Below are 144,179 nucleotides of genomic sequence, written 5' to 3' on the forward strand. Positions count from 1 at the left end.
ATCACTAGCAGTCGAGATGACAGGCATCTTACCCGTATGGCTGTAACGGATCGTGTAGTCACGTCTCGATCCCTGAGTCAACAGATGGTTACGTTTGCAAAGCAACAACCATCTGCACGAACAGTTTGACTACGTTTGCAGCAGCATGGACTATCAGCTCGGAGACCATGGCTGCGGTTACCCTTGACGCTGCATCACAGACAGGAGCGACTGCGATGGTGTACTCAACGACGAACCTGGGTCCACGAATGGCAAAAAGTCATTTTTTCGGGTGAATCCAGGTTCTGTTTACAGCATCTTGATGGTCGCATCCGTGTTTGGCGACATCGCGGTGAACGAACATTGGAAGGGTGTATTCGGCATCGCCATACTGGCGTTTCACCTGGCGTGATGGTGTGGGGTGCCATTGGTTACACGTCTCGGTCACCTCTTGTTCGCATTGACGGAACTTTGAACAGTGTCCGTTACATTTCAGATGTTTTACGACCCCTGGCTCTACCCTTCATTCGATCTCTGCGAAACCCTACATTTCAGCAGGATAATGCACGACCGCATGTTGCAGGTCCTGTACGGGCCTTTCTGGATACAGAAAATGTTCGACTGCTGCCCTGGCCAGCACATTCCCCAGATCTCTCACCAATTGAAATAGTCTGGTCAATGGTGGCCGAGCAACTGGCTCGTCACAATACGCCAGTCACTACTCTTGATGAACTGTGGTATCGTGTTGAAGCTGCGTGGGCAGCTGTACCTGTACACGCCATCCAAGCTCTGTTTGACTCAATGCCCAGGCGTATCAAGGCCGTTATTACGGCCAGAGGTGGTTGTTCTGGGTACTGATTTCTCAGGATCTATGCACCCAAATTGCGTGAAAATGTAATCACATGGCCGGCCGCGGTGGCCGAGCGGTTCTAGGCGCTCAGCCCGGATCCGCACGACTGCTACGGTCGCAGGTTCGAATCCTGCCTCGGGCATGGATGTGTGTGATGTCCTTAGGTTAGTTAGGTTTAAGTAGTTCTAAGTTCTAGGTGACTGATGACCACAGATGTTAAGTTCCATAGTAATCACATGTAAGTTCTAGTATAATATATTTGTCCAATGAATACCCATTTATCATCTGCATTTATTCTTGATGTTGCAATTTTAATGGGCAGTAGTGTAGTTTAGGTGCACTCACCGTCAAACAGTAGACCATGCCTCTGCTTTCACAATGGTGAGTAGTTGCAAGTTGAGGGGGATCTTACCTGAAGAAAAGAAAAAGTATATATGCCATTTGATTCAGAAACCGATAGCAAAACAGAACACACGTACACTGGTCAGTAAGCTTTAAACGACGAACGAAAAATAATTTGCAAATGTAAGGTACATTTAAATCTTAAGAATGTTCTGAGTTGGTGACGATTACCGCTTGCACAGCTAACCAGTATTACAGTTTTGTCACTCTTTCCGTAGCCTGTCTTCCACTCAAGCAATGTTTTGTAGTGTTAGGACTTGTTCTGGATAGTTTTCTAATGATCTACGGGCTATTGTGATTGCGTTGTCATAAAATGATGAAAACACACATTGTGTCTTTACAGGGAAAGAGATCATCTCGGCATACAGTAGCGTTCCGGACATTCCAGTGTAACATTAGCGATTAACTTGTTGACAAGAAGATTTACAGATCAACAGATTCGGGAGTATTCAGATTCTGCGAGGGATACCGTCAAAGGATCCATTATTTATGTAACCTTTAGAAGAAATTTTTTTTTTGGCAAGTGTGTGTTCCATTTTGGACAGAAAACGATGGTAATTGTCAAGAGCAATATCGATAACAAATAATTAGCTTCTCAAAATGAAGAATCTAATCTGACTGATCAAATGCAGGGACATACCCAATCGGAATTTAACAGAGCGCGAGGAGACTGAGGAAGCAAAGCTATATTCGTACTACATCTGCTGTGAGCCACTTGGATTTGTGCTGGAAGGCCGCTCAAAGCTGTGTGTGTATATTTTGACATTTTGACGTCATGTAAACCAGGCTTTGTGTGATGTTGCTAGATAACGCCCAAGTGGGGTGAAATATGTTAATAGTTGATGAATTAAAGTGTTTGTATGGAAAAAGGAAAAAAATGGCCTTACGCTTTTAAATGACTAGTTTTTAAGAAATTTAAAGTGGCTGTGGGCCCAAGCTTAAAAAGTCTATTAACTCTTTATTTACATTCAGTTTTAGAGATCGCAGCAATTTTTCAGATGATTTTATCGTTTAGACATACCTTTGCACTGTGGACACTGCAACTGTACTATAACTTATTATGGTCAAGTTACGTTAGGTTACATAAGTCCCATATTGAAGAAAGTGTCATTTGCAAGTTGTATAGGTTAACTGCCGTCTTTAGCAACAGTAATAAAATTCTTATTAAAACTAGACGCGTTTCTATTTATTTTAAAGCATCTTCAAGTGGTCACTGTAACAATTATTTTTTCTGTCACAATTTTGTTTCTTATGATCATTAACACTACGCATTCTTTGCTTATTACTCTAAATCATTTTTATTCTTTTCATTACTGACGGCTTTTTGTTGTTGATTGAATTATTTATTGTAATAAGCAAGCATAAGCGCTGTTAATGATCATAACAAACAAAACTGTAAGAGAAAAAAAAAACATATTGTTAAAGTTATCACTTGAAGATACTTTAAAATAAAAAGAAATGCATCTAGTCTTAATAAGACTTTCATTACAGTTGCTAAAAACGGCAACTAACCTATACATCTTGTATATGTGTAACTGCGGAAAAAAGAGGCCGAAAATCAAAGAAGGCAGCATGCGTAAATGTCATTTAGCTGAATGGTGGAACCAACTCGCCTGTATTTTTACTATTTCGAAGTTTTCCAGTAGTAAAATCTGGGAGTGGAGCTGTTAACTGAGATTATTGCTTCAGTGCCCTATGCTGTTCATTGTACTTTCCTTGATCATTGGGCTCCCTTCTCCTGGATCAGAAAATACCTGAAAAATTAATGTGGCTATTGTTTTGTGTCTGATCACTGCCATCTTTAACAGTTTAATATCAATAATACTGTATGTATTGCTAAATTATTTATTTATTTTCGATTAAGTTGGGAAGAAACTTCTGTTCCATTACGAGCACTGCCACTTATTCCTCAATTTCACGAGACATTTAGGTATTCGTTACCTTGTTTGGTCAAAGTAGAAAAACTGGTTCCAGGAATGGGTGAGGAGCGTTGAGTGTGAAACTTGGAACTCGCTCTCTTAGCAGTCAGGAATGGCTATGTGAAAATAAAAAGTAGGAACCAGTTTTCATTTGAAAAAATATTCTATTTTGTGGTATAAACAAATTGTTTGTTCACTATATGATCAAAAGTATACGGACATACCTTTTTCATATTAGGTGCATTGTGTTGCCACCTACTGCCAATTACTTCATATTAGCGACCTCAGTAGTCATTAGACATGGTGAGAGAGCAGAATGGGGCGCTCCACGCAACTCACGGACTTAGAACGTGGTCAGGTGATGGGGTGTCTCTTGTGTCACACGTCTGGACGCGAGATTACCACACTCCTAAAGATCCCTAGGTCCACTGTTTCCGATGTGATAGTGAAGTGGAAATGTTAACGGACACGTACAGCGCCAAAGCGTACAGGCCGACCTCGTCTGTTGACTGACAGAGACCGCCGACAGTTGAAGAGCGTCTTAATGTGTAATAGGCAGGCATCTATCCAGACAATAACACAGGAATTCCAAACTGCATCAGGATCCACTGCAAGTACTATGACAGCTAGGCGGGAAGTGAGAAAACTTGGATTTCAACGTCGAGCGGCTGCTCGTAAGCCACACGTCACGTCGGTAAATGCCTAACGACACCTCGATTGGTGTAAGGAGCGTAAACATTGGACGATTGAACAGTGTAAAAACGTTCTGTGAAGTGACGAATTAGGCACACAATGTGGTGATCCGATGGCAGGGTGTGGGTACGACGAATGCCAGGTGAATGTCATCTACCAGCGTGTGTAGTGCCAACAGTAAAATTCGGAGGCGGTGAACGACGAATGCCAGGTGAACGTCATCTACCAGCGTGTGTAGTACCAACAGTAAAATTCGGAGGCGGTGATGTTATGGTGTGGTTGTGTTTTTCATGGAGGGAGCTTGCACCCCTTGTTGTTTTGCGAGGCACTATCACAGCACAGGCCTACATTGATGTTTTAAGCACCTGCTTGCTTCTCACTGCTGAAGAGCAATTCGGGGGTGGCGATTGCATCTTTCATCACGATCGATCACCTGTTCATAATGCACGGCCTGTGGCTGAGTGGTTATACGACAATAACATCCCTGTAATGGATTGGTCTGCACAGGGTCCTGACCTGAATCCTACAGAATACCTTTGGGATGGTTTGGAACGCCGACTTCGTGCCGGGCCTCACCGACCGACGTCGATACCTCTCCTCAGTGCAGCATTCCGTGAAGAATGGGCCGCTATTCCCCAAGAAACCTTCCAGCACCTGATTGAACGTATGCCTGCGAGAGTGGAAGCTGTCATCAAGGCTAAGGGTGGGCGAACACCATACTGAATTCCAGCATTACCGATGGAAGGCATTTTCAGCCAGGTGTTTGGATATTTTTGATCACATAGTGTATATTTGACTATGAAGTCGACAGTTCAAAGACTACAATCAAGACACTTAAATTGACGATGAGTCCTATTAAAATAGCTGCCCAAACTATGTTATTTCAAAACCTTTTTCTAATGTTTGATGCAATTCAACCACACCGTTACAGCGTGCGTTTGCGTAAAAATACGATTTGATAACATGAACTAACGTACACATATATACAAGAAAGAATCTACGAGGTGCTTCAGTCTCCTATGCGAGCCACAAATTTACCTACTGTGAAACGTGACATAGGAACGATGTACATTAGATCCAGGAAACGCACCTGGAAGTGCGTGTATCAAATACTATGATAAAGAGGCCCAATAATGGTTTGCTTCATTAAGCTCTGCAGACTACAGTAACGCTGCGGGTCGTGCTGTTCGCTATAGGCACTGCTATTACATCAGGGTTGTCAGTTCCTCTCGTTGCCTGAATAATAGTGTGATTTCCGATACTGCTGTCGTGACTGCAGTTGCAGATATTCCTTAAACTCCTGTTGTCACTGACGTCGTTGCTACATGTTTAAAAAATTCATTCGTCGATTTCATTTTCTTGCCTATAACAGACACACAAGTGTCTCAATTTTTATGTATGGAACCTTTACATCCTATAAGCACTAAAACATATTTAATAATGTACGTAGACTGTAGCTCAGGATGAGCAGTAGAAGTACTGAATTGTGAAGTCACTGTTGTCTACACACAGGATGGTGAAAGAAAATACCGAGAAAATCCAAGTCTCTTGCAGAGACCCGGCACCACCAAATACTCAGCCGAAGAATAATTGTGACATACACTGAGTTCCGTAAGTGTGGTCTGAGCTGGAGAAATGAGGAGGAACGTCAGCGTGGAGGGTCAATGTACCACTCGAGAGAGAGAGAGAGAGAGAGAGAGAGAGAGAGAGAAGTGCTGACTCCGTAGCTCACGGCATTCACTACAGCATATGATGCTAAGTTGTGGCGCTTGTGCCGAAACTTTAAGCTATGCATCTGTGGCGCACAAGGTGCAAAGTGGATTCGCACTAAGTCTTCCATATTTTCATCTGGAGAGGTTATTACATTGTACGAAATTATTTTTGAAAACTTAAGCAACATCTTAAGATCCTAGGTGTAGGTTGAATTAATTTCCTCGTGTTACACAGGAACTATTGATTAACATACCTTTCCTTTAATAAGAATAGCGCCGTAATTATCCTAGCGATTTACATGTGTTTCCAGAGGTGTACGAGTATACATGATTAATTTGTCTCTCTCGTACCATGTGCTGGTTTACAGTACACGTGAAAAATGTCGGCTTATCTCACCGGTACTGCTACATAAAGGATATCTTAGTAGCTCTTCTGTTCTGATTTTAACAATTCAGAAGACCTTACGTATGTGTTATATGCATGGTAAGGACGGCCGATTCGGGTCAAAATAGAAGACATTTTCACTTCAACAGATTTTCGTTATAAATATTTAAAAAATGTGTCTTTTTGGCTACAAATTATAATATATAACGCTGCGTAAATGTTGCTCATAGTTTCGCAAAATTAATCCGTAGAATTCGCTGTATGGCACTATTCGGGTTCTTCAAGTAAGACGACACGTGTAACAACTAATCGAATAGGTTCAGTACACATTACAGTAATATCACATTTCCAAGAGTAGCTGTGAACTCTAAAATAAAAAGTAACAGTGGTATTAACAGACTTTCCAAGTTGGGATCTACAGCCACTTTAATTTCCTAAAATGAGTCCTAATCTTCATCTGTTTCTTCGGAGGATTCTGGTCAACCTGACTCTGATGACGTTTCCTGTAGGTGTGGTCTGTTCTTAACATAGACTTTCTTTGAACTATCTGGCTGTGAAGACTTTAGATTCTGTTTTATAATTTTTTCGTTTTGTTTATATCTTCTGGGCTAAGAAGCAGTGACTCACGTTTCCTGGGTGAAGATTTTTGTGTAGACATCTTTGCAGACGGTTACAAGCTGAGGAATCGAACAGAAGAGTCGGGCTTGTCATTGTTATTAAGAACTGGACTAGCAGAAGGTGTCACAGGTTGAAGCTCATTTTCCTTTGGTGTGTTTTCTAGGCTCAGCGATGTGCTAGTAGGCAATACTCTGTTCTGCCTAAGCGTTCTCGTGCAGTGGGAAAACGCCTGATGAACGAAATTAATTTTCTGCGAACTGTGATGCTGTTGCTTTTATTCGTGTAGTCTCGAAACTGTTTCCTTGTATGAGTTTATTGTTCTTGCTTGTCTCTGGAACTTTTGTTTGACCACATTGCCCATCTGATAGAAGATATTTTCCACTTTGCAGTCGTCTTTGTAGACAGGAATGCGACATCCCCAAATAATTACGCTGCGAGGTGTTGATTTCTATCCTCACGTTAAGTTTAACTGCAGTTTGCATGTCATTCTCGATCAATAAAGAGCATGTTTCTCTTTCATATTTTAGGATCTGTAAACAAAAAGAAAACAAAATAATAATTCCAATAAATGAATACAAAAAAATATTGACGCTGCTCACCCGCAAGGTATTGACCCAATTCGCCGGAAACGGAAAATATTTTTTCCCTTACAGTGGTAGTCCGGTGCAAGCATATGAATGCACCAGTAATATGATAACCTCAAGTATATGACCTTATTGTGCAACGAATACTTATTAAATTACTTAATGAAATAATATTCTCTCAACTTAAGACAAGCAGCGCAGTTTTCCACGAACCTCAACGCAGCATTGAACACACATCGTAGTGTCGCCTACTTTCCAACATAGAGTTACAACAGGCACCACAATTTGGCAGCATTCCCTTTACCACTTCGTTGGTGAAAGTCAAGAGGAAATTTCTAGTATTGTCCCGATTCGTCTCCCGACCAGACTCGACTGACCTTACCTTACACACCGTAATCAGTTTTGAACCTATAACGAAATGAAATTACTTATAAATAAGTAGTCACCGCGTAAATCTCATACAGTAGGGAGAGGAAGAGAAGCCCGACGAATTCGATACAAATATGGTTCAAATGGCTCTAAGCACTGTGGGACTTAACTTCTGAGGTCATCAGTCCCCTAGCACTTAGAACTACTGAAACCTAACTAACCTAAGGACAACACACACATCCATGCCCGAGGCAGGATTCGAACCTGCGACCGTAGCGGTCGTGCGGTTACAGACTGTAGCGCCTAGAACCGCTCGGCCACCCTGGCCACCTCGATACAAAAGCGTTTCTCTACGTAAAAAAGGAAAAATACAAAGAATTTTATGAAATATCATGTATTTACACCCACATCTATATGATAACTCTGCAGTTCACAATTAATTGCCTCGCAGCGGGTTCATCGAACCACCTTTAAGCTACTTCTCTACCGTTCCTCTCTCGAGCAGCGCACGAGAAAAACGAACACTTAAATATTTACGTGCGAGCTCTGAGTTCTCTAATTTTATTATGATGATCAGTTCTCCCTATGTAGGTGGGCGCGAACAAAATATTTTCACACACTGAGGGGAAAGTTGGTGGTTGAAATTTCGTGAGAGGGTCTTGCCGCAGCGAAAAACACCTTTGTCATAGTGACTCCCACCACAATCCGTGTATCTTATCTGTGGTACTCTCTTCCTAATTTTGGGATAATACAAAACGTGCTGCCATTCTTTAAACTTTTTTGATGTCCTCCGTCAATCCTATCTGTTGCGGATCCCACGCCGCAAAACAGTACTCCAGAAGAGAGTGGACAAGCGCAGAGTAAGCAGTCTTTTCAGTGGACTTGTTACATTTTTCTAGTCTTCTGACAATAAATTGCTGTCTTTGATTTGCTTTCCCCACAACGTTATCTATGTGACCGTTCGAATTCAGATTATTCGTATTTGTACTCCCTATGTATTTAGTCGAGATTGAAGCCTTTAGATTTGTGTGATATATCGTGAAACTGAAAATTAGCGGATTCCTTTTACTAATCATATGGATGACTTCACACTTTTCATTATTTAGAGTGAATTGCCACTTTTTACACCATACAAGTATATTGTCTAAATCATTCTCAAATTCGTTTTGATCATCTGATGCATTTAAAAGACGGTAAATGATAGCATCATCTGCAGACAATCTAATAGGGCATCTCAAATTGTCTACTACATCGTTTACGTAGATCAGGAACAAGAGAGGGCCTATTTCATGGCAGATACTTTCTACTAGATGTAAATATACTACTGGAAATGGAAACGTCACGACATGAAGGAACAGTCCGATAGTTACCAACTGTGTGGAGATGCTCTTCTAATATGCTGTACTAAGTTATTAAACTTTCACTTCATACGAAACTGATGTCCATCAACAACATCAGTATAAGATATGAACCCCACAAGCAATAATAAACTTTACTATTCGTTGTGACATGGAAGCAGATAGTTTCCAGATCTCTTCTGGAGGAATTTCATGCCATACCTGAAACAAGTGCTGTGTAAGTTAATGAAGATTGCTGGCTGTAGGAAGGAATGGAACTCTTCTTATCCCCTATACATCTTAGATATACTCCATGGGTGACAAATGAGTGGATCGGGCAGGTTAATCGAGGAAGGTACATTCCTCAAGACGTTCGAGGCGTCATCTGCAAGGTGATATCTGGCATTATCCATCTCTAACATGACATTTAATATCCTGGTCGTAGAGGTTACGCCAACAAAGGTTCAACATTCCCATCCAATACTGGTGAGCATTCCACTTCCATTCAAGAATTATCAAATTAGTCTTGTTGTCATATCTAATAGCTCCCCTCATCATTATTACAGGAACTGGAGGGATAAGGATGTCAGGAATTGCTCTTTTCTGTGAACTTTCACCAGATTGTTTTATGGACATATCGTTATCGATCCTACCACCACAAACGGAAATGAATCTCATCAATGAACAGCACAGAACGTGAGTCAATGAGCCAGCTGACTCTGTCCGTACACCATGTAAGTGTCTGTTATCTATGGTATGGTGTCAGCGGTAAAAAACGCATGGCGAAATGAGATCTGAACACAATTTTCAGTAATCTGTTGCCGAGGATTCGTGATAACATCCTTCCTGCAACCTTTGCCCGATTTGAGTTGTTGTTATACGTTTGTCAGAGGCAGTCGAACAATCCTATGATCTGCTCCTGGTGTGGTCCTACTCGGATGAGCCATGCCTGCTTTTCTTGGCGCACTCTTGCCCTGAGACCATCTCACCTCCATTCGTTCTGCAGGCATTGCACAACCGTCACTTGACCTGTACAGTTGACCGATGTGATTCTCCTGTGTGAATCATGCTAAAGTCCGAAAAATGGCTATGAGGTGCACGTGAACTACCTGTGGGCGTGTGCTATCGCGATCTCCATTTCGAAAGTTCCACTCGCAGTAGGTGTACTTTATCTGCATGAAGTCTGATTTTTGTACTTAAGATGTAGGGCAACCGGCAGGTTTCACATTCCCAGATTTCTTTAAAGAATTTGACTCGGAGCCCAACCACAGACTTTTAACGAAGATATGGGCATACTAAATAGGTCCCCAGGTATGTGAGGATCTCGAAGACTTCGTAAGCAGCAGAACCCAGTATGTTCTGGACGACGAATGATTATCAGACACGATGGTATCGTCAGGAGCGCCACAGGTAAGTGTGATAGGACTGCTGTTATTTTCCATATACATAAATGATCTGGCGGATAGGGTGATCAGCAATTTGCGGCTTTTTGCTGATTACACTGTGGTGTGCGGGAAGATGTCGTCGGTGAGTGACTGTAGGAGGATACAAGATGTCTAAGAGAAAACTTCTAGTTGATAGGATAAATGGCAGGTAGCTCTAAATGTAGAAAAATGTAAGCTGATCTTAACACAGTCACGTCGATTAAATATCTAGGCGTAAGGTTACAAAGCGATATGAAGTTGAACGAGCATTGTAGTAGGAAATGGCCTACTTCGATGTATTGACAGAATTTTTAGGAAGTGTGGTTCATCTGTAAAGGGGACCGCATATACGACGCTAGTGCGACCCATTCTTGAATACTGCTCGAGTGTTTGGGAACCGCACCAGGTCAGATCAAAAGGAAGACATCGAAGTAATTTAGAGACTTGATGTATATCTATATCTACATGATTACTATGAAATTCGCAATTAAGTGCCTAGCAGATGCTTCATCAAACCACCTTCAAGCTATTTTACTACTGTGCCACTCTCGAAGAGCACTTAAATCTTTCCGTGCGAGCTCTAAATTTTATTGCGATGATTATTTTTCTGTGTATAGGTGGGCGCCAACAAAATATTTTCACATTCGGAGGAGAAAATTGGTGACTGAAGATTCATAAGAAGATCCAGCAGCAATTACAAAAGCTTTTGTTTTAATAATTGCTACCCCAATTCTCTTATCACATCCGTGGCACCCATTCTACTATTCCGCGAAAATACAAAACGAGCTGCCCTTCATTGAACTTACTCGATTCCTTCTGTCGGTTCTATCTGATGTGGATTTCACACCGTTCAGCAGTACTCTAGAAGAGGACGGGCAACAGTAGTGTAGGCAGTGTCTTTAGTAATTGTAAAATATAAACTTTCACGTCCAGAAATGTCATACTTAATCAAATATTCATGACTATTATTCCGCGGTCGGGTAGATTTTCAATTAAAACCCAACGTTTCGTCCGCATCTGCGAGGACAACAACGGTGAAAAGCACGTAGTCGAAAAGACTGTCGAATAATTCTTCATAATAAAGGACATTTATTAATGGAAAATCCATTCGATCAAGACATAATAGCTCAGAACATATTAGTAATTGACTATCTTTAGTAGAATTCTTACTTTTTCAGAGTGTTCTGAAAATAAATAGCACTCTTTGTTCGCTTGCCCCACAATGTTATCTATGTGATCGTTCCAAGTTAGGTTGTTCGTAGTTGGATTCCTTAAGTATTTAGTTGAATTCGCAACCTTTAGATTTGTGTGGTTTATGTTGTAATCGAAAGTTAGCGGTTTCTTTTTAGTACTCATGTGGATGACTTCACACTCTCCATGATTTACAGTTAATTTCCGGTTTTCGCACCATACATATATCTTGTCTAAATCATTTTTAATTTGATTCTGATCATCTGATAATCACGCTAAATATTTTACCACTTGGTGGAGCAATTCTGCTTCCTCTTACGAGCAGGCAGTGTCTCTTTATTGGTATATTCCATTGAGTGGACGTCGTTTGAAGTTGTAAGAGAATTCAATGAGGTTTGACCCTGTGACTGATTTAAACCACGCAACGGGTTCTGACTAAACAACTTCAGTACGAATGACCACGGAATAAATTTGATTCATAATTTATAAAGGCATTTGTAAAGCAGGAAAGTTATTTTCATTAATCACAAGAGATCGGAAGGAGTTCTTCATCGAAAAGGACATTTATTAACACGAAGTATTTTCTCCTCAACTCCAGCAAACATTTAACAAACAGAAATCACCTTAATATAGCGGTTCATTATGGGCATTCACGTTTAAACCAGTTATATAAACACTGTTCTGCCAGCAAACGATTGTTCCGTCAGAAAGATGGGACACGGTCGCTCTAGTAAAAGCATTAAAAACCCAGACACTCGCTACAACACTGAAACGACCGCCCTAGAAAATAAATTGACCAATAATTCCTACGAACGGCGAACACTTGCGGCAGACCTGGTTTGTGACTATTCATTCTGCTCAAGAAAATGTGTAGAGCGCAGTGGAGAAATCCTAACAGGTGTAGCTAATGATAAACAAGCCGCCCGACTGTAGACTAAATTGAAAACGGATAAAATTTACACACGCGAAATTTATCTACACAGCTTCAATGAAAATGAAATTTAATTACTTTTCAGATTATCTGCATTACGAAGTGAACCAATTAACCGGATCCCCAAACAAAATGTTTTACCCTAAGTGCACTCGAGTGCAGCACCTGTTACCACACCGTCAGAGCACAACTTACTGTTCCCAAAAACCTTCTAATTCATCCCACACGCTGCGCTGCGGTGCAACCTCCTTGAGTAGGGGTGTCCACCAGGCAGTCGCCATAAGAAGCGACCATCTGACGATAAACGCTCCGCTGGTTGCGTGTATGCTAAAGATGCCAGTTCCGATTACTCAGCCTCCCACCAGCTTCCCGAACAAAAGTTCGAAGCAAGAACTTACTGAAAAAATTTGTTGTGTTCGGTCCGATCACAGTATAACAGGATCCATGCAATCAAATGTCGTGCAAAGATCACAAAAATAACCGATGACGATATTTTATTATTATGGCTTGTAATACTGGGTGACTTAATGTATAAATAGCAACCTCAGTCGAGGAGCCCTTCTGGAATCCTGCGATATGCTAAGTAAGTTGTTTCTGCTTTGATTGGAGATTATTCTTCAGTACATTAATTTTTTTTTAATGTTTTGGAAAAGGATGTCAGTAAAGAAACTTGTCAATAAATTTTGAAGACTTTCTTTCACCTTCTCATATAAAGAGGTTTAACAACGGCAAGTTTGGTATGTATGGGAAAATTCCGTGAGCTAGTGGCACATTACATATGTAACTGAGAATGTTACTTATTAACTTACAACATTGAGTATTCTAAAATTGAGTAAAACAGTCTTTATTGCAACGGATGTTTATTTTGGTTGGCAGCCGATTTCGGTCTGTAATTTAGACCATCTTCAGTCCATAGGCACTGCAATACAACAGTAATACATGTTCAAAAGTATTTCAGTAAAAATAAACTGTTACATGGCTAAACATCTAGGATAAAAACTACAAAAATAACAGAATAAAATGTTATACCCATAATGGCGTCCGGTGGCGGTGCACGGAGCATGATCTGCAAGAACAAGGACGTCAACTGCTGAATTACGCAGCATGACCCCGGAATTTATATTGTACGCTCCGCATATCGTTTGCACCTAGTTACTTACTTATTACGTGAAGTAAGTTACTTTAAATGGTATAATTATAATTTACAAGAAAAACAGACACTAAAAAATGCAGACAGAAAGTACATACATGATGATAGCAGAGATAGATGTATTGGAAACCATGGCAATGACCTGACGATATCGACAATTACGGTGCAGCTAGGCTCTCTATAGACAGCGTACTAGAGGACAGACAAAGACTACAGAATTATGACGAATACGAGTTATTTTGAGATTATTTGATGAAGATACTGTATGTAACTATTCTGTGACTAGGAGCTACAGAAAATAGTTGAAGACGGATCTGTAAACAGTTGAGTAATACGTTGTATAAGGATCAAACTGCAATCAAATTTACATCAACTTTATTTAACAGAGTGGAAGATCCATTGCAGATAATTTCCACGTAAGTTACTTTAAGGTGAGTGTGAGTCATGCATGATGTGTACATCCCCACTAAACTACATTATCTTTTTTATCCAATTATTTTGGGACTCGTCAATATATAAATTTAGAAAATAATCTTTCCTACAATACAAATGTCAAGATAATTTGGTTTTGTAATTCATGTTCACAAAAATGCTTGTAATTAACTAAATCTTAGTTTAATCCGCTTTGTATTTAGGTTTACCATTATTTATGAACCAGTATAGAAAACAAATCGACCAACTTATAATTCAATTACTGAAGTAAACATTTTTTCCACATTTTCTGTTGAATCTTTACACAATTGCAGCATTCATATCTGTTAAAGTAGAATAATTCGAGATCACCAAAGATTTATTTCAAAAGACTTGGGTACAGTGGGATAATACTCTCATAAATGAGCACTTCAACGGAACTCTAACAAAAATGAATCCATTTGCTTTCATCTGAGTAATATCCTAGCCAACCAACAACTGGACGTATTTTTCAAAGGTAATAACTTGTTTATAAGAAATATCCACGATATCTTGGAGTTAAACTATCATTTAAACAGCTAAACTGAGGTCAAAAAGTAACATTCTGCAAATGTTACATGGTGCAATATGAGGGTCTGCAGCTTTCACCTTAACATCATCCTCCATCGGCCCTATTCATTCCGGGGCAGAATATTGCAGCTCTGTCTGGACAAACAGCAGCCACTTGAAGAGAGTAGATATGCAGCTAAATCAAACAAAGCGGTTTGTTACTGACATATTCGAGTCCACTCCAATATTCTAGCTGCATACCCTCAGCTGCATGGAACCTTCTAATCTGAGAAGCAAAAGTAATCTTCTGATGGAACATAACAACATCTTCAGCAAAGAGGAGCTGCCAATTCATGACAATACAATTGCTATCTAAATAAACGGACTCCGCACCAGACATAACACATTAAGAACAAGTAGCAACTTCATGGGCATAACTTCAATCACCACAAAGCTTGGACACAAGAGTGATATAATATGAACCCTCCAGGACTCCAGAGCGTTCTCCAAGCCAACAACAAAACATGAGAACTTTACCAGCGCTAGAGGACTCGGACTCCACTTAACAGGATCCAGAACAGCACTAGGATATGCAGTGACCTAATACACATATGGGTAAAGACTACCACTGGGGAGTTCACCTGTGGCTTTCTAAGACAGTCAGACCCATTGCTGAAGAGTGCCCTCAAAATTCATATCCTGCATGGACAGTACAGCACATGTCATAAATTATATAAATATTGTGTCTGTAAATTGATAAACTATGTATGTATTGTGTTTTTAAATATAAAATCATGTTTAATTGCCTTATAATTAATAATAATACTTACTAATGTAGTTTTCCATGTACTCTTTAAATACTATATTATAAAATTTCATTCCATTACACACTTGGAGATCTCTGGGAGATCTATTTTCAAGGACACATTGAAATGCATCATCAACATTTTTTAATATTTTCAAGTTAGACCAGAATACACCTTGCAAATTTCTAAGCAAAACGATGAGTAACTGCTAATGCAGTATGTACTTGCATCTTTAATAATCGCTGAATTACCTTTCAGTCTTCCTCAAGTTATTTCCAAGAAATAACTAGGTGTACTGCTTCAAACTAGAGGACCACGATCGACTCTGGGTACGATGCTACAAACAGGGAGCATAGCCCGAGCCCCGCGTGTAATGCTTGCTGCTTTCACCAGTCAGCGACACGCAGAAACGAACCGTGAATGTCGAGGAACCCACCGGGCACAAAAAAACTTTGAGTATCCATCCAGGTGGCGTTCTATCAGAAATACCAAAAGAGACGTTTAGTTGAGCAGCGAGGTGTTTGACTGTGATCCGTCGATCACTCCAAATGAAAGATTCTGTACGTTCCCACATTGCAGGAGTCAGAGCTGTGTGCGGCAGGCCGACTCGCGGGAGATCGGACAGGTTTGCACGAGCTTGTTGCGATGATGCCAGACGCCTCACCCAACGATTCACAGTGCTTTTCTTCACTGACAGGTCTCCGTAGGAATTCCGCAAGCACCTATGAGGTAAGTGTATGTAAAGTCTGCCCGGCACGCCCGAACAAAATCAACGGCGCGTGGGCGCCTGCCGCTATTTGATTGATATGAAAATCGTGGACAATTCTTTACTGGACAAAATCGTCAGAGATTGCGGGATCTGACGCCACCTGTGACCTACCAATAAAAAACTAAGTACAGAATGGGCCTCTGATGGTTCGAAAGTGAAGACAATACTCATACATATAGGAAATTTGTACCCACGGGCGCTGTAAATCCACAGCGTTATTTTAGTGTCATAATCGCTTGTACAAGAGGGTTTTCCAGCAATAATGGAAGGGAAAGGATTCTTCTTGCTGTACGATAATGCGCCCGCTCACCCGGCTGCTGCTGTTTCTAGCGAAAATCAAGAGTACCAGTTCTCAATTACCTTTCATATTCATCCTATTTAGCCTCGTGTGACTTTTTTGTATTCCCAGGAACAAAAATTTACATGGAGAGTCTACGCATTTACCACGTAACCGCTAACCGAAATTTAAGCCATTGGGACGCGCGAGTTGAACAAAATCTCAAAGAAGGACTTTTCCGACAGTTTCACATGGGTGTTTGAGCGGGCTGTCCGTTGTACACATTAGGGGGAGAGTATGTAGAGGATTTTAAGCATTAAAACACCATATTAACATTTCTCTATTTTTTACTAGCTCAGTATCGAAACTTCTTGGAATGACACGGTGTTACTTATGCGGCGTTTTACGTGGGTTAAAGAGTATTGTTTTTCTCGCGAATGCTGTCGAAACCACTCAATTTGTCTGAACACGGCAGTTGAGCTGCCACACAAAACGTAAGAGAAGAGTAGTTAGTAGTGTTTTCACACGTTACTGAGGACACATAACAGTGATCCCTAGAGACTAGGAGTCTCATACTTCAGAAAGAAAGTGGAGATAAGTATTACTTAGGTGTAACGATGTGTAGATGTCGATAAAACCGTTCCTCTCTTGATCAGAATTTCTACAATGAATGGCTGAATTCGTTGAGGGAGATATTATCTGATATGGTATTTCCTGTCCACAATGAATCCATACTAATATCATAAATTTGGAAATAAATCTGTCTCTTACGCTTTCACTACTATGCCGTTGAACCGACTTTGATCAAATTTGGATTGGACGTAGCTTGAACCCTGATGAAGAAGGTAGGCTACTTTAGAAACTGTGTGTACAGCATATTTATTGATTTGAAGAATACAATGAGAAATATGGAACAATAATTACTTTTAGAAAGTACTATTTACTGTTTTGCTTTTGAACTTTATCATACTTGTGAAAATGCTTTTATTGGTTGATATGTTCTAGGTAGTGTGATTCAACGTAATCAATACAGTGCTTATTTAATTCTCAGAGTGTTTAATCCATACTTCGAAAATAATACTAGTGTTATTAATTGCGAAAGTAATTCACTCTGTTACATTCTCACAACTCTATATCTGAGCCTGTTCCGATGGTATCCGGTATGAAGATAGCTTGAAACTTGAGGACGACCATAGGCTACCCTAGCAAATTGTATCTTTTTGAGTATTACTGAGATTTTTGAATATGCTATACTGAGTGCCATGCAGACGACACTGGCAAGATAATCTGCAACTCTTAGTATCCATAGCTTATTCCGTGACAGTTAAAATCCGGTGTCATTGTGCGCGTGGTTCATGATATTGAGCGCCGACCGAGGTGGCCGAGTGGTTCTAGGCGCTGCAGTCTGGAACCACGCGACCGCTACGGTCAAATGTTCAAATGTGTTTGAAATCTTACGGTACTTAACTGCTAAGGTCATCAGTCCCTAAGCTTACACACTACTTAACCTAAATTATCCTAACGACAAACACACACACCGATGCCCGAGGGAGGACTTGAACCTCCGCCGGGACCAGCCGCACAGTCCATGACTGCAGCGCCCTTAGACCGCTCGGCTAATCCTGCGCGGCTCCGCTACGGTCGCAAGTTCGAATCCTGCCTCGGGCATGGATGTGTGTGATGTCCTTAGGTTAGTTTGGTTTAAGTAGTTGTATGTTAAGTCCCATAGTGCTCAGAGCCATTTGAACAGAAACAAGTCCATCGCATTTTTGGCGTAGTGCGTCACTCGTCTGTTACAGCTTCCAAGACGCATGAAGGCACAAAAACAGCGTTATTTAAAGGCCCTACGACAAACAGAGAGTTGTACCTTTGCATGTGGCACGTGTGATGCTTTTGCTGACGCTGTACTTCATTATTAACTTTTAACAGACTGTGTTAATTATAAATTAGTCATCAAGGGGGATGGATAAAAAATGTAGGCACCATAATGCACTAAAATAAAAGGGAGAAACGTTTGGTATGTGTGGCTCTGCCAGCAAAATCTCACATCCAGTACTAGCTGCGCCTGACAAACCCCTAAAAATTCTGTTCTGCAAGATTGTAATGAACCGAAGCATTTTTAAATGTAATTATAAAATATAATATATTATTTTAGTTTCGACATACAACAAACAACAGAAACACGTTATTGCGTATATGGAGATAGTAACTGTTTTCGAAAGAACAGATACCATTGATGACCGTGCAGCTTCCCTAGAATATATGATAAATAATTAAAACCCTCAGTTTCCGTCAGGTGTTGTTGATACACCTCGATGAGGACAGCTGAAAATTTGTGCCCCGACCGGTACTCGAACCCTGAAATTCCCGCTTACATGGCAGACGCTCTATCCATCTGAGCCACCGAGGACACTGATTAGTAGCGCGACTGCAGACACTTATCCCTTGCACGCCTCCCGAGAGACCCATATTTCCAACTGTCCACAATCTACACACGTAATGTACGTACTAGATACGTTATTATGTACCTACATACCGGTACTACGTACATTTTTTATACGTACGTCTTTACACCACTATATACACAGACGCCTCGTAAAATTACTAACTTACTAACTCACCATCTCTCGTCAGAACAAAACTACTGATATGCGTGCGAAGCAGCGGGTAACAGTTAGTATGATTATAAGTTGTATGTGTTAGTTACCCGACAGTCGCAGTGACTGACAGATGTGGAAGCAGTGTATGTAGAGCGGAGTGCCTAGTGAGTGTACTGCGAGTCGACGTAATTGCTACGCCCTGCCTAACTATAGCGCAATCAGCGTTGCCGGCGCGTCGCATTGATCTGAATGTGGCTGGTCGAGCCACCTGAGGCAGCCCAGTGGAACGCATTCTGGACGTCGCTCCACCCACCGCACGCAGGTCGCACACGTCAACTCACCGCGGTGTCGCGCCCGCGCTGGTATTCTGCGGACATGTTGCATGTTAAAAAAGTATCGAAGATTTTGAAAAATAGTAATGATCACTGAAGCAATAAAAACAAGCCCAATAAACATGGGTCTGGAAACGTATACTACCTAAAATCCGAAAATGTTCAAATGTGTGTGAAATCTTATGGGACTTAACTGCTAAGGTCATCAGTCCCTAAGCTTACACACTACTTAACCTAAATTATCCTAACGACAAACACACACATCCATGCCCGAGGGAGGACTCGAACCTCCGCCGGGACCAGCCGCACAGTCTATGACTAAGATCCGAAGAATCGTTTATGGCAGTGGCTGAAATATAATTTGTTGCGAATATAAGGCAGTCGTTGCGCTGATGCTCAGACAAGATCAATAGTGGGTTTTGATGTCGTTTGTATTAAAGTACACGAGGTACATACACTGAGGTGACAAAACTCACGGAGAACCACCTAATATAGTGTCGGACCTCCTTTAGTCCGTAGTGCAGCAACTCCACGTGGAATCAACTCAACAGGTTGTTGGAAGTCCCCTGCACGAATACTGAGCCATGCTGCTTCTATAGTCGTCCATAAGTGCGAAATTGTTGCCGGTGCAGGATTTGTGCGCCAACTGACATCTTGATTGTTACCATAAACGTTCGATGGGATTCACGTCAGGCTATCTGCATGGGCAAATCACTAACTCGAATTGCTCAGAATGTTATTCATGTTCTTCAAACCAATCGCGAACAACTGTGGCAGGGTGACATGGCGCATTGCCATCCATTAAAATACCAGCGTTGTGTGTCAATATGAAGTCCAAGAATGGCTGCAAATGGTCTGCGAGTAGCCGAACGTAACTATTTCCAGTCACTGATCGGTTCAGTTGGACCAAAGGATCCAGTCCGTTCCATGTAAACACAACCCACACCGTTATGGAGCCACTACCAGCTCGCATAGTGTCTTGCTGACAACTTGGATCCATGGCTTCGTGGGGTTTGCGCCACACGTGAAACCTACCATCAGTTCTTATTAACTGAAATCGGGAATCGCCTAACACGGTCGAGGTTTTCCAGTTGTCAAGGGTCCCACCGATATGGTCGCGAGCCCAGGAGGTGCGGGGCAGGCTATGTCCTCCTGTTACCAAAGGCACCCCGTCGGTCGTCTGCTGTCGTAACCCAATAACGCCAAATTTCACCGCACTGTTCTCACGAATACTTTCATTGTACGTCCCACAGTGATTTTTGCGGTTATTTCATACAGTGTTGCTTGTCTGATACACTGAAAAATCTACGCAAACTCCTCTGCTCTCGATCGTTAAGTGAAGCTCGTCGGGCACTGCGTTGTCCGTGATCAGAGGTAACGCCGGAAATTTGGTTTTCACGGCACACTCTTGGAATCAGGGTGCATAGGAGAGACAAGAAAGTGCTCCTCCAGCGTGTCTACCACACTGACAAGTTGGTCGGAGGCCATCAGCTTGGTCTCCTTCTAACGAACACACAGCCATCACTGACACCAAGACCGAACTACCTTTCATCAATAAATACAACAGCCCTCCACTCCGCCCTCCAGTGAGCTCTCGCTGGACGCCACTGATGCCACAAACAGCGGTGGTTTGGGGTCAGTGGAATGGACGCTACAGGGCGTCAGGCTCGGAGCTGTCCTTAAAGTAACCTATTTTTAATGGATCGATGGCGTCACTATGGGGCCAGCTGCTGTTCGAATGGCTGCTACCGACGCTGTACGATGCGCCACAGAACACGACAATCTTCCCTCTCGGTAGTGCCACGTGGCCGTTCGGAGTCCTATCTTCTTGCGACCGTACATTCTCATGACAACCGCTCCTACCAATCATGTTCAGTTACTACCTGCTTGTCAAGCCTTTCTGCAGTATTGATGGAACATCCAGCTTCTCGAAGCCCCAATTACACGACCCCACTGTAACTCAGTGAGGTATTGATAATGGTGTCTTCGTCGCTGTAAAGGCTGAATTTGAATAGACTTCAATTTTAAGATCTAGAAACACGCCTACCAACTACATCGCAAAACAGCATGTTGGTGTTGTTATTATTTTCCTTCCATCAGTGCACATGTATCACTACTTAGTTTTGGTATTCAAAGGGCAGCAATATAACAAACTGTGTCATCATGATTGCACTGGACTGCTGATATCAAAAATTATTTCTATTTCTGTATGCTGCTGGAAACCATAATGTTTGTACAATACGGAAGGAGGTTCGTTAGACAACAATTTTGTCCCAAAGAAAAGAAAAAACTTAAATAATTCTTAAATATTTTTTTTATTGTTTTGTAAAAATTTCAAGTATTATTTGTCAGTATTCTTGAGGGTAATAAATAAAGTGGACGTGTTAGAAAGAGGGAAGGATTAATTTACCTCCATATTGTGTTTCTTACTGTTTCTGTAGGAACTCAGTGATACGTTTGTCAGTAATGAGGGTGTTAGAAAATGGTGAAGGTATTCATACATATCTTGGTAATGAGTGAAAAAGAAAGGCTGTGTTCACGCCATTATTTTTCTTACGTTTTTTAAGAAAACTTCTTGAGTCATTTGTTAATACCGAAGAAGTTAAGAAAATAATTGTTACATAGCCCAAATTCCTGGTGAATTCGCTATCTGGTGAACAGTACCTTCCAAAGCTGGATGACACATAGCACTCGAATCCTTAATAGCTCTGTCTATAGTTTGTAAGGCAAGAATATAATTTTCTTTAAATAATTTTTTAGATCACTATTTAATTTTTAATGAAAATATTTTAGATTTGGAATTATTTGAAAATTAGTATGTCTTAAATCAAAGATTAAGTATGTTTAGAAAACATTTTTCTTTTAGTGTGCCATGAATATTTCAGGTATAAGAAAAAATGATTGTACAAAAATCGAGTAATGAGTTACAGTCGTTTGGGGGGTGAGGGATATAGTAAATTGAATTTGTGGTTTATAAATCGAAATTACCGTTGCACTAATAGAAAATATTGGTGACAATAATTTATCCATCGGAAATATGTTTTCTTGACAATATTGTTTGGAAGAGACAAATAATTATAATTAAGTCTTTTCTCTTATAATCAGTGAAAATAACTGAAAATATTTATATTTCCATGCTTTGTGTAACAATTTTGTATATAGGATGTACAAGAATTTATATTTTTGCAATAATGTTACATTTAGAGATAAGTTTTTCAGAAATCCACGCTCTCTCACACATGGACACACATGTTTTATACAACACGTCTAAGTATTGTTAAAATGGCAGTCCTTCAATCTAATGTACTGTTAAAATATTTTCAGAAATTGTATTGGGGATTATCAGAAAAAAGAAATTAATGGGAAATGGCATTATGCAGACAATTTGAAAAATTATGTTAGGGACAGATGTATAAAGGATCAAAGGCGAAGGTAATAGAGGTGATAAGTCAGATTAGTGATTGGGTGAGGACCAAGATGGAAGTGTAAAAAAAAAAAGGTTAATTATTTTTAGGACTGTTTGTGAACTGTTCAAAGAATGGAATGTTCTTTGCATTTATATAGACCGCTGAATTAAGACGAATTAAGGCTCCCTTCAGCTGAAGTGAAAGATTACAAAATTTTGGAAACATTTCAAACATTTTTGAATTACTAATTTTTCATTTTCCTATCAAAATTCATAAGATTTATACACATTTACATTTGTATATGAAAATACAAAAAAAGACAGGAAAAGTTTATTTCAGATTTTGTAATTACATTATATGTTTTGTATTTTCATATACAAATGTAAATGTGTGTAAATCTTACGAATTTTGATAGAAAAATTAAACATAGTAATTCAAAAAAGTTTGTAAATGTTTGCAAAATTTTGTAATCTTTCACTTCAGCTAATGGGGGCCTTAATTCGGCTTCACATAGATATTTTCTTTCTGTCATATAATGCATATATAATGCACCAAAGTTTATATATATATATATATGTTATGGATATTCATCATATATTACATGTCTTTATGACAAAATTTTACTTTGATATCTGCTTCTTCATTACCAAATATTATGTAAATATTACAAAATATTTCAGTTTTCAACGTTAAATTTTGTATTCTTTCATAGCAAAGCTTAGTTTTATTATATTCAGAATTTTACAAGCATTTTTCAATATAAAGTAAAAATATACCTAACATTCAAAAACTTTACAGCATCATAACTCTTCCAAAATATGGAATAATTAATTTTATATGAAGCTGTATGTTCCAATTATACATACATCGCCATGATCTGAAATCCATGATTGTGTGTGTGTGTGTGTGTGTGTGTGTGTGTGTGTGTGTGTGTGTGTGTGTGTGTGTGTGTGTATGTATGTGTGTGTGTGTTGGGGGGCGGGGGTAGACTTTATAACAAACCAGAACTATGCAGACCTTTGAGAGACAGTAGTTACAATACTAAATCTGTACAACGAAATTTGATATTCTCTTTTCTCCAGCTATGTTTTACCTCAAATTACAAGTCTGAAGTACAAAAGGTGAACCCATAGGATCCGTGTATTGCTCGTAGTAAAGGCTTCAGCAATCAGTCATAAATATGTTTACTGCAGATCTAGATTTCGGTCACTACATGGCCATCTTCATTCCAGTAAATGTCAGTTAAAACATTAAAAGCCCTTATTCGTACACATAGTCCCAAATGGACTCTTCATTTGGGATTGTTTGCTGTACCCTTTACAACCGAAAATAAATGCAGTCGCTGTGGACATCTGCTTTCACATGGAATCAAAGCTGGTCTGTGAAGTGTATGGAAATATTAATTTTAATTTCCCACATTTCAAAGTTTTTCTGTAATATTTTAGAATACAACATCTATTTTTGATTTTTAAAGAAGTTTATTACCTTATAAATTCTGTTTGTTTTATTTGATCATAAATGGCACGTATTTTGTATTTTACAATGCTTTGGCAATTAAAATTACATTTATTATCTTTTAAATCAAGAAACTTTATAATTTTTCTGACGCTAATTCGACTTTTCATAAGAAAGAGAATCATATGAAATAATATGTAAAAATTTTCTTTTGGCATTTTACCAAACACTGTAATTTTTACAAAATTTTATTTCAGAATTACGTAGAATAATGTGTAATTAGTTTAATTTTTATAAATTTGACTAATGTCTAAAGGCGTGTTTTCTTTGTAACTATTCACTTACGTATGCAGAAAACTATGGACAAAACGTAATTTGACAAATTGCCGGTTCTAGAAAAATCTATAAATTCGTTCTGTGATGTATAATTTTTCATACGCGTCAAAAGTAGTTACTTTTTGTCATGGGCTCAAGAGGTACAGTCTTCATCTAGACGCGAAGTTATAAGTTAGTCTTTGTGCTATGAACAGAATGTGCACCAAGTGCTACTTATTTATGTTGAAAACTGTAATTTGTATTGAAAAGGCATTCGTAATGTTTTACGAACTTGTTGTTTGAGGAAAGTGATCAGAATGAATTCTATATACTCTCGAAAGAAGACTCTCTTTAGGGATGTGCCGGAAACTGATGCATATATTTCACTGTTTTACTATTCCTGGACTGTAAATAAAGGGAAATTTGATTAAAATGAGAATAAGTATCTTCACTAATGTTTGACAAACCTGTAGCTTTACATCACCTCCTAGACAAGAATACGTTTCGAGCCACAAATCGCGAAATACGACGAGTATTAAAATTTCTGCTCACTATTTCGTCCATTTTAAACTGTTTTTTAACATTGCTGTTTCTTGTACTATATAACTACGCCTTTACATATCTATACGACTGTCTGGTTGGTTCAAATGGCTCTGAGCACTATGGGACTTAACTCCTGAAGTCATCAGTCACCTAGAACTTAGAACTACTTAAACCTAACTAACCTAAGGACATCACACATATCCATGCCCGAGGCATGGTCGCGCGGTTCCAGACTGTAGCGTCTAGAACCGCTCGGCCACTCCGGCCGGCCTACGACTGTCTGAAGAAATGCAAGTAATTACCATCAAATTTAACAACAGTTATTTTCAAACTGGCGTAGGCGTGTTGATGGATCAGTTATAGGAGGAATAGCGAAATACGGTCATTAGGAAACTGGGCACTGCTCCGTACTAGATAACAGTGGGCAAATGGTTACGTGTTCATTCCTCCGTTGCTCAGAGAAAACCGTTTTTTCTGAAGTATAAAAATACATTGAGCACACAAATGTTCATCCATGGACGCCCTAGGACTATGATACATCTTGACTGCCTTCTTTTCCTGTCTCGCTCTCGAGTGAATAGGACAGCGATCGCATCCTAATTAACGTCTACCCTTTTTGCAGCCACTGAAAGGCTGTAATCTCGGACTACTATACACAGATGGCTTCATGAATGCAAGATGAATAATTACATGTGTACTGATCACAGCTCATACACTGACGGGAAAAAATTCCAACCCCACGTAACAGCTGTGAGAGATAAATGAAAGTTGCTAGGCGTGATTTTACATATGAAAGATATCTATTCAGATTTCGCGGCAATTTCGTAAGACTGGCGCTAGTAGAGTCGCAACAAGTATGGAACTAAGGTTTGCTTTAAATATGTGCTGTAACAGTCGTGAGCGTTAATTACCTTTAAGACTGGACGTAGTGAGATTATGTTAGCGAAGAATGCCTTTAACACGACGATGACACCATTATCAAATGCTCACTCAGTTTGAATGAGGTCGTATAATAGGACTACGAGAACCTGAATATTCCTTCTGCGATATTTTAAACAGGCTTGGCAGGACTATACCCACTATACATGATTCCTGACATGATGGGACCCTACGGTCGCAAGAAGGCCGCTCTCCGGACGGCTACGTGGCACTATCAAGAAGGAAGCTCTTCGTCTTCGCCATATGGCTGTGGCGTATTGTACTGCATCTGCAGCAACAATTCGGGCAGCAGTTGGCACCACGGTGACACAATCAACCGTCAAAAATAGATCACTTCAAGGATACCTCCGAGCAAGACGTCCTGTAGTGTGCATTCCACTGACCACAGAACCACCGCTGATGGTGACTTAAGTGGTGTCAAACGGGAATTCATTGGAAGGCGGAGTGGAGGAACTGTTGTGTTTTCTGATGAAATGCAATCTGCCTCGATGCCAGTGATGGCTGTGGGCAGGCCAAGTGAGACCCGCTAGACGCGCAAGAGCTACACCTGCAGTTACGGTGCGGGGTGCGATATCGCGTGGCAGCAGGAGCACTCTCGTGTTTATCCCATGCACCCTGGCTGCAAATTTGTATGTCAGTCTAGTGATTCGGTCTGCTGTGCTGCCATCCATGGACAGCATTCCATAGCATATTTTCCAGTAGGATAATGCTCTCCCGTTGCCTTGGTCTGCTCGATCACCAGATCTTTCTCCAATCGAGCACGTATAGGACATCATCGGACGAAGACTCCTGCGTCATCACAACCAGCATTAACCGTCTCTGTATTGACAGAGCTAGTGTAACAGGCATGGAAACTGATATCCGGCACCTGTACGACACAATGCATGCGCGTTTGCATGACTGCATTCAGTAGACTGGCAGTTTTACCGGTTATTAATGTTCCAGCATTTCACATTTGCAATTACTTTTCACGCGCTTACATTAATCTGTGATCTTACAATGTTAATCACTTAAATACGTTACCAAGAGAAACGTATCCCCGAAATTTCATTACGCTACATTAATTATTTCTTGGTGCTGCGATTTTTTCCTTCAGTGCAACAAAATGGAGCGTTTTCAGCGGAAATAGAAACATGTTTACCTCAATACGGTTCAGTGGAGGACTACTCTCTTTACGTGTGAAACCTGGTTCAGCAAATTGCAAAACTATGTAGAGAAGCTATCTGAATGATGCGAAAATTGGCAATTGGCCCTAAATAATGAAAAGCGTAAGGTCATCCGCATGAGTGCTAAAAGGAATCCGTTAAACTTCGGTCACGCGATAAATCAGTTTAATCTAACGGCCGTAAATTCAACTAAATAGCTAGGAATTATGATTACGAACAATTTAAATTGGAAAGAACACATAGAAAATCTTCTGGGGAAAGCATCCCAAAGACTGCGCTTTATGGGCAGAACACTTAAAAATGTGAAAGATCTACTAAAGAGGCTGCCTACAGTACGCTTGTTCGTCCTCTTTTAGACTACTGCTGCGCCGTCTGGGATCCTTACCAGATAGGATTAACGGAGTACATCGAGAAAGTTCAAAGAAAAGCAACACGTTTTGTATTATCACGAAATAGGCGACAGAGTGTTACGGACATGGTACAGGATTTGAGATGGACACCACAGAAACAAATGCGTTTCTCGTTACGGCGGGATCTTTTCACGAAATTTCAAACAGCAACTTTGACCTCAAAATGCGAAGATATTTTGTTGGCGACGACCTACACAGTGAGAAATGATCATCTTAATGAAATAACGGAAATCAGAGCTCGCACGGAAAGATTATAGGTGCTCGTTTTTTCCGCGCGCTGTTCCAGGGTTGAATAATAGATAATTATTGTGAAGGTTGTTCGAGGAATCCTCTGTGAAGCACGTAAGTGTGATTTGCAGAGTATCTATGTAGATGTAGATGTAGAGCTTGACAGTGTCAACAGACGTGATTTGATTTGGCGAGTAAATGTTAGCTGTTATCATTCATCAAATATCCGTTAACATAACTCTTTTGGACGAGAAAAGAACTTTGTATCGTGTGTATAACTTCAAGTTCCGTAATAGTCGCACATCTTGTCAAATGCATCTGCAACTGTGCACCACTGTGGAGATGGCGACCTTTATGCTAATGTATATACTTGAGTCGGTACAATATTTCATGATCTTATCCAGCATGAAGACACTCGACCCTATTCAACATCTCTTTTATGAGATTATCTCGAATAACAAATATATTTTCACATAATATAGGCACATGAAGTATCTAGTTTGAGTACCTTGAGTATGTTGCAGAGGCTCCGTCAGGGCTCGTTACCTGTCACAATCCAGTACCAAAACCGTCAGCGTTCATTCGTTAGCACTTTGTATAGCTGATGGACAGTATCAGCAAGAGTAGCACCCGTTACCACATGTGCTTTATTTATTTCTCAGCGCAACGACTTTTCATACTGAGATTACCACTGCGAAACCAGGTTGTCAAATCAATTTTACATGTCTTAAAACTTTGAGATTCGATTACTCTTTTGTTTGTGTGGAGCTGTACAACAGCTTTTCAATTTAGTTTTATAATGTCTATACTGAGTTACTCTTTCCGTAACATAGTCTTTGCGATAAACGTTATGATGTGGAACATTTCAACACAAGTATAGAACACTTACATGCAACTAAAAAGAAATTAAAAAGTATTATTTATATAGGCGCATTCTGGCAGTTCCACTTTTTTTCTTTATGTGTGACTAATTATCTCCACACAGGAATTCCTCTATGCTACAGAAGGATTTGTTAAGGAGAAAGTTCTTGAACCAACATTTCAAATACACTTCAGCTATCTGTCGGAGATTTATTTGTAAGTGTAGATAATCAAAGAGCTGAAAATTTCACTCAATTCTGTGGCAAGGGTAGATTTCTGAAAGATTAATGCAAATCATTTTCCTTCTAGTGCTGTACTACTAGGTATCTCTGTTAGTCTCAATGTTGGATGGATTGTTTGTAGCAAAATTCATAAGTGAATAAACGTACTGTGAGGCTGTGGTTAATATTTACAACTGCTTAAGGAGATACCTGCATCTTGCACGAATGTGAACTTGACACACAATTCTAATTACTTTCTTTCGTGATACTTTTTGCCTAACCTTGTAGTTAGCCCAAAATACCGTCTCATTACGTATTAATGAATGAAAATATTAAAATATGTTAACTTACTGATATCTATATGCCTAAAGTTGGCCATTGTTCTTATGACAAAAGTAGCTGAACGTAAACGTTTTAGAAGGTCTACTATAGTGACATCACATCCAACACAGAACCTTTTGAGTTATCGTCAGTAATTCACACTAAAGAGCCAAAGAAACTGATACAGAAGTGCCGAAGTACGAAGTGGCATGGAGCGGCTAATGTTTGAGGTAGTGCTGGAGGGAACTTACACCACGAATCGTGCAAGGTTGTCCATAAATCCATAAGAGTACGAGGGTGTGGAGATCTCTTCTGAACAACACGTTGCAAGGAATCACAGATATGCTCAATACTGTTCATGTCTGGGGAGTTTGCCGGCCAGCGGAACTGTTTAAACTCAGAAGAGTCTTCCTGGAGCCACTCTGTAGCAATTCTGAATGTGTGGGGTGTAGCATTTCCTGCAGGAATCGCCCAAGTCCGTCGGAATGCACAATGGACATGTATGTATGCAGGTGATAAGACAGGATGCTTAAGTACGTTTCACCTGTCAGAGTCGTATCTAGACGTATCAGGGCTCACATGTCACTTCAACTGCACAAGCCCCACACCATTACAGAGCCTCCACAAGCTTGAACAGTCCCCTGATGACACGCAGAGTCCATCGATTCATCAGGTTATCTCTATACCCATGCACGTCCAACCGCTCGATACAATTTGAAACGAGACTCGTCCGAACAGGCAACATGGTTAGAGTCATCAACAGTCCAGTGTCAGTGTTGACATGCCCAGGCGAGGCCTAAAGCTTTGTGTCGTGCAGTTAGCAAGGGTAGTCGAGTGAGCCTTCGGCTCAGAAAGCACATACCAATGATGTTTCGTTGAATGGTTCGCACGCTGACACTTGATGATGGCCCAGCATTAAAATCTGCAGTAATTTGCGGAAGTGTTGCACATCTGTCACGCTGAACGCTTCTCTTCTGTTGTCGTTGGTCACGTTCTTGCAGGATCTTTTTCCGGCCGCAGCGATATCGGAGATTTCATGTTTTACCAGATTGCTGATAACCACGGTACACTCGTGAAATGGTTTTACGGGAAAATCCCACTTCATTGCTACCTCGGAGATGCTGTGTCCCATCGTTCGTGCGCCGACTATAACACCACTTTTAAACTCACTTAAATCTTCATAATCTGCCATTGAAGCAGCAGTAACCGATCTAACAAGTGCGCCAGGTACTTGTCTTGTATAGGCGTTGCCGACCGCAGCGCCGTAATCTGCCTGTTTACGTATCTCTGTATTTGAGTACGCATGCCTATATCAGTTTCTTTGGTGCTTCAGTGCATTTCTCTTAGCCAATGAATATTACCTCGAAATAGATTCGAATAGCTATATTCCAGAGGGTACTTTCACCCAATGGCCATTAATTATTAAGGGGCCGTGAATGGATACAAATAGTTTGTGGGATTACTTTGGCTGAAGTTCCTGTAATACCTTTATTTGGGCTTTATTTGCAGAAAGAAAATAAGGGCGGTTATAGTGCTAGTTATATGCTAGATGTATTTATAAATAAGTTCTTAGAGTTTAGGGTATAATACTATATTGCAGTCATGTATTACTGAAATAGATCATTTTTCAAACATACTTTGTAACTCACCACATACAAAATAATGTGTTGTAGCTCACACCTTAGATATTTCCCCTTTACCGAAGACGAATAACGCAGTAGTTTATAGTAAAGTGAATCCATATGAGTCTGTTAAAGGGTAACAGCCTAAGACGTGAAAATTTTTACGAGATAATGCTATAAAATCTTGGCGGGAACACTCGCTTTAGTAACATATCCCTCAAAACTCGTCACTACGGCCTTGAGCGTGAGGAACCATAGCAAAATAACTGTTTGCATGCAACAGAGAGTAAGTTGAGGAAATAATATAAACAGATGTGACCAAAGGCTTCACATTATGACGTCTTGGTACATAACGTCACTTGAGTATATCTTGTCGATAATTCTCAACTGTCTCGGTAATGGTTCGCTCGTCGGCGTTTGTGTTGTGGGAAATTCTCCTAGCAACATGTCGAATGTTCTCATGTAGTGTACATTAGCGTAATATAGCTTTTTATGCACTGCGAGACCACTGGAAATTTTTGACAACGCGTAACCTTTGTAGTCATTTTGGAGTGTGTAATTCCGAGAACACATTGTGTCTTGACATGCCATCACACTTATTTCTGATGACCGTGAGTAATTTGACAGGGGGAAGAGATAAAACGAAGATAAGTTCTGGAAATACTGGAACCGTATGTACTTCCCCTCACACAGCACTTCTAGCAGCAATTTCTAACAATCCCCACTACCCCTCTCGCCTTTTCTGTAGCTGCGTTTCTTTGTGCTAGAAGCAGTACGAGAACATGTCATTCAGTGATATATTTTCACCAAACGGTTACTAAAGTCGGTTTGTGTAGAGGCTAGATGTAACATCTCTCCCTGTTTGGGGTGTCAATATCTGTCTGTAGGTTCTACAATGGGTGCTTGTTGGTGTGAATATACTTTATTTTTAAATTATTTTTATACAGAATTCCGTTTTTATATTTTATTTTTATAATAATTTCAGGGATTGCACAACTGAGCAGTTTACAAGTAATTTCCAAACATGGGTAAATAATGTAACAAATGCATCCCTGTGGCCGATACCGCCAGCTCATTTTATGACAATGAAGAGAAGAAGAACTGGAAAAGAGAGCCCAGTATTAAAAAACTTCGTGGCGTCTGTTTCCTCCATAAATTTTTCTTATTGCTTTAAAGATCTACGTTATTCGTCAAGTTAAGTTTCTTTAGTTATAAAGAATGGAAAACAACTGTTTGTGAAATCATATGTTGTCTTCCCTCTGCAGTCTTTACCAAGCTATTTTATAGAAATTAATGTATTCACGAATTTATTCCTTTGCATTTTACAGTCTAACATGACAAATATGATATTTGGGTAGTACGCTGTGTACTTTAGGTGGTGTGTACGAAATGTGGCTAAGATACCCAAACTGTTTGTAATGATGAAACGAGAACCTTATCTTATTGCCACAAAGAGTTAACATGAATTTTACAGTGGCATCGCTCCGTGGTCAATCTCGTTTTCGCCCTCAGTGCCGAATACATTGATGTGTTTCTCATTTATCTTGCACACACGGATTACGAAGCTAATGACTGTAAGCATACTTCAACAGGTTTTTTATCCACCTTTTGCATCTGCAGCAGACAGTGGCTCTTATCATTCATAAAGTCTTGATACGGCACCCGTAGTTGCCCCAGAAAACAGAAAAATTATGAAATTACAATGAAATGAATATCCCTAGCTACATAGAGGCGTTGATGTAAGTCAACGGGAACAGTTGAAAATGTGTGCCCTGACCGGGTCTCGAACCCGGGATCTCCTGCTTACATGCCAGACGCTCTATCCATCTCTTTCTTTTTTTTTTGTATTTGATGATACCGGACTTCACATGACATCCGTTGAAGTTCGTTGCTGATCCTTTCACTCAGTTTTTTTTTTTTTTTATTACAGATACCAGCCAGCTCTCTGATCGAACACGCTGAGCTACCGAGCCGGTATATGAGCCACCGAGGACGCGGAGAGTATTGCGACTGCAGGGATTTATCTCTGGCACTCCTCGCGTGAGATCCACATTCCCAACTTATTGTCCCGCGCTATACTCATCGTGCCCCTGCTCATTATACTCATTACTCGCGGCTTTTTGCCGATTCCCGTAAGAGTTCCGGCACTGTTTGAACATCCGCACAGACGGAGATGGTCAAATGGTCGGTGAGCCTTATATATGAAGATGGCATCTGTTCTCTCGAAAATGGCTAAAATAAATCACGCATCCTATGACTGAAAAACTGCTGATCATTGTATCTCTTGGCTTGGAATAAACCACAGACGGCACTCTACGTTGTAATGATAAAAAACCAAGGCCACAGACTTTTGAGAGTGACGCCAAATTTATATCATTTAAGCTGCATTACATGAGGGCAAATGAGGACTACGAGTCACAAAAGAATAAAATGTTTGTACTGGAAGAACTAGAGCTATGCACAACTAATGTTGTAAAACAAACATAGTTACTAGAGTGGAGTGATGTTGTGAAGCACACAAAACTATTAATAATGAAACTGTGAGGTTATGAATGTATCGTGCCGAACGCATTGAGTAAAAAACTATTGTGTTGAATTATCGGAGCAGTTTTGGAAATCACACAGACAGGTATGAAAGTGGTTCACAAATTTCACATTCACTTTGTATGTTTAACACTCACTTTATGCGAGATAGTCACTGTTAAATACGTAAAAATTACTATACCAAAGTACATATTGTAGTGACAGAATTTGCTGCTCCCTCTGCCATCACGACTAATATCCTTCTCTCTGCCAACGAACACTGTAACGACAACGATCGGCAAATACATGTTTCCTTTCATCGGCTGAACACACACGGGTATCGATCGGATGAACGTGTGGCATGCTATGTACACTCCTGGAAATGGGAAAAAGAACACATTGACACCGGTGTGTCAGACACACCATACTTGCTCCGGACACTGCGAGAGGGCTGTACAAGCAATGATCACACGCACGGCACAGCGGACACACCAGGAACCGCGGTGTTGGCCGTCGAATGGCGCTAGCTGCGCAGCATTTGTGCACCGCCGCCGTCAGTGTCAGCCAGTTTGCCGTGGCATACGGAGCTCCATCGCAGTCTTTAACACTGGTAGCATGCCGCGACAGCGTGGACGTGAACCGTATGTGCAGTTGACGGACTTTGAGCGAGGGCGTATAGTGGGCATGCGGGAGGCCGGGTGGACGTACCGCCGAATTGCTCAACACGTGGGGCGTGAGGTCTCCACAGTACATCGATGTTGTCGCCAGTGGTCGGCGGAAGGTGCACGTGCCCGTCGACCTGGGACCGGACCGCAGCGACGCACGGATGCACGCCAAGACCGTAGGATCCTACGCAGTGCCGTAGGGGACCGCACCGCCACTTCCCAGCAAATTAGGGACACTGTTGCTCCTGGGGTATCGGCGAGGACCATTCGCAACCGTCTCCATGAAGCTGGGCTACGGTCCCGCACACCGTTAGGCCGTCTTCCGCTCACGCCCCAACATCGTGCAGCCCGCCTCCAGTGGTGTCGCGACAGGCGTGAATGGAGGGACGAATGGAGACGTGTCGTCTTCAGCGATGAGAGTCGCTTCTGCCTTGGTGCCAATGATGGTCGTATGCGTGTTTGGCGCCGTGCAGGTGAGCGCCACAATCAGGACTGCATACGACCGAGGCACACAGGGCCAACACCCGGCATCATGGTGTGGGGAGCGATCTCCTACATTGGCCGTACATCACTGGTGATCGTCGAGGGGACACTGAATAGTGCACGGTACATCCAAACCGTCATCGAACCCATCGTTCTACCATTCCAAGACCGGCAAGGGAACTTGCTGTTCCAACAGGACAATGCACGTCCGCATGTATCCCGTGCCACCCAACGTGCTCTAGAAGGTGTAAGTCAACTACCCTGGCCAGCAAGATCTCCGGATCTGTCCCCCATTGAGCATGTTTGGGACTGGATGAAGCGTCGTCTCACGCGGTCTGCACGTCCAGCACGAACGCTGGTCCAACTGAGGCGCCAGGTGGAAATGGCATGGCAAGCCGTTCCACAGGACTACATCCAGCATCTCTACGATCGTCTCCATGGGAGAATAGCAGCCTGCATTGCTGCGAAAGGTGGATATACACTGTACTAGTGCCGACATTGTGGATGCTCTGTTGCCTGTGTCTATGTGCCTGTGGTTCTGTCAGTGTGATCATGTGATGTATCTGACCCCAGGAATGTGTCAATAAAGTTTCCCCTTCCTGGGACAATGAATTCACGGTGTTCTTATTTCAATTTCCAGGAGTGTATTATCTGGTAGCAGTGCTCCCCCTTTCCCTCTCTCTGCCACCACTGTTATCTGTCAGTGATAATGTTACTTTCCTGCAGCTTTATGTGCCAATGTCCCGTATCGAATCCTGAAGAGCGCCACAGCTTCTCGTGGAGTGAGAGCTACTGATACGGTGGTGATCTGGTGACCAATCGTCGCATATTTACTTTAAGCTCGGCGGCCCCCTGGTGACTTTCGAAAGGAGAAAGCTATGTGACGGTACCGCAGCTTCCACTGTTCTTTTATTACCATATTCTTCGGTTGCAATAAAAATACAACGATGCACTGAACTGCGAAATGACTTAAGAGTAATACACAATACTCATATTTGACGCACTACCTTCAGGAAAGAAGAGCAAACGCAACTTAGTGATAAGAGTGTCCCACAAAAACCAAAGAAAATGACTGATGATATTTATCGTATTGAACTGGAAATGACGGACATGGATCCAACTAACGCGAAATACAAGTTGTTACCACACGTACATAAAAATGTTGGAAGTACATTCATTCAGCCAAACGAGAATGTATGATCAACTAACTGTCGACTTTATTCTAAGAAGTAGAGTTTGTATCCTGCGCAACGGCCAAGAACGGACTCTCTACTATTAGATTTACTAGCAGTGAAGAGAGATTACAGTGAAGTTCTGTGTGAGATCGGCAAGTTTTCTGCTACAGAGTGATTTAGTTTTGAGAAAGAACTTTTGTTTTCCTTGGAAGCATGAATTCCATTTGTTTTTACAGAATACCTCCACTTATTTTATTTTATGGATGTTGTCTTTACTATACTAAGGTGCAACGAATAGCATGAGGAAGTCGGAAGTCTGTTACGACATTACAACGAAAGACTGTTGACTTAGCATCCGTAAGCACACCAACATATAGGGATGTTCGACCAGCATTTGAGACACTGGCGTGCGAAATAGAATCCAAAGAACTTGCCTTCCTCTCACATTAGTCGATCAAGAATCTTGTTAGTGTGGGCTAGGGCAGGACAAAGTGGGCATTCAGGATACGTTATTTCCAAGATGAGAAATTAGTTAAACACTTTGGCTGATTTATTCCACGTTTGGAAATACATGGGACGCACAAAGGGATGACTTCAATATACGAAGGGCTATCAGGGCCGAATTGAGTAGTAGGTAGGGACGGTATAAGAGGAAAAATGTTGTCAGACCGAGAGATGGTAGCAGAGAGCGTGTCCGTTTTGCAATCGGCACATTGCTGGCGTCTGACAGGACCAAACGCGATTTGCTCCCACACTCCCATTGGTCAAGAACTGCGGGCGAAGGTCGCAGAGCGTTCATCTGTCAGCATTTCTCATCTTCAGTACCCAGGCTCACTTGAAAGAAGTTCCGCAGCTTTATCAGCATCTCGGGCTACAGTGTGGCAGTGTGGATTGCTTGTATGTTTCATGTTAGCTGTTGAGTGTGTTTGTTTGTGAGTTTTATGTGAGTTATTTTCTGTAGTGTAAGTCATTTTCAGCCACGTTTGTTCTAATGTGTATATTGCAACTATTCGCCGGCCGCGGTGGCCGTGCGGTTATAGGCGCTACAGTCCGGAACCGCGGGGCCACTACGGTCGCAGGTTCGAATCCTGCCTCGGGCATGGATGTGTGTGATGTCCTTAGGTTAGTTAGGTTTAAGTAGTTCTAAGTTCTAGGGGACTGATGACCTAAGATGTTAAGTCCCATAGTGCTCAGAGCCATTTGAACCATTTTTTTTTTGCAACCATTCAACGCATCTATAACTTCTTAATAATGAAATAGACGTATGTGGAAATATAATAATCAGAAGTGTGCATAACCTCAACCACGTGGACTTTACTGAACCGTCTATTTTCTTTCAGTGCGAGTTTTAAAATAAGTACATCGTGTTGTGCAAGACACTAATACAGTGACTGCACAAATGTGCACATGGCTCAACAGCTTTTCGTGATTTTATACCGAAGTGTTTGGAAGTTAATACTTATATCAAGAAGGTATGAAACATCAAAGTTTAGTGTAGTGTGCTGCAGTTATAGTACATGATATTATTAGTAAACTTTAGTATTACAAATTAATTGTGACAGATAGTTCGAAGCTGTACATTAATTTTATTTCATTTTATTTATAGATTTTGTGAAATACTGAAAGGCCACGCAGTGCAGTGTATTTGGATGCAGATCGAATTATAAATCAGAAACTGAGAAGACAACAATACTTTCACTGCCATCCGATGAAAATCGCCGTAATGTGTGGCTTCGTCACATGCCAACGGATTTCTCAAAAATAGAACAACAAAGTGTATGTGTTAAAAATTTCGATGACCCGTACGTAATTCGAGTAGACAGAATTATGGACAAAGGTGAACTAAAAGGGTTTCCACGAATAATCTCGAAACTAACAGAAGATGCCATGCAACTGTATTTCCAGATACGCCATCCTATTGTTCTAACACCGCCACAAAAGTAAACCGCATTGCTGATGTAGAAGAAGACAACATGCGAAAATCTATTGAGGATATTATAGAATCCAATAAGAACTACCTTGCACAGGATGCACTAAAAAGCTTAAATGACGTAAGTTCACTTTTAGAGACCAGAAAAATTAATGGTAATAAGTAGTCAGTGACTGATGATAATAATAAAGTTCATCTTTATGTGTTGGGAGTTGATAGGGGAGTGCCTTGTGTCACTGCCTTCATCACAATAAATTGTGATTTGAGTTACAGTTTAAACGTTAATATTGCCAGTATTCTCTTTGTTGATGCTTCTTCAAGTAACTCAAAGAGACTCAGTTCTGTAAACTCTTTAGACAGTGTTATGTTGCAAATGTGCCAGATGTCAGAATAAGTTAGACTCCGCCAGCCAGTGTCTGCAAACCACACCCAACTAGGATGAAAATGAATATATCAAATTTTTTGTCTAACAGCTTGAAGTGTCACAGATATCGAAAAACAGTAGATATTAGCATATTGTTTATATGTGCATTCAGTCTCTGCTCACAACACCTTGAGAAAATGTGATTTTATGTTTCTTCCACACCCTCGTACATTACAGAAGCTCATTTATAATTATCAGCTAGTCAGTCCTTCACTTGAAAGTAGCCAGTACTTCAAAAATATGATTCAATATCTAAAACAACATGAATTGTTAGTGCCCCTTTTATTGGATGAATTCTATGTGCAGCCACAGCTTTGATTTAAGAGTGGTGGAAGTAATACTTTTTATGCTGAGACATATACTAAGACATCCCAGGTGTTTATGATTTCTTCTCTTATATCCAAATTTGTTGATGTAGTGGCTATTAGACCTGTTGCACTTATGACAGCGGAACAGTTAAAGACTTTAAGCAGTAACGTTCTGCATGTAGTAGAAGACATAAGATTCAAAGCTGTCAGCCTCATTGCTGATAATAGCAGTGTGAACAGAAAGGCTTTTAAACCCTTCAGGCCAAACAAAATCCTACAGCTCAGTACTGTACATCCCCCATATTCCTCTAGAAGGTTATTTTTTATGTTTGATGCACTCCATATATCAAAATCTCTGAGGAATAACTGGGAATCAAAGAGAAATGTGAATAAGAAACGGCATTTTCCTGACATGAATATCCATTCAGTCATTTTATCAGCACTATATAGCCATCTACAACTATTTTTTGAAAAACGAAAAACTCGTTAGTTAAGTATGGCCACACACATTCATCCAAAGTTTTCTATGCATCTTCCATACAAAAGCAGAATGCAGAATTAGCTTTAAGGCTTTTCAATGAAAACAATGTACACTCATGCTCATAAATTAAGGATAATGCTGATACATGATGAAACAACGCTTGGTGGGCGATTTGCGGGTTTAAATCAACTTAAGGTATGACCATGCGGTGCGTTTGACCTGCGGTCGTCGCACAGTGTCGTTGGTAGCAGTCCACATACGCAGAGGTGTGTTGGTGCATCTCGGAGTACGGTGGAGCGAGTAAGTGTGCAGCCGTTTTCAGACGTTCTAATGGTGATTGTGTGTTGGAAATGGCTCAAAGACACATATTGATGACGTTATGAGCGGTAGACTACTAGGGCGACTGGAGGCTGGTCAGACACAGCAGGTCGTAGCACTGGCCCCTTCGTGTGCCACAAAGTGTGATCTCAAGATTATGGCAACGATTCCACCAGACAGGAAACATGTCCAGGCTCTACAGTACGGGACGTTCACAGTGTACAACACCACAAGAAGATCGATATCTCACCATCAGTGCCCACAGACGGCCACAGAGTACTGCAGGTAATCTTGTTCGTGATCTTACTGCAGCCATTGGAACAGTTGTCTCCAGACACACAGTCTACAGACGACTGAACAGACATGGTTTATTCGTCCAGAGACCTGTAAGGTGCATTCCACTGACCCCTGGTCACACGAGAGCCCATAAAGCCTGGTGTCAAGAACACAGTACATGGTCATTGGAACAGTGGTCCTGGGTTATGCTCACGGGCGAGTCCAGTTATAGTCTGAACAGTGATTCTCGCTGGGTTTTAATCTGGCGTGAATCAGGAACCAGATACCATTCCCTTAATGTCCTTGAAAGGGACCAGTATAGAGGTCGTGGATTGTGGTGTGGGGTGGGATTATGATTGGTGCACGTACACTCCTGCATGTCTTTGACATAGGGACTGTAACATGTCAGATTTATCGGGACGTCACTTTGCACCGTGCGCCTTTCAAGGGGTGCAGTGGGTCCCACCTTCCTCCTGATGGATGATAACGCACGGCCCCATCTTGTAGGAGTACCTTGAAACAGAATATATCAGTCGAATGGAGTGGCCTGGCTGTTCTCCAGACCTAAACCCCATCGAGCACGTCTGGCATGCTCTCGGTCGACGTATCGCTGCACGTCTTCAAACCCCTACGACACATCAGGAGCTCCGACAGGCACTGGTGCAGCAGCTGCTCGACCACCTGATTCAGAATACGCCAACCCGTTGCGCGGCCTGTGTACGTGTGCATGGTGATCATATCCCATATGGATGTTGGGGTAAATGCGCAGGAAATAGTGGCGTTTTGTAGCACATGTGTGTCGAGATGGTTTTTTCAACTTATCACAAATACCGTGGACTTACAGATCTGTGTCGTTTGTGTTACCTATGTGCCTATGCTATTAGCGCCAATTTTGTGTAGTGCCACGTTGTGCGGCACCAAATTCTGCAATTATCCTTAATTTATGAACATGGGTGTAGTTAAATAAAAACATACCACAAAAGATATGCCTGACACATCTAGAGAGATAAATCAGACCGTTGTTTTCCTTCAGACTATAGAGCAGTGGTGGAAAATTGTTAATGTTAAAAGTGTGCTTGAAGGTGAAAGGTTTAATGATCCCTACAGAGAAGCTGTACCTCTGGTAATCAGATTAAGTGACATGCTTCACTGGTTTAAAAACTGGGAGACTGTCTGTCCCATCGAATGTTGCTCTTACATAAGTTACATTCAGGTACTACGAAATGAAACAAAGCTTAGATTTAAGATTGATGTCCTGTTTGCTGATCATACTACAGCTGAAAACTTTGATTCCTGTGCAGCAGAGTCAAGATAGGAATGTTGATATAGATGTTTGCATATATATTAAGTGAGAGTTTCGAAATAGAGGACTTTCCTCATGATACCTTACCTATATTGTCCAAATAGGAGGTTATGCAGTTAGGAAAGTCTTACAGAAGTCAAAATATGAATTAGGCACTGCATGGTTGCACTTGGATAAACAAATTAAAGAGTCTTCGTGTGACTTTGTTAAAGACTTAATCAGAGTCAGACTAATTTTGCCCTTTGAGGATGCAGTACTTACCGTGGCCCTGGCATGGCACACACCGTTTCTTCACTTCTGAAAAATCATCTGCAGCAGTTCATGACATTTGGCAAACAACTTTCAGTTGCACATAATACAAGTTGCTGGTGGTCTCTAAGGTCATTGATGCTAGATGAAAATGTGTGTTGTATAGCACTCTGAGAAACAAATTAGAGAATATATCCCTGTGTACAAACAAGATTCTTCTTAATAATTTTGAGAAGCTTTATAATGATAAAAGAACAGATTTCAATAATCCGTTCCACAAAAATTTAAAAATTTAAGTCTGTTCTACACGGATGATACAAAACTGTGTAATACATTAAATGTGAGCACTGCATATTAAATAAATGTAATTATTTATTTTTTATTTATATATTATTATATATTTATAATTATATTGAACCCAGAATGTGACTTTCCATTTACAGATGATTTATTTTAAAGTTGTATATGTGTGTGTGTATTGTATTTTTCTTTTGTTTTAAAAAAGATAGAGTTACAGCTGTGCAACAAATACAACAATTTGGGCTTTCTTGAATACTTCTGCCCCTGTGCCTTACAGAAAATGTAGAACATCTCCTAAAACCCTATGTACTCCTTTACTGAGTAATAAATTCATTATAAATATAGTGCACTAGAATAATATCTGATACAGAAAGTTCAGCACTGTGTGAGTTAAAATAATTTCTCATTTCCTGGAAGGTAAAACTACTTAGACAGCTGGTTAGTGTTCCTGCTGTTGATTTTGAAAGTTTGTTCTTTAATTACGGTTTCACCTACATTCAGGTGCACATGTCATCAGCTACTGTAAGTTGGTTTTTTGTCTTAGCAGTTTACTTGATTAAACATCGTAAGTGCCCAAGTGTTTTTTTTTTTTTTTTTACCAAGTTGAGTGGATAGCTGAATATTCTGAAGTGACAGTGTGTTTATGGCATTTATTTTCTCTAATTTGTGAACAAGCAGTAACTTTGTCAGAGATTTCCCACAGTTAATTACTGTAAAGGGAGTTAACTACCAACCTCGGCCACAATTTGATCTTTTATACACAGGGCAGAAGTGGTTAAAAATGCAGGGTACTACATAATGTTAGTTGCTTGTTGTTTAGTTTTGTAAATCAGGAAAGCAAGCTGAAGCTCCATATGTACACAGGAAATTATAAAATCTCTGGAAGCCAATTTATTTTCGAAATTTTCAGCTCTGAATGACAAATATGGCCTCAGAAGCATGACGCCTTGCTTCATCCCAGTAGCTCCAGTTCATGTACCTGAAGCTGCGAATGAAGAATGGATTCGTTACAGTGCTGACCTACTTCTTTGATGATTGGTCTGATATTTCCTTTATCAGAATTGGTTACTCCTCTCTTGTTGGTTTATAAATTCTGACTTATAGTGACCAATCTTTTCCGTATTTCTTGTATTTACAGTTAAATGATAAAGTTCATACATGTGATGAGAGCTGTTATTTTGTTCATATAGCTAATCTTTAATGTAAAATAGACGAATGGAGTTCTCTGTGAGAATCCTTTCTATGATGTGCATAAGTGTTAATTTATCTTGCGTTTTTATGTAGGGAAAATTCAGAATTCCAGACACCCATTAGTAATTTGTCATGTGTGTGCTGTGTACAATGAAACGAAGAAACAGTGCAAAAGGCTTATCAGTTGTATGAAGCACTACATGTAGTATGAAATAAGAACTGCTCAGCAGAAGAGACTGAAAACTGAGAACATGTGGTTATATCATTCATGTTGAGTGTTTATGTTAAACTACACTATACTGCAGAGTTAAGTTCTGTTGCAATTCTAGAAATCAGCAAGGGTCCAAATAGCTGAAACTAGTAGATGATGCCGGCCGGAGTGGCCGCGTGGTTCTAGGCGCTGCAGTCTGGAGCCGAGCGACCGCAACGGTCGCAGGTTCGAATCCTGCCCTCGGGCGTGGATGTGTGTGATGTCCTTAGGTTAGTTAGGTTTAATTAGCTCTAAGTTCTAGGCGACTGATGACCTCAGAAGTCGCATAGTGCTAGGAGCCAAGTAGATGATGCATTTCTCATTTGTACGTAAACAGCTAATTACAAGTCAAAGGATTTAGAAAGTCATTTGTCTGCTTAGCTGAGCCAGCGAACTCAGGCCTACCTTGGTCACACGACGGTCAGCTTGTGACGTATGCGCCGGGTCTGTCCTTTTCGTTGGCCACGCTTCAGTACTATACTTCGCACAGCACCATGGGCTGGCAGCAAGCTGTGGTAGCGGTTTTTCCAGCCAAATAACAGTTCTTAACCAGAAGCAAGGAAGGTCTTCTAATTACGAATATTTTGGATGAACCGTGCCTGATTCCCCTCACACAGTGATCGCATGCACAATCCATTGCAAGGCGTTGGAAGTAATGGAATCTGTAATGTCAGCTTCATCTTTAGCGTCAAAATTTGATTATCAGCGTCAAATTTCTGTGATGAATGTAACCTGTATTCGTTGTGCAGAACGGTTCAGATTTTGGGCGTCGAAAACTTGCCGCGGACAGAACGAACTAATGGAGTAAATGAATTAGTGTTTGACAAAGTCAGTACCCTTTGAGACAGAGATGGTTTACTTGGAGACGAATATGAAAAGTGAGTGATCGTGACCTATTTAAGTAACCATGTTCTCATTCGCCTCGGATGATTTAGGAAAATAACGGGAAACATAAATTAATACGATGGAGATCTGAAGTCCACTCTTTCTAATGGTCTTCCTGAGGGCGGACCCCTATCCTCATCGCATGCCATTACATGGAACGGAAGGAAGGAAAATTAGTGTTCAACGTTCTGTCGACAACTAGATTATTGGAAACATCACACAAGATCTATTTGGGGTAGCATAGAGGCGACATGGGCCGCATCTTTTTTTATAGGAACGCTTCCGGTAACTGGCGTAATGATTTATGGAAACCAGGGAAAATCTAAATCTGGGATTTGGTCCCTGATCCTCCCGACTGTGAGTCCATTATCTCAGCATTGCCCGATATTTCTCAGGCTGTTATGAAACAGGTCAAACAGAGACCAAGATGAGGGTGGATGAATGATGTTCGCGTGTCTAGGGCGTACAAAGCTTGACCTTAGTGGCACACAATACGAAGCCAATTCCGACTTACACAACGGGCTTACTACGCATTGCTGGCCCGCTGAGGAAATGAACAGGTAAGTGTGTGTCGTGAAAGACAGATACTTTCTATCCAAGGTCCTCCCTAACAAAACTGCTTTCTTAAGAAGTTTACTTTTAAGCGTCAGGGGACCAGACTACGAGACTGGAAGTATTCAATGGTGGGCACAGCATGAGGCTGCAGAGCGTAGTTGAGCTGCTTAGTCGACGAATAAATCACAACGGTGCTACAGTGGTAATGGTGTTGATACGAAACAGAACAACGTCAACGATAAACAAAGAAAACTTTGATCTATATCTACAACAACAATTTCAGAAACTGAAATTTAGCTAGAAAGGAACCCATGGAATTTCGCAGAGTGAGAAAGATGTGGCTGATGAAGTATTAGCATTTCTGCAAGATGGGGCAGTGGAATGGGTGGTGTCGTATACGCTCGACTGTGCGTACACTGTGCATGAGGAGACAATGATGACGATTCGCTCTTAACAGGTGAAAGTGGTATTGAAACAGATGTCGAGCCACGTAGTTCATCATCCGCGTCGGACAGGGGCCTACAAATCCCGTCTCCAGTGAAACGCAGTGAAGCACAATCGTTGTACAAGGAGCAGGTACTGCACGTAATTTCGTATATGGAAGATCATCCGCAACATAGCAGAAAAACAATTACGAGCAAATTTCGATTAAGTCTGCAGCAGTATGACCGTGTAGCGCATAAGAAAAACTACGGATGTTCAAAATAGGACAAGGCACTCTTGTTACAAAACCTGTTGTTTGTGCGTTTTAAGTATGCTAGATACAATTTGCAGGATGTGTGTGAAAGTGACCTACCACGTTATGCGCATCAGACTGCGCGTGACATAGATAAGAGGGATTTCATGGGGAGCAGTGGATGGTTGCAAAACTTCAGACAGTGCTACAGAATTGGAAGACGTAAGATACCGAAAATTCGAACAAAGCGTCAACTTGGCGACGCACAACAAACTGCGAAATCGGCCAGAAATTTGCAGATGAGATAAATAAACTTATCCCATCTTTCTGTAAGGGAAGCGCGGGCTGACCGTGCGGTTTGAGGCGCCATGTCACGGGTTGCGAGGCCCCTCCCGCCGGAGGTGTGTGTGTTGTTCTTAGCATAAGTTAGTTTAAGTAGTGTGTAAGTCTAGGGACCTATGACCTCAGCAGTTTGGTCCCTTAGGAATTCACACACATTTGAACATTCTGTAAGGAATTTGTTTTCAACTCCGACGAATCTGGATTTAAAGAAATGCATATGAAAGGAACTCTGGAAATTAGAGGTACCAAGAGAGTTGTATAAAGATCAACTGTCATTATTAGGTTGACGCATTCGTAAACATTTATGCCGACTGTTAATCTGGACGGTAAATTGGCTGGAAAGTTGTTTATTGGTTCAAATGGCTCTGAGCACTATGGGACTTAACATCTAAGGTCATCAGTCCCCTAGAACTTAGAACTACTTAAACCTAACTAACCGAAGGACATCACACATATCCATGCCCGAGGCAGGATTCAAACCTGCGACCGTAGCGGTCGCGCGGTTCCAGACCGAAGCGCGTAGAACCACTCGGTTGTTTATTGTGCTCTGAGAAGTTGGAGGTGCTCTCCCCCTACAATTCTTTCTCGCGTGCGTGATGTTGCGGGTGCTGTAGGGAATATTTACGTCGCAGCAATCAAAAGTGGGAACTAGAGCTTAGTATGAGCACCGCTTTTGGCCAAAATAGCTGGTCAAAATACCTTGGTTTTGCTTGATTCTTGGTCTACGTATAAAAATCATACTCGCTTAGAGCAAACTATCCCTCCTGAAAAGTGTGTGACATTGCAATTCATACCAGCTGGAACCACTGGACAGATTCAGCCCTTGGATGTTTATTTTTTTCGTTACGTATAAAACATATTATCGCATTATCTGCAACTACGCCTTAAACAACAGCCAGTTTTACGATAAGCTCCACGGCAGACTATTTGGCATTCGCTTACATGTCATTATATGTCATCATTTCTCATCACCTTCTTACACGAATATGATTCTATATGCATTCTTTAAGAGTGGACACCTAGCAGAACGTGGTGCACGGTTTGTTAACTCCCAAGGAGTTCACCTTCGATCCTGATGGTGCGAACCTTTGTGATCACTGTGGAGCGGCATTTTTCAGTCCGTGCTTATGGTGCATGCTAATGGTTTGTTTTGAACATTTATTGAATGTCGACGATGTCCACTCTGAGAAGAGCAATTCATAGATGCCACAGAAGGTTGAGCTCAGCATCTCCCGGGAACTCATTTTCTGTCGCTCTCCTGATGCACATTGTGAATCATTAACAGCTAATATTTTTCCTCTCGTAATTGTTGACACAACACTTTGAAATGAGCCTCACTAAAGAATAAACTTGCGACCCCGCACTCAAGTGGTTCCTTGTAAGTATCCCCGGCCGGACAACTTGTATGGCATTGCGGTAGTAGCTTCCACGCACAAACTGTTCTCATGAATCAATATACTAGTAAGTGAAAACCGTATCAAAATCCGTACAGTAGTTCTCGCTATTAGACTTCACACACAGACAAAAATTCCAGCTTGATATTTTAGTTTAGTAATATGTATAGATATCCCTGCTACACTAGTGGTTTGTTTACATGTAAATTATTTATCCATATTATATAAACGTCAGCTTTTTGATCTAATGTTTTGATTTATAAAAGCTATGGCTTGTTAAAAGATCTTCCTAAAAAATAATTTCTAAGAAATTTTAGCAGTAAGCGTCGCACTATCAAGTCTAAACTGAAGAAATTCCTCGTGGCTCACTCCTATTCTTTCGAGGAGATCTTGGAAAAAATTCGCAAGCTTGTGTGCTATACAGTTGGTTATGCTTACAAATACACGGAGGCGACAAGAGTCACGGGATATCTTGTAACACGCTGTCGGACCTCCTTTTACACATGTAGTGCAGCAATTCGACGTGGCATGGCCTCAACAAGTCTTTGGAAGTCCCCTGCAGAAATATTGAGCCATGCTGCCTCTATAGCCGACCATAATCGCGAAAATGTTGCAGGATTTTGTGCACGAACTGAACTCTCAATTATGCCCAACAAATGTTGGACGAAATTAATGTCAGGCGAACTCTACGGCCAAAACCAATCACGAACAAATGTGGCTCGATGTCATGGCGCATTGTCATCCATAAAAATTTCATTATTCTTTGGGAACATGAAGTCCATGGGTGGCTGAAAATGGTCTCCAAGTAGCCGAACATAACCATTTTCGATCAATAATCGGTTCTGTTGGACCAGAGGAGTCAGTCTCTTCCATGTAAACACTACCCACACCATTATGGAGTCATCAACAGCGTGCACAGTGCCTTGTTGACAACTTGGGTCCATGGCTTCGTAGGGTCCGCGCCACACTCGAACCTTACGATCAACTCTTACCGACTGAAACCGGGACTCATCTGGCCAGGCCACGGTATTCCAGTCGTCTAGGGTCCAAGAGATACAGTCACGAGCCCAGGAGAAGTGGTTCAGGCAATGTCCTGCAGTTAGGGAAGGCACCCGCGTCAGTCGTCTGCTGCCATAGCCCATTAACGCCAAGTTTCGCCGCACTGTCGTAACCTATGCGTTCATCGTACGTATCACATTAATTTGTGCGGTTATTTCGCGCAGTGTTGGTTGTGTGTTAGCACTGATAGCTCTAAGCAAACGCCGCTGCTCTCGTTCGTTAAGTGAAGAGCGTCGGCCACTGCGTCGTCCGTGGTGAGAGGTAATGCCTGAAATTTCGTATTCTCGGTACGCTCTAGACACTATGGATCTCGCAATATGGAATTCCGTAACGATTCCCGAAGTGGAATGACCCGTGCGTCTAGCTCCAACTACCATTCCGCGTTCAGAGTCCGTTAATTCCCGTCGTGCGGCCATAATCACGTCGGAAACCCTTTCACATGAATAACCTGATTGCAAATGACAGCTCCACCAATGCTCTGCCCTTTTATATCCTGTGTACGCGATATTATCTTCAAATGGTTGAAATGGCTCTGAGCACTATGGGACTCAACTGCTGAGGTCATTAGTCCCATAGAACTTAGAACTAGTTAAACCTAACTAACCTAAGGACATCACACACAGCCATGCCCGAGGCAGGATTCGAACCTGCGACCGTAGCTGTCTCGCGGTTCCAGACTGCAGCGCCAGAACCGCGCGGCCACTTCGGCCGGCTATTAGCTTCATTTGTATATGTGTGTATTGCTATCGCATGACTTTTGTGACCTTAGTGTACTTATACTTCAGCACAGGAGTCGTGTGAATGTTATTTTATTTTTTATTAATTATTCTGATTTTAGTTTCATGTACAGGCTCATTTTATGAGTATGGTGATTCGCTCCTCAATTTGGTCCTACTCAGCCAGACGTGTAAAATAATAAAAAAATTAAAGAAAAAATGAAGAGAGATGAAGATTTAACATCCCACTGAGAGTTAATCATTGCCGAAGTGAGGCAGTTGGGGCAAGAAACCGACCGTATTATTTTCGAGGAAACATAATTTTAATCACCTTAGTTAGTTATGGAAACCAGGTGAAACCTAACCGTGTAAGTACGAATTTTTCGAATCTGCAATTCCTCATCTCAGTTGGCATACCATGAGTTTAGTATTAAATGCGTTACCTTAATTGACTCAGTATCACTGATCGAGTCATATAGAACATACTCTTAAGATAAGCCTACAACGAGAACTGAAAAGCGGACTAATCCATTGATATTGGAGGGCAGGCCTTCCATTAACTACTTAGCACTGTGTGTTGTCGAGCTGCGCTGCTAAAAACAGTCGACATGAAGCTATACAGAATTGTGCAAAGTATGTTGTTGCAACCCGTTGACTAGGTGTGTTGAAACTGGATATTCTAATGTTGCCTTGCAGCTGAATAAAAGGTGCCTATTATCTGCATTAACGATAGATTTTTGTTCATGTAACCACGGAGAATACGATATCCTCGTCTGACATATTCAGGTGTAAATTATAGAAATTCCTTAACCTCTATTATACATTTTTCTTTGTTGACAGCACGCTGATAACTACCTTTGATCCTTCTCGTTGAGTTTTTGCGTGCTCACAACTACTACTGAAATAAAAAAAAACTAACACTGAGATCTTGATAAGGGCACTCGCGGGATAACTTGATTACAGCCGTTTCTCAAGCATTAAACGCCGTTAATTTCGAAATAATGATATGAGTACGTCGCCGAATTTTGTAGACGCACTCTACTGTCGTCCAGTAGGTTTCCTTTTCAGATTACATTCGGAATTTTTACACTTTGCGGTCATCGTATCTGTCACGGATTTGGATACGTCTGACGTTAACGCTTAAGTGGGAAAACTTCGGAACTCACTGAATCGTTGTTTTCATAACAGAGTTTTACCGCAAATATACCTTGTACCCATTCCAACGCCATGTGATTACTAATTGGTGGGACTGTTTGTAGATACACGTACCTATTTTACACAGCTGCTAACTTCATAGCATCACCACGACACATTTTCCTTCTAATTAGTAATTGCGTGGCAAAGGAACAACTAACGTCATTTGAAACTGAGAGGCTTCCTTGAAGCACAGGACTACTGCAGTTAATAATGTTAATGAAGGTGAAAATTTTGTAACCTACAGTGAGACGAGTACAGTTATAGGTTTGACGGCCGACACTCCTTCCCTAATGATGATAATTACAGATATCGCTCTTTCTAGAACGCACAAACCAGCTACTCATATTCTAACAACGGGAAAAGAAATATATACAACATTAATTTCGACTGTTAATGCAGAGAAAGTTGTTGGAACACACTGCAGCAATTGAGAACCCCAAAGTTTGTCTTTGCGGGTGATTTGAAACGCTGGTCCACAAAGAGCGGGCGTGCAGCAGACAATGCGTGCTCTAACAGCCCCTGCGCAAAACACCAGCTGCAGGCAGGATCCATTAACCATTGTCCCGCGAAGAGCCGACGGAAAACCCAACTCTTACGTTCTATCACCCGCCATCTCTCCTCTCCCACAACAGATTCTCTTCTCTGCGCGGATGTATTCCTGCCCGAATGGTCATTCTTCTATAAAACCGAACACCTGCTTAACTGCGAGTGCTGAAACTCGGGGACATAGCTTAACACGGCTGAGGATAAAACAGTCAGTGTTCGGTAGGGTACAAATTGCACAGTGGTTTTTTAAATACATCTAGGTGCTGTAACAAATGCTGAGTATTTAGATTAGTCATCAGGCTGAGCCCTCTGAAGCTCAGAAGCCTCTTAAGCACCTAATTTAGGCTAAAGATATTCCAATTCTCTTATAACGACAGGGTGACAATTATTGAGCTACATGAAATGAAATCGTCATAACTTCTGAACGGTTTGCGTTAGGACGTTCAAACTGCGCTGTTGGCCGTGGAGCATGAGGGGAATTAGTATGCGCATGCCGACACGCCTTGTTGTCGGCCACTTTCAATTGGATGGGTTTGTCAATAAGCAAAATTGGCGAATTTGGGGGGATGAGAATCCGCATTTCGCGATCTAGAAGTCTCTTCACCAACATCGGGTGATTGAGTGGTGTACATTCAACGGGTGACTGTGTGGTGTGCAATGTCCATTTACGGAATAGTCGGTGCGATATTCGTTGATGGCAGGGTTACTACTGAACGGTACCTGAAGGTTTTGGAAGATGATTTCATCCCCATTATCCAAAGTGACCCTGATTTCTACAAAATGTGGTTCATGCAAGACGGAGCTCGACCCCATCGAAGCAAGAGAGTGTTTGGTGTCTTGGAAGTGCACTTTGGGGACCGCATTCTGGCTCTGGGGTACCCAGATGCCACTGCCATGGGCCTTTATTGACCACCATATTCTCCGGATTTTAACACATGCCACTCCTTTTTGTGGACTATATTAAAGACAAGGTGTACGGAAATAACCCCAGAACCATTTCTGAGCTGAAAACAGCCGTTCAGGAGGTCATCGACAGCATCGATGTTCCGACACTTCAGCGGGTCACGCAGAATTTTGCTATCACCTCCGATGATGGGAGGTATATGGAAAATGTCGCAACCTAAACCCGAATATCTGTAGTCACATTTACATGTTGCATAAAGTGTGTGCACGCCGTAGTTTGTAACTGTCTTACGTTTTTCCATTTAGTTCAATAACTGTCACCTTGTAGAGTACACTGTAGAATTTCTTACCTTCACTGCAATACGGAGAGAATATTTTACAATTACTATTAACATTTTATGGGTCTAGAAATCTCGTTTATCGTAGTCCAACGCAAGTGAATATTTGTTTAGTTCTTTTATTAATAAAACATTATTTCAAATCTGTCTAGTTTTCACTACATATCAAATATTAAATTATTGCATTAGGCTATAAACGCAGTCTCTTCTTTTAAAGTTGGAACCACTCCTGTAAGTCGCAGAGCTCCCATCGATAACAGTGTTTTGGGATGTTTCAACAAAATTGCGGGCAGTCAACAGAGTGAGATTTATAGAGCAAATCAAGGACTTCAGATGCTTTTACGTGATGGAGGAAGAAGAGGTGAGCGTGTGAGCTATAGCATGTTTGTACATGTGCGTTTTCTTATTTCAGCCCAGCACGGATAAATAGGCTAATAATTGGTCTGTGTGATACGTTCGTGTGTTAACCACTATGTCACGACTGTCGGTATTCCATACGAAAGGCATAGAAGGAAACTATACACTAGTAATTATCGTTTTTCTTGCAGTTTTTTTTTTTACTTCGTGTAAGGTATGGATCCATTTTGTTAAGTACTGGTTCCCACTTGAGAATTTCGACCCAGTCCAAAGGCAGACGAAATGTATTATGGCAAAAACTGAGTAAATAAAGTTTTGGCCGAGCGGTTCTAGGCGCTTCCGTCTGGAACCACGCGCCGCTATGGTCGCAGGTTCGAATCCTGCCCCGGGCATGGATGTTTGTGATGTACGTAGGTTAGTTAGGTTTAAGTAGTTCTAAGTTCTAGAGGACTGATGACCTCATATGTTAAGTCCCATAGTGCTCAGAGCCATTTGAACCATTTGAACAGAAAGTTCTGTTTATTTTTGACACACTCATTGTTTATGACACTATCGGCTCACAATGTCGATCTTCAGATGCTCCTTAAGACAAGTAAAAATACAGGGCTATTCAAAATGATCTAGGCCATTCAAGTGACTGTAAAAAAAATTGTATCGAGGTTCTGTATTATAAGATTACATTCATGGAGTCAAGACGACAACTCAACAAGCTTTTTGTTTGAGTGACCTTCAGCAAAATGGCAGCCAGACCGAGGGAGAATACCTTCTGCGTGATAGAGCTCTGCAAGGGCGAATTTGCACTGTAGTTCGTCGGAAATTCAGGACCACGTTTAACAAGACTCCAGCTACCAGACACTCCATTTGCGAATGGCTACAGAAATTTAAGGAAACAGTATGTCTTTGTAAAAGCGAACACATCAGGGCGGTTACGATTGACATCGACGCCGATAATTTGGAGCGCGTGTGGGCCGAATTGGACAATAGACTGGATGTGTGCCATGTGACTAACGGTTCACACACTAAACATTCGTGAATATGACACAGGAAACTTCTCGAGTTACTGTTTCTATTCATATAATACCTTACCTCAATACAAACATTCTTACAGTTACTTGAAAGTATCTGGATAGTTTTGAATAACCTTGTATTTTTACTAGGTCTGCTTGTGATTTAGGTGATGTGCAATTAAAATACGTGTGGATCATACCTACGGACGGCTTTTAGCGAACAAAAACATGCATAGTCAAAAATAATACCATAAACCAGGAAATTGTATAGCTAAAACAGAGTGTATTTTTCATTCCCTGCTCTTTGTGCTACATGCATGCATCCTCTAGAAGACACATCTTTACTTGATAAAAGTGTACAAAATGTCAAATTTACAATAACAGTCAATCATTTATTCGTCAAATATATAAATAGAGTACAGGTCGTTAAAGCAGTAAAGCTATATGTAAAACAGAGTAAGATGTTCAGAATGAAAGGAACGAAGCAGCAGTCATTGTGGTATATATTTCCGATGGATGATGGCAGTGCACTCCGGGTTGCTAGATGTTTACACCGCTGCCCACGATCTCAAAAGAGACAACACGGATCGGACGAGAAGGGTGCTATTTTTATGCAGATCTCTGTCACTCCTCTTATGGTTGTGATGTGTAGGTTAGTTGGGCAGATGACTGGGAAAGGAGACCTGGCTCAATCGGCAATTCGTAGCACTCAGAGTGAGGGAAGCCCACCATCAGGCAGAGCAGGGGCAGCCAAGTACTCGGTTGATGAGCCGTGTCCTGGACGCACGCTCCCCGCCGCGCTGTCTGAGCGTGAGGATGGCGAAGAGGGGGAAACTGCTGTATTTATACGGCAATGCAGTTGCACTGCATATGTTTTGGTATCATATTTCATACTTCTCAACAACACAGATCATAAATGAAACAAATTTTCAGTATTCTTTAATTTTTTTTCGTGTGCTGAAGACATAATACTGTACAATTTTTATCTGGTACAAAATTTCAGCATATGAACAGATGCAGAGAATTTCACAGATTTTTGCACTCAGTTTGTCACTTATCCGTGACTACTTTAGTTTCATAATCGAGAGAAGGCCGTCCACACACGCACGTTGATAAAAATATTTTGTCGCATTTGCAAACTAATTATGGTGAAGAGGGAACTCTTCCTGAGGGAAGCAATGTAGACGCCCTGGACAGTTTTAACATAAAAGGATTTGTCTTTAAAATGGGAAATATATTGTAGATCAGACAGTTTTATCTGCATATGCACAGGGGTGCTTTCAATTGAAGCAGCAACACTGTCAGGGAGCATAGTATACAGGAGTGCGTTGTTCGTCAGATTTTGCCTTTTCTGATATGCGTTTTTTTTTTTCAATGTATCATCATAAAACCAGAAATAAGTTGTTTCTCACCTTGCAATGTCTTACTGTGGGCAGTGTGCAGTCACGTCCACTTAAAATGCGAGGTCTGCAGTTCATTAAAGATGTTCTGGTTCAAATGGCTCTGAGCACTATGGGACTTAACATCTATGGTCATCAGTCCCCTAGAACTTAGAACTACTTAAACCTAACTAACCTAAGGACACCACACAACACCCAGTCATCACGAGGCAGAGAAAACCCCTGACTCCACCCCGCCAGATGTTCTAATTTTCATTAGTGCACCACGTTTTCCTTCATCAATTCAACAACTGCGCCTTTTAAATCGAAAAATCTCTCCGGGCATGCCCCTTAACTTACATCTATATCCACGTGATTACTCTGCTATTCACAATAAAGTGCCTGGTACAGCGTTCAATGAACCACCTTCATGCTGTTTCTCTACCGTTCCACTCTCGAACGGCACGCGGGAAAAACGAGCACTTAAATTTTCCGTGCGAGCCCTGATTTCTCTTATTTCATCGTGATGTTCATTTCTTCCTATGTAGGTGGGTACCACTAGAATGATTTCGGAGGAGAAAACTGGCGATTGAAATTTCATGAGAAGAGCCCGTCGCAACGAAAAACGCCTTTGTTTTAATGATTGCCACTCCAATTCACGTATCATGTCTGTGACACTATCTCCCCTATTTCGCGATGATACAAAACGGGCTGCCCTTCCTTGAACTTTTTCGATGTCATCCGTCAGGCCCTACTGATGCGGATCCCACACCGCACAGCAGTACTACAGAATAGGGCGGACAAGCGTAGTGTAAGCAGTCTCTTTGGTAGACCTATTGCACCTTCTAAGTGTTCTGCCAATGAATCGCAGTCTTTGGTTTGCTCTACCCACAATATTATCTATGTGATCGTTCCAATTTAAGTTATTTGTAATTGTAATCCCTAAGCATTTAGTTGAATTTACTGCCCTCAGATTTGTGTGACTTATCGCGCAATCGAAATTTAGCTGATTTCTTTTAGTACTCATGTGAATAACTTCGCACTTTTCTTTATTGAGGGTCAACTGCCACTTTTCGCACCATACAGATATCTTATCTAAATCATTTTGCAAGTCGTTTTGATCATCTGATGACTTTACGAGACGGTAAATGACAGCATAATCTGCAAACAATCTAAGACGGCTACTCATATTGTCTCCTATATCGTTGATATAGATCAGGAACAACAGAGGGCCTATGACACTTCCTTGGGGCACGCCGGATATTACTTCTGTTTTACTCGGTTCTTTCCGTCTATTACTACGAACTGTGACCTTTCTGACAGGAAATCACGAATCCAGTCGCACAACTGAGGCGATAATTAACCATCGTACTCCAGTAATGTATGAAGTCTCCATGTTCTTCGTTCAGTTCCATCGAAAACTGTTGAGACTGACAGTGGAATAATGCGCGTGACTTCAGAAATTTTACTATTTGTACCTCCAATTTCTTCGCGTGCTCCATGCCTACAAATGTAGCACAGAACGCTTCTTAGTGTACAAAACAATGAACCCTTCTGTCGATCGTTATAGATTTTTGCTCATTCATTGTGAACTAATCTCTTTTTTATTTTTTAAAATATGTTCCAGAACGACGAGCATAAAAAAGGGAATTTTTCGGGTCTTATACCACGGGTTCTATTTAGTGATTGAAAGGCAGGATCAAGTGTTATGGATAGTCGTTGGGGTAGAGGAAATCTGTATATTCCTTAGAAGGAGCGTCTTACTATAAGTATTCTACACTACAGGGTCAAAATTGAATATTACACTGTTCCTCCAGCTTAGGAAAACGGAAAAAAATCGGTTAGTTCTTTTTGAATTAGGTGTGGTCTACGGTGCGCCTCGAGGGGTTTAAGGAGGCACAATTTAATTCACATGGGGTTCATGAGAAAACCTGGAAAAAGCTTTTTTCATCTTTTTTTCCTCCATTGATGGTGGATATCTACATAGCTAACAGCAACGAATTGCTCAAATCTGAACACTATATTCTCTAGGCATTTATCTAGAGGTTTTCAGACATCTTTATTCGTTGCCGAGAAACATCCAAAAATCATGGTTTTTGAATTCCAAACCCGAGCCGTGGATTCCAAGACGGCTATGCACAGAAAGTGGCTGTATTTTTAACCATGTATCCCTAATATCGCAGTCTGGAGTAATTTTGAAAATATTCTTGATTTCTTTATCCGTTTCCTAGATAGAGAGACGCAAAATTACCCTAGTTGCAGACGTAAAATACACATGTAAAATCCGATCTGAGGCGAAGAAGTAGTTTATAAAGTGACGTAACACGGAGAAATATGCTACAAAATTGTCTCCATTATCATCACAAGGGTTCCGGGAACCCCATGTTATAGCATTGAAGCACATGCAGTAATTTTGTACACTTAAAATCCGGTCTCAGATGTAAAATTAGTTTTACATTATTCCAATTTCACGTAAGTAAACTATAAAAATTTCACTGACGTATGAAGTTCTTTTCATACTCGTGACACGCTCTGCTGTAGTGGGGAAAAGAAGGGAATCAGCGGAAAAATGCTGCTATCGGAGCACAAAAATGGCGCATATGCTTCTGTTTAAAAGACTGACTGCCTAACCCTACCTTCCTCTGAAACTTAAAAAATTTCCCAAAAATTTTGGCATGCGAACAAATTCACGCTTTTTTATGCTGACAAAGAACGAGGCAGTATTAGTGGGAAATAGACGGATAAAGTAATAAATACTGGAAGATACTAGACAGTGGTTGTAGTGTAGAAAGAGCGAAGGAGACAATGAGAGTGTGAGAGAAAGAGAGGGACACAGTTTCTGTGAAACAGTTACCAACCAGAGAACAGTGTTAGGCAGAGAGTGAATGTGACAGTGCCAGTGGCAGAGGAATAAATATGAGGAGAAAGTGGATGTGGCTGAAAGCCAGTGATAATGAAAGGTGAAGTCTATGACAATGGCAAGGAGAAAGAGGGATATAGTGACAGCGAGAAGAAACAGCAGCTGTGGGAAGGAAGGAATGAGACTGTAGCACTAAGACAGAGCAAGAGGGAGACACTGACACCGAGGGGAATCAGTTGCAGTAGGAAACAACGAAGGGGGCTGTGAGTGTGAGAGAGGAGGCAGCGACAGAGGGGCGCAAAGAGATAATCACAATGAGTTGGGTTGAATGACGGAGTGAGAATAGGCAAGTGGGAGTGGGTGGTTATGAGGAAGTTGCAACGGCAGATCAGTGGGTGTGAGCGAGTAACAGTTAGGGGAACTTGTGGGAGTGAAAGGTGAGTTGCATTTTAAGAAAAGCACAAATACGTTCACATGCCAAAATTTGTGGGAAAATTTTTAAAGGTGTTGCAGAAGGTAGAATGAACCAACTGGTACGCCACTTTTCAGTCAGCCATTTAAACAGGATCATATAAGTCTTTTTGTGCTCCGACAGGAAAATTTTTCCAATGATTCTTTTTGTATGGTGTTGTAATGTCGTTTCATAGCAAATTTGCAGTACCCGTTGATTATGGGACTGCATAATAGATATTGAGATTTTTCATCTCTCTCTTCTGTCATTCCTATTCATTTTTGATGGGTTGTAAGGATATATCACTAGACTGCCTCATTTTCCGCACACAGCCACTGGACTTGTGAATTTCCTTTATTCCACAAACAAAGCGCGAAGGGTGAACACTACGATACTGCTGAACTGAAGAGAGTCGTCCGGAGCGAAAAATGCCGGACCGCAATCCATAAAGTGGGATATATATATATATATATATATATATATATATATATGTGCGTGTGTGTGTGTGTGTGTGTGTGTGTGTGTGTGTGTTTGACATCTCCTCCTAAATCGCTGCACCAATTTCAGACAAGCTTGGTACACATGTAACTTAATATGAGGCGACAATCGCCATGTGAGTAAGCAACACCTACCTATCAAAAGGGTGTGGGTGGTAAAGAACTGTAGCCCCTAGCACTTGAATTCCCAGGCTTTATTCAGCCGGTGTTTGAGAATGAGAGCACTTAGCGACTTGTGACGAACTTAACACATTATTTCAAATCCTTACGATTTTTTTTCTCGCTGAAAACCCCTACAAAATATTCAAGGGGAAAATGTTTGTAACTTCTACTTTTACACTATTCGCGCCGTAGACCGAGCGAGGTGGCGCAGTGGTTAGCACACTGGACTCGCATTCGGGAGGACGACGGTTCAATCCCGTCTCCGGCCATCCTGATTTAGGTTTTCCGTGATTTCCCTAAATCGTTTCAGGCAAATGCCGGGATGGTTCCTTTGAAAGGGCACGGCCGATTTCCTTCCCAATCCTTCCCTAACCCGAGCTTGCACTCCGTCTCTAATGACCTCGTTGTCGACGGGACGTTAAACACTAACCACCACCACCGCGCCGTAGAAGTACCGCATTAGGCATTACCTTATAATTTATTACTTCTTTACTGCTACCTGTATTCCGCATACATTTTATAGGTATTATGCACATACACCCCTGACTGTAAAGGCAAAATAATATCATTGTACATGACATGGGTCAGGAGATATGACGTCATAAACATTAAGAGCAAGGTCAGACACTACGTACTAGGGGTGTGGACTCACAGTCGGGTTTCTCGCTGGTACTAAACATAGGGTTGGTCACTGAGAACATTGTTCGATTCCTTTCATTTCGTAGTATAAATCTCCAGTTATTATAATATATATAAATTTTTACTTTTTCAACTTTATGTAAAATTTGTAGTAGTTCGTCAGTGCTGCCAGTATTACGTCTCTCCCGCATATGTAAGCCTAATACTGTTTGACTGCTGTGTCCTCCTCAAATCTGAAGTCTACTTCAACTCTTTTACAGTCAGAGCATAACATTTTATAGATCCCAGATTTCCCATATTTATTATTCTTATGTAGCAAGTTATGATATGCTCCTGTTTTCGTATCATCTGATATGTTGAAGGCACATTTCATCCCATATCTCTGATGTTTTGCTCATGTATTTCATAGTAGTGTAAGTGACATTATCGGCTGCCATCTGTACCTGTGATTCATTTCTCTCGTTTATATTCTTTTTAATCTGATTATATATAGCGTTATCTAATTCAGGGTTATATTCATTTGCAGAAGCGACTTATCTTAATATGCCGATTTCGTTCTTCACTTCTGTTTGCCATAAGGGAAGCTGTATTACTCCCTATACCATACAGTAACAGTACGATAATTCTGACATAAAGGATGGGTGGAATGGGTACTGATGATCATGTCCATACATGTGAATTTTCTATATGTTTCACTGCAGTTTTTGCTGTTAATTATCAAACTGAGAAAAAGGTCTTTCTATTCATTTCATATTCCGTCGCGAATTTGACCTTGGCATGCATAATAATCCATTTTTTAGCCAAGTTATCTACTTGCATTTCGTTCCCTTTGTAAGGACAAACTGAATCACCAATATATTTTCTGTAATATACTACGTTCGTAACCAAGTCTTGATTCGCCTTAAAAATGTGTGATATAGTTCCCACTAAAAGTTCCGTACGTTTTAGAGGTTGCCATGTGGGAGAAAATAGTTTCTGTGAGCACTTAAGATGACTTTCTTTCACATATTATTAAAGTATGAAAGTCGAAATCTGCCTGTGTAGCCGGGGTCAGTAAGTGCACTAGTGAGGGTGAGGTAGCCCCTAAGAATAAAAGTAGGAATGTCAGGGCTGGATGTCATATCACGGGGGATGGAGCCCAAGTTCGTATGGGGAAGGAAATCTGCCGTATCCTGGGACCATCCCGGCATTAGCGTTAATCTATTTTTGATAAGACATAGGAAATCTAAATCCGGAGAACTAGTGAGGGAGCTGAATCCTAGTCCTCCTGAAAGCGTGTTAGCCACTACCGTGATGAATTCTGCCAACTAAGGTGAGGCGAGATGCTGGGTCCTGAACATATGAATATTAGCTATCGTAATAAGTCAAATTCTAAACCACTCTGCAGTTTCTAATTCCGAGAAATCGCGTGATACTATTTAAGTTCACAATCTGTTGGATGGGGCTGTCAAAATCGACAATTGTCTTAGTGCAGTTCGAGACGAGGCCATCTACTTATACCTGGTTTCACTCCATCCCTTGTTTTCATTCTGTACTAAATCGTAACAATCAAACACCGCAGGACACTATACCGCTCTATGCATGCACTCATCAAAATTACCGAGGCAGTACGGAAAAACAGTTGTCACTTGAAAACAGAGCAATAGGAGGCAAATAGCTCCTTGACCAGGTCATCAACGTACAGATTCTGCATTGTCCTCAAGTTTCAAATGGTTGATTGTGAGCCTGCCATTTACTTGTGAGGGAGCTGTTCGAGAATGCAACGAACGGAGTACACTAACAAATTACAAATGCGAAAACAACAAGAAAGTATGAAAGTTTCTTTACTGTTCGAGAGATTACAGGGGAACTAATGGAATCTTAACAGAGAGCCTCACGCTATGACTGCAATACTTCCAAAATCTAAGACAAAGTTATATCGTCGGACTCGTTTGTATACAGCAGGATTTCTTTTATAGGAAGTTTGCTCTCGATTCTGTAAAACGACTACACTAAATAAATCTAAGAGTTGCATATATTTGTATCTGTACATTCCGATGTTTTGGTAATATGTACTACATGTAAATGGCCATTAAAACGAATTTTGATTTATAAATAGGAAACACTTTTTACGCTTATTCTTAGGAACTCGAAGAAATCTCAAGGGAAAGAGGGTCCTGTAATACTTAAAATAAAATTAAAAATCTACTGTGAAATGTAAACAACTGAACGCATAAATTTATTGTACACAAACTTGATATGAATATGTGCAAAATGGTCAAAGTATTCAAACCACATCATACGTGAGTCAGAAACTCATGGGATTGTGAGAGATGGCGTACACGTTGTCAAGAATCTGGTGACCCACGTCTGACCAGCACAACGGAGTATCGCCGTATTGTGCAGCAGTCTCATGTTAAGCCCTTCACATCTGCGCCAACGATCCGAGAACAAGTAACAAACTCGCTACGTCTTTGTCGTCAGTAGATGGCTTACCTGTGGGGCCAATATAGAATCGGTTCACTGTCGGTGTAGTCGTGTCGTGGAAGGGTAGGAGAGGGGTAGGGGTGGAGGGAGAAGGATTAGTATGAGGAAAAGGAGGAAGTGGTCAATGGTGGGAATGTAGCTCTAAATGTAGAAAAATGTAGGTTAATGCGTATGGGTAGAAAAAACAAACCCGTTATGTTCGTATACAGAGTTAATGGTGTCCTGCTTCACACAGTCACGTCGTTTAAATATCTAGGAGTAACGTTGCAAAGACATGTGAAATGGAACGGGAATGTGAGGACTGTGGTAGTGAAGGTGAATGGTCGACTTTGGTTTTTGGGGAGAATTTTAGTAAAGTGTAGTTCATTTGTAACGGAGACCGCATATAGGACGCCGGTGCGACCTATACTTAATTACTGCTCGAGTATTTGCGATCGGTACCAGGTGGGATTAAAGGAAGACATCCAGGCAATTCAGAGACGAGCTGCTAGATTTGTTACCGGTACGTTCGAAAAACATTTAAATGTTATGGAGATGCTTCGAGAACTCAAATGGGAATCGCTGAAAAGAACGTTTTTTTCGAGAAACACTGTTGAGAAAATTTAGAGAAGAGGCATTTGAAACTGACTGTCAAACGATTCTACTGCCGCAGACATACGAGGGTTGGAACTTAAATAGTAGTAACTCTTTTTCACAATCGATACAAAAGAGTTACATGTTTCCACCTGTTACTGTCCCTCAAAGTAACCAGCTTTATGTAGAACCCGTTGCCAGCGATGTGGAAGGCGTAGTATACCGTTAGCAGATCCTGTTCTGTTGATGGTGCGAATGGAGTGGTCTACTGCCTGTCGAATCTCTGGAACAGTTCTGAAGCGAACGCCAGGAAGTGGTTCCTTCATCTTCGGAATGAAATCCGAGTCACAAGGACTTAAGTCCGGGGAGTATGGTGGATGGTACAGTACTTCCCACTCCCATCGACCGAAAAGAGTAGCCACAGCTTGCGCTGTATGCTCCCGCGCTTTGTCGTGCAAAATGATGGGTGGATTGAGCAGGAAGTGTCGCCGCTTCTTTCGCAAATCTGGTCGCAGGTGATGCTCCAAAACCGAACATTAATATTGTGCATTGACGGTCTGCCGTGGAGGAACGTAATGCGTTAGGATAAGACCATCACAGTCGTACACGAGAATCACCATAACTTTAGACCGCTCCATTCGCACCATCAACAGAACAGGCTCTGCTAACAGTATATTACGCCTTCCACATCGCTGGCAACGGGCTCTACACAACGCTGGTGACTACTTTGAAGGACAGGTGCAGACATGTAACACTTTTGTATAGTTTGTAAATAAATTGTTGCCACTATTTAAGCTTCAACCCTCGTACATTAGGCATAAAGACCACGAAGATAAGACACGAGAAATTAGGGCTCACTTGCAGGCATATAGATAGCCGTTTTTCCCTTGCTTTATCTGCGAGAGGGACACGAAAGGAAATGACTAATTGTGGTACAGAATACCCTCCACCGTGCACCATACGGTGGCTTACAGAGTATCTATGAAGATGTAGATGTAAACATCTTCTCGAAGTAATTTTCGGACAAGACATTCAGAAAAATTTCAGAAAAATTCTTGTCAGTGGCACCGTACGGTGGCTTGCGGAGTACCTATATAGATGTAGATGCAGAAATACAGCCCCCACTCCTACTCCCCTTGCGTCGATATTATAGCCACTTAGATCAATGGTGATAACTTAAAGCACCACTTCGTCACTTTTTCATTAGGTTTTCACATTTTATTCGTTGTGAACGTTTCGTCGATGGCATTCGTTGTTGGTTTCATGAAAATTATAGCCACTGTTACTTAGACGTGTTGGTGCAAATGTGCACTGATACAGATTGTTTTACTTCAAACTGCCCGCAAGAAGAATCGTAGGATAGAAACTTAGTGTCTTAAAAGCTGACCTATGTTCTTTGCTAAGGCGTAGCTTACCTATCTGAAAGCTTAGGAACTTCATGTGACATTCAAGTTTAGTGCAGCGCGCGTAGGCCGTAGCCATTGTCTGATTTCATACGTTGCATTATATACTCCAGATACCCTCAAACAAATCTCATCTTCAAATCAACACAGCATTTCTTAAATTTTCGGTGGCTAATGTATCACTTGTCTAATGTCAAATCTGCCTAAAAAACGTAGGACATGTTTTCAAACTAGTATCATCATTGAATATAAGACCAACTTATGATAAGAGAGAAAATTCTCATACGTATCTTCAGTTGTTTCTCTCAAAAACCGGGCCACTGGTAAGTATCGAATAAAATTTACATAAAAATTAGTAGTGTGAGACCACTTATCAGTATGATTTTGCGCCATGGATGCATGCACTGGCACACAACTGTTGTAAACTAGTCACTCATATACTAGATACTATCACCGGTACGAAGATGACGTTCGATCTGGTCCCTCCCATCTTCTGTCGGGGGCAGATCCGCGGATCTTGCTGGTCACCTCAGCAGTTCACACACGGCTCATAGAGAAACGTGTCATGTGTAGACGAGTGTTGTCCTACCGAATAATGGCATCATAATATTTTCGCATGAGAGGTAACACATTAGGATGAAGGCGTCCGTGACCCATCGTTGTGACGTCAGAGATTCCTCCATCATTGTTAAACGTGAGCTAAAGATATACCCGATTACTCCCCACGCCATGACACCAGGAATAACACAGTTGCGACCCTCCAAAACATTGCAAGTAAGGGACCTCTTACCAGATTACCACCATACTCATTGACGTTGGTCATCAAGGTTACTACAGAGCCATGATTCATCGCTCAACATAATGGAACACCATTCATCAACAGTCCATGCCTCTCGATCAGAGCACTGCTCCAAACGCCGTTTGTGTTATGGTGATGAAGGCAGTCAACGCGTGGAAGGGTAATTCCTACTCGGGCTGCTGCTAGTCTCTCACCAACTCTGCGGGATGACAAAGAGTGTTGCAGGCGCACATATGAAGGGCTCACGATGTGATTGGTGCACAGTACGGTGGTCCTCCTTTGTGATGGTCAGACGTGCTCGACCAAAACCTTGACGACGAGCATGCCATCTCTCACGGTCCCATGTAGCCTAAAATCGGCTCACATCGAACGCCCAAAAATTTGGATTTTCAACGAATCGACCAGTTGACCAAATTGAGACCCATAATTAGGACCCTTTCAAACGATGTCAGGGGCTGATGACGCTGACTCACACGGCACACAGCATCAGCGTGTTCTTCACAGCGATCATTCAAAGTCCAATGTTGATAACGCCCATTATATACCCTGCCAAGCCTAGTAAAAACACTAAACGTGAAGAACTCTAATGCTCTCTTATGGCAGTTCTCGAATGAACTGCCACGAACATATTTTATGTGTACTCACGAGCTTTCAGGATACTGCACCAGAAGTAGCATTTGTGGTGGGCTTCCATCAAGCCAATCCTGACGTCCACTTACCTGCAACAGAAAAAGAAATTATTTCGAGCTGTGTTAATCGTACTACGAAAGCAAGTTTTTTCTGGCGCTGCATACATGCTCATGGTCTTATATCGGCAACATGTTGCAACATGAAATCCTCCTCACGCACGAGCGCACGATACCAGAAGTGATGGCCTGGTTGAGCTGGGCCAGTTGATACGATATCGAAGTCACAACACATAAACACAATTGTCTGGTATTTTTGGGCTTAACTGAAAGCACAAGTATATTAAGCAAAGTCGGCAATTAAATGTTGTTGGATCCAGGGCGACGTATTCAGGACGCTTCCGGCATCGGATGGACAGATTCCAGTACGCTAAAGAGTATGACATCAGTCATATTGTCGTATTTGTGTCTGTTAGGAAATGAATGACTCACACTGTGAGCACGTACTTTAACCATGTAACCTCGTTGTATTCTAAAAAAATTAAGGTAGAATACTAATGTTGGAAACCTGTAATGTTTTGTTCACATCACAATCTATAAATGCGAGTACAGGTGACCTTAATGTTGACGTCTATTTATAGTTTATTTAGTTATAGAAAACGACGCCCCTCCGTCTCCCTCCACCCCCTTCCCTGCCCCCCCCCCACAACAACAATCTCTCAAATCCACAACTCCCATCGCTATACACTCCTGGAAATTGAAATAAGAACACCGTGAATTCATTGTCCCAGGAAGGGGAAACTTTATTGACACATTCCTGGGGTCAGATACATCACATGATCACACTGACAGAACCACAGGCACATAGACACAGGCAACAGAGCATGCACAATGTCGGCACTAGTACAGTGTATATCCACCTTTCGCAGCAATGCAGGCTGCTATTCTCCCATGGAGACGATCGTAGAGATGCTGGATGTAGTCCTGTGGAACGGCTTGCCATGCCATTTCCACCTGGCGCCTCAGTTGGACCAGCGTTCGTGCTGGACGTGCAGACCGCGTGAGACGACGCTTCATCCAGTCCCAAACATGCTCAATGGGGGACAGATCCGGAGATCTTGCTGGCCAGGGTAGTTGACTTACACCTTCTAGAGCACGTTGGGTGGCACGGGATACATGCGGACGTGCATTGTCCTGTTGGAACAGCAAGTTCCCTTGCCGGTCTAGGAATGGTAGAACGATGGGTTCGATGACGGTTTAGATGTACCGTGCACTATTCAGTGTCCCCTCGACGATCACAAGTGGTGTACGGTCAGTGTAGGAGATCGCTCCCCACACCATGATGCCGGGTGTTGGCCCTGTGTGCCTCGGTCGTATGCAGTCCTGATTGTGGCGCTCACCTGCACGGCGCCAAACACGCATACGACCATCATTGGCACCAAGGCAGAAGCGACTCTCATCGCTGAAGACGACACGTCTCCATTCGTCCCTCCATTCACGCCTGTCGCGACACCACTGGAGGCGGGCTGCACGATGTTGGGGCGTGAGCGGAAGACGGCCTAACGGTGTGCGGGACCGTAGCCCAGCTTCATGGAGACGGTTGCGAATGGTCCTCGCCGATACCCCAGGAGCAACAGTGTCCCTAATTTGCTGGGAAGTGGCGGTGCGGTCCCCTACGGCACTGCGTAGGATCCTACGGTCTTGGCGTGCATCCGTGCGTCGCTGCGGTCCGGTCCCAGGTCGACGGGCACGTGCACCTTCCGCCGACCACTGGCGACAACATCGATGTACTGTGGAGACCTCACGCCCCACGTGTTGAGCAATTCGGCGGTACGTCCACCCGGCCTCCCGCATGCCCACTATACGCCCTCGCTCAAAGTCCGTCAACTGCACATACGGTTCACGTCCACGCTGTCGCGGCATGCTACCAGTGTTAAAGACTGCGATGGAGCTCCGTATGCCACGGCAAACTGGCTGACACTGACGGCGGCGGTGCACAAATGCTGCGCAGCTAGCGCCATTCGACGGCCAACACCGCGGTTCCTGGTGTGTCCGCTGTGCCGTGCGTGTGATCATTGCTTGTACAGCCCTCTCGCAGTGTCCGGAGCAAGTATGGTGGGTCTGACACACCGGTGTCAATGTGTTCTTTTTTCCATTTCCAGGAGTGTACTTATCCTGTGGTCTTTGATTGTCCAGAGTCGCAGATCCACGGCTTTATCTTTTGATTGAACGGTTTTTTTAACTTCACAAATAACACATAAACTTTGTCCAATTTTTGGTTAGTACTGATCAGTACAAAAGCAATAGTACGATTGCTATGCACTCAGTGTTGCCAGCTTCACGTTAGGCAACAACTGTAGAGCGATCTTCTGATAAATACTCATATCTGTAGCTGTCAAGGTGTCTGCTTATTACATTACTCGATATTGGTCAAAGACTGTCACCATAACCGCCCACAACCTCCTGAGGCCGTTTCTTTTATTCTAGTGTCTTGTCACATCGTTCTCATCGCGGCAAAATAGCCCGTCGACAGGATTACGGTCTATTATGAATCAAATTAAATTTAATAAAATTTCTAAACTGCCTTTGACCGCAGGTGGAACACCTTTCAACCTTTCTGGGTTGTCTTACGACGTGTGATATGGAGTGATTGTGTAGGTTATCGCGAATGAGGTGGGCGTGAGTGAGCGTCTTCTCTTCTCGGTGTAATAAATTTTCTAGCCCTTGTCTTCACATTCGTTTCTTTTAATATTTGTAAGGTCACTGGTAACCTCACCTTTGAGAGACCGTAAGCACCAAACACACAAAGACACGCACGCGCGCACGGACACACACACACAAACACACACACACACACACACACACACACACACACACGACTGAGCACGTGCGCTAAGTTATCAACTGCTAGGTTTTCAGCTTTCTCCCAGTGCTTGTCCATGCATTGAAAATCCTTTACATAAGTTCGTCGAATGTATTACGAGGCCTTCCTCTAGTTCAACACGTATCTGTTGGTTTCCACAACAGTGCTGATTTGGATATTTTTCCATCTTCCATTCGTAGCACATGTCCTGAAGCTTCTGTCTTCTTTCAACAACGATTTTGTACAGGCTTCATAGAACACTTCTTCTCAGCACTTGATCATCTGAAACGTCTTCGCGATGACTGATCTTCAAACTTGGTCTCAAGAATCGTTGGTGAACAACATTCAGTTTATATGGTGATTTTACTGACATTTTCCAGGTCTTACGAGCGTATTAGTCGACCACAATATTATTGCACCAGAGAGTGAGGGCACTTCAGCCGGCTTATCGTGAGTTTTTATTTTGATGTTTAAGGAGGGCACGGTGAACCGTTAGATAGTATATGAACAACTGCCTTGAAATCATTCACAGTGTGATGAGTTTTCCGTAGTCAACACTGTAATTGTTTCCTGAAACGTCACCACGTGTTTCCGATAATGGCAATGGGAGACCTAGTGTAATAATATCGTGGCCGGATAATATATGGCATTGACAGGTTGAGATACGAATACAGTCCAAGCATTGTTGATATACTTTTTTAACAGAATCTAAGAGTCGTATGGATTTCATTCGTTGGAATACTGCTGAAGCTTCCTCAGTTCTGCTACTGACGCCTGCACCTATGTCCCCATTAACACAGATGAGGCTGCCGAAACCGGGCAGCACCTTGTACTATCTTCTGTTGCGCTCTGATTCGAATAGACACATTTCCAATTTTAATGTACATTTTGTTGGCTTCATCACCATTCCTTTTTAATCCTACAGATAAGGCCATTGCACACCACTTGGTGTGGTTATTAGCAAACGAGTGATGGAATCAGCAAAATCCAGAGCAGTAAGCCCATATTGCTCTCTGCAACATATGCCCAACTTGGAGGTGTTCACAGTTTCTTCTGTGTCTCACATAGAGAGATACCTGAGAAACGACACGTGCAAATCAACAAGAGTAAGATTTATTACAACACAGCAGGATATTAGCTAAACAAAAAGCTTCTCTTTACAAACTTAATACAAAACTATCAACGAAAACAACAAAGATAATTAAGACGAAGAAACGTAAAAACTACTCCAACGAAGTTTCCCACTGGAAGGAACCAGAGTGTTCTCTGTAGCAGCTGGACAGCTTCGAAGTCCCGATGCGGAGGCTCCACCGTGCTCTGATTGAAGGGCTAGTATTAGCCGGCACATGAGTTGGCCCAGAATGTCGGTGGAGAACTGCCTAAGAGTTTTTTTAAGGTTGCGGTACTGCGTCACCGATGTAGAACGGTCTAGCTGTTTCGTTGTCAGAGTAAAATTTTCTGACATAATTTGCAATGATATCATTGTACAGCATATTAGTGTGGCGGTGGGACTTTAAGTCCCGTACCACCCTCCAACGATGGGAACTCAAGGCTGCCGGCAAGAAATGACAAAACTAAATGGGTACTCTCAGTGGCGGTCGTACCAAGGATTGTACATAATGAGTGGCCGTATCTATCTAGCGATAGGTTGAGCTGCGTTGCTATGAATAGCCGGTGCGGTAAGGTGTCGAAGTTGAGTGACTATAAGAAGATACAAGACGATTTAGACAAAATTTCCCGTTGTTGTGATAAGCGGCTAGGTCTAAATGCGGAAAAATGTAAGTTAATACAGATGAGTAGGAAGATCAAACCTGTAATGTTCGGATACAGTATTACTAGTGTCCTGCTTGACACAGTCAAGTCGTTTAAATATCTAGACGTAGCACAGGAAAGCGCTTTGAAATGGAACGAGCATGTGAGAACTGTGGTAGGGAAGCGAATGCTCGGCTTCGGTTTATTGGGAGAATCTTAGGAAATAGTGGTTCACCTGTAAAGGAGCTCGCATACAAGACGGTGGTACGACCTATTCTTGAGTACTGCTCGAGTGTTTGGGATCCGTACCAGGTCAACTTGATGAAAGACATCGAAGCAATTCAGAGGCAGGCTGCTAGATTTGTTACCGGTAGGTACGAACAACACGTAAGTATTAAGGAGATGCTTCGGGACCTCGGATGGGAATCGCTGGAGGGAAGGTAAATTTCTTCTCGATAAACACTATCGAGAAAATTTAGAGAACCAGCATTTGAAAGTAACTGCCGAACTATTCTACTGCCGCCAACATATATTGCACTTAATGATACGAATATAAGATACGAGAAGTTAGGGCTCATATGGAGGAATATAGACAGTCGTTTTGCCATCGCTCTATTTGCGAATCGAACATGAAAAGAAATCACTAGTAATGGCACAGGGTACTCTCCGCCACACACCATACGGTGGCTTGCGGATTATCTATATAGATGTAGATCTACTCCCGAGCACGTAACTGAGAGGAGGGAAGTAGATCCCCAGCGAGGAGGACCTCTAGTTACGCTTACCCGCCGTCTGTCGGTGGCGACATGACTCGCTGGCGGCCGGGTCCTGGAGGGAGAGAATGGGGGAGGACGCCATGCATGTACATGATGTTTCTCCGTCTGCTGGGTTGCCGTCAGGCATACTGCTGGTATTTGACAGTGTCTCATTATTAACTGTATGACTAATATTAACAGGAATAATAACAACCCCGTGTGGGGCTGTTAGTACCCCCATCGGGCGCCTCCCCGGGTGGTGGATAGGGGAATGCCTCCTAGATATAGGTGGTACTGGGGAAATCAAATACCCAGGGAGGACCAAAAACTAACGAAATGTAGCGTCTGAACTCCTAGAGGAGCGGCTACAAACAGCGTCTGGTCCCCATGTTAGGAGCGGCTGAACACACACTCTGGAACTTACAATCCCAGTTTTAACATCGGAATGGCCCAAAAAGCCATCTCCCCCCTGAATTTCAAACAACTATGCATGATGTCAATTTCTCTAGATAGAACTACTCCAGGAGGTAACCAATCCTCCGCCGCTAACAGCAGCGCAATCAGGCTTAAGGATTCTGGAGAGCCTGAAGCACCATGTCGTTCAAGAAATTCAAAAGCCTCTAAACTGAAGAAAAACAACGTACATTTCTTTGGAACCCTAAATATTAACTCGCTCTTGAAGCCGGGAAAACTGAAGCAGCTCATCAAAGTCTTGAAGGTATATAAAATCCAAATATGTGCGCTGCAGGAAACCAGATTTACAGATGAAGATTCAATGGATTATGAAGGATACAGGATATTTAAAGGAAAGAAAGGCTGAAACCCATGTGGAAGAGGCCTTCCCCACCTTGGAACAGGCTTCAGCGTGAAATCTAACTGGGTAAACTCAATAACCGACTTCCAGTCACCTAATGAACGCTTGTCTTTTCTCACATTCCGCGCCCTAAATAAAACCTATACACTTATTAATTGCCACGCACCCATCAACAATGACAATAAGAAAACCTCTCAGAAAGTAGATACATATTGGGAATCTGTAGACCACGAACTTTCTAAAATCCCAACATCAAATGTGAAAATACTGTTTGGGGACTTCAATGCACAAATAGGCAAAAACAAAATACAAAAAAAAAAAAAAAAAAAAAACAGTAGGAAACTACCCGGCTCACAAAAGGACAAACAGAAATGGAGAAAGATTAATAGAACTATGCAAGGGTCAAAACTTAAAATTAATGTCTACAAATTTCAAAAAACCTCCTAAGAAACAGAAAACATGGAAATTACCAAACACAAGTATTGGAGAGTTCCAGATAGACCACATAGCCATCACACACTATAATCAAAAAGAAATAATGAACGTGAGAGTTCGGAAAGGGGCAAACATTGTAACTGACCACTACTTATCGACAATCAAATTAGATTTCATACCACAAAGAAAGAAACAAATACAAAACAGGAAAACTCAAAGGATAGACGCAAACATCTTGAAAGAGAAAAGAGAAGAATTCTGTCAAAACATAGTTATATGTTCGGATAAATGGGAAGATATAAAAGAAGGAATGATAAGATCTGCTCAAGAAGTCGCAAAAATGAAAAAGAGAAAGAAACACGAATGGTGGGATGAGATATGTGAGGAAGCAATAGAACAAAGGATGAAAGCATGGAAGAAATGGCACTCAACCAAAAGTGATAAGGACTACCTGGAGTTCAAACAGCAAAGATCTTCTACAGCAAAACTCATTAGGTCAGTAAAAAGACTATTTGAAAAGAACCAACTTATACAAATGGATAAAGATTTTAAGAGAAACAATAACAGATCCTTTTACAGCACATTCAGACAGAAACTACAAAAATATGTAGCACCAAATCTGTGTTTTAAAGATACCAGTGGAAAACTGGCAATGAATAATGAAGAAAATTGTGAAATATTAGCAAAATATTTTGAACAACTCCTCAACTGTCAGGAGCCTATTGAAAAATTATCAGCCAACACCCCAAACACAGTAAACAATAATTCTGAACCCCCATGCCTCATAGAAATCAGAGAAATCATTAAAAACCTTAAGAACAATAAAGCACCAGGGGAAGACATGATAATTGCAGAAATGTGGAAAAGTGTGGATAATACAACTCAAGAAAAACTACTGGGAATAATCAATGAGATTTGGAGAACGGAACGTATACCGGAAGAATGGAAAACTGCATTAATCCACCCCATCTTCAAGAAAGGGGATAAAACCGATGCAAATAACTACAGAGGGATATCTTTACTTCCGGTAACGTATAAAATTCTATCTAAGGCACTACAAAACAGATTGGAGAAACAACTTGATCAATAAATTGGTGAATACCAAGCAGGCTTTAGGAAGGGAAGATCTTGTGTGGAGCAAATTTTAAACTTGAAGTTAATTATTAAATATAGACGATTAAGAGGAAAAGACATCTTTATCACGTTTGTTGACTTCAAGAAGGCGTACGACTCCGTTGACAGAACAACCTTGGTTAACATCCTTAGGAAGTTTGGAGCAGACAAGAAAACAGTCGCAATCGTCAAAGAAACACTTACGGATACATATGCAAAAGTAAAGTTCCGTGGTGAGGTATCCAGACCATTCAAAATCAGAACAGGATTAAGACAAGGAGATGGGTTGTCACCTACCCTATTCAACTGTGTGTTAGAAAAAGTTATTAGAGAGTGGAGGAAGAAAACGACTGAAGAAGGAATACAAAAAATCTGATTAGGAAGAATAAAGGATGGATTAGAAGTAGATTGCCTCGCTTTTGCTGATGACTTAGCGATTCTGGCAGGAAGTTTGGAAGAAGCAGTCAAACAGATCAATATTCTGAATGAAACAGCAGAAAAAGCAGGACTGAAAATCTCCTTTGAAAAGACAGAGTACCTAACCAATGTAAAAGAGGCACCGAACAATATGATTACAAAGTATGGCCAGATAAAGAAGGTTTCTAATTTCAAATATTTAGGGGAAATCATCCAGCCCAATGCTTCAGATAAAGAAGGAAATAAAACAAGAACAAGAAAAATGGAAATGGCATTCCAGCTAACAAAGAATGTGTACAACAAAAAGTCAGTATCAATTAACGCAAAAATAAGGCACTACAACACTGTGATTAAGCCAGAGTGTCTGTATGCATCTGTATGTTTAGCAATGAACACTAACAAGGAAATGGAAGCTATAGCAAAAAAGGAGCGAAAAATCATTAGAAGAGTACTTGGGCCGAGGTTTGAGAATGGGACTTGGAAGTTTAGAAGTAATAGAGATGTGTATGACAAAATTGAGAAAGTGGGAGATACTATGAGGAAGAGAAGAGTAAGCTTTTACGCCCATTTAAAAAGAATGAATGATGAAAGGCTGACAAAGAAAATATTCATGTTTTTTGACAAGAACCCCAGAACCCAAATTACCTGGTTCAAAGAAGTCAAAGCAGACTTAGAGGAGATGGGTATAGGAGAAGATGATATAACCAACAGAGACTTAATGAGAGACAAAACTCAACATTTTGAAGGATTTGAAGTGAAGAAGAGAAGAACTGGAGGAACAGTGTGGACAGAAGACCGAAGGGAGCAGCACAGAGAGAGGATGAAGACATATTGGCAGAAGAGAAAAGAGGAGGAGCGCAATAGGAGAAATGTACATTGAAAAATAGTTGTTTAACGCGGTCCCTAGACGGCCAAAATCGGAATAAAAAAAAAATGCTTTACTGTACGATACCTGTCGGAATACTAAAAAAAAGGGGTGTTTCCATTATCTGTTCTTATACTGGAATTAGAGACTATATACAAATTTCTGGAAACATCAATGTCGATAAACCTCAAATGGTACAAAGCACTTTCTAACAAAAAGTGTCAAAATTAGGGTGCACAGTTCTAATATTAGGCTTTGCAGAATTAGCGACCCCGCACAAAACCTATTGTCAATGTGAGTAAGAGGTGGTTCTGATTTCCAATTCATCTCAGTAAAGCTGAGGTAATCTCTAAAAGAACGTTGAAATACGAAAGCTTCAGCCACACGAAGAAAGCTGATAAATCAAATAAAAATAAAACGGTCGACATGGAAAGGGACGGATAATTTATATGTAGTGGCCAAATGTGTTTGTTATGTTGTACAAGAACAAACTTTTGCTACGTAGAATTTTACCTTGTAGTTCACAGAAGGGTTTTCCATCTGAAGCTATGGGTCTGAAATAGACTGCTCGGTCGCTATCGATTTCGAATTTATGAAAAGAGCAGTGAATTCAATAGAAATATATCACAATGCCGTGTTTTCGAACAAACTGATCATAATCATCAAGGAAATAACATATTTGTCAATGGACCAACCAAGCAGTGGTTTATGCTACCTTAAAAGCCCAAATGCACGCTTGTACATTGCAATTTTCGTCAGACTGTAGTTATTTCTCCAACATGGACTGAAAACCGAAAATCTATGTACGGATAATGGATGCTCTGAAACAGTGTCTTGATCGGTGGGAGCATGTGTAATATACGAATTGTTTCGAAACATCTAATATAACCTTGTGTCTCATCAGCTCTGAAATGGCAAACAACATCCCTTCAGTTATCACAGTAGAATGCCGATAAATAAGTTTCCTAAAAAGCTACGTATTCAGTAAAATTCAACACTTCATAACACAATGCTGTATAACTGATACGATACAACATGAATAGTAGCATTTATTAAAAATGACTACTTAGATAGTAGTACCTGTAAAATATTTTGGCTTTACTTACACGACATCGAATGGATTCTCCACAAGTTTCTAAAAAGAATCGTACGATCCATATAGCTGTCATTTTGCCATACATGACATCATACATACATTACGCATATCAGAGACAGGTATCATATATCACTCTATTTCGCAGGTTGTGTACGAGGTTGTTCAGAAGTTTTCTACGTATTTTTCGATCAATAACTGTATATTTGAAATCATTTGAAGTGCTGGCACCCTCTGCACAAAATAAATCTCGAGTTTCTCCCCTGCATGCTCTACGGGATTTAGGTCCACCCACTCCATATGCCGGGTAATCCGACTCTCCGCAGTACAACTACGGGACCGTTTCTGTGGGAAGAGAAACAGTCGTCATTAAGCTGAAGTAGAGGTCAAAACACTACCGGAATGCCGATAATAGAGCTAACTTTACAATCTCGACAAAATACCGTTTCCCTGTTATCAATTTGTGCGATGATATGCGGTGATACTTTTTTTCATTGAATCGGAAATTCTTTCAGTATATTATTCCACGTTCACAACCGTTACCGTGTTCCAGTATGTTGCGAGTTCAGCAACGTATTCCGCTAAAGACGTTGCTGTCGTGCGCCTACACCAGCATATCATTATCAGTAACGTACTCTTAGTCTGTTAACTACCAGGTGACTCAAGGCCATTATTCTAAGTTCGATTTTCTACCGGGTGTAGTGGTTTGTTTGCTCAATGTTTTGCAGTAATAACCGCTCTGTCTTTAGTTCAGTTCGCTGCCCAATTCCGAAAGTGTCGCTCTCATGATATCTACACAACAGAACAGCTGTATGTAAATGGAACGATTCTCATTTTGTATGTTTTGAGACTAATGATGTAAACGTCAGGCCATGTTCGGTGGGCCATAGGACCTGTTTTATCATTTATCGCTTCTTTCACCAATGGAAACGATTTTACGAGGGGCGTTCAGTAAGTACTGGAATACATTTTTTTCTGAAAGCAGGTTAATTTCATTCAGAGTTAGTTCACCATCTTATTCCCCACTCTTTTTGTTAGAAAAGCTTATTTTTCAACATAACCTCCGCCCAATGCGACGGCCTTACGCCATCTTACTCGGAGGACCTGCATGTGCGGCTGGAACCACTCTAGTGGTCGACGTCGGAGCCAACGTCTTGCTACAACAATAACCTCTCCACCACCCACCTGCTGCTACCTGCGGAGTGCATTCTTCATTGGGCCAAACAGATGGAAGTCGGAAAGTGCAAGATCGGGTGGATGATTAAGAACAGCCCAACGAATTTTAGTAAGCTCCCCTCGGGTCCTCAGAATTGTGTGAGGCCTTGCGTTGTCATGCAAAAGGAGAAGTTCGTTTGAAGTTTTGTAGCGACGAAAACGCTGTAGCCGTTTCTTCAATTTCCTAAGGCTAGCACAACACATTTCAGAGTTGATCGTTGGACCATGAGGGAGGACATTAACCGAATAACCTCTTCAGAGTCCCACAACATAGTCGCCACGACTTTACGGACTGACGGTGCGGCTTCGAACTTTTTCTTCTGTGGAGAAGTGGTGTGGCACTACTCCATGGCCGGTCGCTGTGGCCGAGCGTTTCTAGGCGCTTCAGTCCGGAACCGTGCTGCTGCTACGGTCACAGGTTCGAATCCTGCATCGGGAATGGATGTGTATGATGTCCTTAGGTTAGTTAGGTTTAAGTAGTTCTAAGTCTAGGGGACTGATGACCTCGGATGTTAAGTCCTATAGTGCTTGGAGACATTTGAACCATTTTTGAACCACTCCATGGATTGACGTTTTCTTCCGGCTCGAAGTAATGAACCCATGCTTCATTGCCTGTGACGATGTTCGACAGAATATTGTCACGTTCAGCCTCGTAACGCGCAAGCAGTTCCGCACAGATGGTCCTCTGTCGCTCTTTATGGTCTCCTATTAGTCGGCGAGCAACCCAGGGACAGACACTTTTGAGAACCCCAACTGAGGGACGAGTGTGTCAGTGCTACCAACAGAGTCGTTTAGTTGGCCAGCGTGGTGTTTGAATGTGATCCGTCGATCTCCTCGAATGAGGGTGTCCGCACGTACCAACTCTCCAGGAATCACACCTGTGTGTGCGCGGCCTATACGCAGGAAACCGGCCAGGCTTGCGCGACCTTGTAGCGAAGATGACAGACACCTCGCCCACTGCACTGCACTGCACTGCACTGCAAATCTCTGGTTTTCATCGACCAGGAGTGGGACAGGCTAAGCAGCGAAGCTGCTGTTCCTGTGTGGACCTCAGGATCTATTTTTTGGCCTCACTGTTGGTTTGGCCTATGTGAGCGGCCGCGTGGTAGCGGACGCTGCGTCGAAAGCGTCATAGGGGTTGCGGAAGAAGCTACTCCCGCAGCAGATCAGGCCAACGCGTAGTTGGCCAGATGACAGACACCTCGCCCAGTAATTCTCCGTGCTTTTATACCCTGCCAAGTCTCCGGAGGTTACGTTTGGTACCGCCACCTATCGGAACTTTATGAAAATTTAGGGGCTGAAGCGGGAATATTTCACGACGTCGCGCTACATATTCCGCATTTCTTCAACCGAAATTATTTCTGGAACGCCTCCTAGTTTTACATAACCAGTGATAAGGTATGGACGAAATTACTTTTGGAGAGTTGGGTTACATGTACCTCATGTACCAATCAGAGAGAGACAACAGATTGGAGCCACAACGGCACTAACAGATGCTGGCCCACCAGCAGCGGAAGTTACGTCATAGCACATTTGAATCGGTGTGCAGATATCTACGGGAAACGGGATCCGCTTGTGTCCGGATGGAGGATATTCGTAATGTTTTCATGATCGATAACAGGAATAATTATGAGTAGCATGACGAAAATTTATATTCATTGTTATGTCACAGCTATCAATAACAATTCGCTCTGAAAGGTTCCGCTAGTACAGTCAATGTTTGTGATTACATCTCACGTACTTCCCGACAGACTGAACGAAGTCATCTGCAAAAGGTTCCTTGAACATCATCCGACGGAGCTGGTGAAACTGTGCCATTGCGAATTTATTGGCTTGTGTGGTTTGCAAGTCACGAGATTCCGGCACACTACGTGAAACTACACGTAGAGCTGATGATATAGGGGGCGACGGTGGGTATCTAGTGGTGATATTTTTCCACGGGCAACACTGTTATTAAACGTGACATCGATAGACAGCTTTTTCTGGGACCACGTGTGAAACGCAATTTTCCACACTCTCGTCGATGTTTGCGCTGATGCTGTTGTTAGGATTGTTGCTGAATTTGTACCGAAATGTCCTTGGGTTTTAAGCGTTTGAGACGTTCCTTGGAGTATTGCTGTGTATCTGAAGTGATAATGATGTTCGATACTTAAACAGTCTCTATAAAGTAATAGTTCTGTATTGTTATCCTTTGTATCGTATAGCACGATACTCGTTGCACTAGTCTTTTCTCTGCCTTTACCTGTTTCAGCACACAATACAGAGATCAACAATTGTCAGAATCAAGCCTGGAGGGAAGAGGCAAACGAACATCAATCAACTGAAGCGTTCCTTTAGCTGACAGAATAGTAAATTCCGTGCTTCCTAAATATGGCTGCATGCTACTCACTTACGTTAACATGATACGGAAGAATATTCAGTTTAACGACTTAAGTAAGTAATTAATATCCTTCGATAAATAATCTACAATTTTAAAAATAAATATTCTTGTTCTGTGAAACATGAACTGTTTTAGTTTAATTTCAAACTTGGCTTTACTATTTTGCTGGACGCCCTTAGTGGTTTTTTGTAATATTTATCAATAAAAGCATTTTTTTATTCTTAATGTGTGTTAAATAGAAGATTAATGCACATAAGGAATAACAGATTACTTAATCTTGAAACTTTTGGAACACTGTTACGTTTCACACGCATCTTATAAAAAAATACTCTATCTTCAGTTGATGAATTACGATATGTAATTCCATACATACCTTTTGTTAAGAATGACATGAGCCAGCTGTTAGCTATATCTTTAATTCCATTAAATCTCAGTTTTTGTAACAAGAACTTGTGACTTGGACAGTTAGATGCCTTGGATAAATTATAGAAAATGCCAAGTGATGCTGCTGCCTTGGACAAGTCACAGAAAATATCAAGTGGTGCTACTTTGTTTCTTAATCCTTGTAAACTGTGATTGAACGACGCTACTGGAGTGCAAATTGTAATTTTTTTTATTAGCGAGATATGGCACTATTCTCGAGTACATCACTATCCCAAAAATTTTAGAAAATTTGTGTCAGCGGCGAAACAACTCTGTAATTACTGAGGATTAATTTTATTACCTTATTTACAAAAGGATTTAGCAATTGCATGTTTTAATCACTCTGGAAAAATGCTCTGGCTTCGTGATGCATTGTAATTTTCAAAGTAGATGGTAATTATTACAGGACAACAACTCCTTCCAATTTTATTGGAAATAACATCACCTCTACGGGGATTTTTATTTTTGAGAGGGTTCATTATTTTCTTAATTTCGTGTGGGGTAATGAGTGAAACTACCTTACCTTCAGCCTTCTGTTACTCAACTGCACGAAATTTGATGCGATATTGCAGTGCCTGTGTTGTTACGAAGAACGATGAAATGTTCCTTCAGACATGCATGCGTGCCCGAAGGAACTTCGTATCTTTTGTCTTAACAAAACAGACACTGCAGTATCGTGTTTATCCGCCGAAACCAGGTAGCGACTTTCAGTTACAATGTCCTCCGCTGTACGGGAATAACATAATGTGTCTATGAGTACAGTTTGTGACGCAGGAACTCCGACATACGGAGTCGTGCACGGATAGTCAAAGCGGTCAAGGCGACCGCTCGCATAAAACGGGAAATCCGGGTTCCACTCCCGGTCCGACAAACGTTTTCATGAGATTTCCGTGGTCGTCACTCCCTTACACAGCTGGTGGTTATTCGTATTCGCAGCTGCGCATACATTTCAATGCATTTCACATATTTCATAAAATATTTAGTGAAAATCATGGCCAGTGCTCAAATTCTGTGTAGCACTGACGAGGAAGAAATGTGGTATTCAAGTGTTATAGTTTGCGTTGGAGACACCTGGGAGACAAAATATTAAAATAATGTTACGTAGACATGGTCCTACTAGTAAACTGGGCCTGTTGAAAATATCTACTAAAACATTCCTGTAACTGGTTACGTGCTCAATATACGTAAATTAGAAATTGAGGATGTGATCTAAACCTATTCAAAGAACCTATTAAATCCTTTCTGCAACTGGTTACGTGACCATTGTCGCCAAATTAGAAACTAAGAACCTAGATACATGAAATATATGAGGGCTGGGTGAAGGAGTGGATATTATTGCTGTTTACTGTAACTGAATGCCAAAATTTCTTTTTATTGCGAGACGGAAATTCTCTTCGTTGAATGCTGAATGTATGTGATGCCTGTAAACATGTCTTCACTACACAATATTAAACACAGTGGTTAAATTGTTGGACTCGCATCCCTTTCAGGACAAAGAGGTGCAGGCTTTAGTTATAACTCTCGTGAAATTAAGAATTCCGTTGAATCTGTAGTGTAATCGAAGCACCTATTATTCGTACAGTCTCGTCATCTACAATAAACAATCATCTACATTCGCAGTCGGATTTCTTTCCTCTCTGTAGGAACCTCCAAAACGTAGCATGTTCTGCCGTACTGGCGGCTTAGTGGTCTCTGGTCGATATTCTCACAGAGGGACGATTTGTGTGAGGTCGGCTGCGGTCCTGGGAGGACTGCTTAAATTAACAAGTTCCCTCGACTTGTTGCTCTGGCTCTGCGTGTACCAAGTGGTTATAATTAAAATACAGCTACGGACAGAGGTTCAGTTTGGGCTGTAACTATCACATGGCAGTGAAACTTAGTAGACATTCTAATGCGTTAACGTGGAACTAATTTACGCTGGGAAAAAATTAATTACAATTTTGGCCACCAGGTGCAAATCTGGCGACGTACAGCATGTCGTCGAGTCTCCGGTACTCGTAATGAACAAACCGCGTAGGGGCCGGTTAATAATAACATGAACATTATGCCTTTCTCACTTATTTAACCTTTTCTGTCCACATCCCGTTCCTAATCCATTACGTAACGAAATATTTCTACACGTCTTTATTGCATTCACAGCATCAGATTTACACCTGGTGGCCAAAATTGGAATTACTTTTTTTCAGCGTAAATAAGTGCGGCGTTAATGGATCAGAAAGACTACTAAGATTCTCTGCCATACGATTATTACAGGCCACACGGATCATCTATGAGTAGCTCCACTTTAATTATAACCACCCAGTACGTTTCCAACACTGCTGAAAATCTACTACCATTGAGCTACACAGATATTACGGTAATTATCCTGATGGAAATGGAAAGAACAGCATAACGAATGCTTTGAACTTACGCTACCAAACTGATACTCGAGTATTATCATGCCTGCAGAATATGTGTGATTTATTATCAGTATCTTCAGTACAGAAGAATATCATTCCTGCAGATTAATGACGGTGTGAGTACACGATGGCTGTTGAGAGTATCTGTGGTTACTGGAAATTTGCAGGTGGAGAACCAACACAACATGCCCAGACAGCTTGGACATGCATCATATGACGCTCTTTTCGACTCGTCCCTCACTGAAAGGAGGGACATGGGGCATCATACCGACCGATCATTCATACACTTAGCTGTACTGCAATTCCTGCAGTACAAGTGGGGACGGAATGGGCCAGGACAACAGCGTGGCAAGAAGAGAAGATACGGGTTCTCGAAGAAGGACTACACCACGAGAAGATCGTGGGATTATTTGATTGTTTCTGACGAATAGGAGGATGACAAGAGTTAAAATCTGGACAGAAGTCACAGACGAACTGTCACCACGGACAGTCGGGAACAGATTACCGGAAGGTGGGTTGAGACCTCGAACTGCCACGCTTCCTTTGAGATGACAAAAGATAACAGAGACTTGGGTGATGTAGAGCCAGGGTCAACTGGTACATACAGTTAAATTCTGTTATGATCAGCGATGAGTCATGGTTCTGTATGTGGCAGTCAGATCGACGACCTGGTGAAATGTCGCAGGGAGCACCGATTCATGAGTCCCATAATTCTCCAACGTTTGGAACCACACTGCCTGGAGCTGGTGGATATGACAACACGACTGTTTGTGTAATTTCTTAAGACAGGCTGAGTGCTTGCAGGTATGTGCGAAGAATGTTTAATCCTGTTGTCATACCGTTCATGACGAGGGTACTAAATGCTATTTTCCAGCAGGATAATGCGAGACCCCACATTGGAGATCACACCAAAAACTCGTTGAGAGAAACGAAGTCCTTAACTTACCTCGTCAATCCTCTGATTTGTTACTCAAAACTTATGTCTTGAGTAATATAGGAGGATGTATACTTTCAAATCATCCTCCAGCCAGCCATTTTCATGAACTGATAGAGCATGTGTTTCAGACATGGTGAAAATTCCACACAATAACAATCAGAGGTTGCTTGCTACCATCTCACAATGAGTACGAAAGTGTATTCGTGTCCGTGGGAACCAAACCTCATACTGATGATGATGGACATTCGCTCCGAATTATTGTAAGTCTAATCATTTAATACTCGTTATGTGCTGAGCATCACCAAAGAGTTTGATAGATATCGGAATGGTGCTTTATGGTATAACATTTTCCTATTCTGTCGGTATATTATGACATCGACCTATTTCTTACCGTTGTTTTGTCTCCGACTTAGCGATAGCAAATTCTTTTCCATGGTCTGTGAATCTATGGCAGAGGCGGCTCAATTTTCTTTTGTTTATCGAAGATGTGTTCCCGTGCTGAGTGTCAAGAGGGTACCAATCTTCTTATTATACTCACAGTTACAAGTAGTTCATACTTTTTCAAACACAACTGAACATCCATTAATGAGACTGGCTCCTGCGTAACACTGAGGGTTGTTCAAATTTCAGCTCCGCCCATTATTTATGCTGTCGTATGTACTATGAACTGCATCTACCTCAGACACATTCAAAATGTAAGGTCATGTATTTTCGGTTTTTCTTCCCCATATACAGGGTAGTTATAATCACACTTTCGCTACTGGAGAAGGCCCCCAGGAAAATCAGTGATCGTAGGACAATGAAACTTTGTGCAAACATTTGTAAGGACACGCGTAAGAGAAATAAATAATAAACCACTGAAACAAACACATGTATTTCCATACGAGTGGATAACATTTATTAATTGCGTGCCATGTTTACGTTCCAGATTACAAACGTTGCTCAATGTAACGACCATCTGCATCAACGACAGCCTGGAACTGCACTAGTTACCATTTCACAGTTGTTTCCAACATTTTTAGAGTGGTGGACCGTGGAATGTTCAGCTGTAGAGACAGTGCTCGTGCACTGATTGGAGACTGCACATTGCTTGCAGCATTCTCAGCTATGGAAACAGTAACTTCTTCAACAACTTGTGCGGCCTCTCGAAGGAGCAATTCCCAAATCGCAAGTTAATTAGAACTTCCGTATGATGTTCTTGAACCCTCTTGCGGAAAGAGGACGTCTCCGTATTCCTTTAATGCGCCGATACCGACGAAGAGCAGCAGCTTCATTGCTGTCGTTTTGATAAAAAAGTTTTTGCCTGTACACCTTATTCAGACCGATGCTGAGTGATTGCAACTGTAATGCACACTGATGCCTGCGTCTCAACCCTACGTCGCCGTCCGCCGTACCAGTACCAGCGCCTAACGAAATGTCATGACAGTAAAGTCACTAGCAACGCAAATACTGCAGCGCACGGTCTGAACATCATTCCCATAAAGTTGGGTACCCGTATGGTAATAAGTTTTCGGTCTACGCTGGCTCAAGTAGCAAAAGTTTAATATGATTGCTCTCTAAATTCCAGGGCTAAAAAATGGCTCTGAGCACTATGGGACTTAACATCTTTGGTCATCAGTCCCCTAGAACTTAGAACTACTTAAACCTAACTAACCTAAGGACACCACACAACACCCAGTCATCACGAGGCAGAGAAAATCCCTGACCCCGCCGGGAATCGAACCCGGGAACCCGGGCGTGGGAAGCGAGAACGCTACCGCACGACCACGAGCTGCGGACAATTCCAGTGCTACTGTATATTTTCCGTAAGTACAGTATCATTTGCTTCCGTAAGAGTAATAAGATGATGTTTCATGTCATATACGGGTTGGTAACTAACGATGTTAACATTGGTTCTGTGGCATAAGGAAGGGGTGCGACATATAGGGGTGGACACAAATATGAACACAACCCGTCACATCACCACGCTTAAAACCGCTGATTTCAAAACAGCTTCCATTCGTCTTGGAATGAATAAATGCAGGTCCTGTATTGTTTTAAAGGGAATCTTATATCATTCCTCCTGAAAAATAGTGGCTAGTTCACGTAAAGATGACGGAGATAGATAGTGGTCACGCACCCTTCTTTCCAAGTAGACCAGAAGATTAAGTAATATTCGGATCTGCAGTCGGTGGTGGTCAGGGAAGATGAGACAACTCATTCTCGCGCTCACAAAACCGGCGCTGGACGATTCGAGCTGTGTGAACAGGAAGCCTGTCCTCTTGGAAAACACGTCACAAATATAGTACCACGGAATGGACCGCTTCAGCCAAAATACTCACTTATCCCTTAGCAGTAATTCGCCTTTACAGAGTAATCGTGGGGCCCATGGAACAGCACGATATGGCTGTCCGAATTACCCCGCCATATTTCACTCTCAGGACGTAAACTCCTCCAGAATTTGGAAACAGTGTGAAACAAGACTCATCCAACCAATTGACTTTCTTCCATTGCTCCACCGCCCAGGTATTATGGCTTCGGCACCACGCATTCGTTACGGCATTTGCATAATTGATGTGTGGTTTTGGAATTCCAGCGCGCCCTGCAATCCCCTGCTCCCTTCGTGTTGGGTGTTGACAGGACTCGCTACTTTCAGCAAGGACTTTTGCAACTCTCGTCCTCGTATATTTCTTCACAGTCCTGTCACGATCACTGAACATAAACTCACTGAAAAAGAAATTTCGGCCGCTTTGTGAGTTAGGGGATAATGTTTCTCGGCTCTCCCTATATCCGGTATCAATCTTCGATACGTTGCCCCTTCAAACACCAAACACATCGGCTGCCTCGGTTACGGAAGCATCCACCACACGAGCACCACGTTCGAATTGTCTTGCCTCCGACATAACGCCTTCACAACTACAAAGAACAATGTTCCGTGCACCACTGACACTTACAACGTATTGATGACATTTCGCAGATGCCGTTCGTGGTTAAATACAAAGCGCAAACTGAAGGTTTGGGTAGCAACTGAATTTGTGTTCAAGAATGGATTCCTGCGGTGTTTCCATGTTTGTCAATTCCTTGTATATTATAATCAAACGGTGGTGGTGGGAGGGGGGGAGGAGGGAGGGAGGAGGCAGTACGTTTGCCTACACGAAAAAGGAAGATTAAAAAATTTCTTTTAGTGTTGTTGATATTGTTGATATATATTAACAACATACTTCTGAAAGTACTGGAATGAGATTTTCACTCTGCAGTGGAGTGTGCGCTGATATGAAACTTCCTGTCAGATTAAAACTGTGTGCCGGACCGAGACTCGAACTCGGGACCTTTGCCTTTCGCGGGCAAGTGCTCTACCAACTTTTTTGAACCGCTTTTTTTATTTTTTATTTCTTTTCTATTTTTCTTTTTGTTTTTTAACCATTTTTTCCAATTTTTATTTTTGTTTTTAGCTTAATTTTTTACCACTTTTTTCTTTTTTTTCCCCTCCTCTTTTTTCTTTTAGAAAGCCCCTTAATAAAATGGAACTAAAAAAGCCTTAGTGCCACCGCCACTTTTCATCCTATAAAAAAAAAAAGATCTGGTCCACTTCAGGCGTTGGCTCCTGGCTAAACCTACTCCAGAGAGCTGCCTATACACCGGGGGAAATATTGGAAATCAAGGTTAGGGCTATCCTTACAAACAACAAAATCTTCCTTTTTTTAAATTTTACCTTTATTTTTTTATTTTGTTTTGTGTAGTTTTGTTGTGTATTTGATCAGAGGCCTTCTGCGCCCCGCTGGTAATATGTTGAGTCACGTCTTCTCGAAATTGATGTGTTCCGTTGAATTGTTCAGAAATGTTCATTGGTTCAAACAGGAAACCTTCTCTCTTGGCTTAACACATTCCAGCTGCGAGGCGGCTCGTGGAAAGCACTCCCAAGGGAGTTCGAGAAAAACTGTCTGTATTTTGGGTGACGGACAACGACATAATGACGGTCATTGAGGTATGTCCAAAAATCGAGTGCAGGGTCTACAGTTTGTCCAAATAGTGAATGGCATGTCCGCGAATCCAATTCACAGCATTGGTCTTTGTCCGAGGAAAATAGTCACGTTCCGGAAATAATAATGAAAGGAGAGTAATCCGATCCGGAATGTCCCGCGTTAGAAAAGCCACAATACGTCGAACCAAGTGCCAAACCTCCGCCGCCGGTCCGCAAACAAACCGATGTTCACCATTGTCTGGCACTCCACACGTGGAACATAGAGGTGATTGGGCGAGGTGGATACGATGAAGGCGAAATTGGTTGATTTGCTTACCATTGACAATTAGGTACCAGACAGATTGAACATTCGTGTCAAGGTAACAGGCGAACACCGCGCGCCGTACATGACGCCACTCCACCTGGGGGAACTTTTGTTCAATCGGGTTAGGTGGACGACTTAATTGGAGGACATTGTATACTGCCTTTGTCTTGAGTAAAAGCTGTCTTGGTAAGGTGAGGCGTAGATAACTGAGTTCAAGAAAGAAGTACCGTATATAATGGAACTGGGCCGGAACATCCGAGATCATCACTGGGGCTGACAGTGAGACCGGCGAATATGCCGACAGGAGGAGACCAGTGATGCTCGTTGGGCAACGTGTCCATACCGTCATCTGGGAGCTGACAAACAGGGCGCGAGCTCTATCTGGCACGTGAAACAGACCTATCCCACCTCGTTCAAGGGAGGAGTAAGGGTTGCATAGTTAACTTTGAACAACAGCCCAGTGCTGACGAAAGATGCCATCGCTGCCAACATGCGACGTGCCACAGTAAGCGGAAAAGGTAGAACTTGTGCTACATGGGGAACTCTGGATGCGATATATATATATTGACATATCGAGCTCGTTGGAGAATATCTAGGGATCGACGGCGATGGTCCATAAGACCTGCTCTGATCATTAAAAGGAGGCGTTGGCAGTTGATGGTGGCTGAACGCCGGAGATCAGATGAAAAATCTATTCCCAAACAGCGAATGGTATCAACGGTGGTGAGAGGTGTAACGCACTTCACGGGAAGTCTCGTGCCAATGAACATAACTTGTGACTTACGTACGTTTAAAGAGCTACCCGACGCCTCACCATAAGTCGCTACCCACGTCAAACAGCTCGAATCTCGTCGGCATTACGTAAACAGATGACTACATCGTCAGCATAGGGCGTGCAACAGAATCGGTAGCGATCTATGGACAACCCTACCAAACGTTGTCTTAGTCCACATAGCAAGGATTCCAAGGAAAAGGCGTACAAAATTGCTGATAGAGGGCAACCTTGACGTACGGATCGACCTATTTTTATCGGTGGAGTGAGTCTGCCATTGTACATAATCCTGAATGAGGCACCCCGCAGAAGGCGCATCAATACCGTGATAACGGCGACTGGGAAACTCATATGGTGGAGAACGGCCGTGAGGAACGAATGGTCAACCCTATCAAAAGCTTGACTAAAGTCCAAAGACGCAAGAGTCCCAGAGAGGCGTTGTGCCTGGGTAACGGCGATCATATCCCTGTAGCGGCATAAAGCCGTGCGGATATTATTATCCCCTCGCAAAGATACTTGGTCTGGCGACACAACATATCGAGCAACGTTTTTAAGTCGTGCCGCCAAAAGGCGAGTGAAGATTTTCATATCACTGTTAAGGAGGGTGAGGGGCCGATAATCACTGATATTGTTGCCACCATGCGGTTTATGTACAGGAATAATAATTCCTTCCATGAAAGCGTCCGGCACAGGTACTTCCGGAGACATCAGTGCCCGACAGATGGAGGTGCAGGTGGACTCTAACAAATCACGGAAGGTGCGATAAAATTCGAGGGGAAGACCGTCGGGTCCTGGGGAGCGATTGATGGTTCCTGCCCGGATCGCATCGCGGACTTCCTCATCAGTCACCTCTGACATCAAGTCAATCGCCGCATCTCCTGGGATACCACCGAAATTGAGCTGTGTGACTCCCTCGATCAACTCTGGGGAATGTGGAATTGCGGCGTATAGCTGCTGGTAGTGGGCGTGAAGCACATTCCCTATTGCAGATTGGGTTACGTAGCGACGCCCGTCTTGATCTGTTAGGACGTGAATCAATCTTCGGCGTCGATTTTGGCGTTCTTGGATGATATGGTACATTGACGGATCGGATGTTCATGAGGCATGCGATCAGCAGTACGAGATCGTACTATCGCTCCTTCCAAATGCCTTCGCATGAGATTGGAAATTTGGGCCTTAGCATGGTTCATCCTTGTATGCCGCTCCGGGGAGGCTGGCATCGTGGAGCATTCTCGTAGGAGCCTGTAGTAAAACTCCATAGTGCTCTTCCTCCAGGCGACAACATCTTTGCCGGATTAAACTTTTTCGAAGAGCAGGTTTTGTACACTGGATCCACCAGGATATGGTAGATGGATACGTGGGTCGGCGTCTATAACATGTGATCCAAGTGTCTTCTATTAGAAGTCGACAGTCAGGTGAATTAAGAAGTGCCGTGTTCAGTTTCCATAAACCGCGTCCGTGCCATACTGCCTGTCTTGTGAGAACAACATCACAGAAGTAAGCCTCATGATCTGAGAAAGCAACAGGCCAGATTTCAGCCTGTCGAGTGTGTTGAATTAGAGATCGCGAGATGTAGATGCGATCCAGTCGGCTAGAGGAGTGCGCAGTGTAGTACGTAAAACCCAAAAGATCACCGTGAACATGTCTCCACGTGTAGCCGCGTGACGACTGTTTCCAGAGCTGCGCATGGTAAGTGACGCGGCAATTGATCCTGAGGTCGCTGGGTGCAGTTGAAGTCTCCACCCATGACCCAGTCAACGTATGGTCCCATAAAAAGGGGTGTAACTTCATTAGCGAAGAAGGCATTGCGTTCACGACGGTAGCTGGAGCCCGACGGCGCATAAATGTTGACGATGCGTACACCAAAGAGAGTAAGGGCCACACCTCTGCCGTTGGGGAGGTATAGGACGTCTTCGGCAGGAAGACAACACCACTACCGGTGTCCGAAGCGGGAGAAAGATGCGCAGTGAAGCCATGTGGTCGTGAAAAATCGGCGACATGCGCTTCCTGAAAAAGCGCAATATCTATGTCCGCATCATAAATCATATCGCGGAGCACGAATGGTCGCGAGGTTAATCGTTGCGACACGATAATGCTGGTGTTGGAGTCCCACAGGCACAGGTGGGGCTTCTTCATCAGGAGCGAGAGCTCGTCGATCTTGCCGGTCCGCTGAAGAGGCTGCTATTGTGGAGAGTTTGCGGGCGCGGGCGCAACCGATGGGGGCGCCCCATCATCAGCACCGTCCACCCCAGTCCCTTCGATCTCCACGTCGTCTGCCCAGGAGACTGATACTGCGGTAGGGCATCGGCAGTGCACATCATCCACGTGGAGAGGAGACGTAGTTTTCGGCTCAGCGGATAGGCTCTCTTCAACGTCGACCTGTGGGGGCCACGGCGCCAGTAAGGAGGGGTGTTCGTTGCCACTGGTCTCCTGTGGCGGGTCGTTCGCATCAGATTTTTTGTCATCAAAGAGCGGTTTGTCGTCCATCTTCGGGTCTGCATCCCTGGTATCCATCTGTAGAATGGATTCATCAGGGGGTGTACGGCTACGTTCCTTTCTCTTTCGTGTCGACCCTCGTTTTCGAACCAGTCTGAAGGAAAGCAGAAGTAGGTACCACTCCCGGATCAACGTCCATCTCAGTAGCATTTTCAGTCACAGTGCTGCGAAGATTCGGCAGATCAGGATCTGGCTTCTGTGGCACCTCAGAAGGAATCTCAGTAGCGATTGCATCTACCTGATCAAACGACGTCAACGAAGCAGGAAGACCCTGTGGAGAGGTGCTACCTTCCTTGGCAAACTTGGCATATGTGACAGGGATCGGAGTGTTCACCGCTGGGGACGCTTCCTTTCCGACCGGCGTCTGGACCAGGCGGCGTCGCATGCAGGAGAATCTGACGTGGCCGTCTTGTTCACAACCCGCACATGTTCGGGGTTGGCCGTCGTACATGACAATGGCTCGCAACCCGCCAATTGTCAGGTATGATGGTATATGTTTTTTCAGTTCAATTTTGACCTGACGCACACCATTAAGGACGTGGTAGGTCGTGAAGGTTTGCCATTTTTCCTCTACGTAACCGATGACGTTACCGTATGGTTGTAACGCAGAGACAACTTCGTCCTTCGGCATTTGAAAAGGTAGTTCAAACACCCTAATCGTGCGTTGACCATACTCTGCGAGTTCAAGTGTAACAGCTCCGACGTGACCATCAGAGTATTTGAACTTAAGTCCATTGGCATGGCGGCGAATAACATCTTCACACACCTCGGTGTTTGTCATTTTAATATAAACGACACTACTCGCGATCGAAAAATGGATTCCGATAACGTGGTTAGGATCTAAATGAACTTCTTCACGTATGAACGTTTCAACTTCATTGCACGAGGTCGCTCATGTTCAGCTGGGAAGGAAACTTTAAGGGTCGCACGGCGGTAAGCGCTCGACATGTTGTTCGCGGTGGACGGACCCAAGCCTTAAAGCTACGACGCGGAAGTAAACAACGCCTGAAACGGAGCACTGGCCGGCGCACGGGGCCGTCCGCACGCTGCCACGGCTGAGAGCCGACTGGCTCTACCAACTGAGCTACCCAAGCACGACTCACGCCCCGTCCTCACAGCTTTACTTCTGCCAGTACCTCGCCTCCTACCTTCCAAAACTTTACAGAAGCTCTCCTGCGAACCTTGCAGAACTAGCACTCCTCAAAGAAAGGATATTGCGGAGACATGGCTTAGCCAAAGCCTAGGGGATGTTTCCAGAATGAGATTTTCACTCTGCAGCGGAGTGTGCGCTCATATGAAACTTCCTGGCAGATTAAAACTGTGTGCCGGACCGAGACTCGAATTCGGGAGGTAGGAGGCGAGGCACTGGCAGAAGTAAAGCTGTGAGGACGGGGCGTGAGTCGTGCTTCGGTAGCTCAGGTGGTAGAGCACTTGCCCGCGAAAGGCAAAGGTCCCGAGTTCGAGTCTCGATCCGGCAGACAGTTTTAATATGCCAGGAAGTTTCATTTCTGAAAGTACTGATGTGTTAGTAGTGTCCAGAAGACGAAAATATCTGTTGACACACTCTTAGCAATGTCAACGTACTTTCAATAAGGTAGGGGACTTCACGCCTACACAAAAAAATTTAAAAAGCAAATGTCGTTAATTGTTGTCGTTAATAATTAATAGATTTAGTCGCGACACACTTTTTAAAGATATACTGATGTGTGAGTAAGGGCCTGAACCTGAAATTATTGAGTACAGCGTTCATCGAGGAAAGTGAAATCTACTAAAATCATTTAAATTTTTAGGTTAAGCTAAGCTGAAAGTTCTTTAACATTTGTGGAATCTGGTAGCAGAATTCATTGAGAACAATAAACATTGATTATCAATATTTTAAATTTAATGTAATTGATTAGATTGCATAAAGTAACCCACCCCGTCCCCCTCCTCCCCCCTCCCTCCCCCCCCACCCACTCGGTATTGTGAGGGTGAATTTCATGTGCCAGGTCATTATATTTGGAATAGCTAGTCCTTTCATTAGATACGTAGAGGACCTTCTCTTCCAGAATTCGATCGATATTATTTAGTATAACATTCTTCGATTAACGACAAACCAGTACACTTCTGGAATGAGGAACACTTCTCTCTGCGTTCAGCTCCATTAAGTGACAGACGTGTTTACAGGGTCTGACAAGTGTTCCATATCTGACACGTTATATCTGTCATTTGGTTAAACGTATGACAAGTCATTTACGGAAATGTTATCAGTAAGTTCATAGTATGCCTAGCTTGATTTGTATAGTCGTATTTTAATCAGTATTTCCTGTTTTCTGGTGTTTTCATTCCTATAGTAGATGACTTATGTGGAGTGAGCTACAAACAAGAAATTTGTATAGTGCATAGTGTTGAATATTAAATTACGAATACAATTTTTCCCATGTACTAGGTCAAGAAGTGAGAACGCTGAATTTAATAAAAATTGCGAGGGAGTATAGTGTGTTTAAGCGCGCCTGCAAAAGCTAGAAGGAAAGCGTGGCATGACGTCACTTGTGCATCATGAAGTAGCATATGCCGCAGATTCTACAAGCAAGGAAAGGCATCGGTCTCCGAGAATGAATTCGTGTAAAGAGAGCATAAACGCATTTCTCTCTCGTTCTCTTTTTCTCAGCTGGCACTATGCATGGCGATTAGTTGGTATGGAAAAAATAAATTAAGGAGAAAATGTATTTATCTGTTTAAATTTAGGTATTACTTTTTTATTTGTGTTAGCTGAAAAGTGCTAATGTAAGGAATCAGTGTACAAACAACGTAACGAATCTTAAGCTTGTCTCAGTTAAGCTCAACGAATGTGATAGTAGAAGCGTGCAAACAGAATGTAACAAAATCACAAGAACTTACGCTATACTGGCGTGTTAGGGATTATTGTTCAAAATGAAGGTTATGGTGAGTAGCGCAAACACTAGCCCATTGCAAAAATGACTGATGAACTATTTCCATTATATTTGTGGCCCTGAAGATTAGCTGGGTGGATCGGATAACTAACGGAGAAATACTGAACCAAATCGGGAAGAAAATAATGGCACAACGTGACTAAACGTAGGGCTTGCTTGACAAGACACATCCTCATGCATCAAGGAATAGTTAATTTGGTTTTGAGGGAAAGAGACGGCGAGACATTATAAAGGGAGACCAAGACTTTAAATATATGAAGATGTCCGAAAGAACAGATACCATCGGTGACCATGCAGCCTGTTAGAATGAAATTACACTAAAATGAATACCCTTAACTGCATACGGGTGTTGATATATGCCAATGGGGATAGTTGAAAATGTGTGCCCCGAGCGGGACTCGAACCCGGAATCTCCTGCTTACATGGCAGACGCTCTATCCATTTTTTTTTTTTTTAAATCTCATTTTGTTCGATATTGATCGTTCTATTTGTTCAGGGCGGACGTCCTATGACACTTATTGAAGTTCAACGTTGATATACTAACTCAGTTTTTTTTATTACAGAGGGCAGTTTAACCCTCTGACCGAACACGCTGAGCTACCGTGCCGGCGTCCATCTGAGCCACCGAGGACACGGAGAAGAGTGCGCCTGCAGGGACATATCTCTGGCACGCCTCCCGTGAGACCAACATTCGCAACTTTTTTGTTCCGCACTATATTCATAGTTCCTCTGCCCATCATACTCATTACTCGCGGCTTTACAGCCGATTCCTGTAAGAGTTCGGGCACTGTTTGCGCATCTGCACAGAATATGATGGTCAATGAACTGAACAGATACCATCTTCATCTATATATAGTTAAGGCTCACCGGCCATTGACCATGTTCTTCTGTGCGGATGCATCAACAGTGCCCGAACTCTTACGGGAATCGGCAGTAAAGCCGTGAGTAACGAGTATGGTGGGCAGGGGCACTATGAATATAGTGCGGGACAAATAAGTTGCGAATGTGGGTCTCACGAGAAACGTGCCAGAGGTAAGTCCCTGCAGTCGCACTATCCTCTGTGTCCTCGGTGGCACACATGGATGCCGGCACGGTAGCTCAGCGTGTTCGGCCAGAGAGCTGCGTGCTCTATGTAATAAAAAAACTGAGTCAAGGAATCAACGATCAACTTGAACGGATGTCTTGTGACGTCCGCCAACACCAAACGCAACGAACCGTATCGAATAAAATGAAAAAATAAAAAAAAATTTAAAAAAATGGGTAGAGCGTCTGCCATGTAAGCAGGAGATCACGGGTTCGAGTCCCGGTCCGGGCACACACTTAACTGTCCCCATTCACTTATATCAACGCCTGTTCAGATAAAGGCTTGCCTCCGGTAAAGCGTTTCAAGTGGGTGTTATGTAGATACGAAAATATTTTCACAAGATTAATTAGCGTGGAAAAGTGGCCATTTTTCGGACTGAAGGACAGAACAACAACTGTAACAGAACAGTTATGTTCACTTAAAGGTACTGGTAAGAATTTTTGTTACTTTGTAAACACCATGGAATTGTGTTGCGCAATAGAAGATATTTTCCAGGGCAAGTCCCCTACCACAGTGTGCTCCATGCAGTTGTCATCACCACTACAACATAAAACAATAAATTTAATTCATTTCCTGCGTAAATTAGGAGTACATTATTTACTCATAGAGGAACTGTGATTACTATAAATCATCTTACGCAACCGTGTTACACTGTATTGCCGTGTATTGCGAAATATTTAGTACTATGATCGACGGGCTTAAATGACAATTTGGACACAGTGAATTGCATATTACGATATTTATTACCTTTCGTGCGGGTAATGAACTTAACCATAGATTAAAACGACCTGTTTAATTACGTCGGAATATTTAATTTTGTTATCCTTTCAATCTTAGCCACAATTAAAGCTGAATAACTGTGTTTGGGCATATAATTTTATAAAAATCAATCAGCGTACCTTGGGTTTGTGTTGTTATTTTACAATGGGCAGGGAATGAAAATTAATGATCCGCATTGCACGTCAGTTATTTCATGTAGCAGCTGCCTACTCTTACGTGTTTGGCAGAAACACGAAACCACATTCGTAAATAATAATTACCACGCTATATTAATAATTATCAAGCCATATGACATTATGCGCTGAGGACGTTCAGTAAAGGTTCACAATTTTACACCGTTATTACGTGCGGAATTCAAAAGGTAAGTTACATATTGTTATGACCTGCCAAGTAACTTTTATTGACTGCTGCACTACTCTTCATAGTTCCTCGACAATAGAAATCTGCTCTTAGGTTATGGAGCCATTCGAGAACCGTTGTGTGGACGTCCTCAACGTCGGAAAAATCTACGATTACTCTTAATCAGTTCCTCGATTGCCTGGACATTGTTCTCTGTGGTGCATATGGATGGTTTTCCTTCTCGATCAGCACCACCCACATATGTGCGACGTTGTTGGTGCCATTTCGCTACGGCTGGGCGTGACAATGCATTTGATCCATATAACGCAAGAATATGCTGGTGACTGTGTGCAATTTAACGTTTTGCCCATAAGAACCATACTATCCCTCGCACTTCATCTGTGACGTATGCTTGCAGTTGCCGTACCATTTCACTCTCACACTGTGATTCAATGGTTATCTGTAACGCAGATGAACTGTGTCCGCAGGTACCCGAGAACACGTAATCTCTTCTAACAGTGCGCCACTCTTGTTGCTCAATGGCGTTAGCGTGTGATGACATGGATGACTTAGTTCTTGAAGTGCATTTGTAAATGCTCTGACCCTTTTCGTCTTCACTAACGAAGAAGAGTGGTAGGTAATGTGAATCATACACGACAAATCTGCAGAGAGCGCATATATACAGACATCGAAATGTCAGTTAACTTCTATGCTTCCGTGACAGAATTATACACCAGTGTGCAAAACTTATGGATGCAAGGAGCTTTTGCGTGACGTTTCACTTCAAAGTAACAAAGCTCAATGAATCTTGGACCATGAACAGGAATAATTGATAAATATAGTACGGAAGGTAACTGAAATAAATACGCCATGAGACGAACAGGAATGACACTTTCATTCAAAAACAATAATTACACTGAAGGCACCGCGATTTGTGGTGGTCCCCTAGACATTAAAAAAGGCTGGACATGGTTGTTAATAGGGTGTGTGATCACCACGAATGACAAAACACCTTCTACAACGTACTCCCATGTTGGTCACACGGTTGTTTACTGAGTTGTTGTGGTAGGGCGCACCGTTCCTCCACCAGCGCTGTTGAAAACTGCTGTATGGTCGTCGTTGCATCTGCATGTGTTGCCGTACATCTCTCTAACGCATACCACACGGGCACAATGGGTTTTAAGTCGGAGAAACGGACACGTCAGTCCATTCACCGAATACACACACTTTCGAACACTTCCTTCACTTGTGCAGTTCGATGCGGTCGCGCATTGTCATCCATAAAAATGGAGTCAACGCCGAATGCATTCCGGAAAAGATGCGAACGGGGAAACAGTAGCGTGTCACGATAACGCTGACCGCTGAGTGTACAGTTTTCAAAGTTTTGCTGGTCAGTACGCCCATACAACACTATTTTACACCACACCGCCAGCCGGTGTGGCCGTGCGGTTCTAGGCGCTTCAGTCTGGAACCGCGTGACCGCTACGGTCGCAGGATCGAAACCTGCCTCGGGCATGGATGTGTGTGATGTCCTTAGGTTAGTTAGATCTAAGTAGTTTTAAGTTCTAGGGGACTGATGGCCACAGATGTTAAGTCCCATAGTGCTCAGAGCCATTTGAACCATTTTTTTTACACCACACCAGGTCGCCAGCTTCACCAGCACGATCGTCTTCCACAGTATTCCTGAGTGGATTATGTGTTTCCTCCTCTTGTCGTATGAGAGTACGTAACGGCTATGACTTCAGTATTATTACCTTTTGTCTTTGATTGAAAGTGTCATTTATGTTCGTTTCTTTGAGTATTTGTTTCTGTTACCTTCTGTATTATATTGTAGCTGTCAATTCTGTGTAACGTCCAAGTTTCAACGAAGTACGTTTCTTGGCAGTGAGATATTGTGAATAAGTTACTTTCGTTATTACGTTTTGTTCACTAATGTACAGGGTGTTTCAAAAATGACCGGTATATTTGAAACGGCAATAAAATCTAAACGAGCAACGATAGAAATACACCGTTTGTTGCAATATGCTTGGGACAACAGTACATTTTCAGACGGACAAACTTTTGAAATTACAGTAGTGCAAGTGTGCTGTGGACAACATGGTTTATTCCTTAGAACAGAGGATTTTTCTGGTGTTGGAATTCCACCGCCTAGAACACAGTGTTGTTGCAACAAGACGAAGTTCTCAACGGAGGTTTAATGTAACCAAAGGACCGAAAAGCGATACAATAAAGGATCTGTTTGAAAAATTTCAACGGACTGGGAACGTGACGGATGAACGTGCTGGAAAGGTAGGGCGACCGCATACGGCAACCACAGAGGGCAACGCGCAGCTAGTGCAGCAGGTGATCCAACAGCGGCCTCGGGTTTCCGCTCGCCGTGTTGCAGCTGCGGTCCAAATGACGCCAACGTCCACGTATCGTCTCATGCGCCAGAGTTTACACCTCTATCCATACAAAATTCAAACGCGGCAACCCCTCAGCGCCGCTACCATTGCTGCACGAGAGACATTCGCTAACGATATAGTGCACAGGATTGATGACGGCGATATGCATGTGGGCAGCGTTTGGTTTACTGATGAAGCGTATTTTTACCTGGGCGGCTTCGTCAATAAACAGAACTGGCGCATATGGGGAACCGAAAAGCCCCATGTTGCAGTCCCATCGTCCCTGCATCCTCAAAAAGTACTGGTCTGGGCCGCCATTTCTTCCAAAGGAATCATTGGCCCATTTTTCAGATCCGAAACGATTACTGCATCACGCTATCTGGACATTCTTCGTGAATTTGTGGCGGTACAAACTGCCTTAGACGACACTGCGAACACCTCGTGGCCCGCATCTCGTGGTCGTGCGGTAGCGTTCTCGCTTCCCACGCCCGGGTTCCCGGGTTCGATTCCCGGCGGGGTCAGGGATTTTCTCTGCCTCGTGATGGCTGGGTGTTGTGTGCTGTCCTTAGGTTAGTTAGGTTTAAGTAGTTCTAAGTTCTAGGGGACTGATGACCATAGATGTTAAGTCCCATAGTGCTCAGAGCCATTTGAACACCTCGTGGTTTATGCAAGATGGTGCCCGGCCACATCGCACGGCCGACGTCTTTAATTTCCTGAATGAATATTTCGATGATCGTGTGATTGCTTTGGGCTATCCGAAACATACAGGAGGCGGCGTGGATTGGCCTCCCTATTCGCCAGACATGAACCCCTGTGACGTCTTTCTGTGGGGACACTTGAAAGACCAGGTGTACCGCCAGAATCCAGAAACAATTGAACAGCTGAAGCAGTACATCTCATCTGCATGTGAAGCCATTCCGCCAGACACGTTGTCAAAGGTTTCGGGTAATTTCTTTCAGAGACTACGCCATATTATTGCTACGCATGGTGGATATGTGGAAAATATCGTACTATAGAGTTTCCCAGACCGCAGCGCCATCTGTTGTTGAAAATTGTAACTACTGTAATTTCGAAAGTTTGTCTGCCTGAAAATGTACTGTTGTCCCAAGCATATTGCAACAAACGGTGTATTTCTATCGCTGCTCGTTTAGTTTTTATTGCCGTTTCAAATATACCGGTCATTTTTGAAACACCCTGTATGTGCGTGGTGGTAAATATGCTTGTGAAGCGATTTAATATTTGGGCCATCCGATTTGCGTTTGCTATTATTTCATACACTGATGTAATCACTGTGTACGATTCATAACAGAACGGCAGTAGATGTGAAAGGAGAGCACGTCGCAACGAGAAGAAAAGTTCTTCCTGTAAACGCCCCGTTGGTTCTGTTGGAAAATGTCTTTGCTTACCTCTCTGAACTTCAGGTAGACCACTTGAACACTGGAAACTTCGGCATCTGAAGGAGAGGGTGCAGCAGGACCGAATAAATGCACGAAAGAAGCTAGTACAGTGGAACTTGCGTGTCCTAGGCTACAGGTATGTAGCGGCTAGACATGGAAATTCCGATGGCAGTGTGTAACAGGAGACTTTTTTTGTGGGTCAAGAAAGTTATTACCAAGGAGACTTAATGTCGCAACGAGATAGTAATGTCAAGTCCCATTAGTTGTGTACCATATTACACAGGATGTTTATAAATGTAGATCAAAGCATTGCAAAAGTCCCTATGAACATCTGTTCGAAAATTCTTCGTTGGCGAGTTACGAAACGAATAGTGACCTCTGATTATGCGACGCACCTCGGACACTTGTTTTTACATACATTTTGGTTTACGGATGGCCTTGGCATCTGTTCTAAGTTTGTTTGAATGTTTTTTGTTCAGACTCAATGTGAGGGCTGGAATCATTCATGTTCATCTTATTCGTTACTATTTCTTCCCACATCTTACTGGATCAGTGTACCTACTGTTTCTTAGAAATGAGTTGATTCATTCATTTGATAATATATCCATAGAGACCATCCAAATGATGTGATTTACCTACTATTAACCTCCACCTAACTTTTCTCTAAAACTTCGTAGATATTGCCATAAGTAGTTACCCAATTTATGGATTGGTCGAGGAGGATCTATTGCTTGGCTTGCCTGATCACCAGGTTTGAATCCAATGGATCTTTAGCTTTGGTGACATTTAAAGTTCTTGATTTATTGAACTCTCTGCACATAATGTCGATGTTCTGAGGGAGATGTGAGCACATACCAATTACTCCAGGCATTTTCGGCAAGATACAAAATGCACTGGACGACGTCTCACGACACGCATCGAAGCAGGTGGAGGACTCACTACGAGCAATTTTTGTAAATGTACACTGTAAAATATATCACATATAACATTAGCAACAAAGCATGTGCGAGTGAGTGCTGAAGAGCAATGCCTCCGAAGTTTTTATGTGAAAACTCTTACAATTTTTTAAACAAAACAAACGTTATTAACATTCTACATCTTTATCCTTCATATCTAAACATTTCGAGCCCTCTCCCGCCAAAGGGATTCAAACTGTGGCGTGTAACATAGTGGTGTGTAAAGCAATTACGTCGGTTTGTGCCGTAATCGAGTTTTGAACTAGAAGACTTTGTCCACTCAAAGACTACCCCCTCCGAGTTTCGAATTCGAAGAGTTCGTCTACACACGGAGCACGGTGTCCCTCAGCATAACAATGACACATCAAACACGAGCCCTGCGCCATCTGCAAAAAATCCGACATCTTCAAAAATCATCCTCCATACAGTTCTGACTGTTTCCAGAACTTAAAGAACGCCTTCTAGAACTCCACTTTGATAGCGATGAAGCGGAAAACGAAAAAATGAAACAAGAAAGAGGTGAGGTTGTGGCTCCGTCAACGAAGTCAAACTTTCTACAGTGGCGGTATCAACAAACTTGTATCAAATGGTTCAAATGGCTCTAAGCACTACGGGACTCAACAGCTGCGGTCATAAGTCCCCTAGAACTTAGAACTACTTAAACCTAACTAACGTAAGGATATCACACACATCCATGCCCGAGGCAGGATTCGAACCTGCGACCGTAGCGGTCGTGCGGTTCCAGACTGTAGCGCCTTTAACCGCTCGGTCACTCCGGCCGGCAAAACTTGTATCAAGCTGGAAGAAATACGCTCGTCGCCAGGGTGACTATATTGATAAATCAATATGTAGACATGAAGAATAAAGATGTAGAATGTTAATTAATAACATTTGTTTTATTTAAAAATCTTTAAGAGCTTCCAAACATAACTTTTCAGCTCGCTCTTGTAATTCGCCAAGGAAGGATTTTTGAACCCATGTTCGTGCGGACTTTTTGTAATGTTCTGGTGTCAGGATCCCTACATTTATGGACACCAGTTTATAGATACCCTGTACATGAGCAAACGAGAGTAAACTGTGGCACAAAGGGGAATATAGAAGAACACAGAGAGCCCTTCTGTAGTTGCGATGGAGGAGGGAAGACTGCTGCCACGAGATGCCTATACACAGTCTGCTGCAGGTCTTCTATCGCTCAGACACAAGGGCTTGCTACTAACTGCCTCTGCACAGCACGCTGTTAACCTGGCCCGGACACAGTAATCCTCTGCCTGTTCCGAAGCCTTGTCTCGCAGTAGACCAGAAAGTGGAATCCGAACATGTGCCTCTACTGCTACACGCCCTTTGTATGATCTCTTAGGAAGTGGATAATATTTGTTTCTTCTCAACCATTCACTCGTTTTAAAGGATTTGTCACGTGCTTGTTTTTCAACCTCTTTGCTGTGCAATGTAAACACCCCGGATAGCCACGAGCGTTAGTACACTGATTCCGGGACTCGGGGATACACGCAGACCTATATCTCTGACGTCGATCTGTTGTAGAATTTTAGAACATGTGTTTTGCTCGAGTATCATGTCGTTTTTGGAAACTCAGAATCTACTATGTAGGAATCAACATGGATTCCGGAAACAGCGATCGTGTGAAACCCAACTCGCTTTATTTGTTCATGAGACCCAGAAAATATTAGAAACAGGCTCCCAGGTAGATGCTATTTTTCTTGACTTCCGGAAGGCGTTCGATACAGTTCCGCACTGTCGCCTGATAAACAAAGTAAGAGCCTACGGAATATCAGACCAGCTGTGTGGCTGGATTGAAGAGTTTTTAGCAAACAGAACACAGCATGTTGTTATCAACGGAGAGACGTCTACAGACATTAAAGTAACCTTTGGCGTGCCACAGGGGAGTGTTATGAGACCATTGCTTTTCACAATATATATAAATGACCTAGTAGATAGTGTCGGAAGTTCCATGCGGCTTTTCGCGGATGATGCTGTAGTATACAGGGAAGTTGCAGCATTAGAAAATTGTAGCGAAATGCAGGAAGATCTGCAGCGGATAGTCACTTGGTGCAGGTAGTGGCAACTGACCCTTAACATAGACAAATGTAATGTATTGCGAATACATAGAAAGAAGGATCCTTTATTGTATGATTATATGATAGCGGAACAAACACTGGTAGCAGTTACTTCTGTAAAATATCTGGGAGTATGCGTGCGGAACGATTTGAAGTGGAATGATCATATAAAATTAATTGTTGGTAAGGCGGGTACCAGGTTGAGATTCATTGGGAGAGTCCTTAGAAAATGTAGTCCATCAACAAAGGAGGTGGCTTACAAAACACTCGTTCGACCTATACTTGAGTATTGCTCATCAGTGTGGGATCCGTACCAGACCGGGTTGACGGAGGAGATGGAGAAGATCCAAAGAAGAGCGGCGCGTTTCGTCACAGGGTTATTTGGTAACCGTGATAGCGTTACGGAGATGTTTAACAAACTCAAGTGGCAGACTCTGCAAGAGAGGCGCTCTGCATCGCGGTGTAGCTTGCTCGCCAGGTTTCGGGAGGGTGCGTTTCTAGATGAGGTATCGAATATATTGCTTCCCCCTACTTATACCTCCCGAGGAGATCACGAATGTAAAATTAGAGAGATTAGAGCGCGCACGGAGGCTTTCAGACAGTCGTTCTTCCCGCGAACCATACGCGACTCGAATAGGAAAGGGAGACAATGACAGTGGCACGTAAAGTGCCCTCCGCCACACACCGTTGGGTGGCTTGCGGAGTATAAATGTAGATGTAGATGTAGATGTAGATCGAGTCTATCCAGCGGATTAACGACGCGAGTCGCTGTGGCGACCTGTTTGGATGTGGATTTTAGGCTGTTTCGCACATCCGGAAAGGAGAATACTGTGCTGGTACCAACTTCCAGCTTCAGTTGCACGATTCTCAAAATGCTCTAACACATTCACGTGCGATAACACTTGACACATTCATGTGGGGTACTGAAGTACCATCCCTCTTAGAGAGAGTAAGGGGAGTGCCGTGAGAGGAAGCGCATCCGGCCACACTCTACCAGCACACTGCCAAATCCACGTTAACATGCCGAATGCCGCGATCAGGCCAGGAAACAGAAGTAGAACATGTGTGATGTGCAGTTGAACTTTGTGAGCTAGTGCTTATACAGGGTGAATCAAAATTCTCGCAACTCGGACGCTACATCTCGATACTCCGTTTGATTTTTGCAAAATTGTTTCATAGTTAGTATTGCCTTCAGCATCGGTTAAAAGACACCAGAAATAATTTTTAATATTATTCTATCTTTCTTATTTATATTCTGTATGTATCTTAATTTTCGAAGCCTAGATTTCCGCCATCTGCAGCGGGACCAGGGTTTAGTTTGACGGCTTATTGTTGGGGTATGCTAGTAGTTCCTCATTTAGTCACTGACCGCTTTATTTAGTACATTTTTTCGCGATGTTGTATAGTACTAGCTGTTACTAATAACTGTCTTCTTTTATCAGTAATTTTGATGAATAATGGCCTGTAAGTAAGTTATGTAGGTCCAATAACGTCAACAGCCCTCATGTGACTGCCTGTTCAGGTAAGCATAGCCCGTCATGTGCGGCATCCCTTTCTCCCTCCAACTGCCAGCCGACCCAACTCGCGACACACGCAGAGTCGCTGCCAAGTGGTACTTGCGGAGGAGCGTGAGCAGGAGGCGGCTATGCATTGTGCTATTGAAGTAGCTATACGTTATACAACGTGCACATCGTGCAAACAAATTTAATAATTTTGTATGAAGCTTTATGTTCACTGATGTGAAGGAAGATGTTCAGTTTCCTCCCTCATTCCTTCATAGGGGCTGATTTCTTTTCCTTATATTTTTTCTTTTACTTTCTAAAGTAGCATGTATTCTGTTAAGCAGTTTTGTCATAAAAACTTAACAGACATAGTCACTTTTCCACTTCTGCAGTGTGTAGTGGGTATAAGTGCAGTTTTTTTCTATTGGTAAGTGAGGTCCGTGTACTGAACAACACTGCCTCAATATTTATGTCATTTGCAGACAAATAGTTACAGCTATTGCAAGTTGTATATTTTTAAGGTGGTTAGTGCCTTCAAGTAGATGTGGCAAGAGCAAGTCGTTAATGCTTGCTTTCCCCTGGACAGCAGATTTGGCGTTGACTCGTGGGCAGTTACGGCCGTGCAGTAAACAGCAAGTCGTAAAGTTCGAGATGAGTTTGTGGGAAGACGATTCGATGCAGAGAAAAAACAACCAACACGCTTGTGCGTGTATATATTAAGGCACCGTAAATAAAAGTATTTGCCCTTATATCTGTTACACTCTGTATAGAAAGGAAGTAGAAATTAAACGCACTGAGGATTGTATAAGCATTGTACTGAATCCTATTATGCAGATTATATCAACCAGTAAAAGGATTTTCACAATTACGATGAAGTTCAAAAGTAAAAAAGTAAATACTTTCCCATAATTAGCCTTAATATTCTTCAAATCAATACTACACACTTTCTAAAGTAGCCTATGTTCTTCCTCATCTTTCAAGCTATCTCCATACCAAATTTCAGCAAACTCGGTTAAGCGACTTAGTCGTGAAGGAGTTATTTTCACATTTATAGTAGTACAGGTTTCAAAGGAGACTTCCTCGTAAGTCGTAAGGCATAGCATGCTACCTTGTGAGACAGGGAGGTGAACCGTATCAGGATCAGTTGCGTGCCACGGATAAACTGCCGTGGACTGCTGCACCAGCCCGACTTAATGTGATTTTTCGGTGATCTTCCAAGTTCGTTTAACCAAAAACTGAGATGGTCCCAAATTTCACCTCAGAGAATATGTTACATACAAAGTTAAAATGCTGTAACACTGAGAACAAATTTTACGTGATTTATAGAGTGATCGCGCACGCAACTCCCTTCCACTAGTGTACCTCGACGAGTGTGGCGTCAGGAAGAGTAACCGGCCACAAAGATAAATAATAAAACAAAATTTGCCAAATCATGAAATAGTATACCCTGTACTAGCCGGGATAAACGCTATGGAAAAGTAGGCATTGTACTGCGAAGTAGGAAATGGATTCTCAGAATCGATCGTGAGCCTTTGGTTAGGATATGAGTGGCAGGCCTAAATCAGAAGCTCAGACGATTCTGCGACGATCGAGAATGAAGATTTCTTGATCTCCGCTATCGGGTGGGGAATTGTAGAGCTGCCGAGCGGGGTAGCTGCGCGGTCAACGGCGCCTTGCCACGGTTCGCGCGGTTGCCCCCGTCGGAGGTTCGAGTCCTCCCTCGGGCATGGGTAGCGTAAGTTAGTTTAAGTTAGATTACGTAGTGTGTAGGCCTAAGGACCGATGACCTCAGCAGTTTGGTCCCAGAGGAACTTACTACTTATCACCCTAGGACAGGAGAGCAGTACACAAAGTAAGCGCCTTCTGGAGTGGAAGAGTAGAGTGGTGTGCACCTGCATCTTTTTTCCTTTAGAAGAACCTCTCCATTTTTCAACGATGATTTACCTGCCGTAATCGGAGAACAACCGCCATTAGCATTCCGGAAGACATTGCTGTGGTAGAAGTCAAGTGCAGATGAGTCCACGGTAAGGTCCAAGAATTATACACTACGCCTTAGACCTGTACGGGCCCAGTAACGTTGTTAGGGTTGGGAGCACATGGGGTGGTTAAAAAACCTCTTAGAAGTTGCTATGGAAACACTGAGAGCTTAATAACAGATTTTGTCTTGCTGAAAAATCGGTAGTTGATGGTGAACATAAAAAAAATTTAACGTACTGCACAAACATAAACGAAGAGGCCTATTTATACGTTTAATCTATTGGCGACAAACAACGGGAAGCAGTGGAGACCATAAAATACCTGGAAGTAACCGTCGGTAGGGACCTTAAAGTTTTCATTTCCTTACCCGAAACGTCAATTACCTTTCCAAAATTCTCTTTATTTTCCTTCATAGCATACTCGACCCACAGTGTAAATAAAATAGGGGATAGTTCACAACTTTTTCTCAATCAGTTTTCTGCTACCGGTTTTTCTTGATCCCTTCGATTCGTTTAACCACAGCCTAAATTCTGTACAAGTTTTTCAATGGGTTCCCGTGCCTGTATTTTGTCGCTGTTAGCACCAAATTTAAAAAACGTATTCGAGTCAACATTCTGGAAAGCTTTCATGCCTGCATGTCCGAAGAAACATTACACCGTCATTCTTATCAACACAGGCACTGCAGCATGGTATTAATCCGCCGATACCAGGCAGCACGTTCAATTAAAGATGTCCACCCTTGTACGGGAGTTACATAATGTGTGTACGAATACAGGTGTGACGCAGGAACGACGACGTATGGAAGTCTGCATGTGGCCGTGTGTCGTACACGGATAACGGAAGCCGTTAAGGCGACTGCTCACTTAAAGCGGGAATTTCGGGTTCGAGTCCCGGTCCGGCAAAAACTTTCACTGTAGTCAATCCTTTAGACAAATGGTCGTTTCCCGTATTCGCAACTACAAATACGTGCAACTACAGTGGCAGTCGTTGTAAGAGAGACGTTCCGCATCACGCTTTGGACAACTGTTAAAGTTCCGAGAGCGTACATTCCTTGCAGAATCAACGAATATGTTGCTTGTTCAATGGTTGTTCCCGCGAACCCTGTGCCAATGGTACAGGCAAAGAGGAAAGTGACACTGCTACACAAAATATCCTTCGTCACAAACCGTAGGTGTCTCGTGGAGTAGACGAGTAGATTTAGCGGCGGAATTGCAGGGCGAGATGGAATTACGAAACCTCTGATCAGTGATGCAAATGACCGTAACATGAAATCGTGATGCCGAAGCCATAAAACTTGGACTACGGAGCAATGAAAGAATGCCATTTGGTCGGATGAGTCTTGTTTTACACTGAGAATCTTATATATAAGATTCACAGTGTAAAACAAGACTCATCTGATCAAATGGCATTCTTTCATTGCATATATGTATATACAGGTTGGTCCATTGATCGTGACCGGGCAAAATATCTCACAAAATAAGCGTCAAGCGAAAAAACTGCAAAGAACGAAACTTATCTAGCTTGAAGGGGGAAACCAGATGGCGCTATGGTTGGCCCGCTAGATGGCGCTGCCAGAGGTCAAACGGATATCAACAGCTTTTTAAAAAATAGGAACCCCCATTTTTTATTATATTTTCGTGTAGTACGTAAAGAAATACGAATATTTTAGTTGGACCACTTATTTCGTTTAGTGATAGATGGCGCTGTAATAGTCACAAAGATATGGCTCACAATTTTAGACGAGCAGTTGGTAACAGGTAGGTTTTTTTAAATTAAAATACAGAACGTAGGTACGTTTGAACATTTTATTTCGGTTTTCCAATGTGATACATGTACCTTTGTGAACTTATCATTTTTGAGAACGCATGCTGTTACAGCGTGATTACCTGTAAATACCACATCAATGCAATAAATTCTCAAAATGATGTCCGTCAACCTCAATGCATTTGGCAATACGTGTAACGACATTCCTCTCAACAGCGAGTATTCGCCTTCCGTAATGTTCGCACATGCATTGACAATGCGCTGACGCATGCTGTCAGGCGTTGTCGGTGGATCACGATAGCAAATATCCTTCAACTTTCCCCACAGAAAGAAATCCACCAGTCATGAAATATGCTGCTCAATACCGCTTCAACCGCACGTGAGATATATGTCGAACATCCATCATGTTGGAAGTTCATGCCATTCTGTCATGCAGCGAAACATCCTGTAGTAACATCGGTAGAACATTACGTAGGAAATCAGCGTACATTCCACCATTTAGATTGCCATCGATAAAATGGGGGCCAATTATCCTTCCTCCCGTAATGCCGCACCATACATTAACCCGCCAAGGTCGCTGATGTTCCAGGTGTCGCAGCCATAGTGGGTTTCCGTTGCATAATAGTGCATATTATGCCGGTTTACGTTACCGCTGTTGGTGAATGACGCTTCGTCGCTAAATAAAACACGTGCAAAAAATCTGTCACCGTCCCGTAATTTCTCTTGTGCCCAGTGGCAGAACTGTACAAGACGTTCAAAGTCGTCACCATGCAATTCCTGGTGCACAGAAATATAGTACGGGTGCAATCGATGTTGATGTAGCATTCTCAACACCGACGTTACTGAGATTCCCGATTCTCGCGCAATTTGTCTGCTACTGAAGTGCGGATTAGCCGTGAGAGCAGCTAAAACACCTACTTGGGCATCATCATTTGTTGCAGGTCGTGGTTAACGTTTCACATGTGGCTGAACACTTCCTGTTTCCTTAACGGTCCCGACACTTGGATGATGTCGTCCAGGATACCGAGCAGCATACATAGCACACGCCCGTTGGGCATTTTGATCACAATAGCGATACATCAACACGATATCGACCTTTTCCGCAATTAGTAAATGGTCCATTTTAACACGGGTAATGTATCACGAAGCAAATACCGTCCGCATTGGCGGAATATTACGTGATACCACGTACTTATACGTTTGTGACTATTACAGTGCCATCTATCACAAAGCGTAAAAAGTGATCCACCTAAAACAATCATATTTCTTTAAGTACTACACGAATATGTAATAAAAAGGGGTTCCTATTTTTTAAAAAAACGCAGTTGATATCCGTTTGATCTATGGTAGCGCCATCTGGCGGGCCAACCATAGCGCCATCTGGTTTCCCCCTTCAAGCTAGACAAGTTTCTTTCTTCGTAGTTTTTTTCGTTTGATGCTTATTTCGTGAGATATTTGTCCCGGTCACTATCAATGGACCACCCTGTATATATAAGATTCCCTTGAAAACAATGTAGGACCTATATTTTGCCATTCCGAGAGAAGTGGAAGGTGTTTTGAATGCCAACGGTTTTCCTGCACCGTATTAGGCATGAGTAATGAAAAATAAATCGATATCAGCGAAGAATGGTTTTAAAAAAAGCAGCCTACCGCCCCTAATGAGCTGGTTATGCACCATCGGCCTAAGTCAAACGTCAGATTTCTTCGCAGCATTTTTTGCAGTTCGATCGTAATCTATTTATTGATTGCCAATGACGACTGCAAAAGACTAAGCTGACTATCGGATTAGTAGATGCTGAATTAGTTATTAATAACTAAGTTCAGGCATATCGCAATCTAGCAATGTGTAATAGACAATGTACAGACAAGTTCTGTGGCAAAATATTTGTTTGCTACCGATAATTCATAGTATATTTTCAACAATGTTGCGAGAGGTCATGTTAGAGTCTCAAGGGAAAGATGAAGGGTATGTATTAATGTCCCTTCGGCCACTAGATCACTGAAAACTTAGCAAAGGGTCGGACTGGAGATGAATGGGGAGGAAAATCGACCGATTTATTTTCGAAGCACCAACCCCAATATTTGTACAATTAATGGATATCACGAAGAGGTTAGCTCTGAATGAAGAATTGTGAAGATCTGAATCTCCGCTTTACAGAATGCGAATACAGTGTCGCCGTGATCTGCCGTATCTCGCGGTCACTCGTCGTTCACAATTAATGGCTAGAGTCCAATTCAGGACATACAGCCATGAACATCACTTCACCACCATCGAACATAAAAAATTCAAATTCCTCTGAGCACCATGGGACTTAACTTCCGAGGTCATCAGTCCCCTAGAACTTAGAACTAGTTAAACCTAACTAACCTAAGGACATCACACACATCCATGCCCGAGGCAGGATTCGAACGTGCGATCTTAGCGGTCGCGCGGTTCCAGACTGTAGCGCCTAGAACCGCTTGGCCACACCGGCCGGCCATCGAACATAATTATCATGAAAACACACTGGGGAAAATACTGTTGGGCAGGTATACGCCGCACTCTCACACAAAGATCATGTTGCATTACTCATCATTTCATAAACTGCTCTTTCACTACATCTCAGATCTGTGAATAAACTTCCTGCACCGTCCTACGCAACATTGCGTATTCCTTTAATTAGTGGTTGCTGGACAACTCTTCGACGTTGAAATCGTAGTCGTATCGGCTGTAAGTATGTCGTTATCTTACTAATCTCCGTGGAAGTCTTTGCTGTAGTCTAACTTCACACAGAGCACATCACCAAGGTGTCTGGAGACCTTTCGCCATATGGTGCGTCAACAGATAGACCACTGGCGTAGTGGACGGCGCAGTGGGAAGTAATAATCAATACGGTCTTACTGGAGGAACTCGTCTTCCATTCTACTCAAGTAACTTACGTAAATCGTAGAAATTGAAAAAAAAAGAAAGAAAGAAAACAGTGTCCTTGATCCAGCTTGTGTCGAATGCCTGACCGATATTTTACAACACTGACAAATAGTCCGGTTGTCTACCAGATGCAAGTACACATCATATCCAGTAAACTACTGTAACAAAGTTTTTGAAAAGTCTGGACAGCAACTCATGCTCTTGTGATTAGCATTGTTGACTCTCGATTACAGGGCCCTGGGTTCGGTTTCCGGTCAGGTCGGGCTTTATCCCAAGTCGGGACAGGGTGTGTGTGCTGTCCTCATCACTATTTCATTATGATTGACGCGCAAACCGCCGAAGAGTCGGCAAATAAAAAGACTTGCACCAGGCGACCGAACTCCCCAGAAGGGGACACATCACCAAATATGCCATATGCGCACGGCATTTCAACAGTCATAGCAGAAGTCCAGTGAACAAATGCCCATGCGAAAAAAACTTTACATCGCCACAAGCCTGCTCATGATGGAAATGCACGTCCCCAGTTCCGTAACAGATGCTTTTATTGGATTCCCTACTGAAAACGATGCTGACCTCACCAACACTAGATAAATGATACACTCCCAAACAAGGTTGGAGAAATGATGATACTATGTTCACCATTCTCATCTAAGAATCAAACTGTAAAGTAAGGAAATTGCTGACGACATTTAAGCCATAACAGGTAATCATTCCTCCGCAACAAACAGAAAAATAACCCATTGCTACCAAGACACGTTTGCCTGCAACGGGGTCTCGTAGGGTGATGCACAAAGCATTGTACACTGAGGAGACAAAGGTCATAGGACACCTCCTAATATCGTGTCGGACCTCCTTTTGCCCAGAGTAGTGCAGCAAATCGACGTGGCATGGACTCGACAAGTCGCTCGAAATCCTCTCCAGACATGGAAAAATTCCTGTAGTATTTGATGTTAGAGCTGCACCTATTTTAGACTGAAGTCATCTGATAGGTATGTCTGCTTAAAGGAAGTCTCTCTAAGTGCTCACCTTCAGAGGACGTCATGTTTCCAAGTAGAGAAGGAATTAGCATATTTCATCAAAATATAAGAGGTTATAGAGATAAAGTTAGTGAACTACTTATACATGTGGACTGACAGTATTGGTGTATCGGAGCACCACTTAAATAATTTGACAATTCAGAGGCCACCTTTACCAACATACAGATTAGCTGCCGGCCGGTGTGACCGAGAGGTTCTCGGCGCTACATGCGACCGCTACGTTCGCAGATTCGAATCCTGCCTCGGGCATGGATGTGTGTGATGTCCTTAGGTTAGTTAGGTTTAAGTAGTTCTAAGTTCTAGGGGACTGATGACCTCAGAAGTTAAGTCTCATAATGCTCGGAGCCATTTGAACCATTTGAACCATTTGAACAGATTAGCTGGCTCTTTTTCAAACTGTTTCTTGCGGAGTGGGGAAGTGGCCATGTACGTACAAAACAGTATCTCGTTTGAGTCCATAGATGTATGAAGGCACTCCGCTGAACAGACATTTGAATGTAATGCAGGGGCAGTTGAATTTAGTAAAATTAAACTTCTAATTCTTCTTATTTATAGGTCCCCTAACCTTGACTTCAGAGCATTTCTGCTCAACCTAGAGAGGGTTCTTGATTCACTTTGCAGGAAGTACCAGAAATTAGTTATATGTGGTAACTTCAATGTTAATTTTGTATATGACTGTGCAAGAAAAGTAATGTTGGTAGATCTCCTAAATTCATATGATCTGATGCAGATTGTGTGCCGGGGAACAGTAGCACAGCCATAGACAATGTTTTCATTCATTCTTCATTATTAGATGGGTATTCTGATAGTAAAAGAGTGAATGGCCCCTCAGACCATGATGCACATATTTTAACACTAAAAGGCTTTGTACTCAAACAAATGTCATATATAATTACAATCTATGCAGGAAAGCTAATCCAACGTCAATACAGAGTTTTTGAAATCTCGTCAAAGAACAAGAGTGGCAGCATGTTTATAATGCCGATAACATAGATGACAAATATAAACCTTTCCTTAACACATTTCTCATGCTTTCCGAGAGTTGCTTTCCATTAGAACGTTCTAAACGGGGCACTAGCAGTAAGAGGCAGCCTGGGCGGCCGAATAGTGGGATGAGGATATCATGTAGAACAAAGCGGGAATTACACTCCTGGAAATGGAAAAAAGAACACATTGACACCGGTGTGTCAGACACACCATACTTGCTCCGGACACTGCGAGAGGGCTGTACAAGCACTGATCACACGCACGGCACAGCGGACACACCAGGAACCGCGGTGTTGGCCGTCGAATGGCGCTAGCTGCGCAGCATTTGTGCACCGCCGCCGTCAGTGTCAGCCAGTTTGCCGTGGCATACGGAGCTCCATCGCAGTCTTTAACACTGGTAGCATGCCGCGACAGCGTGGACGTGAACCGTATGTGCAGTTGACGGACTTTGAGCGAGGGCGTATAGTGGGCATGCGGGAGGCCGGGTGGACGTACCGCCAAATTGCTCAACACGTGGGACGTGAGGTCTCCACAGTACATCGATGTTGTCGCCAGTGGTCGGCGGAAGGTGCACGTGCCCGTCGACCTGGGACCGGACCGCAGCGACGCACGGATGCACGCCAAGACCGTAGGATCCTACGCAGTGCCGTAGGGGACCGCACCGCCACTTCCCAGCAAATTAGGGACACTGTTGCTCCTGGGGTATCGGCGAGGACCATTCGCAACCGTCTCCATGAAGCTGGGCTATGGTCCCGCACACCGTTAGGCCGTCTTCCGCTCACGCCCCAACATCGTGCAGCCCGCCTCCAGTGGTGTCGCGACAGGCGTGAATGGAGGGACGAATGGAGACGTGTCGTCTTCAGCGATGAGAGTCGCTTCTGCCTTGGTGCCAATGATGGTCGTATGCGTGTTTGGCGCCGTGCAGGTGAGCGCCACAATCAGGACTGCATACGACCGAGGCACACAGGGCCAACACCCGGCATCATGGTGTGGGGAGCGATCTCCTACACTGGCCGTACACCACTGGTGATCGTCGAGGGGACACTGAATAGTGCACGGTACATCCAAACCGTCATCGTACCCATCGTTCTACCATTCCTAGACCGGCAAGGGAACTTGCTGTTCCAACAGGACAATGCACGTCCGCATGTATCCCGTGCCACCCAACGTGCTCTAGAAGGTGTGAGTCAACTACCCTGGCCAGCAAGATCTCCGGATCTGTCCCCCATTGAGCATGTTTGGGACTGGATGAAGCGTCGTCTCACGCGGTCTGCACGTCCAGCACGAACGCTGGTCCAACTGAGGCGCCAGGTGGAAATGGCATGGCAAGCCGTTCCACAGGACTACATCCAGCATCTCTACGATCGTCTCCATGGGAGAATAGCAGCCTGCATTGCTGCGAAAGGTGGATATACACTGTACTAGTGCCGACATTGTGCATGCTCTGTTGCCTGTGTCTATGTGCCTGTGGTTCTGTCAGTGTGATCATGTGATGTATCTGACCCCAGGAATGTGTCAATAAAGTTTCCCCTTCCTGGGACAATGAATTCACGGTGTTCTTATTTAAATTTCCAGGAGTGTATATCAAATTGTTAGAAGTAGTCACAATCAAGCTACAGTACTTCATTACAAACAGTATTGTAAGGAACTTAAAAATGTTATTCGGAAGGCAAAGAGTATATGGTATGCAAATAGAATAGCTAATTCACAGGATAAAATTAAATCCATATGGTCAGTTGTGAAGGAAGTGTCTAGTCAGCAGCACAAGTTCGACGATATTAAGTCAGTTCGCAGTAAAAATATTTCTATTACTGATAAGTCAGATATATGTACACGGTATTCAACAATCATTTTCTGATCATTGCTTATGATTTAAATAAAAATTTAGTTTCTACTGGGAATCATATAACTATCTTGTCAGATGCCCTTCCGAGATTAATGTCTGAAATACTCCTCTGTGATACAGGCAAGGGGGAGAGTGAGTCAATAATTAAATCACTGAAGACTAAGGACTCTCACAGGTATGTCAGGGGGCCTAGCAGATTATTAAAGTACTGTTCTGCACATGCTAGCCCTGTACGTAGCGATATTTGTAGTTTTTCCATTCGGAATGGTCAGTTTCCTGAACGATTAAGGTACTAATTAGTAAAGCCGCTTTATAAAATGGATTATAGGGGTTATGTAGACAATTTTAGACCTATTTCTGTGCCATCATTGTTTGCTAAGGTTACTGAAAAGGCTGTGTATGTAAGGATAATTGATCATTTTATAGCACATAATTTGCTAGTACATTTCGGCTTCAGAAGTCGTTTAATATCTGAAAATGCTATATTTTCTTTTCTTTGTGAGGTACTGGATGGGTTAAACAAAACGTTTCGAACGCTAGCTGTATTTTTTAATTTAACTAAGGCATTTGAGTGTGTTTATTACAAAATATTACCCCAGTAGTAGGATCATTACGGAATACAGAGAGTAGCTCACAATTGGTTCACCTTTTACTTTAACAACAGACAGCAAAATGTCAATATTCACACGGTTGAGAATGGCTGTAATGTGGGGTCAGAGTGGGGTACAGTCAAACAAGGGGTGCCCCAGGGATAAGTGTTGGGGCCACTCCTGTTCCTTATTTATATAAATGATATGCCTTCTAGTATTACCGGTAACTCTAAAATATTTCTGTTTGCTGATGTCACTAGCCTGGTAGTAGAGGGTGTTTTGTGCAACACTGGCTCGGTTTCAAATAGTGCAGTTCTGACATAAGTTCATGGCTTGTAGAAAATAAACTAACGCTAAATCACAGTAAGACTCAGTTTTTACAGTTTTTAACACACAATTCAACAAAATCCGACATTTTAATTTCACAGATGCGCATATGATTCGTGAAACGAAACAGTTCAAATTCCTAGGTGTTCAGATTGATAGCAAAGTGTCACGGAAAGCCCACGTTCAGGATCTTGTTGAGAGATTTAATGCTGACATTTTTAGTATTCGAACGGTATCTGAAGTAAGTGATCGTTCGACACGAAAGTTAGTCTCCTTAGCTTATTTCCATTCGCTTATGTCGTGTGGTATTATAGTTTGGAGTAACTCTCCCCATTCTAAAAGATATTTTTGGTTCAGAAACGGGTGGTTCGGCAATAAGTGGTGTAAGTTTGCGAACCTCTTGGCGACACCTGCTCAGTTGTCTGGGTATTTTGACATTGGCCTCTCAATATACATTACTGTGCCATTAAAATTGCTACACCAAGAAGAAATGCAGATGATAAACGGGAATTCATTGGACAAATATATTATAATAGAACGGACACGTGATTACATTTTCACGCAATTTGGGTGCATAGATCCTGAGAAATCAGTATCCGGAACAACACCCTCTGGCCGTAATAACGGCCTTGATATGCCTGGGCATTGAGTCAAACAGAGCTTGGATGGCGTGTACAGGTACAGCTGCCCATGCAGCTTCAACACGATACCACAGTTCATTGCTACACCAAGAAGAAATGCAGATGATAAACGGGTATTCATTGAACAAATATATTATAATAGAACGGACACGTGATTACATTTTCACGCAATTTGGGTGCATAGATCCTGAGAAATCAGTATCCAGAACAACACCCTCTGGCCGTAATAACGGCCTTGATATGCCTGGGCATTGAGTCAAACAGAGCTTGGATGGCGTGTACAGATACAGCTGCCCATGCAGCTTCAACAAGATACCACAGTTCATCAATAGTAGTGACTAGCGTATTGTGACGAGCCAGTTGCTCGGCCACCATTGACCAGACGTTTTCAGTTGGTGAGAGATCTGGAGAATGTGCTGGTCAGGGCAGCAGTCGAACATTTTCTGTATCCAGAAACGTCCGTACAGGACCTGCAACATGCGGTCGTACATTATCCTGCTGAAATGTAGGGTTTCGCAGGGATCGAATGATGGGTAGAGCCACGGGTCGTAACACATCTGAAATGTAACGTCCACTATTCAAAGTGCCGTCAGTGCGAACAAGAGGTGACCGATACGTGTAACCAATGACACCCCATACCATCACGCCGGGTCATACGCCACTATGGCGATGACGAATACACGCTTCCAATGTGCGTTCACCGCAATGTCGCCAAACACGGATGCGACCATCATGATGCTGTAAACAGAACCTGGATTCATCCGTAAAAATGACGTTTTGCCATTCGTGCACCCAGGTTCGTCGTTGAGTATACCATCGCAGCCGCTGCTGTCTGTGATGCTGCGTCAAGTGTAACCGCAGCCATGATCTCCGAGCTGATAGTCCATGCTGCTGCAAACGTCGTCGAACTGTTCGTGCAGTTGGTTGTTGTCTTGCAAACGTCCGCATCTGTTGACTCAGGTATCGAGACGTGGCTGCACGATCCGTTACAGCCATGCGGATAAGATGCCTGCCATCTCAACTGCTAGTGATACGATGCCGTTGGGATCCAGCACGGCGTTCCGTATTACCCTCCTGAACCCACCGATTTCATATTCTGCTAACAGTCATTGGATCTCGACCAACGCGAGCAGCAATGTCGCGATACGATAAACGGCAATCGCGATAGGCTACAATCCGACATTTATCAAAGTCGGAAAGGTGATGGTACGCATTTATCCTCCTTACACGAGGCATCACAACAACGTTTCACCAGGCAACGCCGGCCAACTGCTGTTTGTGTATGAGAAATCGGTTGGAAACATTCCTCATGTCAGCACGTTTTAGGTGTCGTGTGAATGCTCTGAAAAGCTAATCATTCGCATATCACAGTATTTTCTTCTTGTCGGTTAAATTTCGCGTCTGTAGCACGTCATATTCGTGGTGTAGCAATTTTAATGGTAGTAGTGTATATTATTCGCTGTCGTTCCTTGTTAACAATATCACCTTATTCCCAAGAATAAGCAGCTTTCACTGAGTTAATACTCGGCAGAAATCCAATCTTCCTTTGGATCGGACTTCCTTAACTCTCGTGCAGAAAGGTGTGAAGTTAATTGGTGCATCCATTTTCAATAAGCTACCACAAGAATTAATACATCTCAGCAGTAATCCCCGCGCTTTCAAATCGAAACTGAAGAGTTTTCTCATCGGCCACTCTTTCTATTCTGTTGAGGAGTTCTTTGAAAACTGAAGCTGATTGTTATGTTATATCGTTAATTGCGTTTACTTAAACTTATAGCTTGACCTTTTTAGCCTCATAAACAATTTATTTTTATCTGTTATTTCTTTTCTGTTGTAATTTCATGTACTGGCGCGTTCCATGACCTTGGAGATTTGCTCCCCAATTTGGTAATACGGAACTAGACGTGAAAATAAAAATAAATTAAAATCTATTGTCGTCTGCTGCGTCCACAGCCGTCCATTACCAAAAAAGCGTTGCTGGTGTAGGATATTGTGGACGAACTGACCTCTCGATTATGGATTCATATCGGGCGATCTGGGCGGCTAAATCAGTCGCTCCAATTGTCCAGAATGTTCTTCAAACAAGTCGCCAACAATATTGGCCCGGTGACATGACATCGCTGTTTGGGAAAGAATGGCTGCAAATGGTCCTCTGGTCGATGACAGTTGCAGATGGACCAGAGGATGCACCTCATTTCACGTAAATACATCCCACACCGTTATGGAGCCAACACCAACTTGCACAGTGCCTTCGGAGGCCTTTTCACATGATTCATCTGTGATTCTGAGTACAAATGACAGCTTCGCCAATGTATTGCCCTTTTACAGCTTGTGTACGTGATACTAAAGCCATTTGTGTGCGTGCATATCACCATCTCATGAATTTTGTCACCTCTGTGTTTTTTGACGCAGGGATGTGAGTAGGACGTGTATTGAATCTGCGGATTAACGACCGACAAAAAAATGGTTCAAATGGCTCTGAGCACTAAGGGACTTCACAGCTATGGTCATCAGTCCCCTAGAACTTAGAACTACTTAAACCTAACTAACCTAAGGACATCACACAACACCCAGTCATCACGAGGCAGAGAAAATCCCTGACCCCGCCGGGAATCGAACCCGGGAACCCGGGCGTGGGAAGTGAGAACGCTACCGCACGACCACGAGCTGTGGACTAACGACCGACAGTCTGGCACAAATGTTCTAGGGCTACTTTTTTATTTTATTTCTTTTTTTGCAAGATCAGATCGGTCACGAAACAGAAAAACACAGTAAAAATCCAATGAAACTTTGTGTAAGTGATATGCATAGTGACTCTAGTACGCCAATCGATCGCTTCACGCAGCACTTTCCAGTTCTGAGCCCACAGCGAACATGTAAAGATGCCCGGAACAGTAATGGCTCGCGGCAAGTACTTACGATGTGCGAACTGTCATTCGATATGTTAATAGTGAGCAGTTCTGCCTGACTTGATGCAGCTCCCAAAACGTAACTGTTACGCGTGCCAGCAAATCCCTTCATGGCAATGCTCGACTGTACACTGCAGATGCAACAGTGACGCTCGTGTCGTGTCTGTGGTGGGGAGTGTTTGGTCACCCGCCATTCAGCTCTGACTTGATGCCCTGTGATTTTAAATCTTTGCTCACATGAACCGCTGGCTATTAGCACGGCATTTTGGCACGAAAAACTAGCTGCAGACCAGCTCAGCCATCTTTAGCGAGGTGTTGGACAGCTGGTACAGTGCTACAACAAACGTCAAAGTCGGAGTGGCGACTATGTAAAGGGGCAGCTGGAAGGTGTAGCTCAAAGTTGCATAAAAAAAATTTTGACTTTCTCCGTGGTTTCCATTTTGCGACCCATCGGACCTCGTAAAAACACCTCATATTTTCCCGCTATAGCTATGGGCAGCCATTGTTACGCCTCCGACTCACCAATAGGAGCACGCTTACGTTGAAGTTGGAGAATTCCTGAGGTAGTATTGTCACAGCTGCACAAAGATTAAAAATGTAAATGGAACGAGTTCTTTTCCAACTTTAACTTATTTATTTAAGAAGAGTTACAGATTTATTTTTATTTTTCAAATTCCTTTTCTCATTAACAAATTTGTCTTCTTTATGATAAAAAATTATTGTACTTCTGTAGTATCATATTAATTAAACAAGCAGTAGTCATTTTTGCTAAGGAAACTGGCAAAGACATGGACGTTAAATCGATTATTAAGACTAGACGCGGAAGCAGCAATGTTGCACTTTGTGGCAGGGGAGTCGGGTGCTAGCAGAGATAGTGAATGGCTGAAATGCACGCAAACGGACGGCAAGTTTCTGGTCCCTATGTAATGCCTGTATAATGCGCCGAAGCCTGTCAGCGTGCACTTTGTAGAACAGGCGCCTGGTGTATTGCCGGTATCTTTCGAGTCCCGCGCAGCCGTTAGCCACCCTTATGGGATGGAGGAAGAAACCTCATAATAAAGTGAGAGAAGGATAAGGGCTATCTGGTCGAGCAAAATTTTCAGCCACCATAGGATGGATATGTACCACCGTGAGACTACGGCCTAAAACGGCAGCCAGTCAACGACGAGTGCGTTGACTTTCGTCTGGTAGTTAACGCAGTGCTATTTCCATGATCAGCTTGTTGTACTAACAAATTAATGGTATCATGGTACTTTTAGCATAGCTGATCTAATAGTCAAGCTTGGAAGCATGCCCTGCTTTGTTTAGCTGTAAACACGGAGTTCATATGAGGCCATGGCCCTGGTTTTATGGCCTGAAATGTTATCCATTATATTAACTAAAGTTTAGGGGTGGCAAGGACTTTCGCAAAGCTGATCAGCAAAAGGGGGGAGGGTCAAATGAGAGTTAACCAAACAAATCTAAAATTAGAATCCTCGGTCTAGACCTCATGCATCCACTGAATGTGCATGTCATTTGTGCAAGACAGATGTTTTTGCACTCTGTGCCTTACACTACCTATTAGTCTGAAAACCCCGAACTTGTGTGGAAGCAGAATTTATTTCGAAGTCAGTCTACACTGGCAAGTGTCTCGAAGTCACACAGCGTCGTAGACTTATCTAAAGAAAATTCTTACACGATGTAATTCTGAGCTATGCTTAATTCTGGCGCTTCGTCCCAGATTGAAATACAGTTAAAAGAAATGGGATACGTTTCGTTAATATAGTTGTTGGGTGAACACATGTGGAGGTATGGAACACTTGGAAATATTTACTGAACAAAGACTATGGAGGCAGATAATAAATTCATAAAATCCGAAATGTACTCAAATGAAATATAATGGTGGAAATTTGTAAACATGATAACATACTTCATGGATAAACACGATTCAAAAGACCATGTACTTTGTATCTTCAGCGGATGCGACAAAAGAAAATTACGAAACATTATTATTAATTTTCGAACTATTATCTTATGAGTAGAATGACACTGACGTAAGTGAATTGAAATCTTTGATGATTAAATTAAAATCGACGCACGTGTTCTAAAGAAGCTAAAAAGGGAACAAAGGACTAACGTTCCCATGTCAAAAACGACTGTAAAATATATCCTGAAAAGAAACCTAATTCTCCATGATCTGAAAGGCCACATAGTTTACAATCACACAAATGCGACAGAAATGCGTGAAGCCAGCAACAATTTCACCATAATCCAGAAGGAAATCAGTTGAGTGCTACCATCTTTGGAAAACAAGACAAGTGTCTATTCTACGAGGAACATCGGTACGGGCCATCATCATGGCAGCAAGATCAGAAGAAATGCGTTTCTGTTGTCACGAGGCTTTCCAAGCCGAAATGTACCGCACAGAATTCTGATTGGCTGGAGACAGTGAAAGCTCGCTCTTGCCGTCAAGACATACCTTGCAGTTTCTACCCAGACACGGACAGCGCTAACAGAGCAGATATGTGACTGCAGATCCTTGAGCCAAACAGGTGACTGTAGTAAAGAGCACGAATACGCTGCACAAAAGGTGTTGGCGCGAAAGCAGGCGCCTTTTAAGCTTTACCCAGAAAACATCGCAGATAATTCTCGCCAGTTAAACAGCCATGGAAAGAAATTTCTTGTCTGATTAACTTTGCTTGTTCATCTGAAAGAGTTATTTTCAACTAATTTAATTTTAAATTGCGCTCCTTAGCAAAATAAGTATTAGCTGGAGCCTGTTAGTTGAAACGCAAGCACTTCGGTGTTCTTCACTTTCTTGATACCGTTTAATGGTCGAGGGCCTTCAACGAAACATTTTCGAGCTATTGTTGTTCGAAAAAATTGTCTCGCTTCGACTTACCCTACGCTATTGTCATTTTATTATCAAGTTTCGTTTCTCTGTCCTGTATGGGTGAGGTTGGCGCGTATTCCTTTACAGTCTGTCATCAAAAACTGAACTCAATTCCTTATTTCATTTCAGTACACTTCTCATGATTATGTTGTACATAAGTCGATGTATTTTTTAACCTCGCATCTCGTCATCCATCTATAATTTTCATAAATGACATATTTTTTAGTGAAAAAGGAAATCAGATTTTTATTTACTAAAATACTGAGAAAGGAAATGCACATATTTTCAACATAAAACTGCGATGTTAATGTATTATTTCTAAGGGAAAATCACCTGCTTTTATGTAGTGATTAACTATGGGCGAGGGTCTAGTTTTGGATAGTGTTTTTAGTGATGAATTTAAAAATAATATAACGATAAAATACAGATATCGCAGGTATAACTGATGTATATTATGTGATGTGGCTCATCAGTCGCTTTGCCTCTTTCAGCAGATTCCGACACCACATAGAATATTCGTAAATTAATTTTCAATGAACTGCTGCTTCTTAAGAATCTACGGAAATACAGGGAATTCAGGGTATTTGGTAAAAACAAACAATATTCTTTAGTTCGAAGATTAAGTTCAGAATCTTCATTTCATTTCATTTAAAATAACCTATCGGTCAGTTCCGCAACAATTTTCACAGTATGTCGCTTTCAGTGAAATTTCAGTTTTTCTTCTATCTTTGACACACTATGACTTTCGAAGAAATATTGTCGTGTCACTTATTAAATAGTCTAACTCCGTTCGTTCATCAAGACCTTTTGAATAGGTATACAACATTACGTACTAATTCCGTTGGTATGTTTTCATTTGTATTTCGCAGAACGCAGTGGGCTGAACCACTGCTGGTCACCTGCTCACCTAATGAGCGAATCACTTCTTCTGGAACACATGATCGCGACGCCTGCAGCCGCCTCCTCAGTTCTGTGCCAGCTGCCACATCACAGCCGAGGCGGACTACACGCTTGCGCACATAGCCCTTAGGGTTGTAACGCCACATCATGATGTGGGTGTATTCGGTCCGTACAGAAACTATACAGCAGCTATGGGGCCAACGAAATGGAAGGGACGTAGTAGTTGAGAAGCGAGTGTGACAGGGTTGTAGCCAGTGTAAACTGCAAGCAGTGAAGAAAAATAAAGAGAACTTTTAAGAAGAAATTGAAGTACAGGGGAAATAAAACCCTTAAGCTTTTCCAATGACATTATGATTCTACGGGAGACGTCAAAGGACTTTCAAGATTACATGAAGAGGGTGGATAGTGTCTTGAAAAGAAACGATATAATTATCAACAAACGCTAAACAAGACCAAAGGAGTGTATTGAAATTGAGTCAAGCAATGCTGGAGGAGTTAGATTAGAAAATAAGAACCTGAGAATATTAGGAGCGTTTTGCTACTTCTGGAGACGCTCAAGACATATGGTGAATCCTTCGATACCAGTGGGTAAAGATATCTACGTTCGCAAAGTTCATATACGAGAAAAAACTATGACAATAAAGGTTAAGTATTTTGCACCTAAATGTTTGTATTCCATACACTGAAAGGGGTGTGGGCAGGTTGGTAATACCTATCTTAAATAATGTAAAATTTATTCATACGAAAGGTACCATTTATCAGAAACTTTTGGGAATAAAAGGTCGTAAGAAATATGGCTTGCAGGTTGTACGTTTCGTACCGCATTAAGAGAAGGATTTCTAAAGGTATTAATTGTTTTTATGATAATAACTATTTTTGTAAAAAGTGGACATCAAAATAAGTAACAGTCTAAACTTTTTCTATGTATGTAAGGCTTTAACTTCTTTGAGATTTACAAAATAGGAAAACCTCTGCGTTAAAAATGCACACAACCCAGATTAATGTACCTTGTAATTCTGAACAAATTTTGGCAAGTAGAACCTGAACAAAAAGAAACTTTATTCTTAAAAAATGCAGCTTAAGGGAAAAAGCCATTAATTGTCAATGCATTCCAAATCCACAAAATGGGTTGTCTGCATCCTCTTCCATCGTATTTTGCAATGTCCTTCTTTCTGCTTGCCTGTTTTGTCTTGCTCTAATACTCTGGTATCTCTCTCCAATGCCCCAACTCTTTCTTCCTTGTTTCACTGTGAAATGACCAACACTTTGTAGCAGTCCTTTCAGGACTACACACCTTGCAACAATTCCTTCATTGAATGTTGTTAGTGCATCAAAGACACAAAAATGCAGTGTACTAATTAACACAAACACTCTGTTGCTGGTCAAGATTAAGCTGTTGTCGGACTAGTTAGGATTGTGGATGCAGCCATGAAGATGTTTCTATCATAGTCTCACATCTGCCAGACCTCCGAAAGTTTCTTTCAAGAAATCAACTACGGCAAAAGGTACACCAGCTCTCTTGTATTTGCACCATGAATCACTTCCTGCAGGGCATAGGCCATGAATGGGTTTATCGTCTGTTGACAAGACGTGAAACAATACTGCTCATACATCGTTTCTCACGTCTTCTACGCTACTAACATTTTGACTGAAGGCCCCGCCGTAATAATTTTAAATTTCATCTGTGATTGATTTTGTTAGTCTATTCTTATCATCTACAGTACTGGCCATTAAAATTGCTACACCACGAAGTGCTAAAGACACGAAATTTAACCGACAGGAAGATGATGCTGTGGTATGCAAATGATTAGCTTTTCAGAACATTCACACAAGGTTGGCGCCGGTGGCGACACCTACGACGTGCTGACATGAGGAATTTTTCCAACCGATTTCTCATACACAAACAGCAGTTGACCGGCGTTGCCTGGTGAAACGTTGTTGTGATGCCTCGTGTAAGGAGGATAAATGCGTACCATCACCTTTCCGACTTTGATAAATGTCGGATTGTAGCCTATCGCGATTGCCGTTTATCGTATCGCGACATTGCTGCTCGCGTTGGTCGAGATCCAATGACTGTTAGCAGAATATGAAATCGGTGGGTTCAGGAGGGTAATACGGAACGCCGTGCTGGATCCCAACGGCATCGTATCACTAGCAGTTGAGATGGCAGGCATCTTATCCGCATGGCTGTAACGGATCGTGCAGCCACGTCTCGATACCTGAGTCAACAGATGCGGACGTTTGCAAGACAACAACCATCTGCACGAACAGTTCGACAACGTTTGCAGCAGCATGGACTATCAGCTGGGAGACCATGGCTGCGGTTACACTTGACGCTGCGTCACAGACAGGAGCGCTTGCGATGGTGTACTCAACGACGAACCTGGGTGCACGAATGGCAAAACGTCATTTTTACGGATGAATCCAGGTTCTGTTTACAGCATCATGATGGTCGCATCCGTGTTTGGCAACATCGCGGTGAACGCACATTGGATGCGTGTATTCGTCATCGCCATAGTGGCGTATCACCCGGCGTGCTGGAATTGGGTGACATTGGTTACACGTCTCGGTCACCTCTTGTTCGCACTGACGGCACTTTGAACGGTGGACGTTATATTTCAGATGTGTTACGACCCGTGCCTCTACCCATCATTCGATCCCTGCGAAACCCTACATTTCAGCAGGATAATGTACGACCGAATGTTGCGGGTGCTGTATGGGCCTTTCTATATACAGAAAATGTTCGACTGCTGCCCTGACAAGCACATTCTCCAGATCTCTCACCAACTGAAAACGTCTGGTCAATGGTGGCCGAGCAACTGGCTCGTCACAATACGCAAGTCACTACTATTGATGAACTGTGGTATCGTGTAGAAGCTGCATGGGTAGCTGTACCTGTACACGCCATCAAAGCTCTGTTTGACTCAATGCCCAGGCGTATTAAGGCTGTTATTACGGCCAGAGGGTGTTGTTCTGGTTACTGATTTCTCAGTATCTATGCACCCAAATGCGTGAAAATGTAATCACATGTCAGTTATAGTATCATATGTTTGTCCAATGAATACCCGTTTATCATCTGCATTTCATCTTGGTGTAGCAATTTTAATGGCCAGTAGTGTAGTTCTCTTCCATCTTCCAATTTCTTTCCCTGGTATTCAGTTTTCAGTCGTCGCGACCTTGTACCCATTCGCTTTTGTACATGAATTATGCACTCCAGTTTAGTGACAGCTACATTTTATCGATATGGCTTCTCTTCCTCAGCTGCTTTGAAAGCTTTTGAACCCTCACCTCCTAAACAACTGACGAATCTTCACTTCTTTAGATGTTCAGATGCTTGAAAAACTGTCGCACTCACACGTAGTTTTGTTTAAATGAATGAATGGAAAATAAATAAGACAATAAAACATATATTTTATGTATGACTGAAAAGGGGAAATTCGGTAGATTAAGATCAATAAAAATATTGAAAATTTCATGATATCCGCTGGTTCGGAGCCCCTTAAAATAATGCTTAAATTTTAACATCAAATTCTGTAAACTTAATTTTATTAAATTTTGCAAAATATGTATATTGCCCCTGACAGTGATGTAAATCCTTTGCTTTGTATAGTATGTCTCTTCATCTTCAGTGTGAACATATCCGGTGCAAGTGGTGGTAAATCGCGGTCAAATCGTTTTGCGAGACTGCAGAAAGAAGACGACTATTTCGAGTTATTAGTTCATATTGTGTCATGATAATGTGCGAAAAGTTTCAGAGTACAAACATTTAAAAGTTCAGATAGTTTACTTTATTTGATAATTTCAGAATAACCTGATTTTCACAATTGTTTCATCAGCTAATTTTCTACGTACTATAACAACCTGTGGGTGTTTATTTTTTATGATACCTCTAAAGAAGACAACGAAGCCAACATCAAGCAATCAGCTAAGTAAGACTTTATATTTTGAAATAGTGATAAGGCCTTCGACGTAACTCACTTCAAAATAATGACTAACGTCCGGTTTGATGTCAAGTCGTTGAATATGAAGCATTAAAAAGGAGCCGGCCGATTTGGCCGAGCGGTTCTAGGTGCTTCAGTCTGGCAATGACAAGAAAAAGTATCTCTGACACTTGCTCGGTGGCGTAACTGGATAACACATTCTCGGTTTTCAAGCCGCGTCGAATGAGATGAAATTCTCTAGCTTACAACTGCTATCACCACGTTCGTTCTCGTGAGTTGAAATCTTTGAAGTCGGGCATGGGCAAGGCGCTCGCTTTATGCACGTAAGGCAACAGCGTCTAGCTCGTTCAAAAGGCGGGCCATTTCAATGCATCGAACGAGGCGGCGTAGTAGTAAGCACATTGGAGTTGCATACGAGAGGACAACGGCTCACATCAGCTTCCGGCCATCCAGATTTAAGTTTTTCATGATTTCCATAAATAGCTCCAGGTGAATGCCAGAATAGCTCCTTTGAAAGGGCACGATCTATTTCCTTCCCCATCCTTAATTAAACTTTCCGAGCTAGTGCTTCGTCTCTGATGACCTCACTGTCGACCGGACGTTAAATCCCAGTCTTTCTTCTACATTTCCCAAATGAACGCATGGACAGAAATGTCACTTACACAGGCCGCCACGCGTAATATGACGCCAGCAGGTGCGAACCGTCGCCATAATCGAAACTGTCACTCCCGCCAACATGCAAATGTCAGGCACATTCCTCTGCTTCCGTTCGGTATCTAAGCCACGCTAAACGTGTATACATGTTCTGCGTTGAAGATATTGCACCCTAATCGAATCTTTCCAGCTTCTTATGAAGTGGTATTTCAACAATTAGTCTCCTGGGTCAAGATCCTCGTCTTCTCAAACAGTAATGCATTGTCATTTCTCTAGTCAGTGTTGTGTCCCGGCCGACTTGAACAATTGTCTCTAAAAGAAAGAGGTCTGGAACTTAATTATTCCTTCTGCAACTCAGGTAGTACGCTTCTATAGTGACCTTGCTACCACAAACATATTTGACTGTAAACTTTATTAATCATTCTTACTCCATCCTCAACATTTTGGAGGCTGCAACTGTGACTAGAAAGTTATTAAATTGTTAGTGATAGTACAAAACTGAAAGTTTTAGTACTTGGGAAGATCTGAGTTGTTGGTCTGAGACAGTTCAGAGATCGTCCGTCACTTCGAGCGGTTACAGATGCACCGATGTCATTCAGTAATATAGGCTATCCCAGCTGCCTTCTCTTTTTTCTATCAACTGCCGTCCCACTGCTAAACAAAATACGTACAGATGATAGAAGCTTCTGTGGTACTGCAAGTTTCCATGTGGTAGCTAGGCGCTACCTTGTATATTCAGGTGTTTTATGCCTTTCTTGTGACTTTCCTGAACGCGTGAAGCCTATTGTACTGTACTCTTCGTCGGCCCCTTCAAAGAAAATAAGAAATTTAAAACTTTAGGAGTTTTTCTTTCTACTCCATTTATCATACAACAGCGCCTTTAGAAACTTTTGCCCACAGAGGCTGATAGGAAAACAGGTCATGTGGCTTTAACACTGTCAGTGCATAAACAATCATCGCCAGTCTTATGCAACTGACATATGCTCAGACTGAAGTAGGATGAGGAAGTAAATATGCAGTACTCTTGAAGAAGGAGCAGTATGTGTAAACTTATTTTAGGAAATCACGTAAAACTTAAATCTCGATGGCTTGCTTGAAGTAATAGTTATACATTGCTATGCGCTTTCGTTGCTGCCCACAATTGCAAATTTTTCCCTTGTCTGCCTGCATTGCTGCTCTCTTCAGTGCAGCCGCTGTCCTGCTTTGCTGCGTAATGGAAGCCTTATTAGGCTTAAATAAGATATCTGTACAACATTTTGTTTGAGAGTACTCCCTGTTTTAGTCCGATCACGATGAATCCTTTCTAAGCTCTTGTTGCCATTTCCAAAAATCTTTAGGCCTATGGCTGAGAAATTTTGTTTTTGATTTTTGCTACCCAAACGTTCAGTAAATGTATCCACACAATCTAAATCTTTACTTTTGGATTCATTTTGATAGTTGTTCGATATTCTGGTAACAATCGTTTTTTTATCTTAATCTAAAATGGGATTCAGTAATCATGGTATCCATTGTTTTGAGAATGATGTTCCGCTCAAACTTGTTTACTTTTCTTATATCTGTACTCGTATTGCGAAGGGTTACACTTACATGTAAGCACGCTCTTAACAGCCACGAAGTAGTGTCTGAGTTTAGCTCGTCTTGACACGGATGTATTCGATAAAGAGAACGGCAATTTCGCCAACGGTGTATGTGGAGTAATAACTGAGTTGTGCGTCATTCAACCCTAGTTGGTTCTTTAGAAGCATTATGTATCAAACGGAGTAAAAACAAAATTTTGTGAAGTGTGCAGTGGGTTAGAAGAATAATCGATAAAATTCGCAAGGACTTAACAAATATACAACAGTTTCAAACTACAAATGTTTGTGACTTCCATATGAAAGCATGAGTGTTTCTGTCGGAAAAATTGACAAAATAATATTTTGCAGGTTAGATATTAGTGAACACTTACTACGGAAATGTTAATTTAATGGAGAATATTTGTATTGGTTTTCAGATTACGATACATGAAAGATATTACTATTAATATATGCAAGAGAAGGTGCACTTGACCTAAAATATGTGTGCACTTCTTTTTTTGCCAGAATGACTGCCGAAATTCAGAAGTACTTTGAATCCACATGAGCGCATCTTTGTACCATTAACAGTAGTCACGGCGATTGTGTTCCTCATGATACTCTGTATCTTAAGCGAACATGCAAATCCGTATCTCTCTTAATCTTCCTTCTCATCCTGCTGCCGTTGGCACTGCTACAATTACTACTACTGCTGTTACTAGTACTGCTACAAAATATAATTTCTGAAACAGCTATCTCATTGGAAGAGGGGGGGGGGGGAATTATGAGTATGAGATATGGAGGCCATGTCAATTTATTTGACTTGCCGAAAGAGAGTTCTGCTGGATCTAGTACTCTACGTGAATATCAAATTTTGTAAACGCACCGGAACGCCGTCGACTCAAATCCACTGAATTTAAACGAAGTCCTTTCGCTTAACCGCGGGAGGCTAAAGGCTCTTGAAGCAAGATAAGAGTTGAAACTTTCTGCATTACATATTCCGGATAATCATCGAGTGACTTACCCCACACGTTTACTGACATTCTTGTAGAAGGCAAGCTGTTTGTTGGTGTATGACAACAAGACTTTTATGCCTTGCGCATCGAACAACCAACATAAATTGTGTGTAAAAATTTATTCGTGTGGGCCATTACCTCAGGATCTAAACGTTTTATTTTACGCTGATGTAATTGGATTCACCAAAAAAAACTCGAGGTACGGTACGACACCATTCGCAGATATGTGGTAGGAAGAACCTAACGAAGCATAGTAACACTAATCATCTCAGAAATCTCTTGAAGTGATTTAACGTGACAACAGCTGCGTTAAATCAGTGTGTCAAGTGACGACTTCTTACAAATAAAAGACAAGTAAGGTATAATTCCTCTCAGTAACTGTCTGAAGTCAAGAGAGTATTCCCGTCGCACTGTTTGTGAGCATGGAATTCAATATTTCGCTTACACCGACTTCTCCTGGGTATCTGTTAAACTATGATTTCTGTTCTTCTTCACTTTCTTTCTGTTATTTCTGTATACACTCGAGCATCGGGCATAATATTTCACTTTCCGGTTAAACACACAGAGCGCATGAGCATTGGGTGAAATACAATAAGTACGAGTTTTCTGCGAATTCTATCGCATGCCTCGCAGTCCCAGGAATCCAAGCAATCCTCTGAGCTGAAAGGCTGTGTCCGCTGAATGCCCGTTATTTCTCGTGTGTATGCGAAGGCCATCTTCAGATGCCTTGAGTATTTTCAGATAGTATGTACACGTAACGTAAAATGAAAATGTTTCTAAAGGACGCAAAATGGATTGTTTACGACCCTAGATTTACCTCACAGATTAGTTCTATATAACTGTTAAATAGTAAAGTTCATTCTCATTTACAGCAAAGATAAAAAACAAATGTACAGCACTGAACACTATTACGAAAATGGCTCTGAGCATTATGGGACTCAACTTCTGAGGTCATCAGTCGCCTAGGACTTAGAACTAATTAAACCTAACTAACCTAAGGACATTACACACATCCATGCCCGAGGCAGGATTCGAACCTGCGACCGTAGCGGTCGCTCGGCTCCAGACTGTAGCGTCTAGAACCGCACGCCCACTCTGGCCGGCAACATTATTACACCCTGACGTATGTTGATTGCAGTATCCTAGACAATATGTCGCTTTCTTCGTACACGACATCTTCAAAATAGTAGGCAAAGATAAGTCGGCAGGAGTCTTTTGCCTAAATTTCCAATATGCTTTCCAACCTACATTATATTGTCGACTGGTAACCTAGATGAGCCGGCTGGGGTGGCCGAGCGGTTCTAGGCGCTACAGTCTGGAACAGTGCGACCGCTACGGTCGCAGGTTCGAATCCTGCCTCGGGCATGGATGTGTGTGATGTCCTTAGGTTAGTTAGGTTTAAGTAGTTCTAAGTTCTAGGGGACTGATGACCTTCGAAGTTAAGTCCCATAGTCCTCAGAGCCATTTGAACCATTTTTTGATAACCAAGATGAGTTTGTACGACGTATATCTTCTAATGTCTGATTATCTCTAACTGGTCCAAACTGGCGCAATCCAGTACGTTACATTGGACGGCGAATATTCGACAGGAATGGGAAGAACATTAGGTGTGTCCGAAAAAAGCGTAATACTACCTCTAGAGACCTCACTATAGGCTAATAATGCTTTATATTCACTAGCAGGTTTCGTTAATAAAGCTGAAGTCAACAGGAAAGTATCGTCACTGACTGATTTTAATGAAATACAGAGCGGCTTAGACAATATTTTCACTTTTTTTACTGGAATTTTTTTTAAATTTCGGGATGATACCCATGAAAAACAGGAAGAACCCAACAGTATCATACCAAAACATACGTGATAAAATCTCAGATACTATTACATCGTTATAACACTCAGGGTTAACAATGCTTAGCCTAATGTACCTTACGAACCGATCATAACAATAAAATAACTGTGATGGAGTCCGTACTTTGAGAGAGAGTAGTTTTGCCTCCTCGATAAGACCCGAGGTGTACTCACGAAGTTGCAGCTATGGCCTCAAAAAACAAGGTAACGCAATTATTTGATTGTTTGTTTGCATGTACATGGCAGGCGTTGGAATGCCAAAGTACATTGGCACGACGCTAGATTACCAAAAACAAAATGCAGTCCATTTCCGATCGTATTCTCAGTGGGCAATAATTATTGGTGTAGCACATACTTCTGGCTTTGCTTGTGTCGTAGTTGCCAGGTGCCTTTTGATTACTGAATAATCAGTTCTTAAAATTTGTATGTCCAGAAAACATATTATTGACAGAAATTACGCAATTGCTACTGAAATGTTGTGAACTGACTTGCTATTTAGAGCGAAAGTGAAAAGATTTGTCTAACATTCATGCAGTTAAGCATCCCTATCTCCAGCAAGACGTATCTCGAGTCTTGTTTTTCCTCTTATTTATACGGGGTGAGTCAGGAGGAAAGGTAGGTGCTTCGAGGCATCATAGTCTTCGTGATTCTGAACACAAACTTGATAACGAAAAATGCCCTGTTCCGAATGGTTTCCGAGACAGAACGTATTTTACGTGCATAGTTTTTTATTTTCTGTATTATCCAATCATTGACGTTGTTTACAACGCACCACAGTAATGTAATAGAAGTCGAGACGAACAGTTTCATACAGGAGACTTGTGATGCATCAAGTCGGGAAACGACCTCAAACTTGCCTTAAAAAACTACCTACGCTATAGCGTATGTGCGTCGTGCTAGATTTTCAGTATTCTCGCGCTTTCTCCACGTAAACCATTAGTCTTCGAGAAAAATGAATACGACCCTTCTTGTAGGAAATTTAATGCAGTTTAATTTTGTACTGCACCACATTTTCGCTGGAGGGTGCGGCCTTCGAATTATTCAAGAAAAACGTACGAAAGTGATATTAAATGTGTTCTGTGTCCATATGAAGTTTTTTGTTCCGTATCACTAATACTATCACACCTCAAAGAATGTATCTTTCGTCCTGACTCACCATGTGTATGCAGATCTCGTTAGTTAACCAAATAGAAGGTCCTACTTACCATGCTTGATGGGTATGTGCCATTTGGAATCAATTAACAATTCTTTTCAGTACCCTACAGCCTGTGTAGGAGCTAATAACTCTGTCACTATGCACGATTATGCATTCCGCGTAATGCACGCCAACTGGAAAGCGTAAAATTCAATCTGTGCTACACTTTCCACTGCGCAAAGTAGTCGGGAACAGGCCGGAAATTTATCGATGCTGATTATCTGAAACTGTTCACACGAAGACAACCATAGGTGTTACCTTATTGATCGTCTGTTTCTGAACTGACGATACATCTCTCAGAACTTAATTGGTGGCCTGCCTACCTAGAAAGTCTTACTACGAAGACCGGCTCTCTTTCAGACGACCAAACATCATTTCTGAACGATGGTAAACTATTTTTCTGAAATGTTGCTGTGTTTTCTTGCATTCAAAAATTATGTTTGCAGTACAGTCTTAGCAACTACATCTGTGAAGTTTGGTCGATTCTGCCTAAAGCTTAAGAGACGAAAAAGAAAGTGCTGATGATACGCCACATTCTCACCGACCGTGAACTATGGAGGTAAAAAACATGAAGCGAGTGGCTGCACAAAATCGGTGGCTGTTTCTGAATTTGATGTTGGAGGAGCTGGAGAGTAACAGAGAGATTATGTCCTCTTACACTGAAGAGCCGAAGAAAAAGGTACATCTACCTAATATCGTGCGGGGCCCCCGCTAGCACGGAGAAGTATCGTAACACGACGTGGCTTGGACTCGAATAATCTCTGAAGTAGTGCTGGAGGGAACTGTCCCATGAATCCTGCAGGGCTGTCCATAAATCCGTAAGAGTACAAGGGGGCGGAGTGTCTTCTGAATAGCACGTTGCAAAGTATCCGAGATATGCACAATAATGTTCATGTCTGGGGAATTTGGTGGCCAGGGGAAGCGTTTAAACTAAGAACAGTGTTCCTGGAGCCACTCTGTAGCAATTCTGCACGTATGGGCTGTCGCATCGTCTTGCTGGAATTGCGCAAGTCTGTCGCAGTGCACAATGGACTTGAATGGATGCAGGTGATCAGACAGGATGCTTACATACGTGTCACCTGTCAGAGTCGTATCTAGACGTATCACGGGCTCCATATCACTCCAACAGCACACGCCCCACACCGTTACGGAGCCTCCACCAGCTTTAACAATCCACTGCCGACATGCAGCGTCCATTGATTCCTGAGGTTGTTTCCATTCATCAACAGTCCAATTTCGGTGTTGACGGACCCAGGCGAGGCGTAAAGCTCTGTGTCGTGAGGTCATTAAGGGCCCATGAGTGGAACCTCGGCTCCGAAAGCCCGTGGCGATGATGTTTCATTGAATAGTTCGCACGCTAACACTTGTTGATGGCCCTGCATTGAAACCTTCAGCAACTTGCGGAAGAGCTGGGCTTCCGTCACGTTGAATGATTCTCGTCAGTAGTCGTTGGTCCCGTTCTTGCAGGGTCTCAAAATGGTTCAAATGGCTCTGAGCACTATGGGACTTAACAGGTATGGTCATCAGTCCCCTAGAACTTAGAACTACTTAAACCTAACTAACCTAAGGACAGCACACAACACCCAGTCATCACGAGGCAGAGAAAATCCCTGACCCCGCCGGGAATCGAACCCGGGAACCCGGGCGTGGGAAGCTTGCAGGGTCTTTTCCCGGCCGCAGCGATGTCGGAGATTTGATATTTTACCTGATTCCTGATATTCACGGTACACTCGTGAAATAGTTGTGCGGGAAAATCCCCACTTCATCTCTACCCCGGCGATGGTGTGTCCCATCGCTCGTGCGCCGACTATAACACAACGTTCAAACTCACTTAAATCATGATAATCTGCTATTGTAACAGCAGTAACCGATCTAACAACTACGCCAAACTCTTGACTTATATAACCGTTGCCGACCGCCGCGTCGTATTCTGCTTTTATACCTCTGTATTTGAATACGCATACCTATACCAATTTTTTTCGCGCCTCAGTGTACTTACCAAAGACCTGTGCCGCATAGATTGACAGATGGGCCTCAGGTAATACCGATGGAATCGGCTCGATATTTCATTGACACTACACATAATCACCACATGGAAATATCTCTGGTGCTGCCACAGCGATCTGTAGTGCAGTAAGTTTCCATTGCTTCTACCGAGGACAGAGCTCTACGACAAACAGGGATGTGTAATATTGGTAAATCATCGATACTGTGGTACATGTCATCATAGGCGACTAAACATCGGTGGTCGATAATAACTGACCCCAAAATTTAAATTACTGAATGCATAATAAACAAGAAACAAATTCATCTAATATCACAGATATTAATTACTAAATACAGTAATAATTACATTAAATATTAACAGTTCTTTTAAGGACAAGAAAAATTCATTTTTGAGAAACTTTTTCCCTTTCTACCTGTTGCGTTATTGAAACTCCTCGCACCTCTGTGTAATTTTTTGTAGCTTTTGTCAGATATTGGCAGTGACATCAATCCATATTTCTATTGAACTTGTATAAGAAATAGAAGGCGATATTTCAGATAGTAAATGAAATGTGATGATAGGTCCGTTTCTGCTGCAATTTGAAAATTATTTCTTATGTTACTTTATAAGTTCACTCCATAAATAAAATTTCACTTCTCTATTTTCCGTTAATGTATAAACGTCTTGCCCATCTTCACTGAGAGTAGATTTAACACCTGTTTGCCTTCGAAAATGCTTCAGGATCTTAAAAATGCACACTTTGCGTCCAAGATGCCCGAGAGTGATTTTATTGCTAACGTATAAGCGACATCAGCGCATTGTCTACCATGGCAACTTTAGCTAACAAATATAAACAATGGATGTGCATTCGAACACTCAGTTGCGAGTAGTGATTGTTAAGTAGCGGACTTGCAGCCGCCTTGTATCAACGTTGTAGTCACAAATCGCATTGGAGCAACGAACTGAACATATCTAAATCAAGTGTTCAAGACATTCTCCAGAATGTTTTTAAAAAGAGAAATTTGTGTGCTAAAGTCGTCTCGCACCCCTCTGGTACTCGAATAAGAACAACAACGTGTGAACGCCTGTCGGAACTTGATTGAAATGAAATATTCGAGTAGTATAGGTGTGTACCATTTGGTGCAGCTGGAATCCTTGCAGTCACACAACCTGGCTCTTCTGTCGCTCTTCAACCGCGAACGCTGTCATTGACCTTCAAGCTTACCATGTGATCACGAAGATCTTGCATAACGTCATCGATGACCTTGAACCTATGACGTCATCATCCCCATAAGTGGTGATGACGTCCTTATCAGTGGTTGCCCTTTCCCCCTCTCCCTTTTATCTCCAGTCAGTCATACAGCAGTATTAAAAATGAAAGAGCCAATGAAAAATCGAAGATGGAGGAAATCGTCCACTCGTGTTAGTGGAAAATTAAAACCATGTCCTCCTCTCCACCTATCTCAAACCTATCACAGTACAATACTCCTTATCTTCACCTAATCGCAATGCAGTGTTAAAAATGTAACAACCAATGAAAGATCAAAGATGGCAGACACAGCCTAACTGTGTTGATGGAAATTTAAAAGTCCCTCTCCCTGGACACCTTCCCACCCCGGATCTCCCAACAATCAGAGTGCAGCATCAAAAATCTGTCATCTTAGAAACAGACCAATTGTGTGCTTTAAACACCCTTACCCTCCTCTTTCCAAACATTCATAGCATAGCATTATAATGATGCGTAAGAATTGGGTGAAATTATATTATTTCCGACACAGAAATTGCCGCACACCCCTTCCTCCCTGCCCCCCCCCCCCTTATTTTGAGTCGATCATAGAGCAATATTAAAAATCCAAGATGAAGGGAACAGAGTAATTGTGCTTTATACACCACCCATCTCCTCTTTCCAATCAATCAGAGAGTAGTATTAGAATATGGTGCCAAATATGCAGTAAAATTTCAAACTGGAAGTCATAGATATGCATTATTGACGTAAAATGAGGCACAATGACTGCGTAGTATTTGACTTCCCTCTCCTCTCCCTCTCCTCTCCCTCTCCTCTGCCATTAAAATGGACACTGTAGTTCCATCTGGGCGCGCTCAAATCGAGTCGGTCTTCTATTTCAAAATTTGCTCTAAATTAGTGTACCAGTGACTAATTAGCGAGTGTACTCGTCACTTTGACATTAGCAACAGCCTGTGTCTCTAAGTTTGCTGTCAGTGCAGTCGAAGACAACTTGATAAATGTACATGTCTCTGACATTCCCATTTTCCAAACGAAGTGATAAAACTCAAATCGCTGCCATATGGAAACGTTCGTGCAATTCGGAAAGAGGTCTGGGCAGATTTTTAACCGCTTCCCAGCCGAAATGGAATATGATCTATCAAAATGGTCGTTAAAAAACCGATCCCGTCTGTAATGAGTATTGGAGGCCTTCAAGAAATCATTACATACATCGGGTAACTACCTGCATGCATTATATGTAATGAAACAGATCATACTGAACAAGACTGTACCCGACGAGAAATCCGTCGCGAACACATCCAGATAAAACGCAAGCCCCGTATTTTCTGACTTCGTATCAGTAATAAGTAGTGGACCTGTAGCAAACAGTGCCACATCAACTGAAAGCTGTTAATGATCCCGAGACTGCAAACAGTAAACATAAACACAGTAGTAATGATCCAAATGAACGTGGATTACATCTATAAGGGGCAAGTTGAAAGGGTCAGGATGATTTAGGAACGAGGAATATTGATCCGTTACTTGACAGTCACTTCCATGCCAGCAGTATAGCTGAAGGCAATACTATTGCTGGTACTAGCAATGTCGTGGCAACAAATGGCAAACAATCCGGCTGTGAAAGTGACAATGCAATCGAGCCCGGATCGTTTACAACATCCAATTCAGAAATTTATATGATGGAGGTCGTTTATGGGCGGTGTTTCGGAGATAAGTTTCAAAATAAATCGATGTACATCCAGAGGCAACATCTGCAGTTTCAGTTTCAGAACTAATAGAACAATCACAACTGAGTCTTTTGGTACAGAGAATCTGAGACAAATTTAAGCTGAAATATGTATGACGAAATTTTTATGCGAGTAATAACGAAGGGAGGCGAAACTATGTAAGCAAAGAGACCACAACAACTTGCATGAGTGATTCAGGGAAAAGTGAGATAGAAAATATAACACTATCTGACTCGTAAGCGTTCTCCCATGCAGAACATCAGTTGTCTGTGAACAATCGTAAGGGAAGAAAGTAAGTACAGAAACCGGCGATTGTAAGGGAGGGGAAAATGGAGCTGAAATATAGGAAAAGAGAGGAGAAGGTTCGTCTTACCAATTACAAGACGTGCAGACACCGGAACTGACAAAAAATAATTTACAGCCACAAAAGGCATTAATGACCCAACAAATTTTAAAATTAGGACTTTGAATATCAGCGGGAAGTGGAAACCAACAATCTAGATGCAATGGCGGCATACAACGTAATTTTCAAGATATCTGAATGTGCAGGTACGGCGATATTAACAAAAGATGGTATTCAAGTGGCAGAAACTGTGAGGCTATTAAGTGGTAGAGGAGTATGAGCAAAAACAGAAGAAATTACAATGAAATGAACACCCTTAGCTGCTTACAGGCGTTGACATACGTCAACGGGGACACTTGAAAATGTGTGCCCCGACCGGGACTAGAACCCGGGATCTCCTGCTTACATGGCAGACGCTCTATCCATCTGAGCCATCGAGGACACAGAGGATAGCGCGACTGCAGGGATTTATCTCTTTCACGCCTCCCGCGAAACCCACATTCTCAACGTATCGGCCCGCACTACATTCGTAGTGCCCCCGCCCGTTATACTCATTACACGCGGTGCGTTGCCGATTCCCGTAAGGGTTCGGGCACTGTTTATGCATTCGCACAGAAGAAGATGGTCAAGTGGCCGGTGAGCCTTAACTATATATATACTAAGATGGTATCTGTTCTTTCGGAAATGTCCGAAAGAACAGATACCATCTTAATATAATTAATATATAAAAATAGAAGATACAATTGATCGTTGTAAATGTGTTTGCTCCGTCTGGAAGCAGTCGTAGAAAGGCGACGGTTGAGTTTTTCAGACAGGAAATTATGTCTGTCTCACAGTGACATGGAACAGAGTAGTATTTGGTGGCGATTTTAACTCCCTTATTACCGAATTTCAACAGATGCGTGAACTCGAATACGTGGTTACAAATGACTGATACGTGGTGGCCAACAAATGCAGGCTCATTGAAGTACACCTACGTCAACCAGTCATTCAGCGAGCAGAACAGACCCGATTTACATCTCAAAAGACTTAGTACGTAATTCACTACTTCAGTAATCTGGCCTTTGAAATTTTCCGATCACTATGGTTACCATCTCAGAATCAGTTTTCAAAAGCAAACGACTTTCCATAGAAAAGTGTATTGGGAATTAAATATCAACTTATTCAGAGACGAAGAATTAAGAATTATGGTGCTAGAAATATGGAAGGCTTGCTTCACTAATATAAGGAAATACCTCTGCAGATCAAAGAAGTTGGTGGAGCATGCGAAACCCAGACTACGTAGCTTGCTTAAACGGTATGGTTATTACAGAAGTGAGAGGGAGAAAAGTACAGAGGAATTTTATTTCATGTGTCTACGAGAACTGTAGCAAAATACACATGTTATAACCACTGACAGTTCACAAAAAAGCAGATTGAAGCACAAAAAATGTCAGAGTAGAGAAATAAATTTGTAGGGTCTGTAAGTGAGGTCAGGAGTTGACACTATTATCTAACAGAAGAATGTGTCACTCTCTCATCTAATCCGAGTATCGAAAATGACAGAACACAAAACAAGCGTGACACTCAAGACACGAATCGAGACATTACAACAGCAGGCTCTTTTCAAAAGCCGAGGCCTGCAACATTCCCGTGATTTGTATGTTGGGGTAGACGTAGATGAGAACCTCGAATCGGTTTTTCTGAATGATGTAGAAGGCCTACTGACAGAAGCAGACGACAGTTCTCTCAGCGAAGGATTTACAGGAGAAGAAATATATGAAGCACTCTTGAGAACCCCGAAGGGGAAGTCACCAGGAATCGAAGGAGTACCAGCTGAACTTTATGTCGTTTACTCAGGTGTATGGGAATAAGACCTTATTAACATCTTCAACGACGCGTTGAATGTCCAATAGTTTCCTAAAAGCTTCCGCGAAGGGCTCATATTGTTGGTATTCAAGAAATATCCTACAAGAAACATCGAATCCCATTAGGCGATAGCGTTGATGAACGACGGGTGTTGAATACTAGCTCAAGGAATATAAGCAAGATTAAGGGACGTAATGGAAAATACGACAGGAAATTACCAAACGTGCGCGGTCCCTGGACGCAGCATAACCAACATCCTGAGTGACTACCGTGACTTAGTAGCCATCACGGATGTCTGTAAAACAAGGGCTCTGAAAGATCTATTGATTTTTCGAAAGCTTTCAACAGGGAAGCTCGCAGTTTTCTATTAAAGGCAATGAGGAAATTTGGTATCTGCAAAACTTTTCTCCCATCTTGTCCAACTCATTTCCCAAGAAACCCAGTAACGGGCAACTAAGTGGGTCATCCGATGTGTAGCGGTCAGTCCTTCAGGACTGCCGTCTATCGATGGCCTGTTTGCAATTTCTGTCGAACCTCTCTTCAGGAAACATAACACTTCCTCTCAGGCTTGAACTTATTAGGAAAAAAAATTATATGTCGACTATTTTCAGATGATCTGAGAATGTTTGTGTCGACACAAGACCAGATATCGCATGAGAAACATTTACTGAGTATTTACTGTGCAACAACAGGAGCTGTGAACTACTGTACCAAATTCAACATAATGAACTTAGAGAAACGTTTCCTGCTGCAACAACAACATTGGTTACCAACAGCAACAAAAATATGAGGTCCAGGGTTAAAACAACTGTCGGACCTACAAAGGACACAGACCACTGACTGTTGTTCGATGTTGAACAAATTTAGGGCCAGCTTACAGCTACATTCCGAGCGAAGTCTCGATATGATTCAGAACGTGAAAATAGTTACCGAGTCCAGCTTACCCAAAGTGTATTTACATAGCGTCTATTTTGTCTGCACCAGCAACAATAGCGAAAAGTCTACTATCGGGACTGGATATCTCTTAGGCTGTGAAAATATTTTCAACATAAGATACAGCACACTAACACTATCCTTTGAAGGAGGAGGGATCGGATTAATAGATACTGACGCAAAATGCAAAGCATTAACAGTACGCAATGCCCTTAAGAGATCAAAATTCAGCTCTGCCACCCTTACAAGTTTGCTCGACAGTTCACATTTTGCCTGAGTGGGTAGTTGTCCAACAACGCTCACACCATCACTCTCCCCCCTCCCCCCCCCTAAACCTTCAGAAATTGTAAATAGAAGAAAATCATCACAAAAAATCAGTAGATCAATGGAAGAACTGATTTGCGTGTCATGAAATAAATGTATTTAACAGTTCACATGAATCTCGTTTATCGCTAATGTCGCGGTAAATATGCAAAATTGTGATGCGACTGAATCGATTTTGCAACACTGTTGGTCTTGAACAAGTTTTGGATCGACGTAAAAGAGGAATACTTCGTTCATTAGAACCGGATGATCGAGGAATCATAATAAGCAAACGAACTAACCGCCTAAATCATGGAATTAATTCTCTTGTAAATTCTTATTTTTTTTTTAAATTCCGTAACTTCTTTCAAGCTTCTTGTGTTTCTGTTTCTCATTTCAAATGTTTCTTCAATTAAAGGGAAACTTGAAATACAGCACTGTTATGCCTCTTGTGGACACTCACTCACTTTCCTATAATTTTCTTGACTCACTGGGATAAATTTCACTTGGTAACACAATCATACGAGTATCTAAGGTAAGAAAAATGCTTACGGATGTTCTTATCCTCTAAGTGCACCGAAAAATGTACTAGCCGGGGCTAAAGTCAAACACTGACAAAAAATAATTTCATTAAATCCTTTCAAGTTGTAAAACTGGTGCTAATAAGCGTTTAATAATTTGAAGAAATAGTTTTTGCTGCTCGTCCACGGTAAACGCACAGAATAAGCATCCAATTTTGGTGAAATTAAAAAAAAAATACAAAAATGAAGTGCTTCTCTGCACCACTTCTCCTCGTTCTTTTTTCCGGTTATTTACCCTGCTCATACATTTTATAAACGCGTGTGTCCGTGCACTGAGAGAAAGAGAAAGCGAGAGAGAGAGAGGGAAGGAGAGAGAGGGAGAGGGAGAGGGAGAACTACTATCTAAATCAGAGCGACTTCTATACCTAATGACGAATAGCAGCGACCCCAACGCTTGAGTAGCCTGCTCCCCCGTTTGGGACCTCAGCGTTGCAAAATGTGCTACGGCACCTACATCAGTATGTTAGGTTAGTAAGGCCACCACACGTTCTTGATTGTGTTGCACTTCTATTTAAGAGAGCAGCTCTCCTAAAAGTAGCGAGAACTCGCACTAAGACGCAAGTACGTCACTGTACGACACTGTGGATGTTTTACCCAATGTGATTTTTCTGAGTTGATAAAAACTACCCACTATACCCACACCAACCATCGGTCCTGCTTACAAGTATTCTTCTAAAAGCAGTTCAATCAGAAAACCAAGCACGAACAGTCAGTATTGGCAAAATTCATGCAAAGCTCAGATTTCTCAGAACCGTCATAGCTGAGAACAGCTACGTAAGCCAGGAAGACGAGATGTATAACGCATAGAAATGGTACCACCATATTAAGAAACGTTCAGGTCCTAACAGAATTAAAACTAAGTACTTCTTCTCAGTTGCCCTGAGGTGTGGAAGGACATTCCCATCGAACAGCTTACTTCTTACGTTTGGATAGAATGGTACAAACTCGCCAATGAAACGATTCCAGTGTGCACAAAGTTACACTCCATCCATCTAGCCGATTCACCGAATTTTTATAAGTGTAATCAAGAGAATACAATTATACAACGATTCAAATGTCAACAGCCACGAGGAACTTGGGTATGGACTCAACAAAATTTTCATCACTACCACGAGCGGTGCCGCAATATGTCAAGATACACCATACACCGGACCAAAATCGATACCCTGGCCAGAAAAACAGGCACGGTAATCTCGCTGTCGGTTCAATTCGTGCATTACGTGATATCATCAGAAACACCGAGTTTAATGGAATTTTGGTTCAAACTGACAACATTACGCCATAAACTGCACAAAAAGTAATTATCTAAACAATTTTGCAATATACACAAGAGAATGGTATCCTTGCATCTGAGATATTAAGACCCTTGTATAGATTAATGAATCCTCTACAGTTTACTTTTTGATTAAGATTAATGATTTTACTCATTATGTTACTTATATGTTACACGTACCTTATGCTCTCGAAGTAGGCTATAAGTAATAAAAAGATCAAAATACTATAACGAAGGAGAAGACAGTTATCGTATTTTTAATTATTCTTAAAAAGAAACATGATCCCTTGTTTCTTCGGACGACAAGCGACTGAATTTGGACAAGCTATCAGAATGCCTTGCATTTATAAAGATGCATACAATTGCTTTAGAGCAAAGAGAGACGTAAAGGATTGCCGAAGAAGGAGAAATTACATTTTAAGGATGAAGGATGTGACAAAAATGTGCAGCACAAATTGCAGGACACTTTCCCCACACGTAGACGAAGAAATTGTATTAAATGAACATGGGCCTGGAAACGCTTTTCTCACATGTTACACTTTATTTTCTCCAACTCATTAATCATGATAAACACACACGAACAGAACGCATCACCATACCACAAGTAATCAACAAAGATTTTCTGTCAGTGTTTGGGCTGGCATTGTAGGTGACTGCCTTTGGTACGCCACCCAGGCTCAACGGAAAAAGGTATCATAATTTCGTAGAGAATGTTCTACATAATCTGTTAGCTGAAGTGCCTATACCTGTGCGACCAAACATGTATTTCATGCACGGTGGAACACCTCATTTTAGTGTTAATGTCCGTCAGCTTCTAAATAACAGTTTCAGTGAAAGATGGATAGGTAGAGAGAGACCAATTGCCGGTCCTCCACACTCGCCGGACCTAAACCCAATGGACTTTTATTTAAGGGGCATTTGAAAGGTCTTGTGTGTGGAACCCCAGTACAATATGCTCGTCCACCTGCTTAGCTGGGTGGTGACGTGCTCGCCTCCCATGCAAGTGGGCACGGGATCGATTCCCTGTCGGGTTGGAGATTTTCTCCACTCGGGGACTGGGTGTTGTGTTTTCCTCATTTCATCCTCATGTCCGGCGCTCAAGTCGCCGAATGTGGCGTCGAATGAAATAAGACTTGCACTTGGCGGCCGAACTTCCCCGAATAGGGGCCTCCCTGCCAACGATGCGCGCCCGTATTACATCTACATCTATACTCCGCGAGCCACCTTACGGTGTGTGGCGGAGGGTACTTATTGTACCACTATCTGATCCCCCCTTCCCTGTTCCATTCACGAATTGTGCGTGGGAAGAACGACTGCTTGTAAGTCTCCGTATTTGCTCTAATTTCTCGGATCTTTTCGTTGTGATCATTACGCGAGATATATGTGGGCGTCATTCGTTCCGACATGTGCTACTATCTGCAGCCGGTCACACCCAGTGCGTTCAATAGCTGCCGGAAGGGCCTCCTCCACATTACGGACGAGACCCCCCGGCAAGCACACCGAGTGCACACTGGCATTCTTCCCCGACCTACCCGCTATTTTCCTGAGGGGCTCCATAACCCGCCTAACGTTGGAGCTCCCTATAACTAATAGGCCCGCCCTCTGTGACTGTCGGGACCTTGCCGGAGAATCGGCCACTGGCCCAACAGGCGAGGCATCCTGTGGTGGCTCGGAAACGATGTCATCACCACTAGGAAGCACCCCGTACCTGTTGGAAAGGGGCAAGGCAGCTGCCACGCGGCCAGATCCCACCTTCGCCTTTCGGCCAGGCACGCGAGAGCCCACCACTGTCCGCCATTCACCCTGGAGTGATGGCTGACCGGTAAGATGCTCACTGCCGGAAGACGCAGCGACATCAGGGGTTCCATGTGATTCCAAGGCCACCGAAGTAGGCATAGGTCTCAGCACAGTTGCCCCAACGCCACTACGAGCCGACGCCTGCGCCTCGAGCTCGATGAGCCTAACAGACAAAGCCTCCACTTGCCCCCGAAGAGTGGCCAATTCTCCTTGCGTCCGCTCACAACAACCACAGTCCCTACACATGACTATGTTTACC

This window comes from Schistocerca cancellata, chromosome 4 (assembly GCF_023864275.1).
Source record: "Schistocerca cancellata isolate TAMUIC-IGC-003103 chromosome 4, iqSchCanc2.1, whole genome shotgun sequence".
NCBI lineage: Eukaryota > Metazoa > Arthropoda > Insecta > Orthoptera > Acrididae > Schistocerca > Schistocerca cancellata.